The 113,117-nt window shown below is 50.4% G+C and overlaps 3 protein-coding genes across 7 annotated transcripts; 1 reads left to right on the forward strand and 2 right to left on the reverse strand.

Moving 5' to 3' along the window:
- The first annotated feature begins 3,967 nt into the window (after positions 1–3,967).
- PPP2R2B (protein phosphatase 2 regulatory subunit Bbeta) lies at positions 3,968–60,096 on the forward strand. 2 transcript variants are annotated; one of them, XM_034067168.1, is made up of 9 exons: positions 3,968–4,282; positions 45,299–45,396; positions 45,919–46,084; positions 46,944–47,056; positions 53,378–53,555; positions 55,202–55,366; positions 58,453–58,622; positions 58,965–59,056; positions 59,755–60,096. In XM_034067168.1, exons 1-9 carry the CDS (start codon positions 4,165–4,167, stop codon positions 60,032–60,034), a joined length of 1,380 nt encoding a protein of 459 aa, XP_033923059.1. In that variant the 5' UTR covers positions 3,968–4,164; the 3' UTR covers positions 60,035–60,096. The 2 variants fall into 2 exon arrangements, with proteins under 2 accessions (XP_033923059.1, XP_005147354.1); XM_005147297.3 differs by lacking the exon at positions 3,968–4,282 and adding an exon at positions 17,489–17,622.
- Positions 60,097–62,975: 2,879 nt separating this feature from the next.
- TCERG1 (transcription elongation regulator 1) lies at positions 62,976–94,199 on the reverse strand. 4 transcript variants are annotated; one of them, XM_034066610.1, is made up of 21 exons: positions 94,114–94,199; positions 93,001–93,226; positions 89,553–89,705; positions 89,119–89,362; positions 86,101–86,343; positions 82,161–82,223; positions 80,672–80,872; positions 79,607–79,722; positions 78,413–78,501; positions 77,416–77,576; positions 76,525–76,591; positions 75,589–75,724; positions 74,955–75,044; positions 74,622–74,740; positions 72,454–72,604; positions 68,202–68,366; positions 67,122–67,304; positions 66,458–66,637; positions 65,427–65,510; positions 65,080–65,180; positions 62,976–64,111 (listed from the first exon to the last, which is right to left on the reverse strand). In XM_034066610.1, the coding sequence occupies exons 1-21, from the start codon at positions 94,197–94,199 to the stop codon at positions 63,910–63,912; spliced, it is 3,060 nt and encodes a 1,019-aa protein (XP_033922501.1). In that variant the 3' UTR covers positions 62,976–63,909. The 4 variants fall into 4 exon arrangements, with proteins under 4 accessions (XP_033922501.1, XP_033922502.1, XP_033922503.1 ...); XM_034066611.1 differs by having other exon boundaries at positions 78,413–78,498; positions 94,114–94,165; XM_034066612.1 differs by lacking the exon at positions 82,161–82,223 and having other exon boundaries at positions 94,114–94,165.
- Positions 94,200–104,260: 10,061 nt separating this feature from the next.
- POU4F3 (POU class 4 homeobox 3) lies at positions 104,261–105,503 on the reverse strand. Its single transcript, XM_034067090.1, has 2 exons — positions 105,387–105,503; positions 104,261–105,112 (listed from the first exon to the last, which is right to left on the reverse strand). The coding sequence occupies exons 1-2, from the start codon at positions 105,501–105,503 to the stop codon at positions 104,261–104,263; spliced, it is 969 nt and encodes a 322-aa protein (XP_033922981.1).
- Positions 105,504–113,117: the final 7,614 nt, after the last annotated feature.

Here is a 113,117-nt window from a genome sequence, read left to right on the forward strand (position 1 = left end):
CCATTTGTCTTTTGCTGACATGCTCACTGAACACAAATCAGTATTTCATAGACGGAATGTATTTCATTAGCCTGAACTTTGCCAGCAGCAGCTATTGGAGGGTTCTGTGCTAACAGTAAAACTCACCATGCTTTTCTGGCTGGCTGCAGGTCTACAGGGTGACAACTTTAAAGGTTTGAGTTTTCCCCAAATATTAGCACTAGGCTCCTTTTGTTATCCTCACATCTCCTCATTCTCCTCAACCTATTGTCAACTTGTTCTGACCTCTGGAGTCGTGGACTAGAAAGAACACTGAAGAGCAATCTTGAGACACAGGTTTCCAACTCCCCTTCCATAAGCAGATCCTCCTTGCACAGCACAGTCTCTATACTGTGCTGGTAACTGCAATTTTAAACTAGCACGATGGGGTATCAATACTTGTGCAAAGTCAGTTGCAAAATCCACACAAAGAACAGAGTGTATCAGCTTCTATCAACCTCATCTGTCTTCCAGCTTGGTTAGCTCTATATATTATTGCACTCACAGCTACAAATGCACTGAAGACATCTTCAGAGCCATAGCTGGAGTGGAAGAAATAAGGAGCAATACGAGAAATAAAAGGTATATGGAGGCAGGTCTCTTCTTGGAGAGCACACAGAAGTTTGCCCTGTTTTATTGTCCCACAGGCCTTGAACTCAGCCAAGGATGTGTTCAAGCTTCCCTGGGCAACCTGTGCCAGTGCCTCAACACCCTCACAGGGAAGAACTTCCTCCTTATATGATTATATTACTTTTAATACATATGGTATATATTGAATTGTATTAATACACAAAAGCTTAGATTTAAATTAAAACCAGGCAGAAATCTCACAAAGACATTTGGATAGGCCATGATATAGTCCAGTTAACTCAGTTGTATCTCCAGCTATCTATTACCTGCCAATCCCATGTTTTCCTTTTCTTCCCAGGGAAGTAACAAGTTTGAATCTCTTCTAGCATGACCCCCTCACTGAGTCCCGTATCACATTTGCTGACTGTGGAACAAATTTTCTGAGAGAGACACAGCTTAATAGTTGGCCTTATAATAGAAATGCCCATAGCATTCTTTCAAAGCAACTACCATGCACATCTCATTCCAGATGAAATTTGATTACGATATTATGATGTCCTGTAAAGAGGCTTCATTCTGCTTGGGTTCATTGCCAAGCAGTTCCCACTACATCATGACTGGAAGAAATAATGTTGTGGGATTAGGGGTAGTTCTCTTTTTCAGTTTCCCTCTGTCTCTAACAGTGCTGGGAATGACGGGGGCATTAGTATTCTGGTGAAGGGAGGCTGTGACAAAGGCTGTGACTAAGGGGCCTCCTGACTCCTCTGTGGTGTTGCCAGTGATGTAGAGGGGACGGGCTCCAATTGCACCGGTTTTGAATTAGCCCTGCCATGGTACGGAGAAAACAGAGGCACGATTCACAGCGCGGGCATGATGCCTCCGGCTCTGCAGAGCTAGCTTTGCACTTCGGGTGGAAGAATGGTACCAGGTGAGCAAACATGTACCTTCATGCAGGGATTGCACACATTTGTGTGCCAGTTTGTATGCGTGTGTGTGTGTGCGTTCATTTTTAAAAGGACAAGCTATATCCCAGTGTGACCATATCTTATCTCCTTTCTGCATATATTTCCCTGGCAGGACTTGGAAACTTCATGCAGGACGTGCTGTGGTGCTTTAGTCAAGTAAAAGGAACTATAGATATTGGGGTGGCAGAAGGTAAGTTTATTTTTCCTTTTGTTGCTGCAATCAACAGGGACTTGTACGTTTTGCCCAGCCAGTGTGCGGGGGGGGGGGGGGGGGGGGGGGGGATGTTCGCATGTTGGTGAGAACCGCTGGCAAAGTTACACTCCTCCCATTCTGCCTTCATTATGTACTGTGTTTGGAAGAGATGGGTCTCTAAAATGAGCTATATTATGGCTTAACCACATCCACAGCCTTTGAAATAGATTTCCTTTTGGTTTTCAGCTGTTGTTTACAGAATTTTTCAGGGAATTATGAGGCAGCTTCTCCCATTATGAGATCTGTGACTGGAATCAGTTGGATTCTGTTTCTGGGTAACTTAAGAGTAACTTGGTGTTTGTTTTTGTATCTGAAGTTAAAATAAATTGCAGAGCATACAATTCTACAGACAAGAATCTGTGTGGGATGGACTGATGTGGGCAGTTGTGGGATTTGGTAGCACAAAGACATGCCCTTCCATGCTCAGTAGCTTTCAGGGTGGTTTGTGCTCCTCACTCACACACTTCTCCCTCTGCAAATGCAACTGTTTGGAATTTAGCCAAGATGTGGACTGCAAAAATATGGACAATTGAAAAGAACTAAATGCATTCAATTTTCCTGACTTTAAAGTTAAATTTATGCATTCAACTTCTTTGTATGATTGTTCTGGTTTGAAGGTCTTACCAGGCATTTTCCTACATTTTCTTATTCTCATTTCACATTTTTGTCTTCTTTTCTCTAATTGTATTGCCCATTAATACATTAGCTCTTTTCCCTTTCTATTTCATATTTTATTCCCATTTCTTTTTCCTTCAAGGATAACTGAAGCCTTGATCCCATCCCTCTTCTCTTAACCCTCCCAGGAGAGGCAATGGTTTTACATTTTGCACAGCAGGTGTGGTAAAACACGGGCACAAGTTGCCCAGAGGGGTGGTGGATGCACATCCCTGGGGAAGGAGCAGGTTGGGCTGTGTGTGGTGGGTGATTGTGTTGGTGGCACAGCAGCAGTGCCATCCCTGTGTACCACGGCCTGTGCTGCCCTGTTCTCACAGTACACAGCTGCATGGGTAGAGAGTAAACTGCATGCAGAGAAAGGGGTGGTTGTGACTTCAGAGACAGATGCTCATATTTCCAGCCAGTGTATTAAATAATCTCATTGTTGAGTCATACATGAACACATAATGTGACTTGCCATGAAAAGTGCTTTATGAAAAACTCATTCCCTGGCATGGACCTGAGATACCCAATAACACTTGATCTTCCAGCTTCACTCTTTGTGATGCAGTCAGCTGTCACCTCTAGGCAGAACAACTTTGCATAGCTCACACCTCATCTGTTTGGTTTTCTACATCCAGAGAGGGCATTTTGAATAAAGAGAAAGATACTGTAGAGCAACAGAACGTCTCTCTTCTGGCACAGGTACTCTGCATTTCTTTAAAGGGTATAAATGCAGTCGTGCTGCCACCTGCCAAAGGCAGTACGATTAGAAAGACTGCAATCAGAAGGTGAGACTCAACAGAAAAACCACCTGGGGCTCCACATGAGGCAACAGCGGCAGGCAGGAGCAGTGAGTGACTTAGTCCTAGGTCAAAAACTTGTCTGTAGAGTAATTAAGGAGCCCGAAAACAAAGGGGTGAGTGTTAGCAGGATATTGTTTCCCACTTGTCCCCTTGAGGCAGTGCCTTTTTGCCATCCTGTGCCCCTGAGCAGGCTGTGGCAGAGCGTGGAGTGTGCTCAGATGCAAGAGGTTTGCACCTCGAGGAGAGGGTTGTGGTTGGAAAGGCTTTAGAAACACTGACCCGGGTCAGTGCTGCCAGCTCAGATGGGTGCTGAGGGGCCCGAGCCCGGAGCACTGACTCGAAGGGGCCGTGACTTAGCACCAAGTGTTTTCCCGTCGCGGTTGGATGTGCGTGTCGTGGTGCAGGCGTCCCCCTCCCCGTGGTTTACTCTGTTCCCCGGCCGGACCCTTGGATCCGGCGCCCAGCCGAGGAGCAGCGGCCCCCGCGGGTCTCGCGGTGCCGGAGCCGTGGGGCACGCTCGGGGACGAAATCGGATTTACCGCAGGCCGGTTCTCCTGTCCTCGGGGCATCTCCCTCCCGCTGCCGCCCTGCCGCGCCTGACTGCGGCGGAGCCCCCGGCACTGCCCGGGCTGGGGTGCGCGGCCGGGCGCTGTGAGGGGTGTGCGCCAGCAGGACGGGCTGAGTCAGCGCTACCGGCCGCACCTCTGCCGATGCGGCCGGGCCGGAGCGCTCGGCTCAGCCGCCGGGCCGGGTGCGTGGGGACCGCCCGGGCGGCTCTCCGCAGCGAGCCCCGGCCGTGTCGGCTGCCCAGGCCTCGGGGGTCCTCATGGCATGAGCAGCGGCTGCGTTCCTCCCCTGCAGGGTTTTTTTGCTGGTTTGCCCGTTTCTCGGTCTCTGTATGGGTTTGTTTCCTCTCCCTCCACTCGCGGTTCGGAAGATGAAATGCTTCTCCCGGTACCTGCCGTACCTCTTCCGGCCGCCCGGCGCCGTCCTCTCCTCCAGCTGCCACGCGGAAGGTACGGGCAGCGCGCGGCGGGACCGGCGGTAACGGGCCGCTCGTCTGGGCGGGGGGCGGAGAGGCTGCGCGGGAGGGAGCGGCCCCGTTTGTCCTGATAGTGCCCCACGGGTCGCTGCCGGCCCTGCGCAAGGGGGGAGCAGGAGGACGGGGCTGGGGGAGACGTTCCGGTTGTGGTGCTGCGCGTTTGTCGGGTTTGTAAATGTAGCCTTTGGTTCATCAGCCTGTTCCCGATAAAATTAAACCGCCGTGTGCAGCGCTGTCTGCTTTTGGTTCCCGGAGCCCTTTTCCTCCTTCCATCAGGCCTTTTCCCAGGTCTTGGCAAAAAGAGCTCTGCGGTACTTGGGAAAACCCAAGTGTTCTCAGCAGCGTTTGAACTCTGTCCTCTGTGTAGGAACGCAGAGAACCGGGTCTGTGTTGGATGAGGTTCCCTTCAGGGCACTTCTCCAGCAGGAAGGATTCCCTGCGGGTGCACAGCCCCCCACGGTGCCTGTGTGTTTGCTGTCAGTCAGCTTTGTGAATCATCTGCAGCCGTGCAAACAGCTCCTTGAAACCAAAATTTCATATCGCTGCTCCTGCCCTACATGGAACCACAACAATATTCCTTGTGTGCCCTACCCAGAGCTAGCTAATGAAGGAAACCCTTTCCTGACACCCAGCTTTCTACAGACGTGTTCATCTGGTCTGTGTCTGTGCATAGATGAATCTGCCAGCCGCACCCATAAGCCACGGGAAGATCCAGCCGGATGCAGCAGGGATGTGTGCTGTGACTGGTTTGGAGAGGACTGGCTCTAGTCTCTGCCCACAGTGTGTCTCTAGTGAAAGAGAAACTCCTTGGGGAGCACCTTCCATGACTCCTGATGCTGCGACCTGGAATGTCCTAAGGCTGAAGATGAGGAGTGGGAGAGTCAGGCCGGAGGGACTGGGCAGAGGGTGATGCTTGAGGCTAAATTATTACATCTCTTGTGGCTGGTGTTTTAGTCCAAGCAGACAGTATAGAGGTTTTGGTTTAATTTCATTTTCTCCAAAGTTCTAAGTAGATAAAATTAACCTGGTCAATAACTTGTCCTAACTCTGGAATTCTTCCTTTGAAAATTTCTCTTAGAGGATACTCAGCTAGGTAACCTCCAGGGGAAAAAGCCTTTGAATTAAGAAAAGAATCCTCTTTCCTGCAAAGGAGGAAGCAAACACAAAGATGGGAAGTGAGTTCTCTGAGGTCATACGATTGCCACACTTTGAGTCATGCATATGTTTTTCATCCAGAATTTGAACAGAAATGGGTTTTTTTTTGTGCCATTTTCGGGGTGGGGTTCTGCAGATTTCATGGGTGATTAGAAGACTGATCATTATATCCTCCCCTTAAAATCTGCTGCTGTTCTTAGGAGATATTTAACTGCACTGTTAATTTGATAGGACAACAACTTGAAACCATTTTCAGTAACTTCCAGATTTGTCTGGCTGTTTGAGCAGCCGCCCTAGGAGCGTGAGTGCAGAGCAGCTGCAGTGCTGGGCAGAGCACAAAGGATGAAAGGCAGTTTAATAAATAGATCTTAAATAATCGTGGGTGTAAATATTATGCATTTGAAGATGAATGTCTCTTTCAAGGCCTATGAAGAAGGACTGGCACCCGTGCCCAGAGGCTCTGCCTGAGCTGCAGCTGCAGCAAAGGCACAGGGCAGTGACTGTTGGTGAGGATGGGCACCAGCCTGTAGTGCAGCTCCACTTTGCCCTGGTACAGAAAGCCTTTGTCCCTGTCCCCATCATCCCAGAGAGAGGGCAGAGCTGCTGGAGTTATCCTGAGGGCATGCCAGGGCGACCCGTGGCTGTCAGACCCGTCCCAGTGTGGTGCCAGACACGAGTCTGCAGGGAGCTGGGTGAGCAGCAGTAAGCTCTGCTCCACTTCCAGCAGCTGGGAGCTTCACTGAGGTCCTGAATTACCCTGGAGTAAACCCACATAAATTAAATTTGAAGCAGCATTAATACTACAGAATGGTATGTGCATTAGAGGTACAGCAAGATTGTGTAAGTATGCAAATATGGCTTGGTGTAACTAATAGTCTATAATTATGTGAAGAGAGGCCATTAGTTTAGGGCTGATGGAGGAGAACACTGAGTTAAGATTGAGCTTTCTGCAATAATTGCATTTCCTGATTTAGCTGTTCTTTAATTTCTCTGTCTGAATGCCACACCAGCCTTTGCCTTTTAGAGAACATCAGACTTGCTCTCATCTCAGTTCTTCCATTAATCAGGACTTGCATCTCATGCAGGAATCCAACTGCCTGGTCTGTCCTTTCCATGACAGTAAATGAGATTAACATTGTGTGGCCATGGAGAAATGGAGTGTTGCTCAGGGGGAAAAGAGGTGAATTCCATATCCAAAATGTTAGGCATGATGGAGCACGGTGTGTGAAACTATTTTTTCCCCCAGAGATCTTACGGCTTTGTTTCTGTTGCTTCCATTTCCCTTCATTTGTGGAAGAGGCATATTGCAGAGCCCTGACCAGCTGTTCCAGCTGTTGCATACGGAACTCTCTTCTTACAGTTACGCTCTCCCAGTGTATTTTCCTGGCCGCAGAACACATAAGGTTCCTTGGTTTCTGTGTGGACGTTGATGCTCTGGGGGCGCTCTCACTGGGGAAGAAGCGAGCGAGCCCCTATGACAGATGGGACTGTTCCGTTCGGAGCTCAGCTTGAAGTCTCCCAGCCCCGGGAGGGGTCACGCTGCGACCTTTGCGCCGCTCGCAGCGCAGGCACTTGGGACACCAGCGGCCGCGCTCCTCGGCTTCTCCCTGCGCTCAGGATGCCGGTGGCAGCCGGAGTGCGGCGGTGCGGGGCGCTCGCGGCTCGTCGGGGCTCATCTCGAGTCGTTTCTGAATCGGAGAACGGGAAATGGGCCCGCGCCTCCTCCGGCAGCGCCGGTGCCGGTCCCGGCAGAGCCCCTCGGGCCAGGCTGGAGTCTCGCCTGCCCCGCTCGGTGCGGGTGTGGGGGTTCGGCGGCGGCCTCACCGGATGCAGGGGTCCCCCCGCCACCCTCTGAGCCCCGCGGGAGACAGCACCGGCCGCTCCGCGGGACACCGACACCGTCACCAGCCGGCCCCGGGGGGAACGGGGCTGGGGAACGGCCATGGCAGCTGGAGCGTCTTCCTTGTAGGGACAGGCCAAGGGGAATGGCTTTAACCTGCCAGAGAGGAGACTGAGATGAGCTCTTAGGCAGAAGCCCTTCCCTGTGAGGGTGCTGAGGCGCTGGCACAGGGTGCCCAGAGAAGCTGTGGCTGCCCCATCCGTGGCAGTGTTCAAGGCCAGGCTGGACACAGGGGCTTGGAGCAAGCTGCTCAGTGGAAGGGGTCCCTGCCTGTGGCAGGGGGTTGGAGCTGAAGAAGATTTAAGGTCCCTTCAACACAAACCATTCTGTGAGTCTAATTCTCCACTAACAAGCTGATGAGGGGTTTTTATCAAAACTACTTTCAAGTGTGACAGCTACATCCTATCACTGGAGCAGTTTGACCAGGGTTTCTGTGCAGAGCTGTTGCTCCTGGTCCCACTGAGCAGCCACCTCCAGTCTAGTTGCTGGGCTGCCTGGTGCCAGGGCTCCCCACTGTTCTGCACATCAAACCACCCCAGCAATAGGAAGAGCCGAGTTAAGCGTGCACTTAAGGCTTTAGAGCTATTTCCGTTAAGTGACTCTATTTCATCCACTGCAGATGGGTTCAGCTGTAGCCTCACAGTGTTCCCGTGTCATCTATATTTAGTTAGTGCTTAAATCAGCACAAAGGTACCTTCTGTCATCCCTCCCGCTCTGAAGAGACCTGATTGCAGTTTGGGGTTGTGCAGCTAGAAACGCTTTGGAGCAGGGGGGTGGGATGCAGCTGCTGGGCTGAACTTCCGAGCAGGGCGCCTGCATTGGGCTTGGGGTGGGTTTAGTTTGGACACTGTGGGGAAAGCAGGTGGTGAGCAGTGAGCACAGCCAGGGTGACCTCCCTGTGAGAAAAATCAGGAAAATTGTCCCCATTGTCCCTACCACACACAGCTTTGCCCGTGTGCTGGTGGGATTGCCGGAGCCACTTTCCCAGCACCATGGGCTGTGTTCGGCACAGACAACAGGCACAGCTTCGGGACATGAGCAGGCCTAGAGGTGATTCAGCTGCTGTCCTGGGCTGGCAGACCCTATGGTGAATGCCCAGTGACAACCTCTCAGTTCTCATGTGCTCTCTGCACTGAACCCACACTGGGATGTTGCAGGCGGGCAGTGGGCACAAAGAGCCACCAGTCCACGTGCAGAGACAGGGAAAGCATTCCCAAAAGCAACAGTCTGAGGTTTAGCCTTTCTCTCCTCTGCAGGCAACTTTGCTAAAGCAAGATCAACCAAAAGCATCTCAGAAATCCCTTCAGTGTCATGATACCATGGTGAAGCTGTGCAGGTGTAATTGCTGTACACGAGGCCCCATTCTTGCAGGAAAGCCTTGGATGCACCAGTGACTTTGTGACAGCAACTCAACCAACCATGTGTGATACTGTACTCTGAATAATTTTCTAATGTGGATTATAAAAGAAAGACAGGCTGTCGTAGGCTGATCTTGCTATATTTGGGAAATAAATGCACTATCAGCTTTGTAAAGCCATATGGTGGATTTATTCACAATCAGCAGTTCCTTTCAAATGCAAGTTCATGGCAGTCAGTAATACATTTTCCAGCATACAGCTCAGCACTCTCTTTTCCTTTTTCCTTTCCCAGCGTGTAATCAGAGGGCTGGGGCTGGAGCTCTGGGCAGCACATCTTCAGCAGTAGAATTAATCACACACATTAGTGAGCTCTTACAAATCCCTGTGGACTTCATCACCAGTTTTCATCCCTGTACGTTTCCAGTGTTGCTTTTCCCCCTTTCTGCGCAGTGTTGCGTGACAGTGTGACTTTCCTCTGGAAATGAGGCTTGTGAGACCACTGTGGCTGTTGGACCCACTCATCTCTGTGACTTCTGGCACTTGCTCCCACTCACCAGCCTGGGCTGTGGGCTGGAGTGTCCTGCTGGGGCCTCACTGGCTGTCAAGGAGCAATGTGCTCAGCAACTTGTCCTTGCAACAGTCTTTGCCTATGTATTCCCTTGGGACAGTTGCTGCATGCCAGAGCTTCTCTTGATACACCGTGGCTGATCTTGACCACAGATCTTTCCCTTGTGCCTATTCCAGCTGCTCTGCCTACCTGGATAATGACACACTTAGAGCTAAACAGTTTTGAAAATGCCTTTTAAACAGTAAGTAATAAATCTGTGCAGCACCTTTATGAAGGACACGGGCAGCAGGTTGGCCTGCTGTCCAGTGCAGATACCACAGCGAATGTTTTCTGCAGCTCACACAGGAGAGGGCTTAAGAGTTGCCAAGAGATGCTTGTTTTCAGGAGAGATGCAGGACCACAGTGACAAGTCCTGTGCGCGAGTCCAGACCTGAGGATGCTGGGTGCACAGCAAAGAGTGAGGCTTCACCCTGCGTGGGGTAAGCGGGGCCTGCCTGGACCCACAGCGTGTCCTTGGGGGGTTCCTGTGCTTTCCCCTTTCTTCTCTCTCCACGGAGGTGAACAGCACTCTGTCTTCTGGGGTTCTGTGCCCTCAGTGTGAGCACACACAGCTACGTGGCAAACCTGCTGCCTGCAAATGAGTCCATTTGCAGTCCTGCTCGGGCTGCCCTCAAATCTTTGTCTTCTCCTTTTTGTGCTGGCTTTGTGATTTTTGAAGGGGGAGCTGTCCTTGAGAGGAAAGGCATTGCAGGTTTGCTGTGCTTGGCATCACTCTCTGTGTTGTCTAAACTTAAAAGCCATAAAAGTCACACTGATGAAATTTCATGTGTGTACAACCAGGAAGACCAAGGGAAAGTTTCTGATAAAATGTCATGGCTGTATTTTTCTGACACAGTGTATGTGAGGGCAGGTGTGAGGGGAACTTTGCTGTTATACCCTTGATATTTTGTTCCCATAAATTTGGGTTTCAGGAAAGTGGAGCACTGGAATGTTTTTGCCATAGTCTCTTGGCAAAAATTACATATGACAGTGCATGGATGGATCTAAAATAGGCTCTGCACCCAGCAGGACTGTACCTGACTGTGGTCAGTTGTGGCAAGGTGGAGTGGAAGGGCTGAGAGAGGCGAGGTGTGGAGACTGCTTTGGACATACCGGCGGGGTCTGAGAGCTGTGGTGCGAGTGGCTGCGGTGGTCTGGGGGCAGTGGGTGTGCAGTCGCTGACCCAGGACACCCTTGCAGTGGTGTGGGTCTGTACGGTGGCAGGCAGAGGGTGAGTTGCCAATGTGTGAATTCAGGGTAAAATCGTGCGCCACTGTCCGAATCCCTTTTTAATTAGCACAAGTACTTGTTCTGGGTGGGTAATTGTGGTAAGGCTGCACACAAGCTGGCATCCAGCAGAACATGTATATTGCCTGAAGAATAGGTGGTCAGTGTTTCATGCCTTGGTACTATGCTGAGCATTCAGAGCACAGGCTGATGGGCTGATGATGTTCATGCTAATGAATCAATTACTCTCATGTGTGATAGTTCTTCCTTTAAATGTTCAGAAACCATTCAAAAACATGACAGGAATGAAATCAGTTTTGTTTGTTAAATTGGATTAAAGTACCTGGATTCCCATGTGGACTGGGGCAATTGGATTCACTGTTATTTTGGATGTTGTTCCATTCTCATCTTGTTGGAGATAGTTGTCTGGTTTAGAAAGTAATTTTTTGTAAAGGACAATAAAATCTGAACAATCACATAATCAAATTGCAATGAATATGTTCATACATAATGTCATGCTCACCTCCTTGCTCATATTGATACTGTGCATGATTCGGGAGGAGGCTTTAGGAAGGGCAGGTACAGGAGGGAGCCTGTGTTCATGTACCCATGTGTGAGACCGGGCTGCTGCTTGATTCGTGGTTTGGTCAGGGGGATTAGATTTCCTTCCCTCAGGCAGTTTATAATCTGTTTAACATAACACAGTCATTTGTCTTGTTTGCTCTCTACTTAACAGATGGATTTGTGGATTTTGTAATTACTATATGAACGTTAATCAGACGTGATATCTTTTATTAATTAGCAGTTTTGCAGGTTTGTTTTTCCAAATGACATGAGGTAGATGATATGTAAATACTCCTGACACACAAATATTAGTTTTACAACATTAGTGTTTTGAGAAGCTGTGCAAACTTTTAAGGTTCCCCACGGTGTCACATTCGGGTGTTCTCTCTTACACTGCTGGATGACATTGGAGGACAAGCAGGATGATTTGTATATATTTGTATATGTGACAATCCCAGCACCAAGTTTTACAGTTTTGCCGTCAAACTCACTGTGCTGGTGCTACAGGATGTGGACTGCCCTGGTTTAATTTATGCCATGGTTTTATTACTTTTTGATGGAGCCAATGTTCAAATTAAATGAAGGCAGTGGATTAATTGCAGTTTAGGACAGACAATTCAAAATTACCTAGATGTGTTGGTGTCTCATACTGGCATACATCCTTTCAAATAAAATCCTCCTCTCGGGCAATACAAGATTTTGCATGTTTAATGCTACTTTAACAGAAAAAACGCTAAATAGTCATTCTCACAAAGAGTGTCTCATCCCAGGATACTGGGGAAGCATCCGAGTGCTCAGTATAAATCCACTACATGACAAACTTTGCTTTTTTCTATGCTCAAACTGATCCTAGCTTCTCCTTTCACTGATCGTGCAGCTGAATAGGTAAAGGGTTTGCAGACTATTGCTTTGGGTGTATTATTATTACTATTACTGAAGTGTGCAATTGTCACCTTCACTCTGTGGAATTGTTTCTGCCATTGTCTTGACAAGTGAAATTCTTTAAGTGGCGGTGGGGAGATGCACAAGGATCAGTTTTTGGAAGCCAGCTTACCCTATACATGCTAGCAGCATCCAGAGCAATGTACAGAGCCTGGCCTGTGAACATCACCTTTTGTAGACGAACAAGTCTGGGCTGTGCAGTGGCTGATGAGAAGCAGGTAACCTTCAATATGATTTCACAGTATCTGTTCCACTTCAGTTCACATGTTCCCCTCCTGTTTGGTGACCTCATCTAACATAAAGCATTTTGGGAGATGTACCCCTCTATGGAATAGTGGAATTAAATGGTGATTTTCCTCACCAACTGAAAATAAACCAGGGAAATCTTAGAAACAGAATATTGCTTTATTTTCCCATTCTGTGCTCACTAGATCTAGTTATTCAGCCTTAGACTTCCTTTAATGATTGTCTTATGAACAATGTTCCTGTGTCATCTTGCATCCTCTTTATCCCTTGTTACCACATTTCGCTGCATCACTTTGGGACAAGGAACCAGTATTGAAGTGTCACACAACACTGTGTACATTGGTTCTGTGCTCTTATATATATGGTCCCCAGGAGAGCTGCACTGGTGTCCCATGGGGTTTCAGACCTGGATACCCAACCAATGCCCCTCACTTCCCACTGTCAGGTGTGCTGGAGTTTGTTACTCCAGTTAAAAGCCAAACCCAAAAGAACAGACAAAGCCCCAGCACTGGCAGAAGAGCTCACCTGCAGCACTGCTCAGAGTAGCTGATTTCAAGCAAGAACTTACTTAGCATAGACTGTGCTCAACTGGTTCAGATGCACCAATGCTGTGACATGTGGCCTTAATCTTCAGAAATGGTAAATCCTATTTACTGTGTAAGTATTTAAGCTAATTAGATCTCTGATGTGAGGAACATGTGACAAACTGTTCACACTTTATCCTGTAAAGGACATTGAAGTCTTGGACCCGCATGAAGCATTCTGTTCCATTTTGGGGTATCATATGTGCTCAGCACTGTGATTAGCAATAACATAACTTGGTAATAGTACAAAGACACTGAGTATGTTATGGCTAGATCATTTGTAGAGTAAAGGAAGAAGTAATTCATACAAAGTTCTTCCTGGAAGCACCACGTTTACGTTGCAGGGACACAATTGTGGTATGTGTGCATTATAGGAGTGATGCCTGTTGCTCTGCTGTTCAGTTCTGGCTAGTGCTGGGGTGAGGATCCCATGGTTACAGTGTGTCCACACAGAGCAGGACACCCTACTGTTTTGGCTCAGAAGAGAATGAGTGAGAAGCACTGCCAATGGGCACTGAATGATGCTGCTTGAAAAAAGGGCAAAAGCAGTAAACAAGTGAAGGGAGGCTGGTTTCAGGCCCTGGCATAAAATGCTTAGTAAGGAAAGAGTAAAAATGGAGAAGGGCCTGCTAAAATGCCACATAAGCTGGTTAGTCTAATTGGAGATAGGAGAGAAAGCACTTAGAGAGCAGCTCATCCCCAAGCCGGGCTGGTTATGTGGCAGTGCTGGTTACAGAAGTGTTGTTAAACATGTACTGCTTGTACTGCGCAGTGTGGGGCTGGGGCCAGGCACATCAATTTATCATGCGACCTTTGGGAGGCAGAAGTCTTCTGCTTTGTATTCAATGAACTGAGTCTTCCCTTTTCTGCCCCAAGGTCCTGACCCTTGTTCTCTGTGACTCATGAAGGGGAGGGTTGCAGCTCACTCTCTGCATGTGACCTGACTCCCCACTTTTCTTGATCATGATTTAATCCAGTAAATTATTGGTCTTCCTGAAGTCATGCTAATGAAGGTTCATCCTAGATATGGGTTACAGCTTCCCCAGCTTTCTTATGTGACTTACAGTGGAAAATGTGAGAAACAAACTGACTTAGTGTAACAAAATCAGTCAGGTCTCTTGGTGTGACACAGGAGAAACACTGCATTGCACATCACTTGATGGCTGCATCGGAATGGTCTTTGTTAGCCAGCATGAGCTGTTGCTCTTCCCGAGCCTTCCCCAGGCTCCCTGAGCTGTAAACAGGAAGCATCAGTCTCCCTGGGTGTTCAGCTACATGATGGGGATATTTATTCACCTGCTGTTAAGCACTTGGGTGTCTGTGGTCCTCTGGAAAGGAAGGTTCCTGACCTGGTGTCTGTGTCCCTGGTCCTGGACTGAATCAGTCATGTGCTGGACCAGGCACTGCTTTGACAAGGCTCCAGGGGTGTCGGGCAGCACGGCCCAGTCCTGGGGAGGAAACTGCTTTCCCACACAAGAAAACAGCAGTGTGGAGTCAGCTGTGTTTTCAGAACGACAGTGGCCTTCCAAAAGCCAACACTGGTCTGAGGGACTGCATCACGTGATGAAATAATGATTGGCATGAATTCTGATTAGTTCAGAATTAGTTTACGTATGCGTTAAAGTGCACGGTTGAGAAAGATGACATTTCTCTCTCGAATGTATGCATTAACTATTTATCCCATTATGATCTCTTCTGGGCACAGCTAATGCCTCTTCCCAGTATCCTCACTCCCACCACGTGTCACCCTGTCTGCTGGAGTGGGGCAGAGGAGAAGTGCCCAGGGCTGCTCCACACAGACTGGCCTCAGGCATTATCCAGTACTGCCCTGCCCATCAGTCAATCAATAGGAATAGTTCACACAAGTTTAGAAGAAATGTTGTTATCTAACAACATATTTAACAGTTAAAAAAATCAGGCTCCTGTTCGAACCCAGACCAGTCATTAGGAAAATAGATTTAGTGCCTTAGATGTGAAGGTAAAATAAATGAGGTGAGGGAAGTTTTGTGCTGAGTATGAAATCAGAGGCTTGATTCAATTATTCTTAACGCACTGCTGAGGTCCTACAGAAACCTGTGCATGGGAGCTCTTAAACCTATTCTAATTGAAGCAAAACTCAGTGAAGTGGAAAGTGTCCTGGCTCTTCAAGGGATGTCAAAGTATATAACATGGGAGACAGCCGGGGGTTTGGAAAGCAGTGACAGCTACAAGCTGACCTCTGGTGAATTTAATCTGCAAATGGATTCCCACTTAGGACAGCTAATGCTTTTAGTTACTGTAAAGGCTTGTTCCTGGATTTTAAAAAGCTGAGAATAAATGGATTTCATGATGCAGCTCCTATGCATGTTGCATAACAAATGGATGACTTGTGGATGTATTTAAATGATACAGTGCACTGGAAAACTTTGCAGGACTTATGAATAGTAATTATAATTCATACACAATGGGGAGAGTAATTTTTTCTAGTTAGTATGTGAGAAAGGACTTGGCACATGTTAAAATGGAAATACACTGAAGATGAAATGAAAGGGAGGAGGTTGCTGGTTTATGTTTGTTTCCTAAACCATATTCACGAGCATTACAGGGGCTTGTTACTCAGCTGGGCAGTGACTTGACTGAGTTTCGCCCTCTGGGATCTGAAGGGAGGATGTGATATGGTAATATCTGCTTATTAAAAATCCATCTTTATTTTTCTTTCCTGGCGTTGGGATTGTTTGAGCCAGATTGCTCTGGTGTCTCACCCAGCACACACAAGTGCAGGCAAACACACGTGGCAGGCAGAGGCAGTCTGGTTCCAGGTTGTAGTGGTTTAGTTTTACCTTTCTTTTCCTTCTCTCTTTTCCTGTGGGGGTCTGTGCCCTTCCCTTCCCTTTGGACACAGGAGACTGAGCACAGAGGCGTCAGTTGACTTGCCTGGAGCCAGCAGCAGTTCCGAGTCCTGTGGTACTGTGTTTGGGTCTGGTCCCCTGCGCTGTAGCATCTACAAGGAGCTACCAACAGCACAAAAGTTGTTTCTAAAGCATGACATTACTGCTGTGGCTCTTTCTGCCCTGAACAGGGCTTTGGTAAATTCATCTCTGCTTGGCCATAAATTCATGACTGGGTCCTGTGCCGTGTCACAGTGACTGAGCTATGGATCTTACCCACTGCAACTGAGAGCAGCTTCAGCCACAAATACAGTGTGTTTGCTTAACTTAAACATGTGTCTGGTGGTTGTAGCAAGGAACTCAAATTCCAGAATAACTCAGTGAACGCTTTGGCCATGGAGACTTCAGGCTCATGCCTGTCTGATGAATGCTTCTAGTTTGTCACATCAGTAATCCCTGTATTAATGAACAGCCTGTGATGTGATGTGCTTGACTGGCAAATCCTTGAAGTTATATATGAGTGTGAGGAAGTGCTGGAGTTCTCCAAGGTGCAGCTTTACAATGCTTTTTATCAACCTCAATGTGACAGCATGTCAGCAAGTGGAAGAGAGGCACTGTGAGAGCCGGGGAATTCACCTTGCCTCACAAGGTCACCACACGGGGCAGAAAGAGCTTTTCCCTCTCCCTTGCCTTTCAGCTGAGAGGATCCACACATCCAAAAGGCATGCAGTGGTGCTGCCGAGTGCTCTGTCCACATGATGTGCACACTGGACATACTTGAGTCCTTGGGCCTTCTTGTTGAGAGATGTTATCTCCTGTGCTTGCCCTGAAATCAGCAGCTCCCAAGGAGCCAGTATGATCACAGCAGAATAGTAAGAGGTTGTCAAATCTTGAACCTTCCCAATGAGATTTTAATTATGATACTACAGTTAGGAGAGGAAATTTATTTGCAGCACACTACTGTATTTACAGTGTTATTCAGCATCTTTGCCCATTCCCTCTGCATCCCTTATTTCCCCTCTTGTCGCAGTACCAGTAACACTCCCCACTGATGTGGCACTGGGCTGTCAAGGCAGCTCCTGTGCTGTGGCAGATATCAGCTTTGCTGAGTTGGGTGCTGAGCTCTGGGGTTCCTATAGCTCACCCTGAGCTCGTGGTGCTTCCCCCACAGCCCCTGTGCTTGTGTCTTCCCCAGTGTCACAACCCCCCCTTCACCCCTCCCACCCCCCCCCCCCCCCAGTGTCCTTAACAGCCTCGGAGCATCCCTACCCCTTCCACAGTTGAGAGGGATGACCCTCGGTGTCACCAAACACCCCCTTATCAGTGCTGGCGTGGCTGCCCATGGCCCTCGCTGCAGTCTCTGTCCCAGGGCACGCGGCACTTACACGCTGTGGCTCTTTTTCTGCCAAATAAGGGGCCTGGTGTCAGAGCTCGGCTTAGTTCTTGTGTCCGGGGCAGGCAGGTCCGGGAGGGGCACTTTCCGAAGACAGAAGCATCCCCCGGAGGCAGGAACATCTCCGAGTGGAGCACCCCCGGTCAGGAGCATCCCCGGGGCAGGGGTAGCTCCACGCTCCGCCCGCCCGGGACGCGCCGTGCCCGACGGGGCGGGCGGAGCTCCGCACCGTGCTGTGCCGAGCCAAGCCGTGCCGTATGGGAGGAGCCAGCGGGCTCCACCGCCCCTACGCGCCCCCCCCCACCACCGCGGCATTTCGCGGCCGGCCGCCGCGGAGTAGGGCGCGGGGGGGATGATGGATCTGCGGCTGCTGAAGCCCCGCGCCCGCCAGCCCGCCGTCAATGGAGGAGGACGTTGAGACCCGCAAGATCAGCAGCAGTTTCCTGCGAGACCACAGCTATGCCACGGAAGGTGAGCGAGTGCCGCGGGGCCGCAGCCCCTTTCCCCGCAGCAGGTGGGGGCCGCCGGTCCCGGCCCCTGCCGAACCCCCGCTGCCTGCATCGGGGCCGGGCCTCTCTCCCCTCTGTCGGGCCGCCCCTCGGAGGCTCCGTGCGGACCCGCTGACCCGCTCCGGTGACTCAGCAGCGCCGGACCCTCCGGGTCCTGCGGCGCTGGGCTCCCCGAGCCCGGCTGGAGGGTCCGGCTCGCCCCGCGCTGGCTCCTCGGTACCATGGGGGAGCGGAGCCTCTGTCGGGCCGGAGAACCGCGAACCGGGGTCCCCGGAACCCCATCTGCGCCCGGCATCGAGAGCGGAGCGGGTCGAGTAGAACCCGGCCCCGCCGGCAGCCTTCAGCCCAGGTCGATCGCAGCCCGTTCCTCGAGGGGCCGGGGCAGGGACCGGTTCCGGGGAGGGTGCCTCCGGCAGCTGGGAGGCAGACGGGAGCGGTTTCAAGCCCTGCTTCCTTAGGTTACGGCTGCATCAGCGCATCCGCAGGTGGCCTGTGGCTGCAGCGGGGTTGTCAGATTGGGAAATACGGTAGATTCCGGTACGGTTCTCGGTACAGAAATGAAATAGTTGTCTCAGGGTTATTTTTGCTGCAAGCCCCTGCAGGAAGAATTGCGTGTTGCGGGGGTTGAGGAGATGCCAAAGCTGTTGGACATGGCCAGTGTCAGCCCCAGCGAAGCTCACGGGTGCGTCTGAGCACGGTTACCCGCAGGCTCGGGCAGCGGAGCAGACGCTGTGGCCATGTTCGGATCAGGCATCTGAAGGGAGCTGCAGGCTGCTCATGACGCTGCAGCTGCCACAAAGAGGGAGGCTCCACCGGCGGGGCTGGAGAAGGAGTGACAGGGCAGGAGCAGCGGCTGCCTCTGCTGCCCTTCCCGACAGCCCAGAGCTGCTTCCATTGCCTCCAACCTCCCCATGCATCCTTGCCTCGGGAGGAAAACAGAACCACTGTGGAGCAAAACCACCCCCTCCATCCCTCCCGGTGGCACTGACCCTTTGCATCCAACTTCAGAAAACAGACTGAACACCAGAGAGCCTGGGCAGGCTTATTAGTAGTAGCTAATAAAGAGACGGTTATTAATAGTAGCTAATAAATAGAGGCTTATTAGTAGTAGTTTGGCTGATTAGTAGCCAAAGAGGCTTTCCTGTGGTGGTTCATTCTTCCCAGGCTCAAGAGGAAGCAAATGAAGGACCAGACTGGGAATATTACTACTCCAGCACATGGCTAAAGGAAGGTTTATCAGGAACATATTTGGTTTAATACAGGAGTGGAAAGCTTTGGGTACCTGGTGAAGCACAGAAAATGGCCATAGGCACGTTCATGTTGCCTGTGTGTGTCTGGAACATCAGTGCGAGGTACTGGCAGTGCCCAGAGCAGGGAGGTGACACACCGGGTGTCCCTGGCTCGCTGTTCCTGGAGTGTCACATGTGGGGCTGGGTGGCAGACTTCTCACCGGTACAGGATGCAGGGAAGCTCTGCCGGAGGGGTGGGATGGGGCTGAGCTCCGGTGGCCACGAGCCTGGCTCGCACCGCTGCGGACTGTGGGCTGTGGATGGATGAATTTGCTGTTTCTGTGTTATAAAAGGCAGCTGCAGCAGGCAGCAGACAAAAAACTGGGGTTGTAGCTGCCCTGTTGTGACCTGCTGAGAACGTGGTTTCTGTGGTCGAGAAGAATGGAGGGTTGAGGTGAGCCCATAGTGATTTCAGTGACGCCGAGGGTTCTAGGGGTTTTCAGGGGTAAAATCCAGTCTGTTTGGTAATCCGTGGTGGATTTCCTCAAGCTGCACGCTGGTGTTTTCAGAAGAGCCTTGTGTGCTCCATGAGAAAACCATAGCCCAGCTCTGCACAGTAAATGGGCCGGCAGGGTTTGTGCGGTGGTAATGGACTCATCCGGGGGATCCCTGCTGCTGCGGCCGGGCTGGATCAGCCTCAGGAGCCTGTTTGGTGGCTGTCCCTCAGCTGGGAGTTTCTCCTCATCTCATGCTGCTCAGGACTTGTGCTTCTCCATGCGGTTGTGCTGCTGGAGGAAGGCTGAATGTGCTCTGAAATGGTAGATCTTGCTAGTGAGAAAAACAAGTGAAGAAAATGATTCAGTTCTATTTCTTTCTTTTTTGTATGCGTGAAAGCAAAATGTGCCTAAACCGATGTGATCGGTAACATGTCTTGAAACAAAAATCCTTCCAAATCCTCCTCTGGAGATGAAGGCTTGGAAGTGGTGTGCCAGTGAGGGAAGGATGGGGTTATGCAATTCGGTTTAGTGAAATGTCGTCACTTAAATAGGTCTGGTATTTGAATGCAAATGCGGGATGAGGATGGCTTTTCAAAAGCAGACACTTGAATGCCTCCTTCTTACGGTGCTCAAGAGTGCTGTTAATGAAGGAGTTGCAGCCATTGTGCTACTCGACTTTGGCTGCCGGAGGATTCTGAGTTGCAGAGATGCAGCCGCATCCCCACACTTGGAGCCGGGTGAGGCTCCAGCCCCGTTGTTCGGTTGTTGGCTGGCCCGGAACTCGCAGCACTGCCCTGAACGGCGGGTTCGTCATGAGAGATGCTAACAAAATAAGCTTGGTTTGTTCTGCTGCATAAACCCATCTTCATTGGCAATTCTCCTCGACGCCCATCCAGAAGTAGGGCAAATTGAGACTATTCGAATACAAACAAACCGTTTGAGTAGCTTGCACTTCTAGATGTGCTTGCTAGAGGTGTGGGGCCCCCCACATTGGCCCATGTCCAGTAGCTTGACCTAAAACAAAAAGACTTCCCTTGAAGTCTTCAGGCTCTGGCTGTCACCTTTCTTGTGTGGCATTGCTGCCCACCTGGCAGGTCCCAAGTCCCCTTGGTGGTTGACAGTTGGATAGATACCTCCAGACAAAGGAGGGATGATGTGAACACCCTGTTCTGTGCTCCCTGCCCTGATGAGAGGGACATTTGGGACCCAGCCCATGTGGGTTCAGGTGGGATGCCTGTGAGCACATGGTTGTGCTGTTGGAGGAGGACCCTTGGGAGGACCCTTGTCCCACGACCACAGTGTGCACCTGCTGTGGGGGCAGCCATGTTCTGGAGCCACCCCGGAAGGATATCCCTGTCTCCCATCAGCTCTGCCAATGGAGTCCCTGCTTTACAGGGGCTGTGTAGCCTCAGGGATGCACCATGTACCCACATCCCTGTGCATCTGCTCCTCAGCTGCTCCCCACACCCCTTTTCCCGGTGTGCTGGCTGATGTCTAGCGAGTCTTTAATCTCTTTGAGGAGTGTTTCCTAAATCAAATATATTTTGCCATTGAGAAATCTATCATTAAGCCTTCATTTCCTTTTCCTAGTTTAATCCTGTTACTTCCAGCTGTAACTCCCTTGTCTCTCTGTCATTCCCCTTCCACCTTTATCCCTGTCCCACTGTCGAAAGGAGCCCTGATGCTCACCTGCCTCTTCCCTGATGCCGAGGACATGGCCTCATGAGTTCCCCCACCAGGAGCTCACCAGGGTCTGTGAGTACCCCAGAGCCGCTGGGTGCATGAGCAGAGGGTAAGTTCAGGCTCCTCTGCTCTGTTTTGTGGGGAGAGAAGCAATCCGTGCTGTTACAGCCTGACCAGGTGGTCACCCACCTGCAGGGAGCACATTCCAGAAGCAGCCTGGGCTGTACCCAACCTGCAGCCTGGGTCCTGCTGTGCCAGGTCCCTAAATGCTGTTTCATTTCCCGGTCAGTTTGTGAAGAGAAATCTGTAGTCACAGTGACCTCTATATAAGCCTGTGTGTGGTTCCCAGAAAAGCCTGAGGTGCTTGACCCCAGCCTGGGTTCAGGGTGAGAGCTAGTGGGTATTTTTATTGTCGTGAATGATGTCAGTTTATTTTGGGGATCATCTGGATTGGGATTTAATTAATCCAGGAACCTCAGTGAAGTTGTTATTTTATCACATAAATCCTTTGATTATGAAACTTAATCTCATCCTTTATGTTTTTTATTTATACACATGCACTATGTTTAGCCCCCCCTTCCTCTCCCAGAATCTTTATTCCAGCCAGGTTGGAAGGACTCACAGGCACATCTCCCTCTGTCTAATCCAGGGATCACTGTGAGGAGAGCCTTGTGCTTGTAGTGCACTGCATCAAAGCCGACTTGGGGATACTTTAAACCTCAGATTAATGAGAGAATAGATGTGCCTGGGGATGCTGTAATCTTGGGATTAGTGAGAGGACTGGGAGCAGGTAATGAATGATGTGACTCTGACCCGTTGCTGATGGTCTGTGAGAGTGCCTGGTCACTGGTGACAGCATCTGTGGGGTACTGCACAATCCTCGGGTTTCCAAATGGGAGGGTGAGACTTGGTGAAGTGGTGGTGGAGGCCTGGAGCAACAAAAGCTGTCCCCATGCCCCTTCCATCCTGTTTTCTCTGTGTCTGTCTCTGCTTTGTGCCTCCTCTTGGACATGCTTGCTCCTCAGCTGGCTCCCACAGTGATGTCCAGTCTCTATAAGCCACTGGTGTCTCGTCAGTGTCCTGCAGCCACCAGTGTGTGTGTGGGTCTCCATGCCATGGCAGGGGTCTGCCTTGAGCTGTGTGGGGCAGGGCACAGGGAGCTTCGGTGGGGAAACATCTGGAGGACCGGAGGAGCAGCAGTTGTGTGAAGGGGAGCAGACTTGGGAAGTTTGCCCATAGGAGAGTCAACCCTTGTGATCTCTCAACATCTGCAAAAAGAGACTGGACAAGGTCACGAGAGCTGTCAAGGTTTACTAAGCACTGAGAGATCACCTCTGGTTCAGGAGGCCCCTGAGGTGAACATTATTAGAGGGTGAGAGAATATGATTGGAAACATGTTACGTGGTTGCCCTGTTTGTGTGCATCTCCAGTTATCCATGGGGGGTGGGATGCTGGGCTGGATATGCTTTTGATTTTATTCAGCATGGCCTTGCTCCTGGGCAAAGCTCTTGTGGTCACTTGTGTGAACAAGAGTCCGCAGGGCTCTACCAAACCCCTAACAGGTCCTTCCCAAAGATACCCTACCCCTGGGAAGTCAGCAGGTCGTTGGGCTTAAGGCAAATGCCATGGTAGCATCAGGTACCCTAAACTGGGAGGTAGAGCAGAGGAGCACCCCTGCCAGTGGCTTGGTCACTGGCTGTGGGAATAAAGGGTCATAGGAGAGATCCTTTGCTAATATGTCCCAGCTGCTGGAGCTGCTGGAAATGCCACCAGTGTGGGCTGGTGACTCCTGTAACCCCTGTGAGAGGTGTGAGCTGTGCACACGTAGCAGAGCTGAGGTGCGTTGACGTGGCAGGGTGCTGATGAGGCAGGTTAAAAATAGCAGCTGCTTCCTCCCCATCCCTCCTGATCCTGGCTGCTGGAAGCACTCAGGCTGATGTGCTGAGCAAGCACAATGCTCCAGCTGCAGCCAGGGCTGCATGGAGCCTGGGTACTGCAGGGAATGCACTGGGCAGAGGCACGCTGGTACCTACCACTGCAGGGATCCAGGGAGCCCTGCCACAGTGGAGTGATGCACAGCGGGTCTGCCTGGAGCCGGTGGGTAAACCCCAAACACCCACTGGCATCTCATCACAGCATCCCTGTGTAGCACCGCCCTGGGTCTGGAATGCCTGGCAGCCCTGCACAATGGTACCTGAGCTCCTTGCAGCCCTCGCAAAGTCCCTGTGACTTATGGGGCTGTAAACTGCCTGGACCTGGGGCAACACAAGCCCAGAGCCCAGATGTGGAATCACTCAGCACGTTGTTCCTACCTTGTCAGAAACACAGCTTGGGTCCTGCCGCCCTCCCCAGTAAAGGCCTAATTGAGCCGTCAATGTCTCCATTCAGAGCAGTTGTTTCAGTGCTGGTTGTTATTTTTCTCCTGCTTCATTGTGAGCCTGATTTCTTAAGGGGAAACGTTTGAAGGGTCTTTGAGTAGTTTTGTTCTCCCATAGCAGGGAAGGGCACTGCTCCTCTTGCCCTGTGCCACTGGCCTTTGAATCACTCTGGAAGTCCAGACATGGATTAGTGGAACCTTGCTCACCATGGCAGTGAGACAAGGGAGTCCTGGGTGCTGTTGTTATCCTTGACACAGACTCATAGACTGACTTGGATTGGAAGGGACCTTAGAGCTCATCCAGCTCCAGCCCCTGCCACAGGCAGGGACACCTTCCACTGGAGCAGCTTGCTCCAAACCCCTTTGTCCAGCCTGGCCTTGAACACTGCCAGGAATGGGGCAGCCACAGCTTCTCTGAGCACCCGGTGCCAGCACCTCAGCACCCTCACAGGGAAGAATTTGTGCCTAAGAGCTCCTCAGAGCACAGCAGAGGGGCAGAGTCCCCTCCCGAAGCTGCTGCTCATGCTCTAGGGTTGCAGCCCAGCACACACAGGGGTTCTGGGTTCAAGAGCAAATGGGAGCTTCTCATCAACCAAGCCCCCAAGGTCTTCTCCTCAGAGCTGCCCTATCCCATCTCCACTCAACCTGTATTTATGCTGGGCTTGCCTCGACCCAGGGGCAGGACCTTGTACTTGGCCTGGTTGAACTTCATGAGGCTGGACAGTCCCGCCTCTCCAGCCTGTCCAAGTCCCTCTGGATCATATCCTTTCCCTCCAGCTTGTTGACCAACATCCTTGTGTTCCCTGTGAGGTTTGCTATTGCATCAAGCAGTTAACTGAGTCAGGATGGATTTTAGCTTTGCCCTTCACAGTCCAGCCCCTCTTCCTGCTGGGCAAAGAAAGCCTGGACAAGCAGAGAGGTGATGGGCCAGTGAGGCAGTCAGAGGAGGACCCTTCATGGTAGCTTTGCATTTTTGTTGAGCCTTTTCAATAACCTGGATGTATTCCATGAGCTGACACTTTCCCTGTGTCAAGTTCGAGCTTCTCCTCAGCAGTTTGGTCCTCTGAATCAATCCAGGTGTTGCCTGGGCTGGCCCTTCTCAGGCCAGGTTTTTGTCAGGGGTGCTGGTACTGGCGGGGGACATTGCAGCCTTGAGGCTGGAGGCACAGCTGGATGGATGAGAGGAGCCTCGTGGCCCCTGCTGAAGTACTCTGAGGTGTGACAGACACCTTGGGCAGGAGGAGCAAAGTCAGGTGGGGCAGAAGCTTTGTGCTGGGGCTGTGGGAACTGGAGGAGTCCAAGGCAGCAGGGCTGGAGAGAGCTGAGTCCTGTCCAGGCGCTGATGTATCCAGGCAGCTTCTGCTCACTGTGGTGCTGTCTGCTTGCACTGCACAGAATTGCTCTGCAGCCTTTTTGTTTCCCTTAAAAGCTGTTTCCCTGCGTGCTCATGTGCAGCAAGTGAGCGTAGTGAGGGCCAGGACTGTCTGTCCTAAAGCAGGTCCTGTGGATGGAAACATAACTGAAACCAAACCAGACAGCTGATCCCATTTCAGTCTCTGTTCTCCATTTCAGTTGATTCCCTTGTGCAGCCATAAACCACCACCATTATCTCAGTTTCCCGAGTATGCAAAAAAATTGCTGTGATTTTCCTACCCTTGGATCAGTCCGTATCCGTATTCTCTGAATAACAATAAAATGTTAATGGAAATAAAGACTGTTATCTCCCTTGTGTCTATTTTGTCACTGGAATAACAACTTTAAATGTTAAGAGTGCTGAGATTTATAGATGCCAAGCCTGCTCAGCAAAAATAAATCATGTTCCATAGTGCACATTACCATTTATTGCTGCTGTATTATCTGAAGCCAGAGTGGGTGTTAACCCAGGGATAACATCCTCAAAGGGGGCTTCAATAATTTTGTAGTTAAATTTAAAAATCCTGTTGGCTGCCTGGTTTGATCTGCGGCTCCTTTTAGTGCAGGAGTATCCAAGTGGAAACTGTCCAGGATGCTGGTAACAGACTCCCCAAGAAGTATGGTGATAGGAGGAGCACCGGCTCCTGGCAGAGCCGCTATTTCAGCTGCAGCCTCGATGAACCAGACCCATGCATGTGGCTTCCCCAGGCCACTCTTTTCCAAGGCTCTGTAGGCTTTGGGAGGCCACGGGTTTTTAAACAAGCATTTCCTTGCATTCCCTTTGTTAGCTCTGTAAGCAAGGGAAAAGCAGCCTGACTGATGAAAAGAGCCTGCCTGATGAACGTGGGCATTTGACCAGATAGTGAGAACCAGCCACTGATGGTTCATTTCTGCCACCAGCCTTGCAGCAGCGAGCAGCTGATGAGCTGCATTAGCTGGGGTGACAGATTGCTTCGCTTGCAGCCTGAGTAAACCTCAGCAGCACGGAGGTCAGGGTGCGGAGGAGCCCGTCCTTCCACCTCGCGCTGACGGAGCTGCCTCATCGTATGGCTCAGACTGATGGGCGCCAGATGCCGATCGGGTCGGGGGGGCCGTGGTGTGTTTAACACCTGGCTCCTGCCACCAGCCGTGCCCAGAGGCCCGCTGCGGAGCACCGCCAGCCGGGGCTGGGTGTTCCTGGTGCAGCCCCGCAGAGCCCTTTGCCAGGAGGAGCGCCCGTCTCCAGGCGCGGGGGTCCGGGCACGGCAGCCTGAGGACGGTGCCTCCCGGGCTGCGGTGTGTGCTGCAGGAAGCTGCCGGCGGCACAAGGAGCTTTGTGTCCATGGGGTCCTGCTCTGTTGCGCTATGTGCATGCATGTTGTGCCGGAGCAGGAGATGGGGTCTGCTGCTGGAAGTGTGTCTGGAAAGCTGGGTGTGGAAATGTGCATGTGTGGGACCAGGAGGTGGGAAAGGGAGAATTAGAGAGGTGGTTTCTGAGAGCCCTCTCTCACAGTCCCTAACTAAACTTGGCCTTGGTTGCAGGAGGCTGACAGACCCTTAATTACAATAACAGCATGAGCAGTGTTGCTTTGTAACTGGTTCCCCACTGAAATTTCTGGCTCACAGGAGTGGTGTGCCAGATGTCTGCTTGTGATTGCTCTGCTCGTGCAGACTGGTGCGGGGTAATGCTCTGCGCTGGAGGATGAGCATCATGCAGGTGTCCAGGGGAGGCCCTGTTTGTCTGCCTGGTTTCTTGGCAGATGCGAATCTCATCCCATAGGCCCACAAAAAGCTTTGCAAGTGGCTCCGCAGCAATTACCTTCAGCAAAAAGTCATTGTGTCAGAAGACATGGGGGAGAACAGGGATCTGCATGTCTCCAACAGCCATGTACCGCTGAATTTTGGTGATGTTTCAGAGCCCCAGCCTTAGCTGTGGTCTGTGGGTTCATGCAGCCATGAGACCCAGCATGATTTCAGTCTGCTGAGACAAGGCCCTAGCACAGCGTGGCTGGAGTTATGCAGTGATGGGTCCTGGCCTGTGAGATCCAGGGCTTTTGCGAGTCTGGCAAAGGCACAGACGGTGCTCTGAGATTGTCACTTCTGCATCTGCTGCGCTCTTCGTGTCAGGATAGGAAGTAGCCTGGAGCTGGAGAGAGCCAGAGGCTCAGTTGCTCTGAGGAGTCTTGATCTGCTGCTAGCAAGTGTGTTAGGCTGTGGTGAGTGAGGAACCAGGGGAGAAGCCACTCTCAGCCAGGCTGGCCTGGTGCTGGGCATGCTGTTGCACTGTTGGCATCCTGAAGGCATCTCCTGGTTTGTTACATCCAGCGAAGTGCAGCTGGAAGCTCCTCTCCCCCAGTACCAGTCAGGTTAGAGTGTCCCTGAGGGTTATGGACCCTGTTCCATACTGTTGTTGTTTGACCCCTTGATGTAGTATTTTCATTTGGAGCCCTACAAAATACAGTAGCTTGGTGCTATTGATGAAGGGCCTCCAGCCAGTAACGGGTTGTTGAGCTTTTTTTAGCAATGAAAGCGATGAAGAGACAACTTTTATTAGTCATTGAGCACAAAGTGAGAGGTCAGTACTTGTGGCACCAACTGGTTTAGTTTGTCCAAAGATGATGTTCACGATGCCATGCATTGATCGCCTTGTAGCTGAGGAGCTCATGTCTGTGGAGCCAGACCAGTCTCTCCCCATGGTCCTCAAGATGCCCAGGGGTCAATCAGTGGTCACCACTGGCACAGTGCCCTTTGGGGGCAACACTCCCTGCTGAGATGCAGGGATCCAGCCCCAGGCACCAGGAATCACATCCAGCTTACTGCTGAGGAGGGAATAGCAGCTCCTGGTTCTCACCCCGCGCTCCTTCATGAGCTGGTCTCAAAGCACCTCATAAATGAGATGAGGCTTCTTGCTCATATTTTACAGGTGTATTTTCTGATTCTTACCCGTCAGTGCACATCCAGGCAGGGCGCTGATCTTGGCAACACTGCTTTGAAGCCAAAGCTGAAATCTGCAGCGATGTCTTGTGTGCATGGGGCTCTCGGGAGGAGACAGTGGCATCCTGTCATGTTTGCATATTTGATCTAGCCTAAGAACTTTGTAATAAGGATGTTTATGAGTTAATCACATGTGACACTTTGTTTGCTCCCTGCTGCAAGCCTGAGATGTGTGTGTGGATGTGGGGAAGTGGATCATCGTTTTTTTGGCTTTGTGTCACCGTAATGCATTATCTCCATCTGGTTGTCTCCTCCCCCCTTGTGTCCCTCAGCTGGAAGTAAGTGTGTACCAGTGGCTATTAATAGCTGAATCCTGCAACAGTCTGCTCTTGCAGATGGGATTCTCAGCTTCTGAAGCCTAAAACTCTAAAGCAATACGCTGTGTGTTCCTTAATGCAATTAGGCTTGCTCTAAGTTAGGTTCTCAAGGCCAAATGCTGCCCTCGGTTTCTGTGTGAAGGTTGCCCATCAGTGTCCTGGCCTGGTGATCCCAACCAGAGCACTCCCTGTCACTCACGTAGCTGGTGACATGCTTTGTCACCAGCACTGTCTGTGTGGTGAATACACGTGTGAGATCCTGGTCCTGGCACCACTGGCCATGCAGCCCTTACGGCGTGTGTGGTTTATGGTGCCAGGGTGGAAGGGCATCTGCCAAGTCCTATCCCTGGAAGAAGGTTGGGGGCACCAAACTTGTCCTTGCCCTTTTCCTTCACACAGCCTACCCTTTCCCAGCTGTCCAGCTCCTCCCAGCGAAGCATGTCCAGTGATGGACCTGTGGATGCTGGAGCAGCACAAGAGCAGTGTGAGGGGACAGAGACCTCCTTCAGCAGCAGGAGGGACTCTGCACAGAGAGGTATTTGGAGAGAAGCTGTCAGAAACTGCTCACATGTGGTGAGCTTCCCCTCGCCAGGGACCCATGCAGCCCTGGGAACCTGCGGGGCTTTGGAGGTTTGTTCTTCAAGGAATTGCTGTAACTGTGAGAGCTCTGCTTTCAGCCAGAAACTGCTGTTTCAACAGTGAGGTTGTTCTTAGATTAATTTTACCTCTCTGTGCCCAGGAGGCATCAGTCCCCTTCCACGCTGGCTGGGAATGTGCAGAGCATCCCACCTGAGGTCCTCGCTGTGTTCACATTCCATGGCTTGGCCTCAGAGAATGATTGCCAAGGTGCGTATGGCCTATGCCAGTGCCATTGCTCTTCTACAGGGGCACTGAGCTACCTGCGCTGCTCTGAGGCTCTTCTGTTTGCACAGTGGTGATGGAGCCAGGCTGAAGAATGTGTCACTGCTCATTTCACTGGCTAGAGATGATCGTCATGGTTCAGATAGGAGACCTGCCCTGGTTTGAAGTCCCACCATGCAGCTGAATTCCTGACTTCTGTAGCACTTCGTTCTCCATCTTTTGAGAGCTACTCCCTCACCAAACCTCTCTCTTCCCTCGCAATCTGTTTCTGACAATGTGTGAAGTTATTGACAAGGTGATGAAATCTGGTGGACGAGGATTTGCCAGAAAAAGAAGGCTTTTTCCCTCTGCATATGCAGTCTCAGGCCTTCAAATGAAGCCATCCTCCCCCCTGTAAAACCTGCGTATGTGTTCAGAGCAGCAACTGCCAGTGGTAACCGCCAAGCCACTGGTGGTCAGGTGGCCTGTGGTACCAGTGGTACCTCCTCAGTGCATGTGCAGGGCTTGGAGCTCAGAAGAGCTGTGGGTGGTGATAGAGTACAACAAAACTACACTGTGATACTGTCCTTGTGAGTTCTCCTCATCCGGTGCTGTGCACTGCTCAGCAGCCGTGCCTGTTCTGCCTGGCAGAGTAAACCCAGAGTGGTTCCATCACCTGGAAGGAGGGGTGGTTTTCAGTGCTGTTTTACAAAATCAGTCTCAGGATGCGTCTCTTTTGGAGCTCTGTATTGTTGTAGGTGGCCTGGGCAGGAGTCACTGTGGTGATTGGTGATGGTAGCACAGGGACCTAGTGCTGATGTTGACTCCACAAATGCTTTGCAACCCACTGACAACCTTGACTTCTCCAGTGAGTTTAGTGTGAAAGAATATGAATAAGGTCAGATTCATTAACTGGGAAGACCAGTGGGTGATGATAGTAGCTCATCCAGAGGAAGATTTTGGGAATGGGTTGATGGGAAATAGTTCTGTCTTGACAGAAAGACTTGAAATGTGCACAGTTAATGCCTAGTTTTGGGTGTTATTTGTTCCTGGCTGTTCCATTGCCTTCAGCCGTCCTTGTAGAGGTGCCTTTCCAGAGCCAGGGCTGAGGCACGGGTTGCTCCAGGGGCTGAGGGTGCCCAGACCAGCAAGGAGTTGCAGAGGCGTCTCCTTCTCCAGCCCTTGTGACAGCAACAGGGGCTGCATCTTCCCAGGGAGGTTTAAATAGTCTCTGCATGACAGCACATTAAAATAGAAGCTTGTTTTAACCATTGCACTTGGTTACCTCCAGTGTGAGAATGCTCAGAGACAGCTTGGCGAGATTGTCAGATTTAGCTTTTGTTACACTCCTGGCAGTGCTATTTGGAGGCTGGAAGGCTATTTTAGTTATATTTAATTACAGTTTTTGCTTGCTTAGCGAATTGCTGCTGGTACAATTGTTAACCTGTAGTGAAAAATGTTAAAGCAGATAGAAAACGTTCAAGGCGTTCTTTTGTCCCATCCTACTCCACAAGATAGGGAATACAGTATTTATGTTTATTGGCCAGTGTTGTTTCCTGGCTAGCAGGGTTTGCAGCAAATGACTGTGCACGTTTCTTTTACTTTCCGAAAGCCATTGATTTTTGCAGCATTGCAATTAGAAAACAAGAAGCCTGTAAACTGATGTTATTCCAGTATTTTAAAATGGAGTTTCAGTCTCCTGCTGTCTTTTTATTGGTTTCCCCCCTTCCCAGCCCTGCTGAATGTTGCTTGAGTCAGCATGTTGTAATTGGCCTGTGGAGATACAGGTCTTGCTGGTATCACTTCAAACCCAAACAGCTTCGCTGCAGTTCCACCATTCCTGAGCTTCCCATGTAACAGGGGAGTGCACACGCCCCTGTGCAGCTCCTGCTGCAGCTCTATTGACTGGGAGCACTTGGCTAATCACTCCTGTAATTAAGTTCTTCACTAGGAATAAAGTTAATCTTCTCGGAGCATATAAAACCTGACCCACAGCCTGCGCAGGCAGAGGCTGCTGTTCACAGGCACCTTGATCCAAGCCTAAAGGTTCTGTGCCCAAACCAGAAGTAATTAGTGTAAGTAGATACTGCTTGTCCTGAGCTAAGGAATTATAACAATGAGCTGTAACTGATGTGGCAGCTTTCTGCTGACGGCTTCCAGGATTTAAGGTCAGAAGGGCCTGTTCTGCCAGTTCCCTTTGACCTCTGGTATGACACAGCTCTGCTGGAGCCCCATCCATCCGATGGGTTCATCGGTTCTGCCTGGCGAGTGGGATGATGATGGGGGTTGTTGGTTGTGGACAGGTTGTCTCAGCCCTGTGGCACTTGGAAGTTGGGCAGAGAGAGCTCAGGAGAACTTTCCCCAACTCCTTTTCTCTGTGTTTGCATAAACATATTAATAAACTAATTGACCAAATCCTTGCTGGCTGGCGGGAGCATTAAGCTTACTAAGGGTAGCTGATGTGAACCATATGGTTTGGTCCCAAGGCTTCTTTGGGGTTTTAGCAGAGGTTCAAAAAGTTCCGATTTGCATCATCTTAAAGCATTGGCATTCCAAACACAAATAGTTTTGCATAATTTATTACCCTCACAGTAGCTTTGCTGGTACTCCTAAATTCAACTTCAAAGTACTGCAGCAAAACAAAACAGAACAACATGGAGTGTCAGCTGGGCATTACTGTGCTGTGTTTCATTAAATGGAGAAACTCAAACATCCTTTCATAGTCATAACATTTCTTGTTCATTTATTAGAGCCAAAGTCAAAATAAGAACTTTTGTAGTAGCCTTCATTTGCCTTTCCTGATCAAAATTAAGTGCCTGTGAAAAGCAAACATGTGTCACCTGGATGGTGCCAGGTACTTGCCATCAGCTGCTTGATTTAGACAATTAAAGTAGATTTGTCAGTTCCACTTTTATTTAGGGTGAGACGCACTTGCCAGCTCTCATGTGCTGCCTCAGTACAGCAACATTTCAGCTGCAAACACCACCATTGAGCGTTCCACTATGGCAGGACTGTTACTTGCTTCTGCCTGGTTTATTTGCAATGCTTATTATTTTTGCAGCAAATATTATTATATTTACAGTTAGCAACATCGGTGAAATGTGCAGCAGTGCCCCCAGAAGCAGAGCAATGAGGGGTGCCCTGAAAGCAGGACTTCACCAGCGCCCTTTACTTGGGAAATCTAGTTTGCCAGTTGTCTGTTTCCCCTCATCATAGTCTTGGGTCCCCTACCAATCCATTGTGCCCTAGCTAACGGGCAATCATGGAGAGCAGTAGAGACCTGCTCTCATGGTCTGTGTTCCTCCCATCCTTGTGTGGATGCAAATGAAGGTACCAGGGAGATGTCAACCATTACGATAGACAGGATCTGGATGAATCAGTGTGCGTGGATCATTGAGCGTCTATGTTGTAAAACAAATGGCCTGTGATCAGTTAATCATATCAGGAAACATCACCCAGACCTCATGGCATTATTCATAAGTCCTAAATTCTCTTGCAGGTTCATAAACAGAACATCTGTTAAAATATGGAGAAACTGCAGCCAGGAGCTGTTGTTAGAAATGTGGCTGCTGCAGATTGCAGGGAAAGGAGCAAGAGACTGAATTTCTTTGCAGAAGTCTCATCTCTCTACTGTTGGAACCATCCTTCTGCCTTAGCTTCAGGTCTCCTTCTGCTGAGCCTCCCTCTTTCGCCGTGCTGGTGCAGCCCTGTGCAGGGTCTGTGCTTGCATGGCCAATGGCTCATGACGGGCTGGGCAGGGGGCAGGCAGCCCTGCAAGGAAGCTGGGGTGCACCAGGCAGTGAAGGAGTGAATCGCATGTAGGAGCAGCCTAAAAGGAGCTGGAGATGATGCAAATCAATTAGCAGATCAAAGGCAGAGAAACCAGGTCCCAAAGAAAGGGGTTGGTAAAGCAGCGTGCTCTGGAAAGAATTAAAAATAGGTGTTAATAAACAAGGGCTGGGCTGCTCAGTCATAAAGTGGAAAAGAAAATGCTTGAGGGTGACCAGAGAGCTCCCCCATCCCAAGCCCCTTGTTCCTGTGGCTCAGGCCCAGCAGCAGCACACACGGGTGCTCTGTTTGGAGGGCACAAGGTGCAGCCCTCCCACCTTCCAAAGTTGTTGCCTGGGGATGGCCCTTCCCCTGCTGCTGGTACCACAGCTCTTTGCACTCTCACACACAAGTGACATTTGAGGGTACCCCTCACCCCAGTGCACTGACAGGTGCTGTGCAGCAGGGTGATGTGCAGTGGGATGTTGTGCAGCAGGGTGATGTGCACTGGGGTGATGTGCTGTGGGGTGCTGTGCAGTGGGATGATGTGCAGCAGTGTGATCTGTGGTGGGGTGATGTGCAGCAGGGTGTTGTGCAGCAAGGTTATGTGCAGCAAGGTTGCTGTGCAGTAGGGTGCTGTGCAGAGGGGTGCTTCTGTGTTAAACTGCTTTGCCAGCTGTGTATAACTGGGTGCTCTGGGCCACATTCAGCCCTGCTCGAGAGTTGAGGCTGCCTTTCCAAAGCAGTTCTCTGCGTGGTCCTCTGTCCCTGGTGATCGGTTCCTTCTGCTGAAGGCCTAGAACTGATGTATGTCTGTTGCTTTTCCATCATGATTAAAACAACAACAACAACAACCACCACAATCTAACTGTGGCTGTCCCAATTTACAGTTCGTGTTTCAAGAAAGTGGCTCTTATGTCTTGCCAGCCCTCAGCACGTTCACTTGTTAAATTATGCGTATGCTAATGAAGTGTGAAACCCAGCCAAACAACAACTCTGTGATTGCTTCGTGTCCTCAGAGCACGGGGGGGGGGGGGGGGGGGATGTTATTATTATTATTTTCTGGTTTGTGACCCGCTCAGGGCCTTCTTCCAACACCGCAGGTTAATTAGGATTTTCACTTCTTCCTTCTGAAGGAGCCCAGATGTGCTCACAGCCCACAGTGCAGTTTGTGCTTCCCATTGGGAATGAAGCAATCCCCAGATTTCATGGAAGTGGGGAGCAGGTTCCCAGCACTGAACTCTACATCATCATGTCCTTCACCTTGTGGCATGCTGGAGGGGACCCCGTCAAGCGTGGGGTGTCCTGCCCTCACTTAGGCTGCATCACCGTTCTGGGGTCTGATGCTGCTCCCTGCCCCCTGACTGTGTGCTCCATCCCTGAAGAGGAGGGGGAAACCCAGTGCCTTGTCTTGGGATAAGCATGAGGCAGGTCATGGATGGCATTGCCCATCTTCTGGTAACATCTGGTAACCTGCTTTCTCCTTGACAGCACAGGGAGGAATAGAGACGGAGCACCCGGCTCTCACCTCACCAAGGTGTGGTGGTGGTGGTGGTTATCTGCAAGGCCATGAAATCATTTCTGGTGGCTGGGCTGTGAGCGAACACACTGGTTATTGCTGTGGGGTTTCACTGGGCCTGTTGGCTCCTGTATAACTGTGTGTGTTTGATGCTGACCAGGGGTGCTTGGGGCAGCCTTGATGGCCCTTCTGCACAGTCAGGGCCAGTTTTCACCCTCACCCTGCTCCTCTCGTGCTCTGGCTTATGTACAACATCTTCATGCATGTGGTGCCATGCTGGTCCCCTTGGGATAGGTGTGCAGCCACACTCCTCAGCACCACTCACATCCGTGCTCAGTATGGGCACAGGACAAAACCTGTTCTGCACCTTCTCTGTGGTGAGGCTCTAAATCTTGGGAGTTACATAGGAGTGAAGAAAAAGTGCAGGAGGCCCTGCGTTAGCTGTAAGACCTTGCTAGGAACAAGGAGCTTCATCTCAACCGCTGGTTCCTGCACAGAGGTGGATGAACAATGTCAGCATTGTCTCAACATAATGATTTTGTCCAAAATGTGTTGGTACTAATGCTGCCTCAGGAAGCACTGTGTGTAGCTTCAGTGATACAGGCACCAGAAACAGAGCTCCCAGCAAAGACCTGCAAATTCCCTGTCAGAACCAACTTAATTAAATCCCCTTTGACTGGAAGAGGGTTTTCATTTGATCTAATGAATATCCGTGCTTCCATTTGGAAGCGGATTATAGCCCAGAGTTTATTCCCTGATAACAGGCAAGGTTTGTCTGCTTGTTCCCAGGAAAGATAGATTAAAATAAATCCAAATAAATTGTCCTTCCAAGGGGACAAGCCCCATGGTGGAATGATGAATTAGAGATGAAAAGCAGGGGCCCTGCGGTGGAATTTGCCAGTGTGGACAGAGCAACAGGTTGGGGGGGGGGGGGGGGAGGGGCAGGATCCTGAGCTGGTTCACTGCACGGAGGAGCTGGTCTGGGGTGGTCACCTGGAGAGTGGACACGAGCATGTTTGTGCTGGGATGTCCTCAAATGCACAAGGAGCCAACAGGTCCTTGGTGCTGTGGGGCCATGGTGGGGGCTCAGCCCCTGCGGGTGTGGGTTGCTCAGGTCCCGTGCAGGGGGGCACTGCTCACACAGCACCTCTCTCCCCAGCCCTGCTCAGTTCTGATGCATGTCAGCAGAGAAGCAGGAGAACACGGAGTGTTCCGAGGATCCTTCCTCTTCAGCTCCCTGAAGGCCTGGCAGCTGCTCACTAAACTGAGTCAAAATTTCCAGACTGGGTTGTGCTAATGAAAAGGATTTGCCAGAGAGTGACCATTGGGTGCCTCTTGTCTTGTAGAGGAGTCCTCCAGTGTTCTGCTGTATGTGTTTCTTGTCGATGATGGTGATGGTTAGCAGCCTAGATGGGATCTGACTGTAGACATCTTTCAGCTTAAAGGTATTAGTTCTCCCATGCTGAAGATGAATTCTTGTTATCACAACCTAGCAGATCCTAAAAATAGGACGACCATAACCTCTCTATTTCAGACATGGATTGAGCAGTGATTTATTGCTCAGGGAAGTAAGCAAGGTTATTTCTTTCCTGGGCAGGCAGGAGGAGGTATTCCTGCAGTATGTTACTTACTAAGCACACTTAAGCCTTACTTAAGCACAGGCGGGTGTGTACTTGGCATTCCTTGTTGGTTTCATAAGGAAATATTTGTTATTTGCACTTGCAATTTCTAAACCAAGTATTTTTTTACTCTCTGTCACTTACCAGCAAGGGCAGAATGTGCTCTTCCTGAGACAGATCATGGGCCATCTCCTGGGTGAAGCAGCTCAATCAATATGTGAGGGCTTTTGGCTCCCGGGCAGCACGAGCTCAGCCCTGCCTGGAGGTTCTGGGGCCATAGCCCACAATGATATCTGCTTCCCACTGGAATTGGGCAGGACTCTGCAGAGGCTGGTGCCCATTATGTTTTCTGAGCCATTGCATCAGGTGGTGCTGAGGTACAGAAATGCACATCTGCATGCTGCAAACTGGTACCAGCAAAAACACACAGCTCAGGGATGGGCTCATTTTTAGCTGTAATCTCCTCCTTCAGCTGCTGCACAAATTACTTTTAAGCAATTCATTTCAGTGGCTCAGAACATCACTTAATGAACCTAACACTGAACTGAAAGAAAGGAATTTTAATTAAAATACTGCATGGAAAATGTCTTGAGACAAGCTTCCAGGGGCAGATTGAAAGTGATGGCACAGACACTCAGCTTCCCTTAGAGGTAGTGTTAAAGTAGGCAGAAAATGGAGCTTATGATGAGCTTTAAGTGGAGCAGACACAATGTGTGTTGTGGACTGGCCCCGTGCAGGGGCTCTGTCAAGGTTTTCCTGGGTTAAGGTACGTTTTTGCCCTACCTGCAGTGATTTGTGGCCCAGATGCAGGAGTCATGGTGGTGACAGGTCCCAGTGTCTGCCATGGGCACAGTGTCCTGCACAGGAACAGGAAGTGTTTCCCCACGGGGGAGCAGGGACAGCCCCGTCCCTTGGGCAGCATCCCCAGCACCACTGCGCCCATCAGGAAAGAAATCCTGTTGTGATGTCTCCCTGCTTGACAGAGCCCAGATGTTGGATTAAGCTGTGTTTAGCTGATTAAATTCAGATCTCCACAACAAATGCCAGGGACTGTCTGTACATAGCTGTAGTGTGTTTGCTTTGCCCTAAATATAGAATTGGGATATTCATAGAATCACAGAATCCCAGACTGGTTTGTGCTGAAGGGACCTTAAAGCTCCTTCAGCTCCAACCCCTGCCACAGGCAGGGACACCTTCCACTGGAGCAGCTTGCTCCAAGCCCCTGTGTCCAACCTGGCCTTGAACACTGCCAGGGATGGGGCAGCCACAGCTTCTCTGGGCACCCTGTGCCAGCGCCTCAGCACCCTCACAGGGAAGAGCTTCTGCCTAAGAGCTCATCTCAGTCTCCTCTCTGGCAGGTTAAAGCCATTCCCCTTGGCCTGTCCCTACAGGCCCTTGGCCAAAGCCCCTCTCCAGGTTTCTTGCAGCCCCTTTAGGCTCTGGGAGCTGCTCTGAGGTCTCCCTGGAGCCTTCTCATCTCCAGGCTGAACAAGCCCACTAATATTAAGCACATTCTTTCGCTCTCTGAAGGCCATGTCCCCCATGCGTGCTCTCTATATAGGTGAGTGTTGGCTGAGAACACTCAGCTGCGCTGTGCAGAAGGTATTTATCTTCTGCTGCCTGTATTCCCTGTTTCCCTCCTCCCATTCCCAGTGTGTGCCCCACCCACCCGTGTCTCACAGCGCTGTTTCTCCTCCAGCTCCCTCACCAGGTGCTGGTGGTGCTCCTGCTCTTGAGTGTCCTCATGGAAACTCTGCAATGGGTCCATCCTATTTGCACAAGGTCCCCCTTGCAGCACCACCCTCTTCCCACATTGGGGTTTACTGTATTTGCTCTCTAAGATACCTTCTAAGGTGTCACCCTCATTATGACTTTCCACCTTTAGAGAGGGAATATCTTGGGGCTGTACATGACGAGGGGCTGTGGTCTCCAGTTCATAGCTGGAGCAAATCTCTGGGTGGTCACTGAGTGTGCTGCCGCTGTGTTCAGCTTGTTCCAGGAGCACCAACCTGGAATAATGAGACACAGAATGACATCAGTGCCAGACGGTAACAAATTTTGGTGCTGAGCTGAAAGCAGCTGCTGTACATGAGGGGAAAGCTCGCTGCTTCCAAACCGTGCTCGCACAGCCGACGTTTGGGTACTTCTAATTAGAATGTGAAAAAACCAATGGATTTTGCTCATAAGCAAACAGATGGCTTCAGCAGGATGACCAGAAAGACAGAATGTGCAGCATGCTGAGCGCTTTGGCAAGGCATCCCTCCTGGTGCTGCACCGACCCTTTTGCTGTCACAGTAATTTAACAGTGGTGTCCATGCAGTGGGGTTTCCTGGGTGTGCCAGCCAACAACCTGAGAACACGTGTATGTCCTGCTGGTCAGAGCTGGCTCCTGTCGCGGCCACCATGATGCTGATCTCACCAGAACAGCAGTCTTTGCATTCCTGCTGAAGATAAAGATATTTTTAATATGAAGAGGTGGGTATTGTTCATATCTGTGAATTGTGTTTCCTGTGTCAGCTGTTCAGGTCTCAGCAACCAGTGGTGCCATTGGAAACTACAGGGTTTGGGAAGGCATTTGCAAACCAGGCTGCTTCTGGGTTGCTTATTCCTTTATGTCCACGAATGAGAAGTGCCCAGACAATCTCATGGCAAACGTGGTGCAGAGCCTGAGGTTTGTAGACATCCTTAGGGTGTTTCAGGGTGATAGTGTGGAGAGGATGAACTGGACTCGATCGATGCTCAGGTGCTTTTTGCAAAGTCTAATTTATCTCAGGAGTGTGTTTTTCCTGGCAGACTTGGATTTTCTGTTACTATTCCTAAACCCAAGTCAGCCACATAATGGAGGTTTCTATCCCATGTGCCTCTGAGTCTCTTGACAAGAGGATGTGTGTGTCCTGTTCCAAGCCACTGCTTGGCTGGGGTCTTCATGGGGTCAAGAGCTGGTCCCCACAGCACAGGCTGGGCCATCCTGCCCCAGGAGCACTCGCTTGCCCACAAAGGATCCAGGTCTCCCTTGCAGTGAGGTGCTCTGTGGCACCATAGAGCAGCTCTCATTCTCCTCTGCAAGTGAGAAGCGTTATTTGCACTGGTAGAGAGATTCTCTGGGTCCCACGCTAACCGTCTTGATTAGCACACTGTTCCCCATGGCAGGGGTAATGTAAAACAGCTCTGTGAGGTTCACATGGCCTGACCAATTCAAACCCGTCATTAATCCAAGAGCTAACGAGTTGTGCATCTCAGCACTGACAGAAGAGTTCTGTTGCATGTGCACATGCAGGCCTGGTGGGAGCTGGCAGCAGATGCCAGTGTCCAGCACTGCTGGGGCTGGGGCAGCCCCACTGGGAGCAGCCCTGCAGCTCTCTGCTGTGCTCCCTGCTCATCCCTGCAGGGCCAGGCACAGCTGAGACCCATGTGGTGGCCGCACTGTGTGGCCAGGCAGGGGACTAGAGCCCTACAGCTCCTGTGTCTCGTGTTGAGGAGGAAGGGTGGCAATGAGCGTGTTTCTGCTCCAGCTGGGAGAGTTCCTGGAGCTCTCTTGGGATGGAGGCTCCAGCCCTTCAGTTCACCCCATGTGTCTGTTACATTAGTTGCGACGAGACAGGTTGGACACAGGGGCTTGGGGCAAGCTGCTCTAGTGGAAGGTGTCCCTGCCCGTGGCAGGGAATTGGAACAGGTTGAGCTTTAAGGTCCCTTCAATCCAAACCAGTCTGGGATGCTCTGATTCTATGAAGACACACTTAGCCAAGTGCCGTCCTGAGTTGTTTCTGTCTGAAAGCTGCTGTTGTCTTTCTTTCCTGTTTGATTATTCTGCTTCCAGTAATGACCTACCCGCTACATTTTGAAGTTGTGTGGTTTCTGCTGTCTGCATTCAGCCCTGGAGGAGCGTTCAATGGTGGCTGCCCCATGATGGGGACAGAGCACTCAGGACCACGGGAGCTGCTGCTTTCGTGCACTTCCATGACAGCATTTCCTCCTGAACTCTCATTTCCAGCATTACAGTGAATTAAAACTTGCAAGGATGGTGGGGGATGTTCCTTCATGTGGGCACTCTGAGCAGGCGCTGCAGTGGGGGATGCTGCAGTGATGTGCTGGGGGAGCTACCAGATGGAGTTTTGTTTGTCTAGGTGGTGGCACTAAATTATTCTCTGCTGTAACAAGGGCAGAGGAGTCCTGAATGTGTCAGTATCCTTAGCACTTAAATCTAGGGGAGTTGTTCCATTTGGGGGAAGAGCAGCCATTGCTGCTGACTCTGCAGCATCTCATTGTCACGATGAGAAAGTGTTCCCAGCAGTGTCCAGCCCCCCCCCCCCCCCCAAGCTGTGGGGAGGTCTCATTGAGAGCTGTGACTCCAGCTGATCCCTGCAGACAATATGGATCAGGATGGGGCAGAAAAACAGGCCTGGGCTTTTCCCAGGACCTGGAGATGCTCATGGTGTTCTGCAAAGCCCATCTGCCCTCTGTGACTGCAGCCTCAGCCCAGGTGGGATGGAGGGGTTGCGAAGGTGCTATGCCATGCTGTGCTGTGCTGTGCCATGCTGTGCTGTGCTGTGCTGTGCTATGCTGTGCTGTGCTATGCTGTGCCATGCTGTGCCATGTGGCAATTCATGGTGTCAGCAAGCAATGGTGTTTCAGGGTGTTTTGCTGATGATCACAGATCCTTGCTGGGCTTAATGCAGTGGAATTGATTTTGGTTTGCCAGGCTATCATTCACCTCAGCAGGGAAAAATCAATGCAGGTCAATCATGTATGATTTTGCATGCCATTAGATCCCAGCTTAATCTCTGCTGTCCTCTTCTCTCCCACTGCTATGGACCACATGGTTTAAGGGAGGATTGATGTCCTGGGCTCAGCCCAGTGTCACCCTAGGAGTTGCACCTTGCCCATTCTGGTGGGACTGGGGTGGCACTTCCCTGTCACCTTCTAGACTCATCACCTTGCCCAGGCTTCCCTCTTCTGCCCATCTTTTCTGTAGCTGAGGGTCCCAAAGTCCTCCTTGGTTTCGTTGCTCACTCCAGGATTCACAGGCAGGGAAGAAAGGTGCATCCAGGTCCTTGGATGAGGTTTCTGCTCTGCCTGCTGGGATGGGACCGGGAGTTCTGGCTCTGCTGCAGAGCTGCTGGGTGCTTCATTTTGTGGGGGGTGTTTCCAAGACGTCCTGGGTGCACCCAGCGTGAACCTGGAGGGATCCCAGGTCCCTCAGGTGGCCAGGACAACTCCTTGGCTGCCTTCCTGGGGCACAAGTCCCCTTGTGTGTGAATCAGGACTGGCCCCAGAAGCATCCTCCATTTGGTGGCCAGTTGGTGTCCACCACAGACAGGCAGGGTTGGCCTGTTTGCATTTGGGACTGAGTTTGGGTTGTTTGTTGGTTGGGTTTGGGGTTTCTTCTGCTGTAAGTCTGTACTTTAACAAAAGCGAGAGCAGGTCACAGCTCATTTCAAATACCTTTCAGCGTTTAAGCCTGCATGCTTGTATCTTCACAACTCCCCATCAAAACCCTGCAAGGCTTCATTTAAGGCTCTGACATGCAGTGTGAGTTCCTCATTGCTGTCAGTGTGTGTATTTCAGGGTTATTAAAACCCTCCCATGCTATCTCTTTCATTTTTGAGAGATGCAGGCAGAAAGGCAGAGCAGTTTCCTTTACACAGTGAAATGCAGGGACATGCAATTCCTGAGCAAGGTGGGACCCAGAGGCTGTCACTGGGTTCTCGAGCCGGCTCCTCCTCCGGCTGTGCTGAGTTATTCTGTGGACACTTGAAGGTCTGTGTTCTTGAATCCCCTTCCTGAGCTCAGGGCCCACCCCCTGCCACGAGGGGTGGATGCAGAGATGGAGCTTTGCTGCACTGAGACCCCCGCAGAGGACCCATGGTGGGGCTGGTGGTTCTCATGGTGCCAGATGTGGCTGTGTCCTTCATTTCCCTCCTGAGGCCCACCGATTTTTCATGACCTGGTTGTGCTTTCTTCATCCACCTGAACGGTTTCCTCTACAGGTGCTGATTTTGTTCCCCAGTTGACAGGACCCCCTGGTGTTCTATTTGCTTTCTCCATCAGCACCAGGCTGTGCCACAGTGCCCTCCCCACCCAGCACATCCCCCTCTGCCCTCGCTCTGTTCAAGGCACTGGCATGGGGGAGAGGAGAGACGTAGTTGCAGGGAGCTGTTATCCCACACTTATCAGCATTAAACTGGATTTGACAACTCGAAGCCTGGGATTTGAATGATCTAAATCCTCCTTCATTTGGCAGCCTGGTTTGCTGTTATTTACGGTGCTTCCCAATTTACTCTCATCTGCAGAGTTGGAGGCTTTGTGTGCAGTGCCATCCGCTGCGTGACTTACACACATGATGACAAGAGTGGGGCAGCGGGAGCCATGCCATGGGCATGAACCCCTTCCCAGGGCTGTCCTGGCAGGAGCACGGTGGTGCCAGGATACACTGCTGCTCTGGGAGGTCCGGAGCCCCCTGAGCATGGCAGAGCTGCACCCCTGAGGAATCAGGGAAGGAATTGTCCTGGACTGTGCCATGTGCAGAGCTCCTGTGGGTATGGTGCCATGGGCTGCCCACCCCAAAGGAGACTGTCCCACTGTGGAAGTGGCCAGAGGGGAGTGAGATGCAGGGAGAGGCAACAGCGGTCGGGTCCATCTTGCTCCTCTGTCCTGGACACCCAGGCTTGCAGAATGTGCTCCATTACAGGAAAGTACAGGTCTCGGGGAGCATCAGGGCTGGATCCAGAGCAGAGCAGAGCAAGGGGTGAAGTGTTTCCTGTGCTCTGTCCCATGTCAGGGCTGAGTGGGACCTCTTGGTCACACTTACCTTGAGGAAAGCTGCTGTTGCCATCCTGCAGGACATTGTAGGTACACAAACACGTGAAGAGAGAAGAGAGAGCAGAGCTCCACGCAGCTGAGACAGGGCACACGGCCTGTCCCGGACTGTGCCAAGCATGAGCTGCTGCCCTGTGCCAGCTGCTGATGTGATGGGAGTGGGCATGAAGTGCCTGGGATGCTCCAGGAGTGGGAACAAGGTTCTTGGGATGTCCCAGGAGCAGGGACAGAGCACCCGGCCTTGGTGGGTACAAGGAGAGGGGCAGCAGTGTGGGCAGTTCCCTGCCCTGAGTTGGGTTGCTCCAGGGATTCAGGTTTCACACTGGATGCATCTCCCTTGGTTTCTCTTCTTTCTTTTTGATAGCGGGTTTGTTCTGCTCCTGGCAGGGATCACGCCTTCCCTGCACACCCAGAGGGATGCATGCGTGTGGATTATAAATTCCTATTTTTCTGATACAACTGTATCGCTACAGCGGAAATCAGATCCCAGTGTTGGTATTTTTAGTGTGGAAGCATGAAGGATCACGGGCGCTGCGGAGGGAGGATGAAGATGCATGTGGTGCTGGCGCGGGGAGAGTCTCCATGGAAACCGCTTTCTCTAAATTCCCGCATTCGGGCCACTGAGTGTGTAGGAGGTGATGAAGGAAATGGAAAAGCAAAACCAGGAGATGAGCTTTTTTCCCCCTCTGTTGTCACAAAACTGCTGCAGGAACCTCGGGAGCAACAGACATAAGTTATTGATTGTGTCAGTACGAGTACATGTGGATTTGAATTAACAACCACTCCATCGTGGGTCCCCAGTGCAGGGTTGGGGTGAGTGGCACAGCCTGGGACCAGCCTGTGCTGACGGGGGCAAGTTTGTTCAGAGACCTCTCTGTGAGGGAGTGGTGCTGCACCTGGATGGGCACCTCTCAGAGACTCTCATTCCACCCCTTGGGGATGTTTTCCTACCCAGAGCTAGTGAGAAGAGCTGGAGCCCAGCCCTCAAGTGGAGATGGGTGCTGGGGGAGTCCTGCTGACAGTGGTGGGTTTTGGGTGGGGTTGAATAACTCCCCTCACAAGAGGTATTTCTAATTGTGAGGAGTTTTTAAGGTCTGCCAGCGTGCTGTTAGCTGGGCTCTGTTGTCTTGTCTGAAACCCACTTGGGCATGATCCAGTAGCCAGCCCAGGAGGTCCTGCATCCCCTTCCCTGCAGGAGCAGAGTGAGCGGGTGATGGGGCCGGGGCAGCACCAGGATGTGCCGAATGGCTCTGTGATCCATTGCCTGGGCGACACAGGAGGTGCTGTCGCCATCTGACAGATGCCTCATTGCAGCATGGGCAGTTATTTCCAATTCATTGATAGCTGAATGACCTGAAAGAAACAGCAGTGATGGAGAAGGTGAAATAGTGCAAACCAGATACATATGTACTGTGAGCAGCAGTGCACCGGTGAGCAGCGGTGTGTGTTGGTGAGCAGCGGTGTGTGCTGGTGAGCAGTGGTGTGTGTTGGTGAGCAGCGGTGTGTGCTGGTGAGCAGCGGTGTGTGTTGGTGAACAGTGGTGTGTGTTAGTGAGCAGTGTTGTGTGCTGGTGGGTGAGCAGTGGTATCTTAAGATGAGGTGGCTGCTGGGCTTTACCTGCTGCAGGGGCTGTTCTGATCCCCAGACCTGCTGGAGTAACTGGCATGGCTGAGGCACCATCCTGGGGTGCAGGTTGTGCTGCTCTGGGGAGCCTGTGCCATGGGAGGGCCTCTGAGATTCCTGGTCTAAAATTCCTGGTCTGAGATTCCTAGTCTGGGATCTGCCACGGCACAGGGCATGCGTTTTGGCTGACATCCTGGAGACAGAACCTCAGGAGCATTTTCAGCAGCTGCCAGGCTGTGCCAGTCTCTGAATTGCACCTTTTCTCATCTGCTTTGGTAATGTTCCAGCATGTATCCAAGAGGGATAAAAACCATAGGAGGGGAAGGGACGATTCAGGTTACCTGGTTCTCTGCTGGCACGTGACAGAGCTAATAATAAGCAAGAGGAATCACTGCGGTGCTCCGAGGGCTCCGGGGTACCAGTGCCGGTGGTGCTGGTGTCCTGGCAACCCTCCTTTGCTGGTGGGTGGCAGGAATGAGGAAGGAAAGGGACAGGAGCGCTGCCGGCGGCTGCGGCAGGAGGGAGCTGGCTGTGAGCAGAGCGCATCTCCCTGCCCCGGCTGGTGGAGCTGCCCCCAGGCAGCGCTGCCACCGCTTGGGCAGCAATTGCCGTGGAATTAACCTCTGACACGCTTCTAAAAACAGCCCAAATAAATCCCGCCAGGAGCAGCTCCCAGGGGTAAGCGCTGCGGATCAAAGCAGTTACAAGTTCCCAGCCCCTGGATTCTCCCCCCTCTGCATCCAGCACCAGTCCCTGCCCAGTCCCTGCCGAGCAGGTCTTGGTTTCTGGCAGCAAGATGCTGAGGCATTGTTATTATCATAGACAACAGGGAAATGGGGATTTATGGAGATCCTGCAAGGAATGAAGTGCTGTCAGGGTGTGTGGCTGAACAAGGAATGGTGCTTCCAAGACGCCTGCAAAAGCCAGTCTGTGCTTACTTAAATTGTCTTTGTCTTCTTTCCAGCTGACATCATCTCCACAGTCGAATTTAACCACACTGGAGAACTACTAGCAACAGGGGACAAGGGGGGCCGTGTTGTAATATTTCAACGTGAGCAGGAGGTAAGTGCCAGTGAATGCAAAATGCCCATTTCATCCTCTTAAGAGAAGCTTCCTGCTGTTTCCTAATCCATCTGTGTCACTCCTAACCTTGGATCTCTCCTGGCAGACTTCAGACTGAAAAGTGACTTAACATAAGCAGGTCCAGATTCCATCCTGTAAAACACCCTCCAAAGCCATGTTGCATTGCCTGCATCCCTCTGCTCGGGTTGCAGCTCTCTAGTGCATTTGAACGTGCCGGGGGTGTCCATCCATAGCTAAGAGCTACGTTGCATTTGTGCCCCCATGGGGCAGATGTTGCTTATCCCATGCAAGTGGTGTGCTGCCAGTGGTTCCTTCTGTTCCTGCTCCCTTCCTGCTCCATTAATGGACAGGAGAGGCCATGCCTTTGGCTTTCAGACCTGTGCTGCATCACCATGACCAGGCACTAGCTGTCAATTAACAAACCTCAGAGACCCAAAGAGTCCACACAGGATGTTTTCCTGCTCCCTGTGCTTTAAAGCCTTCCCTGTGCCCTTCCTGCAGAGTAAAAACCAGCCCCATCGCAGGGGAGAGTACAATGTCTACAGCACCTTCCAGAGCCATGAGCCGGAGTTCGATTACCTGAAGAGTCTGGAGATAGAGGAGAAGATCAACAAGATCCGATGGCTCCCGCAGCAGAATGCAGCTTATTTCCTGCTCTCCACCAATGGTACGTGGCCGCTGGGCATGCACCAGTGCTGCCATGGCTCCATTCAGCTCAGTAGTTCCTCATTGTGGTCAGAAAAATATCAGGAGGATCCAGGAATATGACTTGGGATAAAGGGCACCTAAAGATGGATGTGACTTAATTATGTCAGAGGAAAAGGAGGGGTCTAATTATCTTCTGTAACCAACTTACTTTGTATTATAGGATTGACTCTATTGATCCTTGTAATAAAATTCAAAGACTCCTTTTGGGGGGGAAAGACGGACATTGAAATGCAATGAATATTAATTATAGAGCATAATGTTCTGTTAATTGAGTTTTTAAATAGTTTTTTTATTAACAAGGATATTATCTCTCCATTTGGGATGGCGTTTCATATGCTAGCAGGTTATAAAAATGATTCTTTTAGAAATACTCCATGTTATGCTGTTTTGCTTTGTTCTTACTGTTAAACTAACATTATACATAGTAACCCCCTGAAGTAAAGTAGGTTAATATCAACAAAATTAATGGCACTCTATTGGAATTGCCGTGGAAAGGAGAAAATGAAGATGAATCGCAGGGTTGTGTATGAAACCTGGTGGAAGTGATGATAAACTACTGCTAGAGCCCCTGCCAGGAGAGGGGAAGGAAAACGCCATTACTCAGAGCAAACCCAGATGTTCCTTCTCCAGGGGTTGTGGTCCAGGGTGGGTGGATGCTTCTCCATGCAGGAGTCCCCAGGGATGGCTGCATGGTGTTCACAGCACAGGGGTCAGAGAGGGGGAGAAATAGGGCAGAATTCCACTGTTAGAAACCATCCTGAGTGGCTGTGGTGTGTTGGTCTTCTGAGCCGTGACTGTTTCCTCTCTCCTGCCCACAGATAAGACTGTGAAGCTATGGAAAGTCAGCGAGCGGGACAAGAGACCAGAGGGATACAACCTCAAGGATGAGGATGGCCGTCTCCGAGACCCCTCCATGATCACCATGCTACGGGTGAGTCTGGGGAGGTCATGGCTGTGAAGGAGCCTTTCTCTTCAGTGTCTGGGGTCAAACCAAGGTGAGGCACTGGCACAGGGTGCCCAGAGAAGCTGTGGCTGCCCCATCCCTGGCAGTGTTCAAGGCCAGGTTGGACACAGGGGCTTGGAGCAAGCTGCTCCGGTGGAAGGTGTCCCTCTCTGTGGCAGGGGCTGGAGCTGGAGGAGCTTAAGGGCCCTGGAGGAGCTTAAGGGCCCTGAAGGACCCTTTTAGCCCAGACCAGGCTGTGACTGTGTGATGTTGCTGGTGGTGTCATCTGTGTGCTGTGTCGCTGGTAATGCCATCCTGTGCGGCAGGTCAGTGTCAGAGTGCAGGGGTTGCTCCCTGTTTCAGAGCTTTGGTTGGTGTGTGGGTACAGGGGCAGAGCTGCTGCTGGACTGGTGCTGGCTCTGGGCAGCTGTGCCACCAAGCGTCCCATTTTGTGTCATGTCAGGTACTGCAGTGCCCGGTGCCAGTGCTGCTGCAGTGCCCTGCATGTCCTGAGCATGCTGGGGAGGAGACAGTTCACAGGTTCTTGCTGCTTAGTGCACTTGCAACTGCAACTTCTGCTTGAAGAGCATCAGTACCTTCTCTAAATGAGTTTTCCTCCCAGAGATGCTGGCAGCGGGGCTGGGGCCAGCCGGGCCATGTGGGGGGCACCCAGCCTGTCCCACTGGCACTGGAACATCCAAGCGCTGGACACTGTTTATTGGAGTCCCCTGTCTGCCTCATGTTTCAGCCTTTGGTTTGCTCTCAGTCCGTTTCCTGATGCTGGAGGAGTTGGGTGTGCTCCCTTGTGCCCTGAGACATGGTGCTGCAATCCCCATGCTCCGGTGGGAACATGTGGCTCCTGCCTCATGGCAACGGGAAGAGGTAAAACACAGTGTAAATGCTCAGCGTTTATGGTTATTAGTATCTGCCTGCACAGCGCCTGCTGTCCCTGAGGACGGAGGATTGAGGAGTCTTCTGCCAGCCGCCGTTTGATCTGATGTTTTGATGATTTTACTTAGACAGATATTTACAACCATTTGCTGCATCGGGGTGTATCTCTGACAGTTAATTGTCCTGTGATGCTCCTGCTTTGGAATAAAGCCACGTCCATCCACAGTTTGATTTTCAACCACAGATAAGCAGAAAAGGTGTTAAAACCACCTTGCTGCCATCATCTCTTACCCATTCATCATCATGGTTTTAATGTGCTTGATGAGCATTGTTCTCTGAGAAATTTCTAACCCACATAGTGCAGAAGGAATATTTAACTCTGCTCAGACTGTAAAGTAAGGCTTTTGCTGTCATTAAAAGAGCTCTGCTTACTTGGGTTGCCTCCAATCTAAGAGCTGCAGCCCTTCGGCCTCATTTATCAGCCACAGCGAGCCCTCGAGTGCCCCTTGGTCAGTGTACAGCTGTACCTCTGCCGTGGGGTGTGTGCAAGAAAGAATTAACACAAACAATACCCAAGGCTTAAAACCCTTCTGAACAGAGAATGTGTTTGCTTTGGTCCCTCACAGCAGGTCAGGCTGTGAGGGAACACTGAGGTGCATCTTCCCACAGTACCCACCCCATCACAGGGTGCTCCAGCCAGGCTGGGATTCCTTGTAGTCCATCACATCTCCTTCTCCTGAGGTACGACCACAGTGGGAAGAGCAGCTGGGGCTGGCAGGGCTCAAGTCAGGGCTCTCACTTCTCCCCTATCTGTGCCAGGGAAACCCTGGGTACCTTGGACACCATTTGGGAACAACTTCCCCAGCCCTGGGCAGCTGATCTCTGTCCCAAGCATTTTAAATGTGTGTAAGGAAAGAAGCACCCTGCAGACAGGCTGCTGTGCACCCATCGAGCCCTGGAACCAGCTGCTCTGGGCAGCAGGGCCGTGTCCCATCCAGCTGTGGAGGACACAGGAGGTGACCATGGTGCAGGGGGTGGGTTTCTGTGCTCTGCACTAACACCTCCCTGGATGAGGAATGACCCTCCCCAGCCAAGCGCAATGCAGGTGCGATGAGTGTCAGTGAGCCCGGTGCTTGGTGCTTGTGGCTCTCACAAAGCGCGCTCTGACTGAGAGCTACCACTTCATCCGGTCCCACCAAAATCCATCAGAAGTCTTGGTCTGTGTCTCCCATTTTGCCAAAGCAGTGGGATTTCCTGGAGCAGTTTCCTGAGGAGGTTGTGCTGTGTGTTCACAGCATCCAATGCACACAGCGGGCAGCCCTGAGTGAGGCTGTGTGATGCGAGAGGGAAACGGAAGGAGGATGCTTTGGAGAAGGAGGGTTGTGCTGCAGCATTTCTGCCCCAGCACAGAGATCTCTCTGTCTTTTCCCTGTATACATTCTCTGAAGCATTATCATTTAAATGACAAGGTAATGTGAAACATTTGGCTTTTTTGGGCTATAAAATGCATGTGGCAGAACTAATCAATTTCAAATGATCATCATCAAATCATTGCCATGGAAATTAAAAACAAAGGTTTTTCCCAGTTCCATGAGCTGCTCACATTGCTTTGAAGCAGCACAGGGTGCAATGTTCGCCCACCCTGCGCCCAGGCAGAGCAGTGCTGGGCTCAGCACATGCTGTGGTGTGCAGTTTTGAGGTGCTTTTCCCATTTGTCTGTTTATCCCAGGTCAAGAGCTGAATTCTTCCTTTTCTGGGGAAAACTCGTAATTCATCCTTGGAATATCTGTAAACTCACCTGGAAACACTGGTGACCAGAATTGACCTTTCCAATATTTTTCTCCATCTCTTTTTCCACAGCAATTGCACTGCTGGTATCTGTGTCTAGACGTGCTTTAAAAACAACGTGCCAGCAGAATTATCCAGCGGGTTTGGATTGCTCTGAATGTGTGTTTGGGAACATGGCTCTGCTTCTGCAGGATTTTGGTGGGAAAAGGCATCTGCCTGGTGGGATTTTACTGACACAGGCTCTTTTCCAGAGGGAGAAATAAGTTAATAAAGGTCTGTTCAAGCAACCACCAGTTTGAGGGGCGTGCGGTGCTGATGAGATTGGCATAAAGATGACAGGATTTTGAACTTTGGATAAGAAAAATGCTCTCTTTGCTCTTTGAGGCTTCTGCAAACTTATCAGAATTCAGGTGAGAATGGCGACAGCAATCCTGGGCACAGGAGCTGAACCAGGACAAGTTCTCAGTTACAAACAACAAAAATCCTATCACACTATGAAAGCACACAGAGACCGGGAAGTCTGGGGCGATTGAGGCTCTGTGTGGAAGGACACTTGCTCATCCCTGTGCTGAAAACCCTTGTGAGCGGGCCCTGGTGTTGGGCTGTTCATGGGGATGGCTCCAGCAGTTGGCCCATGGACAGACTCCAGGCTGAATCTTGCTTCACTGTACAAAAAGGCTCAGTGACAAGTGACAGGATTGGTGTTAGTGTGAGGCTTAGGGAGGGACATGTCTGAGGAAGAGATGAAACCAGAAGCTCTATTGGCTACATGGACTGGTAATGAGATAGGGGGTTTAACCTCCATGGGAAGGTCCCTTCCCCAAGTCATGGGGAAGGTACAATGAGACAAAATCCTGAAAAGCGGGAAATTGTCTGTCTGCCATGGAAATGGTATTTGCTGTGCATTTTATCTGCAAATTGTTAATGTGCAGGCAGCGCTGGTTGCAGATTGTGCCTTTTGTAGGTGAGAAGCAGACCCCAGGGAGCACATCCAGAGGAGCTTGGCTGCTGGAGGAGGCGATGAGCCTGGGTTTGTCGCTGAGCAGCCAGCTCTGCTCTCGGATTTGCTGGGAACCAGATGACATTTTCCTCCTTGCAGAACCAAGGATGGGGTTAATCTGGGCTCTGGCTTTGGCTAATCCCACTTGGACAAATCCTGCTGCTCGCTGGGGCTGCGGAGCCAGCATCTGCTGGGGCTGGTGGGCTGGTGCCTTGCACCAGGAAGGGCAGCTTGCCCTGCTCTAAGTGCAGGAGGAGAGAGGAAAGCTCTGCCCTGAGCTGGTTCAGAGCATTATGGCTGGGCTGAGGTTGCAGGGGAATTGGTGCTGCCAGTCCCGCTGAACAGGGCAGGTAGGTACCTGCAGAAGTGCTGAGCCTGGGCACTTTTGCCTTGGTGCACTTTTTGGGTTGCACTCACTGAGGGGCAGTGCTGGGGGGACTGGTCACAATCTGAGCCCGGTAATGGGCAGCTCAGACCTGACTCATGCTGGACTGTGCCTGTGAGAGGTGAGCATGTGTCCAGGAGCTGAGGACTCATCCTTTTCCCTGTGTATTGACTTGTGTTTTGGGCAGAGGGTGAGGTTTTCCTGAGGAGCACCAAACCTCTGCATCCCTTCACACCACGTCCATCATGGCACTGGGAGTGACGAGAAGCTCTGCTATGGGAAGCTTTCCCCACTCTGGGGAGCAGGGAGCGTTTGGTGACAGTCAACATGACAGGCAACGAAAGGGGAAACCTGATGGGAGCAGGGGGCAAAGCAGAGAAGCAGCAGCAGTTACTGACGTGGTGTTAACAGCACCATGGTCCTCTGCTTTGCAGCACTTGTGGTAAAGAAGGATGGGGGCACCCTGGATCCTCCAACATACCGCCACCACCACTCAGGAGATGAATTTTACAGCTCTAGGTAGAATTAGTACCTCATTAACTGAGGAAAGGGGAAGCCTTGGCCAGACAAGAAAAGAGGAATCAAGTGTCATGTGTGCTTCAGATGAGTGGGACCAGCTCTTTTGCAGGGGGTGCCTGCTAAAAGACAGAGAGAAAAATGAAGACATATTTTGTTTCAAATGAGAAATGACTGGCATCCCCCCCCGGCCCCGAAAACAAGAAGTAATTGAATTTATTAGTGGTTTATTTTATTTGGCAGCCTTTCTATGTACTTGATGCGGTTTGTTACACTGAATTACCCTTTAATAATGGGTGTATATAATACCAGAGCCTGCCCTGCAGGCTGGCTCCCTAATTGCAGGAGGGATGCACTGCGGAGCTCTGTGCTGTTGAGGATTACCATGGCAATGCCAACGGGAGCCGTGTGGTTGGGGCAGGGAATCCTGCTGGAAAGTGCCGGTGCCCACGCTGTTGTGCCTCAGCCCCGGCTGCCCTTGGCAGTGTAGTGAGGTGCAGTGCAGTGAGAAGTATGGTGCAGTGCAGTGAAGTGAGAGGTGAGGTGCAGTGCAGTGAGGTGAGGTGCAGTATGGTGCAGTGCAGTGCACTGCAATGAGGTGAGGTGCAGCGTGGTGCAGTGCAGTGCAGTGAGGTGCAGTGAGGTGCTGGACTCCTGCCTTTGCTGCACTTGATTTTATGTGCGCACGGCCCGATGTAACCATGAGCTCTTTCCCCTTGCACTGTGCTGGGGTTGTGCCGGCCTGACCGGCAGCGCGGCTCCCGTAATCCCTGAGCCTCTGTCCCCAGCGGCTGAGCGGGGTCCGTCAGCGCAAACGATGCATCATTGCCTGTGTCAGGCCGGATTAGCAGGCAGGCTCGTCACATTAAGCTGCGGCTCCGCGCTGGCAGTCCCTGCGCTCTGGTGTCACTGGCGCTGGCTGTCACAGTCCCGTCCCCACCTCGGCAGCCATGGGAAATCGCTTTGGGCAGCGCACAGATAATACACACAGTAATGAAGTAGCTTGAGGGAAGAGCTGCCTGCTGAGCGGGAGCACGGACTGACACCTCCGGGAGCACTGAGCTGCCTCCAGAGCGTCCTGTCTGAAGCTGTTACTTGCACTGTTCCCCGTGTTCCCTGTTCTTACTGCATCTCTCAATCCCCTGTTTACAAGAGTTATGCTTATTAATCTGAAGGAACACGTATAGCTCTCTTTCTAGTCCCCCCCACCTGTCCCTGCCCTCTGTGTTCCTTTCCCTGTCTCTTCCCATCTTTCACCTCCGTCACTTTGCTGTGAAACAAATGCAAAGAAAGTTAACAACAAACTGTGCTGCCCTGGCTCTCTCAAGATGTATGAGTCTGTTATAAATGCCTCTGGCAGGAATTTCACTGGTTAACAGTGACAAAACAAGGCAGAAGTGGGTTTGGTTTTGTTTCTCCCAAAGAAGGAGCAGTTGCTGCAGCACAGACCTGAGCCTGGTTTACAGGGCTCTTGCTGCCATCAAACCATACTGGTGCCTCTCTCAAAGGTGGAAGGTTTTGTGTCTGCTTGTCCTGCTCATGCCCACACACAGCTGCTGGGTTTCCTTGGTGAGGGCATGAAGCAAGGCAGGGGGATGGAGAGTGGGCAGCCGGTGCTTGTGGGCCCCCACTGTGGTGGAGCCGGTGCCTGCCCGTGCCGGGTGCTGGCACAGGTCTGGTGGACAGCAGGACTCATCCCTGGGTGCTGATGTTCTGCCTCCCATCACAGGTACCGGTGCTCCGGCCCATGGATCTGATGGTGGAGGCCACCCCCCGGCGGGTGTTTGCCAATGCACACACCTACCACATCAATTCCATCTCCGTCAACAGCGACTACGAGACCTACATGTCAGCGGATGACCTCAGGATAAACCTGTGGAACTTTGAAATCACAAATCAAAGTTTTAGTATCCTTTGGTGCCTGACCCCACAGCCCCCACAGCCCGGCCAAGAGTGGGAGTGCAGGAGGTGCCTCGGCTGGTGGGTGGGGTGTAAGAGCCCTGGGAGCCTGGACACGTGCATGGGTCAGTGGGAGAATTATGGGTTCCTGTCCTTGCACCCCGGTCATGGTTCCTTGCACCCCGGTCATGGTTCCTTGCACAGCATCACCGTCTGGCAGGCTCCCAGGGATCAGGAGTACAAAGCAGTGCTGTCCACCACACATCTGACTGCAGAGCATCTGAAACCCCCATCTTCAGGTGCCACTTCCAAGGCCCTCCCGTCTCATCTCTGCTGGGCTGAACTGTGCCGCTGGCAGGACATGGGTCACACCGAGCTGAGCCGTTGCCTGCATGTGCAGGGCTCATCTGGCATCCTTGGGATGCTGCCTCCAGCCTGGTGACACAGCTCTGAATTCTGCTGCAGGGCGGGCGGGAGCAGCGTCTGCCCGTGATGGAGCAGACAGATGCCTTGGGGAAGATGGAGGGAGGCAATATTAATTGTGCAGTCTCTGCTATACCCTGCAGCGAGGTGATGGGCTGCCAGTCACTGCTGTACAAACGAGGCCCTGCCAGTCACCCTTGCAACAGCCACATCAGAAATAACAGCAACGGGGCACTTATCATGGGTGATATTTATAGTATTTCCCACTGAGAAGTCCCCACGGGGCATGGGGCACATTCAGGCACCTTCAGCAGGTCAGAGGCATGTGGCTGGTGGGTATGGCCACGCAGGGCTGCAGCGTGCGCTGTGCTTTGGGGAAGAGGGTGAGGAGCACTGAATTTGGGTGAAACCGCAGGGATTTCGGCCAAGGAGCATTCAGAGGGTGTGGTTGCTGTCCTGTGGGGATGTGCACTGGCTCAGGCCTGGCTTGAGCTGGGACCCAGGTTCTGCTGTGGATCCACAGCACGGCTGGGCTGAGACCACTCAGAGGCTGCTGGAAATGCCCCCCGCCCCCCCCCTCCCATGGGGCAGAAATCCATTCTTTATTTGTCTGTTAATTCCCATCCTGACAGGAACAGCAGGTTCTTAATTTGCTTCCCAGGGGTCAGGAAAGCTGCAGTTTGTTCCTCCCCCTTTGCACAGTGAGCAAATCACCCCATGCTGGGTGTTTGGATTGCACCGTACAACCTGAAGCTGCTTCCACTGGTGACTGCTTGCTGGTGTCAGGCCGGGATGGATCCTGATCATCTGTCCCCTGCAGCCCTGGGATGCTCTGCAGTGCTGTGCAGGTCCTTGTGGCACCATCCACAGGGCCAGCTCAGTTTGCCACCCAGTGATTCACAAAGCCCGAGCGTAAGAAACGGTTTGGAAGTGACACATCCCCGGCAGCACCCCTGGGCTGTGGCAGTTTCTGTTGGTTGTTGTGCTGCAGGTTTTGGGTTTGTGTTCCTGCAGTAGAAGGTGTTTGCTCCAGCTCAGGGTGAATCGGCAGAGTCAGGTCTTGGCTGTACAGAGGGTTCATGGTCCCTGTTTGAACAGCAAATGTGATGGAGGTGGGCTTTGCCCTGCGTTGGTGCAGGCTGGAGGCCGAGGTTGGTGCTGCTCTCCTGGGAGGTTGCTCAGGGACCAGCGGGGTCTGCACTTCAGGGGACTCCTTGACTCTCCTTGCCAGACATCGTGGACATCAAACCAGCCAACATGGAGGAGCTGACAGAGGTGATCACAGCTGCCGAGTTCCACCCGCACCACTGCAACACCTTCGTCTACAGCAGCAGCAAAGGCACCATCCGGCTGTGTGACATGCGCACCTCCGCGCTCTGCGACCGCCACGCCAAGTGTGAGTGCAGCCCCAGCGCGGTGCGGTGGGACAGGGTCCCCTTCACGTTCACAGAGCCCAGAAAAGGGGAGCACAGACCCCGCAGCCTCACCCCATCCTCCCTGTGTCCTATTCTCAGCTGTGGTTGATGCCGCAGGGGTCAGGATGTGCAGAAAATACCCCTCAACATTCGGAGTGAGCTGGGCAGGCAGGGAGCGGGTCCTTGTTCCTCCCAGGCTGATGTGATGAGTGAGCCACAGAGCTCGGTTCCTGCTCAGCCTCTGCGTGTCCAGAGGCTGGTGCTGGAAATACTCCTGTCAGAGCCTGCTCAGTGAAACACCAGCACAAACACCCACAGCAGCTATGGGTGAGCTGGGCAATACCTGTGGCTGTTCTTTGGGCTGTGGCAGTTCCTGTGCTGAGCGCAGTGCTGTCAGTCAGAAAGAGTTTGGTGTCTGCCTTAAAAACAGTGAAACATGTCAGGAGCAAGTGCTGCTGTGCTGTGTGACTGCACAGCCAAAGCCCTGCGTCTCCTGTGTGACTGCACAACTGAACTCCTGTCTCCTGTTCTGGTTTGGGTTTTCCTCAGAAAATGGCCAATAGCCTGTGGGAAATTAAGGAGATTCCAGTACTCAAAGTGGGATCACTTTAGGAGAATAAGATACACAAAATGGGTGCAACTTCCTGGAGCCCCGTGGTCATAGCCTACCCCCAGAAAGTCCAGAGATGTGCTTCAGATGTGGGTTTCCTACAGCTGACAGGGAATTACACAGCAGCTATTGCTTCTGGGCATCTGAGCTGTGGTCATGGTGTGAGACCTGTTCTAACCTGAGGTGCAGTGGATGGGGGGGAAGCATCGCTGGTGGGAGAGGTTTGGCTGGCTGGAGATGGGAAATACCAACAGCAGCTTTCCCAGACCCTGTTCCTTCATTTCCCGGCTGTGTCTCGCAGCCCAGCAGCGGCAGCTCCCAGCTGAGGACCAGAACACAACCACAGGGCAAACAGAATCCATTTCCCTGACGCTCCAGTGGCAGAGCCCCCCCTGCTCTTCTCTTTGGTGCTGCTGTGTCCTGCACACAGCGCCCAGAGGCGCATCCCGCTCCCTTTGACCTCTCCTGTGACATCTCCTTATTGATTTCCCTCCATCCCTCAGAAGCCTCAGACCCAGACAATTGCAGCATTGCAGATGTGCAAGTGGAAATTGAGACAGTTCATCAAAGTTCAACGTGAAAAGCAGCTCTGCCTTTTGGAGGCAAATCCTCCGATGGAGACATTTAATAGCTGTCAGTATTTAATAAGGATGCAGACGCTGTCTCTGCACACCCCAGCTGTGTTAATTCCCACGGATGCAGCTCATTGCTTGGGCACAACTCGTCCTTATGTGCTTCTCGTGTTCAGTTTTGTTTGCCGATTTCACTGGAGGCTCCTGCGATCTGCGATGTTGTGAGCTCCCTCCAGCCTCAGAGAGCATCAGCTTCCATATGCCCAAAGAAACACACGGCTTGGTCGAAGCACTGAGGGAAGCTGAAGGGCAGGTCGGGATTCCTGGAGCTGGTAATGGGGGCAGAATAACAGTTACTGCAGTTATTTCCCCATAGCAAAAGGCTTTCCCTTTTTTCCTTATGGAGCTTTAAGGAGTGGTTGTACCAAACTCCTGGAACCAAAGGCTCAAGTTTCCTAAAGAGGGAGCTTTCCCTTCTGTCTCCTCACTGTTGACTATGTTACAGCAACTCTACCAAACATTTTCCTCTGCTGAAAAGAGTTTCAGCTTTGGTCCAAAGCACATATAGCTGCTTTGATGAGGTAGCCAGCAGCTCACAGGTTTTACTCTCCCATACTGTAGGTGTATCCCTAAGGCAAGTGTCCCCCCTTGTATCTGGGGGTTTTGCTTCCCAGTATCAGACCAGAACAGCGGGCACTGACATGGGTGCAGGGAAAATTCTACTTTCTTAACAACTTCCTCTTGCCCCTGCACTATAACCTGAACACCTCTTGCCTTGACATAAGCTCAGGCATGCATCCGTGATGGAAATGATGCAGCCATTAGAGCAAGCCTCAGGAATTCAGCCGATCTGGTGTGAGCAAACCTGTGATGGTTGCAGCAAAGACACATCCTGGCATTCACACGTTCTGCACAGACTGCCTCAGATCTTTATTTCCTCTTGTTGCTGTCGCTTTTCTTATTTAAAAGACCTGATGTGTCATCAGATTTCCTGCTGGGATTAAAGGCCCTGGAGCTGGGTCCTGCTGTGGGTGATGCCATTTCTGATTTGTAGAGATCATTGATACTGGCACTTCAGATATGTTTTCTGCTGTACACAGAGGTTCAGGTGCTGGGTACCACAGGGCTCAGCAAGAGCATTGGCAACCCCAGCAAACGCCAGTGCTGGGTGCACTGTGCAGGACACAGCTGCCTGGGGAGCCACCAGCCCTGCTCCGGACATAGGGGTCAGATCCAGTGGCCACGAGGGATGAGCGTTGGACACACAGGGCTGGCAGCAGGATTTGTGTCCAGTAAGGAAGTGAAGTGGTGCAAGCATCCTGCGGTGCTGCTCTGGGGAGCTGCGGAAGTGGAAGAGGAGCTGGACAGATGTCCCCGCATCACAGCATCTGTCTTGATGCATCCCTGCAATGGCTTTCTAAAACCATCCTTACCCAGCTGATGTTAACACTGAAATCAGATTTATAAATACATTTAATTTGGAACTTCATTGGTCTCCCTCAAACTGTTCAAACTGATTTACTCAAACACTGATCAAATTAAATCTCTGGGTTGCAGGGGCTATAAAATATTTACATTGACTTTCAGTTATGCTGCACATTGATTTCTAGAGAGCAGCAGTGATGTGCAAGGCTCTGAATCTTTTGGGCTTCTGTGGTGCTGTTGATGGATTGGTCTCTGATGATCCCTTTCTCTTATAGCACACATTAAAAACAAAGCAGCATCAATTGTGCCAAGTCCTTAAAATACGGGTGCTTGTCCATATTAGTCTAGATCAGACCCAGAGGTGGGAGCCTTGCCCCCCTGCTGCAGGTGTCTCTGCTTGGGCTTGGGACAGGAGCTCCTGCCCTGGCTGATGCTGGCTCTGTTCTTTCCTCTATGGCAGTTTTTGAAGAGCCTGAGGACCCAAGTAACCGGTCATTCTTTTCTGAGATCATCTCTTCAATCTCCGATGTCAAGTTCAGTCACAGCGGGAGGTACATCATGACCCGGGACTATCTCACCGTCAAGGTGTGGGACCTCAATATGGAGAACCGGCCCATTGAGACCTATCAGGTGAGTGTGGAGAGCTGGGCACCCGCTGTGCTCCTGCCCACACTGTGCTCCAGTGCTGGTGCCGATGGGTGGAAGCATCACGCCATGAAATCACAGAAAGCAAAGGAAGAGCTGTTAAATGTGGGCTTGTGTGGCTGCGTGAAGTGAAATCCACATCCCGGGGTGAGGACGGGGAGCTCAGGTGCTCACAGGTGTTGTCGGAGAGCATCAGTCCCTGCTGTCCTCTGCACGGTGACATCCCTGGTGCCACCAAAGCCACATGTGGAGTGGGGCTGGTGCTGCAGGGGGAGGGTGGTCAGGCTCAGGGGCATGTTGGGGCCTCACACTGTGTCCCCCCGGCAGGTTCATGACTACCTGCGGAGCAAGCTGTGCTCGCTCTATGAGAACGACTGCATCTTTGACAAGTTTGAGTGCGTCTGGAACGGCTCCGACAGGTCAGTGCGAGCAGCTCCATCCACACCCAGTCCTGAGGGAAGCACAGCTGGGGCTGCCTGTGGGCTCCCCCGTGCCCTTCCCTGGCCTGTGGCTGGCTCCGTGGAGTTTTCCTGTGGGTACAACGGGATCCCCACACTCAAGTGCTCTGGGGGTGTCTGGCTGGGTCCTGGCTCTCCCCTGGGTGGGTTCTGTTCCTGTCTCCAGTTCACCCACTGGAGGGTGTTGATGCTTCCAGCTCCGGATTGCCAAACCCAGGGGGTGATGACTGTCCACACATGTAAATCACAGCAAACCAGACCAGGCAGTGTGCAAAACCACTTGGCCTGGCAGGGTTGTTGTATACTTTTTATTCTTAACCATTGGGGTGAGTTAAGGGACACAACTGGGCCTGGAGCCTGATTTCCAAATCTCATTGTGCCTCTGGATACTTAGGCTGCCTCTAATCGTGAGGCAGTTTCCCTCTAAAAAGGTGTGAAAATGATTTGGTTCAGGTCAGCTGAATCCTTGCCATAAAGACTGATTTCTGTACACGCTGCTGTCCCGGGAGGAGGTGCCTCCCCTCTGCACATTCCCTGGGTTAAGGAGCTAAGGAGGATGTGGGGATGTGGTTCCAGTGGCGGAGCTGAACCTTCTGGCGCAGCCGGGTGTTGGCTGGGCTGGGCGCACACCGTGACCCATCCTCCCTCTGTACTCACAGCGTCATCATGACCGGCTCCTACAACAACTTCTTCCGCATGTTTGACCGCAACACCAAGCGGGACGTGACGCTGGAGGCCTCGCGGGAGAACAGCAAACCCCGCGCCATCCTCAAGCCCCGCAAGGTCTGCGTTGGAGGCAAGCGGAGGAAGGACGAGATCAGTGTGGACAGCCTGGACTTCAGCAAAAAGATCCTGCACACAGCCTGGCACCCCACCGAGAACATCATCGCTGTGGCAGCCACCAATAACCTGTACATATTCCAGGACAAGGTTAACTAGAAGGACAAGTTGCTCTCTAGGAGTCTCATGTATGAACACGAGTAAACACAAGATTTCAAATGGTTCTTTTCTTTCTTTCCTGTTTTTTTCCCCTTTTCCTTTCTGTTTTGTTCAGTTGCTGCTCTGCAGGTCCTGGTCATGCAGAGGCGAGTGCTGCTGCACCCCAGGGGCTCCCCAGCACACACCGGCCTCTCCATTCACACACTGAGAGCCAAGATGTAGCGCAGGGTGGCCGGGGGGGCGCTGGGCTCGTGTCCCATGGGGGTGACCGCAGCCCTCTGCGATGGACGAGCGCAGTGGCCTGGGATGAGGAGAGGAGGGGGACACGGGGTGTCCCTGTGGGCAGTTACAGCCCTCCTGCTCTGACTGCATTAACCTGCTCCCGGAGCACCCCGGGGCCGTGCTGCAGCCTGGCCCGGAGCCCCTCTGCCCGTTCTCACCTTTCCTTTCTGTCGGTGTTGTTTTGTGTTTGTCCCAGCAGAGACAGCAACACCAAACGTACAGCGGGAAGTTCCGGTTAGCAAGGGACAGGTGCGGGGGGCGGATGTGCTGCAGCCTCCCCCTGCCCCACGGCAACGCTCCCGAGGATTTGGCTCCGTAGAAACTGTGGTGCCTTTTTTGGTATATGAATACCTTTATAAATGATGCTTCCAAACTGCATTGACTGCAAACCAAACCGAACCTGGGCTTTTCTTCTGCATTTCTTGTCTCTTGCTTTGGTCACTCCCACCTGTTCTGTTGTAAGCTCCTGCATGTTCCAACCCCTCTCTTTTTCCCTTTCTTTTAAAATTTATTTATTTATTTATTCAATTTTTTAAAAAGATAAAGTTGCTAATTTATGACCTTTTAAAAAGGAATCCAACCATATATTGCTGTTAGCACCTGACTGCTTTGGAGAGAGGCTGCCTGTGGGCCTGAGTGATAATAACCATAATAATGATAATAAACCCAATATCTCATCCACTCTGCATGGCAAGGCTGCCCTGTTCAGGGCAGAGGTTGTTCAGGTCCCTCTTCTACTTGAGCAAAAACCTGTTCAATACAAAGAGCTACAGAATCCTCAGTCAATCTGAGAACTGCTCCTGCAGCAAAGAGCAAATGAACCAAGTCAATGATAAAGTTTAACACTGTCACTTTTGCAATGGCCCCAAAGGGGTGACCCTGCGGCCCTGCAGGGTCTGATGCTGGGACAGAGCAAGGATTCACCCCGACCAGGGGCACCGGCTGCTGCTTCCTCCAGGAGCACGTGGGAACTGTAGACAGTGGGGACCCCCATCCCCTGGGATGGAGCCTCAGAGCACTGACCCACTGGGACACCCTGCGCCAGGGAGAGCTGCCATCCTGGAGTGCTCACAAGGGAAATGGGAAGCGCAGCGGCTCGTGTGCTCATTCCAAGCAAAGGCTTTCGGGAGTAACTGGGTTTTTTAAAATGAAATGGAAAAAACAAAATAGCAAGTGCAAATGAACTGTTTTTTTTTAAAAAAAAAGTCTTTGGTTCCTGTAAGAAAGCCTGCACTCTGGTGCCAGAAGTAAAGTTGTCCCAAACGTGCCTTTTGTCCGGCTCCTTGTGCCTCTCGCGTGCGGGTGATAGTAGCTCTGGGCACCCAGTGTCTGAAGGTTCCTGGGCAGAGGGTGATGTTAGGTCCGAGTTGCTGGAAAGGACAGCAGCCGCCCCATCATTCCCTTCTGGCCAGTGTAGTCTGTGGCAGGAAAGCAGAAGTGATGGGTACCTGAGGGGCTCAGAGATGCCAAAACCAGGCTGGTCAGTGAGCACTGAGCCCTGCGTGGCCGGTGGAACAGTCCCACACTGTGGCACTTGAGCTGGCCCATGATGTTTATGTGCAGGAAGGTGCCCAGCTGCAATCCCCAGCGCAGGGAGCAGCATTATCACATCCCAGAGCCTAGCCCCATAGCCCGGCATCAGCACTGTTTCCAGTAACAGGGCTCTGGGCAGTCACAAGGGCTATTGCTCTTATCCTGTAGAAAACAGTGGCTGGTGACAGTACCTGGGAGAGAGTTTGACTGTGCCAAAACCCCACTGGGCTGCAATGGGAAGGATGTCAGCAACCCCTACACCCAGCCTCTGGGAGGAGGATCCCACGGACTGCCCCTGCTCTGGGGGCACAGGGTGCTGTGCCTGAGGTGCTGCAGGGCAGGGGAAGAACTCCCTGATGTTTTGCATCACCAGAATGCCCCCCAGCAGCACTGCTGTGACTGCAGCAGTAGCACCCCAGGGGCTTGGTAATCAGGTGTAATTGTTTTAGGCACAGAAGCAGCAGATAAATAAATGTCAATGAACATCTGGTTGCCATAAACAAGGTAAATTAAAATTAATAGCAATCTTACTCATTTAATGAACAAGTTAACCATATTTTAAAAGAGCCATAAAAATGCATGGCTTCCTGCTAAGCTGAGGGAAACGAAACCCATTCCCTGGCAGAGAGGGTAGGAGGAGGGATACGTGCCCTGAATGGAATATGTTCTTACTGCAAGCCCCCCAGTTCAGGTGTCAGCAGTACAAGCCCCTCCCAAACAACCTTCTTTGCTGGTGTTCAGGCTGCAGGACCCAGTGGCTGGCCACCAAAACAGGAACTGCAGAAAAAACTATACCAATTTCTCATGGAAGAATCAATCCCCCCCCTGCCCCCAGCTCAGAGGCAGGGATCCATGTCAAGTACTGTGCAAATCAAAGGAAATACTTTGTCACTCCAGCCCTACCACCTCCTGTTTAAGCAAAAGACTCAAGATCTAAACTGGAACACAGTTCTGCTGGCACCACTGCCCGCATGCTGACCTGCCTGCTGCTGCAGGTCCATCCAACGTTCTGCAGTGACACAGGCTCGGTTCTGCCAAACACAGCCAAGAATATGGGCAATACGACTTCAGTTGTTTGCTTTACTCATAAATTCACAAGTCCAACAAAATCCAACAAAAACTGGTATTAGGCCTGTACAATCCATATATAAAAAGGGTTGGTTTATTGTAGTTCAAATACATAAACTGAACAATCCCAACATTTCAAAATTAAGCTTTAGAAACACAAGTTTAACATTCAAAACAGGAGTATAGTTTACAAGAATTGCCCAGAGGGGAATCCACAGTCTAATCCAGAAGTATGTAAAGATCACTTTATTGTAAATAAAAATGGGTTTGTACAACCGTCCTGTTCTGCTCCGGTAACCACTGCTATGGACCAAGTGTTTCCAACTTGGAGTAAAAATTATCAAATCTTCACTTGGGCAGAGCAACCTGATTTTGCTTCTAATTCATGGACAGGATAAGGAAAAAAGCAGACCTGTGAACAGATTTGATTTAGGGTCTCGGTCCTAACTCTCCTCTCTCAGTTCTAACTCTGGCTCAAATAGATTCCATTTACAGGGGTCAAAGCAAGCAGAGAACTGGAACCTGGGTTTCCTGAAGATGCTCTTCAGTGATTGGTAATTTAAGCTATCAGACAGCATTGCACCTCCTCAGCACAGACCACAGGTAACCATGAGGAAGCTGGTGGCATACACATAGTGCAAGCTCAAACCACAAGTGTTATCATCCTTAAGACCCACGCATGTGACACTGGTGAGAATGCCTCCAGCTTCAGACACAGCTCTGCTCTGAGAGCTGTTTACCAGACACAGCCACACGTTCAGACTTTTGTCAGTTATGCCCCAAAGAAACTCATAAATACCTTTAATGTGGGGTTTTGTCGTTGGTTCCCCCCCCCCCCCGAGACCATTTAATGTTCACAAATGCTGCTTCTTCCTCTGCTGCTCAGATGGTTTTGCAATATTTTCACGGTAATGTATATGTATAAACCTGACAGATGGCTCATGCAAGCTTTTTGATTTAACAGATACCCTTGGCTTGAGAGTATTTCATAACTATTTTGTTGTTCGTCTCGTAGGCTCTGAGGCCGTGGGTGGTGGAGGGGGCCCTCGACGGTCCAGGTCATCAACGTAGGACACGATGAGCTTGCGCCTCTCCTCCGGCACACAGTCAAGCACCAGGTATCGCTTGTCGTTCTGCAGAATCTTCTCAACATCTTTCAGATGCTGATCTGACTCCTGGATCAACTTTTTGGATCTGAAAGCAAGTGTTAAGAGTTACCACCCCAGAGTGGCTGGGACCCACAAAGCCCAGGAGCCTGCCCTGCACCTGGCAGCAGCTGCATTGAGCTGTCCTCACCAAGGGAGAGCACAGAGGAAAGGTAAAGCTAGGAAAGGCTGCAGGGACCAGGCGAAAGATGCTGCTTTAGGTCAGGACTAGGCACATCAACAGTACACTCTAGGCACAGGAAAAGTCACCTACATTTGTGCTATGTTAATTAAGCACAATGGAATGCTCACGTCTGGCTGCAATGGCCTTGTACAGCACTGCTTGAACTATGCAAATGCTAAAACCTAGAGAGAACAAAAACCCCCCAAACATAGAATCACAGAATGGTTTGGGTTGGAAGGGACCTTAAAGCTCATCCAGTTCCAACCCCCTGCCACAGGCAGGGACACCTTCCACTAGAGCAGCTTGCTCCAAGCCCTGTCCAACCTGGCCTTGAGGTTTAAATCCAGCATCTAAATGAGGCAAACAATTAGAATTTGGATGTAGAAGTCTCAGCCACAGGCCAGCTGAACTGGTGAGCTATGTCCACAGCAGCAGCCCAGAGCACTGTCACTGAGCCCCACCTGAAGTCAAGACTCCAAGGCACTACAGTGCTGACCACCAAGGAGCCACGTGGTTCATCAGGATCCAAAGAACTTAATCTCATTTCTCCTTTTAAAGTGTTTCTCATGTTTCTGATCAGAAATGTCTTTTGGTCCATACCCGAGACTCTGTATCAGCCTCACCATGCCCTGAAACGGAGTGAAGAAGTCATCCTCTCTGAAGCTGTACCTGCCTGCAAGGGACACCCTTTTTGGGTTGACAAGTTATAAAAGTTGTAAAAGTGCCAACTTAGACATAAGTTACACTAAGAGAAGAACGAGACATGAGTTTGTTGCCATTTATAAGGAAAAGCAGAGAAAAGATCAGCCCTTTGCTGATGTTAGGCCACACACCTGTAGGTTATGAATTTGGTCTCTTTCAGTAGCGTTCGGAAGTCGGCTTTGGCAGTAATGTATTTGTCTCTAATATATTCCTCAAACTCTCTTTGCTTTTTCTGAAAGAAAACAGATAAGCTTAAGACACTGAATGCAGATTAAGTGCTTCGTGCACCTTCGCACACTGACCATAAGCAATAATCACATTGAATTATATCTGTCCTCATCCTTAGCACTTTAATTTGTAAACAGTGTAAACAATACTATTTCTGCTCCCATCAAGCAGGAACCAGCTCAGCAGGCACCAGCTCCCGTTCCCTGTATCCTGCCCGACACTGGAAGCAACAGCAAGGCAAACCACTCACCCTGTCACTTGAAGAAAATTTAATGCACCTTGGATCTTCTTTAATGATTTTTTTCACTTCCTTCCATGTTGATGTTAAAGTTATCTTTCAAAAGAAGCAAAAATGATTAAATGAAAAAAAAAATCAGATTCTAAGAATATTGAATGGATATGTTATTACACCTGAAGCTTTTAAATATCTCCCAAGCCCATTGGCAAAGTTATGGCTGTATTCTTACATGTTGGGTTTTGATTACTTAGACTACTACATTCTTATTTTTAATTAGCTGGTTTTATATATTTAGGTTTTTTGAGATGGCATTTTCAGATCACAGTCCACACAAATATAACTTACATCCCTGTCTTCTTCTAGTACATATTTATGTATAGGAATCTGTTGCTAAAAATCACCTTCAGAAAACTTGCCTGAGTTACAAATCTGTCATCCTATTCTACCTAAAAATTTGCCTAATGTTTTAAAAACTTTTCACTAATTAATTAAAGAATAAGGTAAAAACATATGGGTTAAAAGAGAGCTGACTGAAGCTGGCACCAAACAGAAAAAAAGCAAGACTCACTAAACCCCCACCATACACAGAATAGGTGGGAGATTTCCACAGCATCACACAGAACAAAGTGCAGGTTCAGGAGCACAAACTAAAGCAGGAGAACATCAACACAGACAAACTTAGTAATACGTATCCATATATAATCTTAAGACAAACACACTGAGGGTATCTGAAAGAGCAAGATGCCACAGAGCAAAGAGTATCAAATAACTCAATGTTGAAGAAATGTAACATCCTGCAGGAGATAAAAAGATCACTGATTAGAAGTTTAAATGTAACTGAATTGTATGTTAAACCCAAGTAACACTCAAGATAAACAGCAAAGGAAACATAACGCAGATTTTGTTACGAAGAAAAGATAGGGAGAAAGGAAAGGGGCCCTGGAAATAAAACCAAACAGGTCAAGACTGTGATGGAAAACCAGAAAAGGATGAATCCCAAGGGGCTGGCAGAGATTGGAAGTTTGACTATAAACAGCTCTTACCGCTGAGGTTTCATCCAGAAGTTGCCTAAAGTGTTCCCTCTTCTTTTTGGTAAGTGCTTCAATGTGTTCATTAAAGAGTTTCTCTTTCTCTTCTCTTTCTAGCAAGGACCCAGATTCCCACCGATGGTCTTTGCGTAGAGTCCGTCGGGTGTCAGACCAGGACACATCTGAAGAACGCACCTGAGCCAAAAGATGTTTTTCTTAAAACCATTTTTTCTAAAGTACACTGATATTTTTTATCTACTGCTTCCTTCTTCATACAGCAGAGAAATCCTAACACAAAGGCGCTATGCTTGGAGCATGAAGAGAGATAATGCAAAAGCCAGGGGACTATTCCTAGTGCCCAACAATTATCTAATTTTCCAACAGACTTATCAAAGCTCACAGCAGTATGACTGAAAAGCTGCCATCACCCTGAGGTTCCAGGGAAGCCCAGCAGAACACAACTATCCACTTGCTCCCAGGCAGGATATGGAAACCCAAAGCACAGAGCATTCTCTTCCAACCAGGGCAAAACTTCCAGCAGCGAGTGGAGGGCAGTGGGGAGGAGTCAACAGGATTCCATTTCTATATAAACTGAATTGCAATCACCCCAAAGCTTTACACAGTACAACGCCTAGAAACAGGAGGCAATGAGGGCTGACAGTGCCGGACAGTGTCTCACCATGTCGGAGAGAAGTGCTTTAAAGTTCTGAATAGCTTCTTCCCGTTTGTGCTGCTCCCGCTCGCGATCAATTTCCTTGGTTTGCTCAGAGCGAGCTTTCTGCACCTCCCTTTCTCGCTCTCGCAAACTGGCCTCGATGCGAGCTTGTCTTTCCAGCTCCTTCTCTTTCTCAGAGTCTAAATTCTGAAATGGAACAACAGATTTCTCTCAATAAAACCATCTTGGCGCCTTTCATATTTTCAGTGGACAGGGAAGTAAATTAAAGGGTCATCAATTAAAGGCATCTTGGAATGAAATACCTGAAAGTGATTTCAGATCCATAGGCTACAAAGGTTTGCTGCACTATGGGGTTTAGATGGGGAAAAAAGAAGTTTGATCATGACACTGATCACATAACAACTACTCTCAGGAGTGTGCTGTTTGTGTGCAGTGGCAAACTCTGAATAATGGGAGGGCAGGGGGAGACTGGTGTCACTATTTGTCAGCCAGTTTTACATTCTCAACCATTAACTGCCTGGAAGAGAAAAGCATGAATATTGGATTAAGGAAAAACCACCAGTGAAGAAACTGTGTATGAACCATCTATATCCCTGAAGCTCAGTTGATACAGAAATCACAGCAAAGGAAACTCTGCCCATCTGGTAGGAAGTGATGAATGTGGCGTGTCCCTGCACATGTCAGGGGCGGTGGAAATAGATGATCTTTAAAGTCTCTTCCACCTCTAACCATTCTGTGATTCTACAGTGTCTGCATTTTCCAAAGTTCTACATCCATCTTTACAACCAATGGCTTTACAAGAGTCAGCCTTTCTTGATCTGCTGGATAAAATCTTCCATACCATGTGTGTGAATGCACGCATGCATACACCTACCCTGAGCCTCTGCAGCAGCATCCCCAGGAAGGGCACTTTGAGTCTCAAGCTGTCATTCTGGGCTAGTACAAATAATTGTGATATAGAATTCTTTTCGGTATGGAACTAAAGCACACATTGGTCTATCTTCTAGCTAGTTACTTCACATGTTAACAGCAAGGGGACCAGCAGAGCAGCCAGAACTCTGCTCCCGGATGCCCTACACATACCTTGGCTATTTTTTCGATGTACTGCTTGAACAGGTCCTCCCGCTGCGAGGAGCTATCCACTGCTTTGTAACGGGGGTCAGTCTCTACTTTGTCCTTCACTTTGCTCCAGCGAGACTGACTGTCCAGGTGGTGATTAGCCAGCAGCTCAAAGAAGTCCATTTTGATCTGTTTGACAGAGGGAAACAGAAAGACGGTATTTGAGAAAGATATTTTGATTCCCAACAGTTTGCTCTTATGAAAAAAGGAGCTGACTTACCTCCAGCTGAGGGAAGCACATTAATATTACACACAATTTACAGAAATCGCTAAACCTCTGAATTTAGACATAACTACATCTAAAATTCACTTCCCTTGGAAAATTTTGCTAAAGCAGATATATTAAGATCATCTGTTACATCTAACATGAATGATATTCTTTAAAGTATGAGCCACCAATTCAGTTTTTATTATTTTACTCCAATTTAGGCTTTTTTGAGCTTTTTTATATATATCAGAGTAACAAGTTACTGATTCTCCATTATAGCATTTTGTATATTGATACTCCAGAAGCTCTGCAGTTTTAAACAGGGCTCTAGACAAATCAAGTATTTATGGGTTCATCCTCCAAGTGCACAATGAACAGAGGCAGATACTTGGATCTGCTGATAAAGAGATAAAAGATCCATCTTAAGATGGATCTAGCCAATAAAGAATTACCCACATATGGTAATTAAGAAAATTACATTTAAGATGGACATGCACATATATGTAATAGTTTAGGAAATGTTTTAGTCTATTCTTTGCAATTGGAAATGGTGCGTCAGTACTCTGCCCATAACAGCAGCCATCACAGAGGGCTGGCAGAACAGTGGTTTTTAATCTCAAGACAACTAGAGACATGTTTGCACCCAAACTCCCAGAACCAGCAGCTGCAAGAACAATGACGGTGCCTTAATTACATCTCTCTTTTCTGGGACGGAGGATCTCCCTGGTCCAGGGTCTCCCTGGAGGGTCTCCCTGACCAGGATCTCCCTGGTCACTTTAGCTCCCAGGTATTTCCTCCTTTTTATTTCCAGCACTTTAATCCTCAGAAGCTTGGTGTGGCATTTAAGCCTCCACCTCTCCAAAGCCAAGAGGCAAGGGGCTGGCTTGCCTCCCTCACCAGGAGCCAGCGAATGGCTCTGGGGACTCCCCAGGCATGGTGCAGGATGCTGCCTTCACAGCACCCCAAACCCTGCCAGTCACTAAACAAACCTGGTTTTATGGCACACAGATAAAACCCAAAGACCTAGGAGAGAGGCTGGCCATTCAATTTCTGCTACTTATGTTCCTTCCTTGTCCCTTTAAATAAAGAAACCAGCAGCAGTTGAGTTGCAGAACACTTGTTCCTAGGGGAGCAGGCAAGCTTGCCATAGAAATGCCATGTCCCCATTCTCCAGAAACTGTTTAGTTTCAGTGTGAGAATGAGCTGAAGATCAGAACCAGCATTCTGCAGCCTTGCCCACTGATAATTTTAGTTCTTCAGTATTAACATAAAAGGCTTTATAGGCAATTTTCTTTACTATCTCAACAGAGAGATGAAGATAGTAAGCAGAGATCAGAAAGCAACTGGTTAGTATCAGTGGGAAGTGGCTCTACATCTACAGCACCATCACCTTTTTCTTTAAGGAGCTGAACCAAAATGCAAACTGTTTATTCATTGAAAAATTAAGAATGTTGTTTCAAAACATCTTAAAACATGCATGCAGTACCAAATGCATGAAGCCTTCTAAGCCATGGCATTAGAAATACTTGTTGAAGAGTCAAACAGTTCCCAGATGTTACTACAGAAGTCTATAAGGTAAGGGTATCCCAATGTTTCTGCTTAGCTATATATTCCAGGGGAGAAGAGCTGCACACCCACCATGCTGCTAGAAGCCCTGTGGCACCAGCTGCACCACAAACCAGACCCACCACACCACCACATTCTGTATGGAAACGCTCCGGCACCACCGTACGGAGGAGCCCATGGAGCACCAGCTGCCTCGCTAGCACCCACAGCATGGAAACCAGGAGGGCACGGCCAATTCCCTCCTAAACAAAATGAAGGGCATTTCCACACCTTCCCTCCCCTGAAGCAGGGGTTTAACTGCAGTTATCTGCAATGGACATAGTGCAGGTATCGCCACTTGGGATACAGTTTCAAAAAACAGGTGAAAACTTCACCAAAAATTGAGGCAAAACCATCCCACCAAGAAATAATCTTTTAAGATCACAGCTCCATGATGCTGTGGGTTTAGTACATCCACACGCAGTAGCTAGCTCAACTGAGCAGAATATTATGTAAGCAATCTGTTGATCTTGCTCACAGCCAGACCCGAGAGCCACCAGGGTGTCTGCAGCTGAACGCTGCAGCATGTCTGTGTGAAGCAGCACAAGGGGCTCATCTGCTGGCACTGCTCACCATGAGGACATGGAGCGACACTGTCTTGGGACAGCACCTGAGCAGCTTGATCACACCTACCACCTCATGGTCCCCTCGCTGGTATCCTCAAACCCATGTGTCCCTATCTCTGCCATCTGAGAAGTAGTTACTCACTGAATTTAGCCCTGTGGACAAACCCAACCACCTGCAAAGCTGGCTGCTCCTTCACCACCCAGTAAGCCTTGACTCAACAAAGGCAAATCAAAACCTTATAGAACTAAAAACCCTTACATTAAAGATTTCTGTAAAGTTGATCCTCCTTAAGTAAAGATTTTGGACTTTTAAAACAGGCTGAGAAAGCTTCAGGTTAAATGCCTTGAATTTTCTTTTATGTTTTAAGCACTTTCAAAATCAAAGGAACATAAGACTGAAAGTATTTCAGGTGTATTTAGAAGTCTTTTTTTGGCAGTTAACACATTGCAGGTACAACTCTCATCACTTCACAAGGAAAAAAACTAAAAAAATGTAAAGTACCGGAACTGCGGGAGGCTAAAGTCACCACACAGAGATACCAATTCTTTCCTCACTAGGGAATCCCATAATATTTGCGTGTCAGTGATTGACAGCTGTCAGACTGAACTGATTGACAGGCCGCACAGCACATAACTGTAAAGTCTATCCACTTGTTATAAAACAGAATACATAAAATGGTTACAAAAGGCTTTTGGAGAAAAAAAAATACATTATTTCAAAAGCAAACACACACAATCGCTCTTCTTTTAACTCATCAGCTTTAGAACAATCATGCAACAACAAAACAAGTATTTACTTTTTACAGTCTTCAACTGCACTATTAAGCTGCAAGAATGCTTTAAAATTCCATTTTTATCAGCAAAATGCAGTACAAGTCTAGTTTTGAACTACATCAGCTCTCCTCTGAAAGCACATATATCAAGAATAGCAGCTAAGTCTACAGCTGATGAAATTGTATACAGAATCAAATGAGACCAGGGTACCTGGGCTTAAAAACTAGGCAAAACTTATGCAATAACCAAGCTGTCCCCACATCTAGTCTGCAGTTCAGCACTGTTCTCTTCTGGAAGCATTCTCAGCACGTGAAATTTGCAATAACTGTGCACTACCAAATAAACCCTGCAGGCTCTCACGTGTCAAAGCAGTCAGAGGCTGCCCTCTCCACTCGCACAGCACAACGGGACAGGATGCAGGCACTGTGGCTCTGCTGCTGAGACCTGCTCCTGCTGCTACACCGCGGCCAAGTCCAATTTGCAACTCGTCAGTCTTTAAGAGCTGACCTTCCATTCTAACAAGCAGCAGTTTGTACATATATTTATTCAAAGATTAAGAAGTCACTAAAGTACCAGCTTTTAGATGGCAAGAGAAGATATAGGAGCTATTTGGAATTTAAACGAGTATCCTACAGAGAACTGACAGTTTTTGTTGCCTCCGCTGAGAGAGCAGAGGTCATGGCCAGTTCTGGGGTTTCCAGACAAGGAGCATAAGAATCCTTCTCCTTTTAATGCTTCAGAATAAGGTAATTTAAAAAAAAAACATTAAAATAAACGCCAGGCATTATTCGAGTTAAAGATATGCTATATGTGATTATCTGAGTAAACTCAGCTTCACAAATAAACGCAGGTTTGATTCTACCTGCTCTAAAAGGCAGTACACTGCCGACTTTGAACCCTTAGCTCAGAGAGACCCAAGGGACGTCCGTGAAGTGTCTGCAGTGCAAAACCTCCAAAGAAGTGAAGGGCCGTGTCTTGGAGCAGGAAACCAAGCGCTGCCTCTGTCCCGTCTCACTCAGACTCGCACCATTCACACTGCTGGAGCTAAAAAAAGTCACCTTACCTTCTCACCTCTGGTCTTCGAGTCTTCTTTTTCCTTCTTTCTTGCCGCTGTGATAAACTCATTAAACAAGGCCTCTCGATCTTTCATCTTTTCAATTGCCTTGAACCTCGAGTCTTTAGCATGCTTGGCTGCAAATTCACTAAAAGTAGTTCTGCAACAAAATGGCAAGTGAACTCATTTGGCAGAGCTGTCTTTGCTGGGAAGCAGGTTCAGCAGAGAAACGCTGCTTCTGCTAGAATACATGCCAGAGCACAGTTTGAAGGGAAAAAAAATAACAAAAAAAGGCACCATCCTATGGTCTCACTACAGCAATGCTCCACCAGTGAGCTATGTAGAGAGGAGATGGGTTTAGGCACGCACACAAGAGGTATCGTTAGAGGCTTACAGGGTGGGTGGGTTGATTGGAATACAGCTACCTGCAGAAAGTGCAGGTGTAGGAAAAGAGACTACAAAGCAACCAAGAAGAAGAAATGGAAAAACTCAGTTGTCTAGAAAAACGTTCCGTTTTGGGGCTGGCAGTTCAGCCACCAGGCGTGTGTCAGCTGTGAAACTGAAACTGTACGTGCATTCACTTGCAGCCAAACCATGCTAAGAGTTCACCAGGAAAATCACCTTCTGGCGTTAGGCACAATTGAACACTGGCTGAGTCCCTTTTTCCTCCTGTGGTGAACATTTTATGGCCCAATCTCAAACCACTTGGAGCTGAAAATACTTGAAACACCAGCGGCTAATGCAGCAATACTGGGCTTTCAACCCATTACCCCCACAGCATCTCACTGACCATTCTCTCACCTCCAGGGCCAGATTCCAACCTGTGCAGTAGATATAGTACTGCCACTTACCTCGAAAAAAAACCACTACTGTGCTTTTTCCAAGCTCTGATGCAAATCTGGCCCCAAGAATACGTGAGACACTTATAATCATACGAATGTTTTCATCACAGCATGGAAATAATTAGACTTGGAAAATCCAGCCTACTGTTGCTGTAGGGTAAATTGAAACAAGAAGACAATTTGGTAGCTTATTCAAAAGATTAGAAAGTGAATGCAAAGCTATATTGAAGAACAAGAGCTGTTTAAGTGGAGTGGAACACAAACTCTTGGGCATGTTGGACTGAGATAGATGATAAAAACCCAGTCTGGCACTCACAGAAGTACAGCAATATCTTTAGACAAACACTGAAACCAGAAGACAAAGGATAAAATTAAACAAGACAGTATTTCAGATGGAACTCTTTATCCCGCCCCAACCCATAATCAGATAAGAGTCAATCCTAGTATGACACATCAGAGATTTCTGGGAAGCTGAGGACACAAAAAACAACCTAACAGTTCATGTCAGCCTCTGAAACATATATTAAACTTACTACTGATGAGCTTTTTGTTACATCTCCATGCCTCTGTTCTTCCCAGCCTACCACCCTTATTAAATGACAGGTAAGAGTTATGAATCAGACCTGAAGTAATTTAGGAGTTAACATAACACTGGCTTCCACCAGATCTCCAAAACAGGGCACTGAAAAAAATTAAGCTGAAGTGAAACAAATGAATTGTTATTTCACTGTAAAAGAATCAATGCTAGATAAGCCAAGAGATGCTGAAAGAGAATGCTTTGGAGCTCATCTGGTGACACAAGCATGTATTTCATTAACTCTATATGAGAAAACTGTGAAACAAATAATTCTAGCAATAAAATCTTGGATGATTGTACATTCACTGTCATCACCTTGCTATTATGATTGCAAGTGGGTCTTAACGTCAGGGGTATGTAATAATTTCTGTATTAAACCAACCAGAATGTTCCCTCATATCATTATTAACATACTGTGTAACCAGGAAAAGAAACTGAAGAAACCACCCTTGTACTCCTCAGAGACTACCAATATCCTTAGCAAGAAAAGAGGGTTGGTTCAAGAAAGGCTTCGGGATCCTCCACAAGTTTTCTCACAAGCTGCAAAGCACGCTGGGGATTTCTTCCAAAGGACTTCAAATATGAAAATATTCATAAATCACAAGTTCTATTATTTCATGCCTTAGGTGAATACAAGCAGAAAAAGATTTCAACAGTATCTTGATGATCTTTCTCATCTTTGCCCATTCATCTACTTAATACACAACATACTTGATTCTAACAGAGCTTATGCATGTGGACAAGAAAGCAGGTCCTACCTTGGATTAATCTTTGCTTCTTCCATCATTTTCTTGAAATCCTCCTTGGCCTGCATTATTTTGTTTTTCTTCTCCTTGCGCTCCTCCTCTGCCCGGGTTTTCACATACTGATCAAATACCTGCAGAAACAGCAGTCACCAACACAGAACACACCACCCTGACACCACCCAAGCTCTAGACAAGAGGAGAAAACAAATCCCATTTCTTTCCTTTTCTCCAGTTTCCTTTCCTCTCCCCACAGAGCCAACATAGATAAGGTAGAAATCATTCTGCAGATTACAGAAAGCAGTAGCAGCTGAGTCTGGTGGGGAGGGAATCCAACATCTCTTTTACCTGTTTTCTTTCTTTTGGGTTGAGAAGTAAGTAACGAGGATCAAAAACTATCTTGTGTAGCTCCTTCTCCCACGTTGAAAAAGCAGAGACCTTCAATTAAAAAAGTTAGATCTTAATGAGTGGATATGTTTCCTCAGAGATACAGAAGTTGTCCTATAGTTTTCAAGCAAAACTGCACATCTGATGAAAAGAGGGAAACAAACTCATCCTAAAGTTTCCATCACCAATAGATGGAGGCTGCTATAGCAAGTTTCTGCACTGACTTGCTCTGAAAACTACTAAATAACAACATACAATTACTACTATGTAACACTGAAAATACTAAGTACATCAGTAGAAAGCATTAAGGTCTATACCTCTGCTAAATGTTACAAGTGTAAACAGTTCTGTTACAAGAGATTGATTTAAACACGTTAAGCTCATCTTAAGTAAGCTTTATTAAACCTATTCCGTAAAACCCAGCTACTGAAACTAAATCAAAGCTGCACAGACAGCTGGAACCACTTCCATTTCTTAAAGTGACTATATAAATTTATATTCTAATAGCCTAATCTCTCTATCAAAACTGATGGGTATGAAGCAGGTTTTCAAATTTGCTCACAACTGCACACAGACAAACAGAGCTTTCCCTGACCCCTCTCTCCAGAAGCATGTCCTTGAACTGTTTCATCCGAGCCTCCAGAGGAACAATGGCTCTCTCTCGAGCAGCTTTGATTTCAGCTTCCATAGCAGCCTCCTTCTCCGAGTCAATATCTTTGTTATCATCTTTCCTGAAAAAAATTAAATATACAGTTTAACTGAAGAAGTGCATGTGAACCCTGTGGGTTAAAAACGACTGCACTGGGAAAGAATGGAGACACCCAGTTACTGCAGAAGCACAGGCCTACAAAACACAAAAGCCATTCTTTGGGACTTGGATGTGGGTGCTGTCATATCGGAAGAGCTCAAGAACCAGGGTACTCTCAGTAAGTTCAGTGTCTACAAATGGTACCAAGACTGAATGCCCTTCATCTCAGACAAACCCAAAGCCCTAACTACCACAATTTGATGATCAGCTGCAAGAGTACACAATAACAAACAAAATAGTAAAGCAGTGTGTCTAACTCAGAGTGCAGTGACATGTATCGCTTCCAATAGGCAAAACAGACCAAAAGACCCCAACAAACCTCTTAAGCCTCTGTAACAATGAAAATAGAGCAGTCACTATGATGCTGGATGGCTGTAGAAGGCAGGATGCTTTGGCAACAAACTCTTGTGCACCAAAAGTAACAAGCTGGGTAAACAAGGAACAGAAGTAAACTATTTATGAGAAATTGCACTCAAAATATTCCTTGGATTCACCAACTTTCATTTCCATTTTGAGTGATTTCCAAAGCCTTTCCTCCATACATGAGTTTCAGCTATCTCAGATAAACAGAATACTTGAGCTGCTAACGTACAACAGCAGGAGGTTAGTGATTGTGTTCACCAATCCCGTTAGTTACTCTTCCACTCTGCTGAACACACACTGATGAAAAACTTCCGTTATTTTACCTACACAAATCCTTCGCAGTGAGAGTCAAAAACTTACTTGCGCTTTTTAATCTTAATAGGCTCATCTTCATTTGCTTCCTCTGCAGTTTCATGCTCTTCTCGAACTGCAACAGATTGCAGGAACACTTTAGATTTTCTATTTACGAGAAGTTAGTAACTTACAAATGAAGCCTTGTGCAGAGGACAATGTGTACAGCAATAATGTGTTCTGACAAAGGAAGACGTGGTTTTGTCACTGTCAGAACTGTACTACTGGAATTTGGTGGCACAACTAATGGACTTGTGGCCAACTCTGGGTTTAAAACGACAAACACTGACCTCTTACTTCCATGAGAAAAACCCCTTAAGCTAAACAGTCTAACGAAGCACAGCTGGATATCCCAAGTACCTACTTGTACTTTGCTCTCCTCCAACTACCAAGCCCACGTCTCATCCCAGGATTATTTACTAGAACTTATGCCAGAAACAAATGTTGTTTCAGCAGCCTCTTGAATGTTCTCTGCTCTTGGCAGCTGCTTCCAAAACTGCATTCCAGTTGATGCTCTCCAGGTTAAATCCTCTTCCATGAGAGCCCAATCATAAATAATGATTAATCTTTTCTGGCCCCTAAATTCCTCTTGCTTATAAAACACACACAGTCCCTTGTTCTAGTCAGTTAAAAATGTCATTTTTTTTACAGCCTGTTGGCATTTAGAAAACAAATTAATCTTGTTAGTATCTACTTTCTTCGATAGACTGGGTATTTTTCCCCCCAAAGGACTCTATACATCTGCATTTTCATCAGCCCTCTGAAATTCTAAAATTATGTGCATTTCTAAATATGCCCTTACATTTCTCTCACTTACTGAAATGTTACTAGCTTTGGAAATCAACATAAAATGACAAATTCTATTCAGGCTTCTCAAGAAGACGATAATAACACTCTTACTAAGTTTTTTTCCTTCTTCCATTCCTTTTTTATGAGGGGGTTCTTGAATAATTTTGTCCACATCAGCTCTTCCAATGAGATCATCTGGTCGGTCCCACATGGAAAGACGAGTGGTTGGGTTGTAGAAGAACACACGCTCATCACCAGTCCACACCACACACCTGAAGTGAAATGGACAGACAGGAAGGGGTGTGTTATCTTTGCCTCCAGGCATCCAGCACAGTTACCTCAGTCCAGGACTGAGCAAGCAGGCACTGGCAGAGCCAGGCTTCACTGACTGCACAACCACATACATTCCTACTGCCCAGGTGGGTTATGGAATTATGGCTTGCCCAGCAGATCTGAAACGCAGTTTCACAAATGCTCTTTTTAGGAGCTGCAATAAACTCAGCTCTTCTCTAGAAAAATGTTTTAGAAAGCAAATCAGATTTGGGACAAAATGTACCTCAGCTCTTCAACACCCCACAAAACATGAGTGACCTAGTGATCTCACCAGAACTTATGAGAGGATGAAAGAGCCACAGTGACAGTCTGAATGGACACAGCCTTAAATATCAACCATTAATAAAAAAGCACTAATGGCTGAATTGCAAAAAATAAAACAACATCCCTTTCCCGTCAGTAAGATTTCTACCTTGGTCACACAGAGATGATTTACATATATTACAGCAAGAGTAACCTAATAATGAGGTGACACATGGAGGCATCTGGTAAGTAGCTATGCCAAGTAAAAGACAGAGATAAATAAAGGATTGTTTTGGCCAGGAGCAGCACCTACTCATTCCCAAGGCATAAGGGCAAAAGAAGTGCGATATTTTTTTGGTTGTGTTTCATAGCGGAGGAGCAGGAATTCTTGTTGGCTGGAGGAATCCAGTTATTTGAGATAGAAGCACACCAAGAACAGGATCTTCACACACTACCACTTGTTCTACCCACCCAGCAACCTTCCTGGCATCTCAGTCCCACTGTGCAGGCTGTAGGGAAAATCATTACCTACCATGGGGTTCCGGGAATAGGAGTAGTTGCCACTGGCTTGGCCTTCTGAGCTGCTTTCTCTTCTTCAGTCATTTCTTCCTCTTTAGGCTCCTCAAGGAAAAAGGAAGTTACAGGATTCAGGTATTGACAGGTAGAAAAATGTTTATTATAAAGTAACTAACTTGCTTTAAACAGGCAAATGTATTTTGAAACCATGCTAACAAACAGCTCCCAATTACACTTCTGCCATGCTTAAAATGGAAGCCTTGGAATTTCAACAAGAAGTGCTATTCAGAAATCTCAATTCAGAAAACCGCCAACCACTTAACTTCTGACTTCAGTGCAGCCTTATTTAAAAGCCTTCCTAGAGCCACATGAATCCTTTCATCAAGGCCTGAATATAGGGGCAAGGATGCACTTTCTCATAAAGAAGTTTTGTTTTGTTCTTAGAATTCATTTACTTGAAAATGAAACATGGAAGATGAAACAGTCAGAAATATAGTCAGTGCAATAACTTCTGTAGCAGAAATGGGCAAAGTGGCAACTCCCTCAAAAGCAACCAGGGCTGAGTCCTAATAAAAACCAGCAATTGAATTCTGTGCTTTTGCCTACCAAGTTACATTGGAGCTCACAGAAATCTGTATAAAAGCTTTAACTGTCATTCAAACACTCTGGCATCTTCAAGAACTCTGTTTCTCAGTGTGACAAAATGCTGTACAAGAAAAAAAGTTAATTCTGTTTACTGCAATGGTGACACTAGAGACCCTTCCTAGGACACGTATTCCTGCCAGACTCATGAAGAATGTGTAAGCTTTGTTTCAGAAGTGCTCAAAATAACAAAGTAAAGAAATAGAGGAGAAAACCTACTGAAGATTTCAAACATTCAAGACAAGTTTTATTTTTCTGAACACCTTAAAATGAGCAAGAGAAGATCATGTCTATGGCATTAGCTAGCTTTTTTTCCTTATGTTCTTACTGATTTCTCAACTCACTCTGTATTGTTCTTTTAAATGTCCTTTTTCCTTTCGGTAAAAAAATTAATTAAAAAAGAGCTATGAATCCAAAAAGGAAGGCTTTCAGATCCCCCCAGGAATGTAAGAACTCAAATTACTAACCATGTCTCCTGTCAATATGCCTGGGCTACAGATGCATCCACACCTGTAGGATGTAGGACTCAAAATGGCGATACTGACTATTTGGTTGCAAGGTCTTTTACCTCCTTTATAAGTTCTTTTATAGGTTCTTCTTTTGGCTCTTCTTCTTCTGTCTCCATGGGTAAAGGCTCTTCCGGGGGTTCTTTAATTGGCTCTTTAATCTTCTCTTCCATTTTTTCTACATAAAGATAGAATTTTCCTTAGTATTATTAGGAAACCATGATAAAACCACAACTGATTTATTTGATCAGCATGACTTTCCAAGCACAACAACAAAACTTATTTTTAATGGATTTTCACCACTTTCTGTCCTTCTTGGGATTTCCAGCATCTGCTATAAATATGTGATTATCTCCTGTACCAAGAGTTACCTGGAACTGGAAAATGAAAGGCAGCCTACAATATGGAAAAGGTAGTTAAAAGTGTACCAAGAGAAATCGCTGAAACACCAACAAAAATATCAACAAGACTTGCAACCAACAGTGCAACACTGAAGAGCACTTTTAGATTTGAATGCTGATGACAAGAAGAAAAAAAAAAGAAGAGAAAACTCATGGAGAAGCCACAGGATTTTTGCCTGTTCTTCCTTATTAATAATACAAGAACAATTTCCCTCTGATACAACAAAACCGATGGGTATAATGTGGATTCAGATGAACACAAGTCACAGAACAGGACCTGAATGCAGCATGGGGATGGTGGCAGTGGAAGCAGTTCACTTTTCCTCAGATTCCAAATCTGTTTATATACTTCTTGAGGATCTGAAGTTTAGCATTTCAGTGATCTTCCTTCTTTCCTGGTTTACAGTCCTTAGAATAACTGAGTTTTCTCCTCGCTTCCTATCCTCCTGCTATTGATATCTTCTCCAACACATGAGTACGTAAAGTACTTACTCTCTGCTGGAGTGGAAACTCACGTTTGGAAGCAACTCTAGAGCCAAATACTCTTACAATACCATGGGAAACAAAGAAACCAGGGCTTTCAGACTCAAGACCTGCTCAGATGGATACTTATAATTTCAAAATATTCTTAGGGGAGATGAGGGATTAGAAATATTCTTGCTCATCTTTTCAAACACAACCATCAATGGTTGGAGCAATCGTATACAGCTGGATTTTAAAAAGTACCTTTTTCTTTCAGTTCTTGGGGTTTTTCCCATGTTGACTCCAAAGTCCTATTGTTATAATAGTAAGTCTTTCCATCTGCTGTTTTGTACTCTGTCCACTCGGAGACGGCTGTGGCTCCGGCCAGCGTCGCTGGGGAAGCAGCAATAGCGACCTGAGGGTGGATCATGGGCACGATGGGAGGGGCCATGCCTGGGAGGACACCTGTACAAGGGGTAAAGGAAAAAGAAAAGGAGAAAGAAAAGAAAACAGTAAGTGACCTTGAACCTCATAAGGACCAAGACCTAGCACTTCACTGACTTCATTTATAAACAATCAACCTAGATAAATAAACATAGATTTCCAGTTAAGCTGCAAAGCAATGCATTGTGACTCCATTTGCTCCCTGTCTTACAGTCAGCAATGCCCCTGTTAGCAGGCAAATTAGATAGCTTTTGATTTTGAGTCATGTGCAGTTCTGCACAGCACAGATTTGTCAGCTTTTAGGCATTTGCTTTCGTACTTCAAATCTAAGTGCTTTATTTCTTAAAAAGTCTTTATTTGGTCTGTATAACAAATAATTATTTTTTTCAATAATCTACTCCACTGTGTAATTAAGTTGTCATTTTAAGAGCTATTCCGATTGCTCTTGAAAAAAGACAACAGTGGCTCAAGCTTGGGCCATGTAATACAGAGCAGAACTCGGCTAAATCTTAGGCCCTGACTTAAAGTTGACATGACTTCAGAGCCTTAGATGAAAGCTAATGGGAGTGAAACAATTTCAGTTTGTGTGACAGTTTTGTTTAGTACTGCAGAGTGATTGGAAAAACATTTTATGCACATCCTAAAGCAATATGGCAAGTAAATACCCCAAGATCAGAAAGCCAGAATGCTGCAATATCGTAGTATTCCTCTACCTAGCCCACAGAATGGATGTACTGAACACAATCTGAACTACAAGCTCTAGGAAAACAAATTGGATAGGACTAGAACTATAGGATTATAATTTTGAGCCTTAACATTTCTATGAAAAAGTCTGTCTTTTCAAATAATGAAAAAGCACACATTACAAATTGCCATAAAGTGACTTTCCTTAAATCCACAATTGGAAAAATGAAACTTCATACTAAGACGCACAGACACGCACACCAACATGCGAGCACAGTCAGGTCACCACACAGGTGGAAGTAGGAAAAACAAAAATCCACACACAAGGAACTAGTAACTAAGAAGTATGGGCATGAAGAGATTCACAGTTTTTACAGAACTCAATGATTACAGAAAACTGTACTGGGTTCATGTACAAAATAAGCTAACACTAACAGTTATTTGGAAAAGTTATTTCCTGGCCGAATATGATATTTGCATTTATACTGGTTTGGAAAATCAAGCATATATAGATATATATACTCATTCACTTAGGGAAGCAAAGAAATAAATAAAAAATAAACAACAACATTCACTACCATGCCAACTTACAGACAAAACGAACTAAGATGGTTTTGAAAATTACCGGTCTTGGTGGTAGCGACTGTCTTTACATACGGGCAGCTGACTATTTGCATCATTGCTACACCTGCAAAAGGGACAAGCAAGCATGTTGGAAAGCTGCCATTGTATGTCAGCTACCACGGGGAGTCTGGACACTATGGGCTTCCTGCTCCAATTTGGAATGCCAAAGAGAATTTGGAATGCTGGCAAAGAGAAAGTCTCCCGGCAAGGAAATGTGAATTGGTTTTACCTCAACATTTTATGCCAGATCAAACAGAAAACTAATTTGAAGCTGCAGTGACAGTTTCTGCCTGCATTAAACCAGCTGTTCAGCAAATCACTGGGATGTCATCAAAAAGAAAATGGTATTTCAATGAAGACTCAGGGGTTTAAGTTCATCCAAGGGGGAAGACAGTTCCTGCAGAGCAGTGCCAGGGGAATGCGCCCTGCCTACGGCCCCTGCTCAGACCCACTGAGGAGCAGCAGCCAAGTGCAGCAAACAGGCTCTGCTGTTTTCAATCTGCTGCTGCGTGTAGGAAACAGTGGGAAGAGCAGAAGGACAGATTTGAATTAGGCAGATGTGACAGGGGGAAAGCCAAGCTCATTCCCGTGGGAAAGCTGAAGCTGTTGGGGGCATTACAGAAAGGCTGGAGAAGGAAGGAGGCGAAAGAAATGAAAGCAATGAAGTTGCAAAAGGAGGTACCAAAGCTGCACTGGGGCAGTGGCAGCAAATGTTTTCTTTACTTTTCATTATCAAGAATGTCATGAGCTGAAAAATGCTCTGGAAACAGCATAACCAGCCCTGGGAAAGGCAGCATCGTGCACTGCTCTGCTCTCCAGTGCACTAGGGATGACACAGAAAGGCCACAAAGAGGAAAGCATCTCGCCCTCTTCAACCAGGCACAAAATCCAATAGGAAATTAGAGGTAAGAGGAATGAGTTTCCAAACCCTCCAATTTGGTGTGCGGAAGGAAACTGTTGAAGTTCTCCCTATGATGGTCAAGTCTGGACACTCAGAAACTGAAGTATTTCAGAAACTTCCACTTAAATTGTTTCAAATCATTATCTGAGGTTGAAAATCCTCCAGTGCAAAGTGAAATTAAACCCCTGTGTTTGTAACCAAAGTAATGTTTATTTTTCATTAGAGATCTAGAATGGAAAGCATACAAAAATACTGCCGATTTCTTTTCAAACTATTTGTGAGCAGACAGAACTGAAATGGTCTTTAATGATAATTTCAGTGAAAGAATCCAAAACTGGTTTTATAAAAAAAGTATGAATTGAGACACAAAAACATTGACTCAAACAGCACTGAATGAAGTGTATGCCTCAATTGGCGGGGGTGTTTCATGTTATGTACTTGAACAAGAATCTGACAATTCGTTTTGTTAAGAAAGTTACAGCATGTCTCAGAATTGGGTCAGTATAAATAATGCCATCTGCGAGGGTCACTGGGATCCGATACTGCAGCGCAGATAAGACTCAGCAAATACTCAAACTGTTTCCTCTGCCAAGTTCAGTCTCAAACATACAACTAACTTTTAACATATGAATTAAGAGAAAGCAGACTTACTTTTTAAGATCTGAGATTACGAGATATCACTAAGCAACTCTTTCATTGTTCTGGTTTACTACAGTGCAGTACAGAGAGTACTTTGAGATCACTTGACAGCAGCATTGCTCAGCTCTGTCTCTGTCTGTAAACTGAAAGCAACCTAGCTGGTATTAGATCTGCTGCTGAACACCCCAAATGTCTGTAAGTTAAAGCCTGGTGAGCCTTTTTAACTTCACGTTCTCCTGACATAAAGTAATTTTAACTTCTCTTGTTTCTTGCTACTGTAAAATATTTTAAAGGTTTCCTGTTTCTTTACAGTGTTTATAAACCATTCCAACCAAGTCAGAATTAGCTGAGAGAAGCAGACTAACTTTGTTCTGTAATCAGGCAAAATGACAAATCAGACTCACCAGTGGGAGCATGTGGTGTTCCTCCTATGTGCCACTTGAAAGCCCCATCTCACTGTGAGAACAGGACAGGCCAGACCTAAGACTTGCTGCCAGGAGCACTGGAACAGGTTGCCCAGGGGGATTGTGGAATCTCCTACATTGGAGATATTCAAGGCCCGCCTGGACAAGTTCCTGTGTGATGTACTCTAGGTTACCCTGCTCTTGCAGGGGGGTTGGACTAGATGATCTTTTGAGGTCCCTTCCAACCCTTCGGATTCTGTGATTCTGTGATTTTCAAGCATGAGTTTAAGGAGGAGATTGAGGGTCTCGCTCCATCTTCCCTTCTTAATGCACAAAACTTTTTGACTGAAAGCTTATGAATAAACCCAACCCAGGCTCACAGCCCAGCACACCCATTTGCACTGGCACTCTACTGCTGTGACCATCCCCATCTCCCTGAAGAGCTGAGCTGGGTAGATGATTAGTCTCCAAAGGTACCTAAGGACACTTCACTCTATGCTGACCCTTGCCGATGTCAGAAATTGCAGTACCCCAGATATACACACATATCAGAATTCTCCCTCTATCCTTTACCATTCTTGCTCAGCCTTGAGTATCATGTTCAGAATAGTATTTTCCTGTCTTAAAGGAGTACTACACTGTGATTTCCTTTTCAAGCAAACTGCAGGCTGAAGGAACTTCGCCCAGTTGCTTTAGAAGACTATCCTAAAAGCAGAGGCAACTCCAAGTTGGGCCTCTTCTAGTTAGCAGAACTAATACCCATTTTAAATACTTTGATGTTTATATTGTTTATCAAGGAAGTGTGCTAAGGGATTACTTTTCATCTGAGCAATTTAATGGAAGGTAAGTACATACAAAGGCCTGCCTTTGTATGTACTAGATCTATGTGTTACGGGGACAGCAGGAAAGAAGTCACCCCACTCAGCTGTACTGAGTCAAAGATGTGAGGACATTGCTCATAGCTGCTTCTTTGCAACTCGTTATCAGAAACTAACTTCTATCCAACACAACTTCAGTCTCAAACCTTCCTTTGTTACAGAAAATCATCAGCCCCCAATATAGATTTAGCATTACTGCACACTGAAAAGAACTAATTACTTTAGCACTAGCACAGGAACTCAACTGCACTCCTGCAAACTCAACATGGTATTAAAACAACCAGTGGCTTCAGGGACCTCTTAGGAGGATCTCTGCAGCACTTACAGGCAGCACAGACCAAATTCCTGTCAGCCTGAAATTACTTCCCTGAATATCTATGTATTTTATAAATCTTCAGAAAATATGATCTACCACTGGGCTGCCATCTAAGAGTTCTTCTCAATGGTCTTTATACCTGAAATCTATGACTAACACCCCAGCACCTTGAACACTTTTGTTACGGTCCTCAGTCTAAATCTCAACATTTTGTGTAGCCAAACAGCATCATTCTTGATAGCTGCATGCTAAGAGACCTGGAAACACCTAAGACCATTCAGGGGTAATGCACTCAAATGGCAATTTTTTCTGCTCATAAATACATTCTTTTATTTTAACTTCTTTTGGTTAAAAGCCATGTCCTAATAAATGTTTACACAGAAGACTTCAGGTCTAAATCAAGCAAGTGGAAAAAAAAATTGAGTATTCTTGCAATTAGTAAAACATAGTGCTACAGTATTCTCAGAGTCCCATGTGGATTCTGCTTAGAGGCTCAACAGGATGACAAGATACCCATGTGCCATGAGATTAAGAAGCATTTACTGCAGCTCTCATCATCTAAAAGAAAAAGGATTACATGTTTTAAATGCAGCTGTTTTCTGGTGTGTATCAAAGAACAAGAAGTAAAAAAATTTCCATGTTCTTTGTTAATTAAAAAGTCTGTCTGCTAACCCTGAATTCTTTCAAAAATACTCTGCATGGAGAGGATTCAGGCAAGTTCTGTACACAGTGGACACATGAGTGCAAACAAATTGACAACATGGACATGTAGCAGACAAGACAATTACAGTTTGCCAATTTACCTGGAAGTGGAATAGGCATGCCAGGAAGGGGGACACGAAATGGAGGTACCATTACTGGTGGAAAAGCAGGAATTGCTGCAGTTGGTTGAGGTACTGCATGAGGAACTGCAGGAGGCAATGTCTGTGGGACTGGCTGGGGTACAGTCTGCACAGGTGTAGCAGAAGGAGCAGAGGTTGAAACACTGACTGATGGTGTGGCAACTGAAACACCCGAACTCGGGGTCTGGTCTTGTGTGGTAGGTGCTGATAAAAAAAAAACAACAAAGAACACCTTGTATCTCAGACACTACAATAGATTCGCTGCAAACATACTGGTGCTCTGTTTCCCAAGAGATATAAGCAGATACGCTTAGAGATCATCAGCAGGAAGGCATTCACGGGCAAAACACCCTTTCACCTTTTCTGTAACATTAAGTATTCACCAAGAAACTCAGTTTCAAGTTTTACTTTGTCCCATCGTTTATACCTAACAAGTCCCTACAGCAATAGCAAGGGTGTACCAAAGGTCAAATACAGCCTGAAATGGAATTCTACTCTGTATCCCCGTTCAGAAAACCAGAAAGGGAATGTTACAGAGAGTTGCAAATGGAAAAGGTTGTTCTGCTGTTAAATGAACACAGGTTCTGCTTGTTGACACAACAGTGGCAGTGTGTGCATGACAGAAGAATGCACAAGGCAGCAGCCTGTCTAGAGCCGTGCTTGTGAAGTTGTGACCCAAGAATGGGAAAATGTCAGCTTGAAAAAATGTGTCAATCAGAAAGGAAAAGGAAAGCACTTTTGTTCAGTCTTCAGTGCCCGCCAGTGGGAAAATACACCACCAGTGTTCCATTCCATATCGTTGCAGCAGGACTGAAATCAGCATTTAAACAGTGCTGCACATCCCAGCACTGGTCTGTGGGAACTGGAAAGTGACTGCTTAACCCCACTGACCAGCCCTGCAGATCTGCACTGCGAGATCTGGTGAGGGGGAGGAACTGTTGGAAAACTGAGCTAATTAAAAAATTACACTGCAGGAACCACAACAACTTCTGACCATCCCACATATGGGCACACTGTGTTTTCTGCAGTACTTAATGACTACCAGAAGCATCCCCAATAACATACCAGCATTAGCAAATGTAAATAAAGATATATATCTGTTGTTAAGTTTCAGAAAGGGTAAAAGTTCTTAACACTGCCTACAGTTCAGGGAAACAGAGCAGGAAGTCAGTATGTGATTTGTTTCAAGACCTGAGTCAAATCAGAACCAGACAAGAATGAAACTCAGCCAGAAGTTGCAGGTTTTTACAAGTCTGAGAGTTATAAAATTAATTTAAATGATAAAATTTTATCACCTAGGCACAGACACCAACAGTAACAGTTCTCGGAAGCAAAGACAAAGTTTAGCAGGTAGAGCAGGTAGAAGTGGAACAGATTCTTAGCATTTAACATTAGGAAATTTAATTTCAACAAAGGTGCGTAAGGGGCTACTCCAAAAGCAGGATCAGCTCTCAGCAGCCTGACCTTGGGGCAGAAACAACATTCACCTCCTGCCCGACTCCTGTTAGCCAGCAAAGTCCTTAGAGTAGACCATATCACAACAGAGCAGCTGAAGACAGCACTAAGTTACCTCTCAAATAAAATAAAACCTCCAAAATGCTTTGAGCAATACAAATAATTTGTTACTCTAATGACCCGTCCTCCCCCTTGTATTAACTTAAAGTGTAACTTGAGGGTTACCTAAACTCGACTCCCTTTCATATACAGATCTCTGCAGTTTGAGTTAAATGGATGGGAAGCAACTTGAATGGGGCTTGGAGGAACCTGCTCTTTGTGGAAGGTGTCCCTGCCCATGCAGAAGGGTTGGAAGTGGATGAGCTTTAAGGTCCCTTCCAGCCCAAATCATTCCATGATTCTATATGGTGACTTAAGCTTGACTTGTCTCACCTGTTACAGGAAAAAGATTAAGTCATTCCAGAGCACCTACACACTGCAACTGGAGTTCAAACAGCTCAGCAACTGCCCATCTTCTGCATACTCTCTGGCCTGATTCAGTGCACACATTTTTGCCAGCACAGCTACAGTGATCAAGACTGTCAAACAACAGGATTCCTGACAAGCACAAGCACCGTTCTTCAGCAGCCAGGCTTGTAGAAAGGAACACGCACCCAACTTGTCCATAGCAGGCGTGCCTTGCTTTGCTCATGCTGAGTGATCTCACCCCTTGTTTACTGCTTACACACTCACATGCAAATGGATCTACAGCACATAATACACATCTCAATACAGATGCTCTGCACTGGAGGCACTTCATTACCACAGATGCCAAAGTACAGTACAAATCACACTATATTATATGCAGATGCTAAATATAAAAATGCATGCTGCATAAATTCAATCCCCTTTCCTCTTGAGGTTCCCTTGGCTGGAAAACCCTTAAAAGCAAAGGCTCAGCCCATGTAAACAGCAATAATTGTCAGACTATTATGCAAAGGTCATGAATGAGCAATAAGGGCTCTAAGGTCTTTTCTTCCTCTTTCATGCAACCCTAGCACAGAGGAACTTACAAGACTCAGTCAGAAGAACAATGCTAATAAAAGTAGTACACCAGAAACAGCTCTATTCCACAGCCCAGGAGCAGCACTCAAAGATCTGGCCTACTATAGCAACAGACACCACTTTGGAAACAAAAAGGGAACTGCTACAGCTGTAATTTCTACCTCATATCAACTTGTCTTGTGAAATACAATTTAGCTTTATGTACAGTCAAAAGGAAATGGATGCAAAATAGCTTTGAGATGATGTGATAACAGCAGGAGATAAATGTACAAAGATCTCAGAACCATTTCAGATTGGAAAAATAAAACAGGTTGGCATGCAAGGCTCTTCTGAATTAAATAACTGTGCTTTAAATTCATACTCCATGTTCAAACAACTTCCTCCTGGATACGAAGCTTTTGCTGCAGTAACTCCCCAACACACTATCCCCCCAACTGCACCCCCCCCACCACAAAGCATCAAGAACCCTCAGCTACTCACTGGAAATCGTCTGTGAGACAGAAGTGGCAGTGGTGGTGGTAGAGGTGGTGGAGGACTGAGTGCTCGAGGAGGTGGAAGGAGATGCTGCAGATGCAGGACTACTGGTGGTTGGTGTGGAGGCACCAACAGCCTGGGCCTGGGCCTGTGCTGCCAGCATCGGTGTCAGCTCTGACTGCTGAATCACTTTGACCCCATCTGGCTTAGTCCAGGCTGACTCACGTGTGCGCGCGTTATAGAAATACACCTACAAGTTAAGAATGTCACCATCAAGAAGCTGCTTATCTAGAGGAGGAGCATTTGTAATGGTCCAGTTCCTCCTAGTTTAAGAGTAATTAGTAACAGGATAGACAAGGCCCCAGTGCTAGACTGCGTATGGCAACACGCTCGCTACAGCAGTACAGCCATCACTTCATTGTTCCTGGTGACCTCCTTACCTTGCCATCTGGAGTTTTGTTTTCTACCCAGATCTCCTCTGCTGGAGGCATTGTTGGTGTGCCAGGGGCAGTAACAGGCGGCATCCCTGGGGGAAACATCATACCCGGAGGTGGTGGCATGCTGCCCATGGGAGGAGGCATAAATGGTGGTCTCTAAAGGCACATAACAACAATAATGAACATAACATAATGATGATAATTTTTCAAGCAGCTTTTCTTTATTAGAGCACCAACAGACAGTAAACTATAGTAAGGTTAATTCCATCAGTTTCAAGAGCTTCTTTAACAATCTAATGCCACTAGCTCAGATAATGTGCTTCTGTCAAGCCACTATTGATGGCAGAACTGCTGCAGGAAGCATTTCCCTTCTGAAATACTAACATGAATGTAAAGCATCAGACAAAGGTGGGGTGGAAGAAGACTTCTCTCCTTAAAAGGAGAAAATATCCCAGTGCAAAAAGAGCAAAAATGGAAGCACCGTGTCTGAGTAACTGCCACTCAGACATCCCCAGCTCTCAATCAACTACACCACTGAACAGTTACACCATAACCCTCCCAGTAACACAGTACATAAAAACCTAACCAAATAACAAGTAGACATCCAATTTATTAGCAGAGCAGAGGATTTCATCACAATCCATTATACTTCTTGATTTCCTATTAACTAGAATTCTAACTAGTGCTAATTAAAAATAATCAAATTACATTTTTGTTACAGCACCCTCATAAGAAACCCAGAAGTGCCCTGCACACCACTGCCACCCGAACACCTGCATTCTAAGTACATTAAGCTCTCTTCTTCTACCTCTTTATTTGGATTATTCTGAAATTCCCTGTGCATAGCAAGCATTGTGGATACTTCCCTATAAAAAAGACATGATAACAAAACCCACCAAGCTCTTCAACTTCTTGTGCACACACCTACAGCTGGCCCAGTCATCTCCATCACTCCGGTTCTAACTGAATCTGCGATGCAGAGATTTCCACTCCACCAACAGCTCACTGGTAAAAGCCTTCAAGCTCTGCAGTCCCAACCCACAGCCCTGGAGCGGAATGCACCTGCAGCAGGATGGGGCTCTGCTGACACTGGGACATGTGCCGGAATCCCAGTGCCACGGGGGCCACCGGCACCCCCAGTGCTCATGCACCATGGTGCTCTCTGCACCTGGCTGCTTCTAAAAGCTTCCTGACATTAAAATTTCTACTGTAACAGTGATGTTCTAAAATGCTTTATAAATTCCTGTACAGCTCTGGGTTTTGTTAAATACTGGTACAAAGGAAGTCGAGCGTATGTGGACAGAATCCAAACCAAACAAAAAAGGCCATTAAGGTAACTATAGCCTGTCTTTCTTTCCTTATTTCTTCCCCACAGCCCCTCCACCTGGCCACAAGACAGTATTTCTCTTCACTGCTCTAGAAGCTGTAAAAAGGCTGCAGTACAGCTCACTTTTTGCCTGCTGTTGCTGTTTTTTCCTGCAAAGGGGTTAGAACTTTCCTGGGGATGAGGAGGGTGCAGGGCCAGGGAATCAGGGCGCCTTCAGCTCCACTCACCTCTGTTTATACCACAGAGTCCTTTCAGCATCGGGTCTCCCCTTGCACTAGAAACAAAACCCAAACATTTGGTGGAAAGAGGAGCATGGCACTGTCATGGCACGAAAAATGCAGCCAAGCTTGGTGCATGGATTCCATGGGCAGTAATGAGCTGCAGACAACATGCTTACTGCATGGCATGATAAACCAGCTGAGCTGTTTATCATGCCATGAGCTCAGCTCATGCTGAGCACATCCACAGTATAAATCAAACACATAAAATAAGGGGACATCAGCAACTGGGCTTGGGGCTTCAGATGAACTCTGGCTGATTCTTGAAACAGCAAGAGGAAGCAGGTCCTGGTGTCCCCTTGGTCTGAGTTCCACTGCACACTCCAGCACCCTTCACTGCTGCAGGGCTTTTGAGGCAGCACACAGGCACATGAACACTGACACCAAGAGAGAAAATGGGATCATAGAGTACCAGAAGAAAGACACAGTGGATGGAAGAAGTCTTAAACAAACTTAAGCTGAGCATGAAAACACAACATAGAACAGGCCCCTCCTACTGAATGAATATAAGAGATAACAATCAGCAAGGGGAGGGGGCTGTTTCCACCCCTCATATGCACTGTTTCAGTCTTCAGTTCCAAAGGACTCCTGTTCAGCTGAGAATGTCTCACTGAAATGCACAGCTACTGCACACCTCCCTGAGCAGGCCGCACTCTAACACGTTCTGCTTGAGAAGGCAGAGAGAAAACTGCTACAGAAAAGACACAATGGTTCGTCTGGAAACACTGGAGTCAGGATTGTGTGCTGTCACCAACTGAGGCTACAGCTGGATCTTAACTTATATCAGTCTGACAGAGGGTAAAGAGATGAGCTCTTAGGCAGAAGCTCTTCCCTGTGAGGATGCTGAGGCGCTGGCACAGGATGCTCAGAGAACCTGTGGCTGCCCCATCCCTGGCAGTGTTCAAGGCCAGGTTGGACACAGGGGCTTGGACACAGGGGCTTGGAGCTACTCTAGTGGAAGGTGTCCCTGCCCATGGGAGGGGGGTGGGACTGGAGAAGCTTTAAGGTCCCTTCAACCCAGACCAGTCTGGAATGCTATGAAATGCAGACAGAAATCCACCTCAGTTGAGGCCAGCAGGCTCGCACCAACCCCACAGGTGCTGGGAATGCTCTAAGTTTAAAAGAAATCACAAAGCACAACAACATGTGTAAGGTAAAGGGCATTGTCCCTCTGCTAGGAGTAAACCTTTGCCAGCACAAGGGCCACCTGCAGCTGCTCCAGCCCAACAGCGAGCCTACGCTTGGGTTTCTTTCCAAATGTTTCATTTCTCTTTCTCCATGTGTGAACAATTTCTGACACACTGCTAATGTTGCCCCTCCTGAGCCCAGCACCAACACCAAACCCACCCTGGCACTGAGGATACACCTCTCTCCTGGAGCTGCTGCCCACACACGGAACCAAGCCCTGGGGATGGGCAGTAACAACCCACAGCAGCAGAAGGTGCAGCCCACACTGGCCCCACACGGACCCAGCTGCACCTTCACAGTCACCATGGGTGTCCATCACTCTTCACCATGCAAACACAGGCAGGACCAAAACAGCCCTGGAAGGCTGATGGGTCCTGCAGACATCTGACAGCAGCCAAACCCCACACTGCACACGGCCACAGGGCACCAACACACAGTCAGGGCTCAGTAAAGACTTGCTGGTGAGCCCATCCTAACTGCATAATTGATTCATTTGGAATTGCCTCAAGGAGCTGAACAGAAGCAGCACTTACACACCACAGGTATGCACCAGCTCTGTAACACCACCTCCTCTTATTATTTCCACGTGCGAAAACAAACAAGAAAAAAATCCCTAAATCCCAACTCAACAAACCAATAATCCCCCCCCATTCCTTACCTGCAGGTGTGGAGGTCCCATTGGCGGAGGAATCCCTCCCGGTGGTGGCATCGGGGGCATGTTTGGATCAAAGGGAGGGCGCCCGAAAGGGGGCCGAGGGGGTGGAGGGGGCCCTCGCATCATGCCGAAAGGTGGAGGTGGCCGCATGAGTGGAGGAGGGCCCCTCATGACCGCATTTGGCGGTGGTGCTGGGCCACGGAAGCGCAGGGCCTGCTGCTGGGCCATCCTGTGGGCAAGGCCAAAGGGACACAGCGTTTGCTTTCGCTCCCTGCTCAGCTGCAGCAGAACCAACTCTCACAATAACAGCAGAGAGGGTGGGGAGAAGCTGCCAAGTTTGCACAAAGTGAAGTGTGAGCTACCTCAGCAGCCTCTCCCCGCTAGCAACCCAGGTTTATCAGTCCTCAAACGTTAATTTTCACTCATGGAGGAGAGCAGCCTCGTGGGGGGCGTCAGGGCAGGCAGTGCTGAGGGAGTGCACCCAGGTCTGCAACAAGACCTGCGGTTCTGCTGCTTCCCTGCACAGGGCCCCGGGGCAGCTCCAGCAGCGGCTCTCAGCCGTGCCAAGGGCTCGATACCCGAGCAGCAGGAGCTGCTGCATCCCCGTGTCTGCGGCCTGCGCTGAGCTCCGGCTCTGGTCATACACCGGCCCCGCGGTACCACCCGCCCTCCTCACGGGAGCTCCGCCAGTGCGGACAGAGACAAGAGTCACCTCCGGGACCAGAGAACGCCCTATGCTGCTCGCAAAAGAACAGCGCTACCCCCCGAGCGCCAGCGGGGTGCCGGTGCCCGCTCCGGTGACTATAACAAAGGTTACGCGGCGGCGAGAGGCGCCGCACGCTGCGCGGGGTAGGGGCACCCGAGCTCCTGGTCACCCACACCGCGGGGGACAGGCGGGGCGGCCACTGCCGGAGGGCCCCGCACGCCAGCCCTCTCGGCAGCTCGGCCGGGCCCGGCCCGGCCCAGCGAGGAGGCCCCACTGGGCCCGAACCGGCGCCGGCCGCGAGCAGGTCAGGAAATGGAGGCGGCGAGAGCAGCCGCCGCCTGGGCCCAGCGCCGCGGGAAGGCCGCGCCGGCCGGGCCGGGCCGCGGACCCCGTTCACGGCCGCTCGGTACCTGAGCTCGCTGCCGAACCTCTCCGCTGCCGCCTCCCCGTCCCCGCCGCCGGTCCCCGCGCCGCCACCGCCACCCCGCTCCGCCATCGCCGCCTCGCAGCGCCGCTGAGCCCCGCCGCTGCCGCCGCGGCCAGGCCCCGCCGCGCACCATTGGCTGTCCCTCATGTCCGTCAGCGGGGGCGGGGGCGGGCGCGCCCCGTGATTGGCTCCCGCATCCGCCGACTTTGAATGGGCCAAGCAAGATGCGTCGGGATTGGCTGAGCGCGGGCGGCCAGAGCCGCTTGCGGCATGAGTCACGTGACGCGTGACCCGGGGAAAGGAGCGGATCTGACCTCACGTAAGACGGAAGAGGCCGTGGGGCGAAAAATTGATGGGCCGTCCATCCAATCAGCGGGCGGGAACCCGTGCAGCAACCGCCAATCACATCCCTCGGCGGCGGCGCGCACCCAACCGTAAACGCCAAACCAGAAGCGTCCCGCCCTTCGCGTCACAGGGGGCGGAGCTCGAGCGGCAGCCAATGGCAGGGCGCGAGGGAGGAGCAACCTCCCGGAAAACGGAGTTACCGGCAGCAGCCAATGGGGAGGCGAGAGCCAATGGGGAAAGGTGCCCCCGGCGGCCCCGGGGCGGGGTCCGTGCCCTGCCCCTCCCGGCCGCGTGGCCGCGCTTCCCCCGGTGCGGCCCCGCCCGTGCCGCGGTGCTCGCTCCCGCGGGGTCAGTGGCGGTCACCCACGTGGTTCCGTTGCAGGAGGAGTCTGCCCGCTCTGGACTGTCCCGGGGCTGCTGCGCTGGACTCCCCCCCGGCGCCGGCGGAGGCGCGGCTGCGGCGAACCGAGCACGGGCGAGCGGCGGGGACGCCAAGGGCTGTAGCGCCCTGGGTGCTGTGTTCAGCGCTGGGGAGCCCCGCTGCGGTGGGCACCATGGGGCTGGGTCTGCAGCCTCGGGGGTGGCCCAGAGCCGTGTCCCTTGGGGCTGGCGGGTGGTGAGCTGGGGACTCGTTAGAGCCATTAACCAACGAGAGCAAGGGAAGCACACTGCGCTCAGACACCCGGTCCCACGCTGATCTCCTGTCCCGTGTAACTGAACCGCTCCACACGCGGGAGAGGAACCCTTCCTGCCGCACTTGCAGTGGGACGGAGCCGGCAGTAACCCCGCACAGCCCGCATTCCCTGTGCTGGGGGAACACGCCAGGAGCCATCGGGTCTTCCCATCTCCGACTGCTTTGATTTTGTGATCCGATTTTCCCCTCCTCTCTTTCTGCCAACGTGTCTATTGTTAAATAATAAAGACGATGCGAGCTGCTGAGGGGCGTCCAGAGGTGCCGCGCTCAGGAGCCCCTAGCAGACTTTGATTTCGCTGCGTGGTTTCTTTATTCATGTGCTTTGCTTTGAGCTGCTGCCTCGACGACTTCTGACAGCTGCTCCCAGCGTGTCCCCGGCCCCGCACCTCGGTGGGAGCAGCCCCGGGAGCCGGGTTCTCCCTGTTCCCGGGGCCGCTCTCAGGAGCCAAGGAAGGAGCTGGGATAAACTCCTGGGCTCTGCCCAGTGCAGGATGCAAAGCGCCCGTCTGTGCTCCACGAGGGGAGAGGAGACGGAGCCGCGTACCCCCCCGCGAGTGATCGTTGCTTTCTGACAACAGGAGATAAAACAGGTTTTGGACGCGATAACTCAGCTCCTCCCCAAGCAGCGGGGCTGCCTGCCTGCCACCAGCGTCTTTCATCCCCTTTTCATCTGCTTGTTTCAGGATTGTCTCAATAATTCATTAATTACAGGCTGGCAGAGAAAGCTGCCAGGCCCGTCCCTGGGTTCGGGGGGAGCCGGGCCCAGTTCCGCGCTGCCCCCCCCCCCCCCGCTCAGCTTTGTTTCCTCAAAACATTGCAGCCTCAGGCTGCAGCTCTTCCAGGAGCAATTAACCTTGAGTCACTGTGACAAGTTCGATGGCCGCTGCCCGTCGAGCAGGATGGGGCTCTTGAAAGCAGCAGTTTGTTGTGCTTAACATGTACTTCCCCTCAGTGTCATTAAAAACCTGAGTGTTAGTAACGCAGGGACACCCTCACTAATGAGCCAGCAGAGCAGGCTCCAGGAGCACTGGTACGTAGGGACAGATGGGCATGGACACACTCGAGTGGATACCGGGGCTGGTGCAGGGCAGGCCCGGCCAGAACCAGCCCATTCACCTCCTGGGAGCGCCTCTGGCTGCGTTCCTGCTGGGAAGCACCTCCAGCAGCGAGCACTTGGCCAGGGAGAAATGGAAACCCAGACCTAAACCGACTGCGGGGCTGCTGTGTCTGCTGGTGCGGTGCGGATGTGGTAAGAATGGACAGGGTTCCAGCCTGGGTTTCCTCTCACTGGTCCACCCCAGGTTCTTTGGGGTGGCTCAGAAGCTGCTGCCCCTGCTCCAGAAAGAGCGTCCTCCGTGGAGGTTTTTTAACTATAAACCTTTTCAAGTGTCTGATCCCTGTGACTCCTGAAGGGCTGTTCCTTATGCGATCCCACTTCTCTGCTGGGCACACAGGGAGGATGCTCGAAATGACACTTTCTGGATACTCCCTCTCAAATCTGCCCAAGTTCCCGAGGTCCAAGCGAGTGGCCTTCTCTTCCTTGTGGCAGCTGTGTGACAGGAGCTGGTTTTCAGCCCTGAGACACTGAGTTCCTGTCATTGCTCTTCAGCTGTTATCAGGGTTGAAGCTGAAGCTTGATGCTGAATCAGAAACTTTGCCCTGGGCTGTCTGCAGGGCTCTGGGCTGCTGCAGGGCCAGCATCTGCCGAGGAGACCCAGCTCCCGCTCCGCAGGGCGGCATTCCCGAGCTGCCATCGTGCGGCACAGCGTTCACCGGCCTCCCGGAGGCGTCGAGGCAGGTCCCCGGGGAGGGAAGGTCCCTGCAGGGCCCAGAGCTCAGCCTGGCTCCATCCTGTCCCGGTGGCAGGAGCACAGCACGGCTTTGGCGAAGGGGAATGCCACGTGCTTGGTCTGTGCATCCCTGGAAGCTGCTTATTCCCAGATCCAGCAGCTCTTGCAAAGCTGTGGGCTGCAGAAAGACAGATAAGCATAAAGGTCGTGGACGATTGTTCTGTTCGGGATCTGGCCCCCTCTGTTCTGCTGATACATCCGTTGTTTAGTCCTCATGTACTTTTTAAATGCAGAATAGCAACGAATAAAATGGAAATCGGCTTCACTCTGGCTAATTTAACTTCACAGCAAACCTGTTTGTGCAGCAGCCCTCCCATGTTTTCTGACTGTGAAGCTATTAAACTAAGGGCAGGGAAAAGCATTTGTGGTTGTGCTTTTCCTCAAGGCTTAAATAACTGTTGGGTTTGGAAACCACACCTTGGAAATGCAGGGGAAGATCTGAAGGAAGCCTGGACAGTCAGTGATAGGGAGTCCAGCCCCTTGGCATGCACACTACAGTGGTGGTACCCACCGTGCCACCCATCACATCACACTACTCACCCCTCTGCTTCTGCAGCCCTGAAGGGGGATAATGTCATTTAAACCCATCAGTAACCCTGTGGTGGGGCTCCAGAGAAGGGTCTGGGGGCAGAAACCCTGGGGCTGGCACCCCCTGCCCCATGTGTGCTGGTTGTGCCCCTCCACCAGCTGTGCCTGTACTGTGCTCCTGCTTGACAGTGGGGCTGGAGGAGCATATGGGCCTGGGCACTGTCAGACTTTAACACATCCCCACCCACAGCATCAGCTACTGCACAGCACACACAGACCCCGGCATGGAGCAACCTGCTCTGGCCTGATGCTTTCCCTGTACTTATATAAATCCTGGTTTTAATGTACACGGGGAGTGTGAGACTCCCCCAGTAATGCAGGACAGGGGCTGCAGAGCTCAGCTGTGGCGGGGGCTGCAGAGAAGAGTGTGAGTTCCATGGAGGTGCCCAGTCAGCCAAAGCAAAGGGTTTCACTCAAACTCAGGCTCATTGGGAGCTTGCAGGTGAAGTACAGCCAGCAGAGCCATGAACAGCCTCTCTGCCTTCTGTTTGCGCCACAGTCATCCCCTGCAGCCCCTCGGCCAGGAGGGACCGTACCACCCAAAACCCAGGTCTTTCTGGAAGCACTGGAGACCAGTGACAGCCACAGGCCACTGCACACTCAGCCTGGAGTTCTGGGTGTGCCCAGGGAAACTTCTGCCTGAAACCAGCCACGGAGCTGACACTGATAGAAAAAGACCATTAAAAAGCTCTGTGATATTCTGTTCTCCTGCTTCGGGGCCCTCTCTGCCTTTGTTGCTGCTGGCATTGTATGCATTATTGATGTGCCTAGGTGCTGCTGCTCTCCCGTTTCCACCGCCTCTGCTCCCGCTGCCGCAGGACCGCACTGTGCTGCCATCAGGCGATGCCTGGGGACGGGCAGCAGGGCTCAGTCTCCGGTGACCCCACAGCAGAGCCCCGCTGCCGGGCAGCCTGGTCCCGGTGCTGGGGCATGGACCCGGCTCCCGGCTGGTGGGTGGGGGCTGTACACGGGCGCTGAGGTGCCCCGGGTGCATCTCCGCTCAGGCCGGGCTCTCCTCCTGGGACCCTTCTCCAGCCCGCGCTGCCGGGGCTGCTCCCCGGGGCTGGCTCAGCTCCCTCAGCTCCCTCGCAGAGCACGGACACAGGGACAGGGTGTGTGGGGCAGACGCGGTTTGGCCGAGTGCTGCCAGGGCTGAAGTGCCCCCCGGACCCCAACCAGCGCCACCTCAGGAGAGCAGGATGGGGCGGGAGCCGGGAATAGCCGCGGGGTCAGCTCAGGGGACAGCCCCGTGACAGCTCCGTTTCCCTTCCCGGTGGGAGACGGGGGCTGTGGTGGCCACGTGCCAGCCTCGTGCATGTACATGTGATGGAGTACAGGGGAGAGGAGAACTTCCACAGAGCACTGAAAATGTGCCTCTTTCCCTGTGAGAACAGGAACGCTCCATCTCCGGGTTAATATTTAATGAGGCAGTTTTAGGATAGAAGCTGTCTGATGGAGGACAGGGTGGATGTGCTCTCCTGATCCTGCAGCAGAACAGGAGGGTCCCCAGTGTCCGTGGGGCTGACCCCCGGGGCATGATGCTAGCAGAGGTCATGGGGTGACATGTGGGGGGCTGCAGGAGTGACGGGATCTGTGCTGTCCAAGGGGGAGCTCCCAATCCAGTGTCCTTTTGGCTGTGGTGAATTGGAGCAAAGTGGCTCCTCATGCTCCCCTCAGCTCTGCCACATCATCCCACAGAAGGGCACTGGTGCAGAATCCCAGGACACAGCACCTCACGGCCGGTTTACTCAGGTTTCCTCGGTGGGAGCTAATGCGTTTTCCATGTTAACGTGCCTGCACGTGGCATCCAATGCGACTGCGACACGGAGCAGCTGACACTATGTGACTGGCTCATGTGCCCCCTTTGCAGGGGCTGTGAGCATCGCTCTGCACCCCGGGGAACACCGGCCTGCCCTGACCCCAGATTCCCAAGGGCTCCTGGCAGCACACGGCCAGAGGCAGACAGGACTGTGCAGCCTCTGGTGCATTCGGGCTGGGCAGTGTCACTGGTTCCGGGGGGAAGAGACAAGGATGGATTGAACCTCGGAAGCAGCTGGTTACAAACGGGATGCAGATGGGTGAAGCTGGGGCCTGGCTCTATACAGAGCACCCCAGGGTGTTCTGACCAAGCACTGATGCTGCCAACAGGGCTGAAATGCCTCACAACTCAAATTCTCTGGTCTAAAGACGCCTGGGTTCTGCCAGGGAGCCCTTGGACCACTGTGTGCTCCCCCATGCCATCCCTCTTCACCACAGGTGTCCATGTGCCACTATCCTCCCCCCAGCAGCATCCCCAGTGCTCCCAGGGTCCTGCAGCAGGGCTCACCCTGTGCAAACAAGGGCTGATGTAAGCTCACAGAAGGCTGGTGTCAGACACAGCAGCCTCGAGGAGGAGGGAATCAACGAATTCCCTGCAAATCCATCTGCCCTACATCTCCTCTCCGTTCTGATCTCCAAACTCATGCAAGTTTAAAAAGCAAGTAAATGCTGGCAGTGATTAACTTCCCCACCACTTGCGGCTTCCTGCTCTCCTGGGAGGAGAAGCTGCCAAGGAAAGGTGTAACCCAGGGGGAGCAGAGGCCAGGTCCCAGCCGCAGCCCCAGCGCTGCCCAGTGCAGCCCAGACCCCTCAGCATCCAGCCCCTTGGTGCTTCCTTCTGCACACGAGGCTTGTGGAGCCCCTCACGTGTCGCCGTGGAGCGCAGGCTGCAGGGTGACTGTTACCACATCCTGAACTTACCTATGATTATTGCACTTCTGCCCCAGAAACTTTTCATGAATCCTCAGCAATGGCCTAGCAAAGGCAGCAAATCTGCAGCCGAAACAAAGGTGGTTTCCAGTGCATCCCATTCTGCTCTGACAGCATCTGCAACCGGGGGTCCCTGCTCCCACCCAGCATGGCCACTCCTGCCCTACAGGCACCAACCTGAGCCCCAGCACCCACAGGGAGGGTGGCTGGGAGCAGGTCTGGGCCTCAGCAGCTCTGAGGCCACCCCTAGTGCATGCTCTGTGTAGGAGCTTCATGTGCAGCACGCAGTTGGAGACGTTTGCTGTGTGTCAGTGCTATTGTACAGCAGCTGATCCAGGTTCATGGTGTGTTATTGTACATTTTTAGTTCCTTTTGGATCTGAAAACAAAGTGTTTCGTTTTCCTCGTGTGCTCTCTTGCTCCTCCATACAAAATTCGATTTAAAATGTTGTGACGTGTCTCCATATAGAGTTCTAAATTTGGCTAAAGAAACAAAGTCTAAACCATGTATTGGTGATGGAATAAATTTGTATCTGACCTTTCCAGGCAAACTGCAAAGCACAACTGGTGTCATTAAAGACAAATGAATTGAATTGCTCTGAAACACCCTGCCCTGGAGATAACTACAGGAGCTCTATGGCTGGAATGAGCTCCTCTTGCTTTACACCAGTGAGCAGCGAGGCTTCCTCTACTGTCACAGGGTCTCCAAGCCAGCAGGTGACAGAGGGGCCGGGCCCGTTCCTGTGCTGAGCTGCTGGGGACAGCGGGGTGCTGGGGACAGGGGGCTGCCAGGTCAGATGCCCTTCTTGGAAGCCCTGCTCAGAGATGGGCATCCAGGAGCTGTCCTGTGGCTGCTCTGAGAACTGATCCCATGCTCAGCTGGGCTGAAATGGGCTGAGTTGGGCTAAATTGAACGGGGCTGGTCTGGAACAGACTGATCTGAACAGGACCGCATTGTCTGGGGTTCTGGGACTCTGGGTTCCCTGTCCCCAGTGCCATGGCATTCCTCAGCCTGAGGTCCCACATCTCCGGGTGCAGGCGCTGATCCTCCTTCCTGCCGTGGGGAGCACAGCCCAGGCAGGTGGCCCAGAATGGAATCTGAACTGGTGGCACGGAGGAGTTCCATCAGATGCTGCTGGCCTAAGGAATGTTGCATCCCAAACTGGATGTGTCCCCCGGGGAGGGTGAACCACCTTTTTCAAACTCGGGAGAAGTGAAATCTTGGGGGCAGGGAAGTGCAGATTAAAACGACACTGGAAGATGGGATTTTTGCAGATGCAAATCACTGAGTATCTCTGGGAATCAGATATGGGACTTGATGGTCTTAAATGTCTTTTCCAACCCAGCTGATCGTATGGCCTTGCTCCCACACCTCACCCTACCCTGCACACCTCAACACATCCCTGCCCTGCACACCCCAAACCCCTGCACCCCCAGCTCTCTCATGCTGGGTGTCCCCATGTGCCCCATCCCGAAGCTGTCTCCTCCCTGTCCCTTCTCCCTTTCCACACGTGCTTTTGTACATCTGGGTCTCCCCCCCCCACCTCCCGTGCTATCAGATGTGCCTCTATTGATTTGCTCCCTGCACTTGTTTTTGTTATTCATTATTAATGGGATCGTTTTTCCATCCTTCGTGCATGAAGGGAGATTTGGTGTAAGAATCGATGGGGTGAGCACAGCCCGTGGGTTGTTTGGGTCTCTGCGCTTTCATCCTCCTTGCGCAGCCCCCGGGAGACGGCGAGAGGCAGATTAAGGAACAAGCACGGAGCGGGGAAGAAAATAATGAACTGTTTGTTCAGAACCCAGAGACCGGGGATGCCCGCGGGACACGCACCGGCTGCGCCCAGCATTTCCCAGCCCATCTCCCGGTGCTTTGCAGGGGCTCGCTGAAGGAATTGTCCTTCCTCAGCAGGCCTGGCCTGGGGGAGGTGGGCTTGGGAGGAAGGAAGTGTCCGGGGAGGTTCCACAGCCCTGAGGACCAGGACAAGGAACCCCGCGGTCCTCCAGGAAGCGGGGAGTCCTGAACCTCACCCGCCTGGAGAGAGCAACAGGGAGCGGAGGGAGTTTTGGAGGCAGCTCCTCACGGAGGCGGTGCCCTGAGAGGGTGAGGGGGACCCGGCACAGCCAGGGGAAGGCTCAGGCATCGACAGTGACTAAAGCAGCTCGTAGGTGACCTCCAGAGAGGTGTTGGGTCCTGTGCGTGGGGCAGAGCAAGGCACAAACCTGCACCTGCGGGATGGAAATAAACCCGGGGTTTGCAAAGAGGGAAACCCGGACAGAGCCTCTGCAGAGCTGTGTGCATGCAGGGAGACCGGGAATACAGGGCAGGGAGCAAGGAGGAGCAGGAGCTTCAGGTCTCCTGGTCAGCATGTTTGAGTGGGAGGAGAAGCCCCCAGGAACCCGCTTCTGGGACAGCGACTTCAAGTCTGGGAGAGTGTCTTTAGGACTGTGTTTACACCTTTAAGCCATTTCTCCAGACCTGGCCAAACGAACAAATGCAGAATTGTCACAAAAAGTGCAGATCTCGGCAAAACCAGGGCCAAAAAAATGACGCTGTGGTGACACCTTTGCCATGATAAGAATAAGCACGATCCGATGTCCTCCAGAAGCAAACAGGCAGGAAGATAACGGCCACCACGGCTGTAAGGCTCTCAGGCAGGTGGTCAGAAACACGAAATGAGCGAGGCTCAGGTTAGGCTTAACGCAGGCCGGGAGGACAATTACCCGGTCCGAGGACAGCTTTGGGAGGGTTATTTCTGTCGCATGCTGGAAGATAAAGGCTTGTGAAACGGCGGGGTTTGGCCGGGAGTTCAGGCACCACGCTTGGAGTGAGTCCCAGTCGCGCCGCCCCGACGGCCGCCGGAGCTGGTCTCCAGCCCGACGGCGACCTCCGAGGGACGCTGCCGGCCATGCACGGGACGAAGGAAGGGACGGGACCGCCTCTTACCTGGCTCGTTAGCGTAAAAGCACCCACGGAAAGGCCCCGCGTCCGTCGGCACCGGGAGCACCGGCAGAGTCGAGGGGCGGATGCTGCCTGGGCTGCGCTCGGCCCCTTTTATCCTGCGGTAGGAGATTAATATTGCATCATCCTTATCTTAAATGTTCAGGACCCACAATATAATGTCATGGCATAAGGGTATTTATTATTGAAGGACATTTGAGTGGGGACAAACCGTTGGGGCTGATAGGGGAAATGCGGAGCGAAGGAGCGCCCCGGCTCCTGGCAATTGCCAGGCTGGATTTGAGAGATCGCTGGTCCTTCCCTAACGGGGGAGGCGGCTGGGACCCAGCTCCCGGTTTGATATTTGTCACTCTTTGAAGCGCTGAAGGGAAATATTCCGAGGAGGCTCGTGCTCATTCATTTTTAATCGTTAAGGTGCTTCTGGGAATCGTAAATAAAAAACTTTTCCCCTTCTAAAGAGCATCAGAAACGAGCCCGCCGTGGGTTTTGCCTCTGCTTCCACCCGACAGGCAGGACGAGCGCGGGGGCTGCTGCCGGATCACCAGGAGGCACCGCGGGCCCGGCGGGGCACAGCCCCGGCCCATTTGCGGGGAGGAAGCGCTGCCGAAGGGTTTTGGTTTGGTCTGCACTGGCCAGTGTTTCCTTCGGTGCTGCCCGCGCGGGCGGCGAGGAATGACACGTGCCTTTGGGTGGAAAAATAAAGCTTTATTCCAGGCAGGGGGAGCGGGATCCGGCGACGGGAGCGGGGAGCGGCGGCTCTGCCCGGGGCGGTCCTGCCCGTCCGGGAAACCGCGGATCCTCCGCTGCCGCCGCTCTCGGCTCCGGTCCCGGGGTCCTGGTTGCCCCGGCGGCGCTGGGAGATACTCCGGGCTGTCCAGTCCCGGGGATGCGGTGGGGCGGCGCCGTCGGGGCTGTCGGTGCCGGTGCGGCGGGCCCGTGCTCCGTCAGTGCATCGCCGAGTACTTCATGCGCTTCTGCTTCTGTCGCTGGTTGCAGAACCAGACGCGCACCACGTTCTTCTTGAGGTCCAGCTTCTCGGCGATGGCCGCGATCTTCTCCGCGGAGGGCCGCGGCTGCAGCGCGAAGAACGCCTCCAGCGAGCGCTTCTCGGGCGCGGCGATCGAGGTCCGCTTGCGCTTGCGCTCGGCGCCCGGCAGCAGGTCGGGGCCGGCGGCGCGGTCGCGGTGCGCGGCCTCGGCGCCGTCCAGCCAGGCCTGGAGCACGGGCCGCAGCGCTGCCATGTTGTTGTGCGACAGCGTCAGCGACTCGAAGCGGCAGATCGTGCTCTGGCTGAGCGCGCCCACCCCCGGCAGCTGCAGCGCCGCCAGCGCCGCCCCCACGTCGGCCTGGGTCACCCCCAGCCGCACCCGCCGCTGCTTGAACCGCTCCGCGAAGGCCTCCAGCTCCCGCGGGTCCGAACCCGCTTCGGGCGCAGCGGGCGGCGGCGGCCCCCCTGGGGCGCCCACGGGCAGGGCAAGGGGGGCAGCGGGCGGCAGCGGCGGCGGCAGCGGTTCGGGCAGCCCCCCGACGGCCAGCGGCGAGGAGAGGTGCTCCAGAAGGTCGCCGCCGTCCAGTGCCGGGTGCGGGAGCGGGTGCGGGAGCGCGGCGGGCAGCGGGAGGGCGGCGGCGGCGCAAGGGACGCCGCTCATGGCGGAGAACGCGGCGTCCGGCTTGAAGGGGGGGTGGTGGTGGTGGTGGGGGTGACCCTTGGCGTGGGGGGCGATGTCGACGGCGGCCAGAGCCTCCGCGCGGGCCAGCAGGCTCTCATCAAAACTCCCGAATATATTGCCCTGGAGCTGCGAGCAAGAACGCGCATGGCGGAGTCAGTGGGGAATACTGTCATCTCCGGCTGAAAAACCTGCCCCGGCACCGCGGTTCCTCCTCGGAGCTCAGGTCATAAAAATTAATAAGAAGGCAGCTCGCGCAGACGTGCGGATCAGAGACGGGAGCGGGAGAGGGGGGAGAGGGGCGCCGAGACGCGCGAGTGTTTCTGGTGACATGAAAAAAACATTAAGTCGGTGCCTGTCAGAAAATGTGCCTCAAAGCGGTAATTCCGCTCCGTCTACGTACCTGCGGGGCCGGGAGGCAAACTCTGCGCATCGCCTCCGCGCTGGCGTGCAGGCTGGAGAACTTGGGCTCCTGCAGGGCGGCGGGCATGGTGAAGGGCTGCTTGGCGTTCAGGGCCATCGTCCTGCACCCCTCGCGGGTGCGCAGCCCCTGGCATCGGCTCGGGGCTCGCTTCCTGCCCCGCCGCTGCCCGAGTGAGCGATGTTCGATGGCAGCGCTGCCTCTGCGCTCCCGCTCCCCCCTCCCCCCCCCATCTTCACTCATCTTACATGCTGCCTGCCAGGAGCGGGCCCCGCGCAGGCGTGCAGTGCAGTGCAGTGAGGTGCTGTGCTGCTCTGTGCTGTGCAGTGCGGTGCAGTGAAGTGTAGTACTGTGCAGTGGGGTAGCGTGGGGAACACACGGGCAGCGGGACCTCCTGGCCGCCTTCCACAGCGCTCTGCTGGGGCGGCGGGACGCGCCGTCAGGGGCCGGAGAGACTCGAAGCCCCGGGCATCGCCCCCCCGGGCAGCCCCAGCAGTGGCCCCGCTCTGGGACAGAAGGGCCCGGGATCCCGCCGCTGGCCGCCGCCGCCAGACGCTTCCCGCGGCCAGGGCCAGGGCCAGTGCCGCTCGGTCGCCCGCCGCGGTTGGGAGCGGAACAAGAACCGGGGCGGATAGAGGGGGCGGTGGCTTTTGTGGCTCCGCAGCTCTGCCCCAGGGGTACCGGGTGCTGCCAGCCCGGACCCCCAGTACCCCTCGGAGCTCGAGTTCGAACTGCCCGGACCCCGTCAGTCCCGTGAAAAGCGGTGTCGAGCGTGGGGCGTGGTAAAACGAACAGGGGGCTCCGAGCACTGCCAAGGGTGCTGCGGACTGCAAGTTCGGGAGAGGGGACAAATCCCGAGTGCGGCCAATGCCCCCCCCCTCCCTCCCTATTCCCTCACACCTAAGAAGATATAGCCCCGGAGTTTCCACAGCTTCACCCGTAGGTGGTCCAGGTTAATTGCTCTGCCGGGTTTCGCACCTCTGCAGGCACTCGATGGCCCAGGCCCGCTGAGGGTTCGGCAGGGCTGAAACCACCCAAATAAAAACCTGCCTCTGGATTTAAAGTTTCCGAGAGCTCTGCTGGCTCAGGGGCCGCAGACCGGGGCCGAAGGAGCCGCTCTCACGGCTCCCTGACACCGCCGCCAACCGGACCCTGCGCGGGAGCGGCTGCGGAGCTGCTGCCCCCGGAGCCGTAGGAGCGGAGGGAACCGGACGGCGGCGCCGAGGAGGACTCCGGGAGGCAGCACCACGGACAGCGCCGGGGCTCCGGCCACCTCGGCGGCAGCACCGCGGAGAGCGCCACGGGGTGCGCAGGGCCGCGGGGTCCCCGCACAGGGGCGCGCAGCGGGGTCGGGGCGCGGGGTCCCCGCGGTGCGGGAGGAGGGAGCTGGCAAAGCGGCCTCCCCTCGCGCGCTGTGCTGGCTGCGGCAAAGCTGCGAGCCCTGATTTACGATGAAACATTTAAAGGAAATCATTTATATTTCAAAGGACCTAAAGAGCTGCATGAAAGTTTTATCTAAAGTGGCACCATATTTATAGGCAGCCCTGCTGGGGTGCAAGTAATTAATAGAGGGATAAATTTCAAGCCTTTGTTTGGTTTTGTTTTGAACCCCCCCTCCCTCCTGTGCTGTCTGATTAACACAGATAAAAAAGAGGATCTACATGGGAAGCTGGGGTTAAAGCCAGAGGTAGCACCCGCTGCTCAGAGCACATCTACCAACCCTGGCTCCAGGATCATTTATACTGGGCTGGCATCTTTTTTCCATCTCTCCGTTGTTGTTTCCTTCCCTTTCAAGCAAGGAGGAGATGGAGACGTGGGAACGCCTCCTTCCCCATTCCCGAGTGCTGTCAGGAGGCTGTGCTGCAGCTGAGCATCACCCCTTGCGGGGGGAGCTGAGGTTGAGGTCCCAACTCTGAGCACGTGTCTGTCACAGCCCACCAGGACACACTCGCCCATGCCTGTTGCAAGCACAGGTTTTTCCTTTGCGCCTGACAGCAGCTGCTTTGAATGAAACTGGACTGGGTAATGGAGCTGCTGCGCTCCCTGTAATTAAAGCTGTGAAATATTGATGTTCCTGGCCCTGCCAACTGCCGTTACACCTCACAAACTGGGGAGAGGAGTCCAAAGGATAAACAATAACAAGTTAAAAGAGCTCGTGTTCTTTGCCATCAGAAACTATCTGCAGGCTCAAAGGTGTCACTGCAATAGATTTCATAGATCATTCACCTACTGGTAAATAATTAATGGCATTTCTGGAAGAAAAAACCGACCAAACCCTGATGAAACATCATGAGAGACTCGCTGACAATCTGAAGGGAAAATCAGATTCAAAGCATGTGCTATGCTGCACTTGATCACGATTCAAAGGTTCTGTTTTCTAATACACCAAAATATTCTGTTCTTATTTGGAATGCAACTCAAAGCCCATCACAGTCAGAGCATTGGTGATAATGCCATGAAGCTAAGGGCCTAATTCAATTTAGTTTAAAAATGCTATAGTAAATGCTTACACAGGCCTGATGGGAAGTTTGAAATACAACCACGTGTTACTTCACACAGGATTCAAGCTGACTCCCTGACTTCATGCTGACTGTAAGCAGTGTTACCCATTACAGTCACAAAGCCAGCATAACTTGCCCCATTGCATAGTCTTAAATTACTATTTAAAACAACCACAGCAAATCCAGCTCCTCTGGAGCAGACCACTGCAGCACTCACCTTCTGAGACCTGCCAATGAGCTAACAGCTAACACAAGGACACTTTCCCTATGCTTTCGGGGGGAGCAAAGAAACACCCACTTTCTGTCTCCTCTGTGGAGCCTTGGCTTCCTGTCCTGCCCATCCCAGGTCCTGGCAGGTTTTCTGTTGCTCTCACATTTGCCTTCACTGGGCATCTGAAAAGGAAGTTGTGTTTTCCAGACCTCACTCAAGATTCACACGCTATGTTCTGGTGCTGAGATGCAGCATTTTGTTATCACAAAATCCTGGAATCCCAGACTGGTTTGGGTTGAAGGGACCTTAAATCTTCTCCAGCTCCAACCCCTGCCACAGGCAGGGACCCCTTCCACTGGAGCAGCTTGCTCCAAGCCCCTGTGTCCAACCTGGCCTTGAGCACTGCCAGGGATGGGGCAGCCACAGCTTCTCTGGGCACCCTGTGCCAGCGCCTCAGCACCCTCACAGGGAAGAGCTTCTGCCTAAGAGCTCATCTCAGTTTCCCCTCTGGCAGGTTCAAGCCATTCCCCTTGGCCTGTCCCTACAGGCCCTTGTCCCAAGCCCCTCTCCAGGTTTCCTGCAGCCCCTTTAGGCACTGGAGCTGCTCTCAGGTCTCCCCTTAAGGAACCTTCTCCTCTCCAGGCTGCCCCAGCCCAGCTCTCTCAGCCTGGATCCAGAGGAGAGCTGCTTCAGCCCTCGCAGCATCTCCATGGCCTCCTCTGGACTCACTTCAACAGCTCCACATCCCTCTTGTGCTGCTGCCCCACAGCTGGATCAGGACTGCAGGGGGGGGGGGTCTCCCCAGAGAGCAGCAGAAGGGGAGAATCCCCTCCCTTGACTGCTGCCCATGCTCTGGGGATGTACAACCCCAAAAGCATGAGCCCTGCACCATCCTATATGCTATGGCTGTTCCACTGCACAATCTGATCAGGAACTATCTAGGATTACCCAGACAGTCAATTATTCATCAGCTAAATGGCCAAGCATCAATTACCTGGCTTGATTCTCTTATTCATTAAGGAGATTGAAGAGCCCAACTTAACAAAGCAATAAGAAAGTTGCAACGTTACAGGAGCTGCCTGGCTCAGTACCATGTCACAGGGAGCAGTCTGACACAAGGGTGGCTCTGTGGTGATAGGATGTCACCAGAGCACTCGGGTTTAGAGGAGCCCATTCCTTCACAGCACGGGAAGTAATGGGGTCACACAGGGAGGCAGGACCACGCTGTGTCAAATCGCTCCTGGTGCAGGTCATGTAGGGTCTGGCCTGGGGGAGGCTTGCGAGGATGAAAGGTGCTTAAGGGGTTTCCAAAGCACTCAGAGGGTTGATGTGAGGGGAGAGGGAGGGACCGCCCTCATTCTGGGAAGTTTTTAAGAGTGGGGTGGGATGGAAATTGTTTCAGAGAGAAAAGTTGCAAATGGCATTGCCCCAAAGGTGCCGCTCGGAGGGTGCTCAGCTGGGTCCTGCAGCAGAGATTGCACAGGCAGCTTGAGGCAAGAGCCTTCATCCCATGCAGGCAGGCCCTGAGGGGCTCAGCTGCTTTCCCAGGGTCACCATAGCCCAGAGTTGGGACAAGCCTGGAGATGGGATGAGCCGTGGAGCTGCAGGAGGGGGTCCTGTGAGCCCCTCTGGATAGTGGTGCTCGTGCTGTTCCCGCACCAGCTGCGGATCTCAGTGCTGAGTTGGTAACAGCAGCACAGAACCAATCCAACTGCCACCAGCAGCGTCTTCACCCTGGGTTTCATCCCATGTCTCTCTCTCCCATGATTTGTCTTTTGCTGCTCCCACCTCATGCTGTTGGTGTGGCTGAGACCTGGGAAGTCTGTGTCCAACAGGTGGGGGAGATCCTGTGGGTGCTAGGAGGGTGTGGGAAGCAGGATAACTGCACACAGGTCCTGCTGCTGCTAGGCTGGAAGCAGCAATGAGATTTCCATCCCAGGATTCCATCCCCCCCAGCTCCCCCTCAGGGAGGGTCCCCAGGCTGGTTCCTGCACTTCTTCCTAAGGAAGGGTTGGGAGGTACCTGGGGTTTGTGAATGGCTTCAGGTTAAACCCAAGTGCTCACTCTCACCCTCTGCAAATAAAGACACAATGAAGTGTTGCTGCCTGCAAGTGCCTGGAGAGCCAGGCCCTGGCTGTGCCCCGGTCAGTGGCAGCCCTGCAGGGATGAGTGGGTGTTCGCCAGGGCTGATCCTGCCTTCAAACTGAAAAGATTTTAGGTTCAGAAAAGCGCTGTGGTCACATTGGAAAAAGAGAGGTGCCAAAGCTCAGCCCTGAAGCATTTGTTTGATGCAGGTAGAACAAAGAGCCCATCCTTGGGAGCAGCGCCTGCAAAGCTGGTGGAATCCGAGGATTGGATCTTTCCATAGACGAGGCTTTGATTTGAAGTCTCTGGAATGCAGGATGCCAGAGAGTTCATGCCAACAGGGAGGTCTTCTTGTACTCACTTGTAATGGGCATGAATTATAGACCTTGTTTCTTGTATCATTCCTGAAATGAAAATTGTAGCAAAGGCCACATTGGTGCTTGTTAAAAATAAACCCGACCTGGTGTTGATGTGGATAGTAGAAACAACCAGACAGCATCTTCTGGGGGGCAGAATGAGCCCTGATCTGTCAGGCTGCTCTTTCCTCTTGTATTTGCTCCCACTTCTAGAAATGCATCTAAATTCAGCCCAACAGGACTCTGTTCCACAAGAAATTAATGAGGAACAAACATTAATTATTCATGCCCTGAAACAGGAGGTCTGCTAATGTTTTTGCTAATCAACAAGTCAAACAGCTCTGTCTTTGTCAGGGTGGCTGTGGGGGAGATGGAGGAAGAACAACATTGATGTGTTTTACCCGCATGCCCCCGCAGCCTTGCCCTGGGTTTGTGCATCCCTCCATTGGGAGTCCCGGATTCCTGCTACTTCCAATGCCATCAAACAGGGACTCTGTGGCACAAGGGCAGCTCCAGGCTGGGCCAGGCTCCGGTGGGGAAGCTCTGGGAGCTCCAGGCTGGTTCTGTAGGAAAAACCAGGGGAAGGAGATGAGGAAAACAAAAGTCCAAATGGAGGAAATTGGAAGAACCAGGATTCAGCTGCTCCGGCCTGGAATAGGAAGTGGGTATTTGAACAGCCTCATGTTTGGCACTTCTGGTCTTTGTGCCACTGGGGTCAGGGAGCCCCCCACAGGGGTGGGATGCAGATGGGCTCCAGGTGCCCTTCCTTGCTGGGCCTCTCTTGGGTGGATGTAGGGAATTGTGCCTACAGGAACATCACGTTCAGGTGTTTGCCTGGACAGAACGTGCTTGGAAGGGGGTGGTTTTGTCTGGAAAACTGATACTGTAAAACAGGCAAAGCACCATCCAGAACAGCGGCTGCCAAAGGAGAGCCCGGAGCCTCACCCAGAATTAGGACACGTTCCCTTCAAAAGGGCAAGGATTACATTGCCAGACAGGATATCGAGTCTCACTACCATTTATTAGGCTTCTCCCCAAATGAACCATCACTTTGGTAAATCCATAAGGATCTGTTCCTTCCAGCACAGGCAAACGTCAGACATTAACATAGTTGTAGTTAAATTAACAAGGCTCATTACTGTACTCCCTGTCACATCGATCTCCACCGGCTGATGTTAGAGCTTCCACTGCACACAAATACAGCCCCAAAATACCTTTCCTTAAAGCCTAAACATGCTCACAGTCACGTCTGCTGTTACCTCAATCTAGGCTTGGCTCCCTCTTTCACAACAGACACCGACAGCTGGAGGTGTCCTCACTGAACTTGTCCTCCTCACTGTTTGACTCACGGATAACCCAAGGCCATTTTAAAAAGCGAGAAGGAAGCGGATGAAGCCATTGCCTGACATCTTCAGTCACCAGCGAGCACACAGAGGTACGTTATCTGGAGTTGACTCCAAAGAACCTTCACATCAATTACTAAAGTACCAGAAATGCATCATTCATCAGTGTTTAAATAAATCACGGGGCAGAAGCACTTTAAGGTCACTGGCGCGAGCAGCAGGGACTGGGCTATAACCGACTCCAGAACATCACTGGGTTTGGAGCTCCCAGCGGTGCTGCTCTGACAGCACCAGGGCACAGCAAGAGAGGGTGAGGAGGGCTTTGGATGAGTAACACCACAGCAGCCAAATCTCTGGGCCAGGAGATGCTGCTGCTGGCCTGGAGCCTGTCTGTACAGTTCTTGGCTCGGACCAAAGCTGCAAGAGCACAGGAGCTGAATGAGGCTATAAACATCCAATTTACTCTAGAGTCAAAAGCAAGAGAGCAAGCAGAGAGCATAGAAGCCCAGGAGTGGTATGTGTGTAAACTTTGTATCATCATAACCAAGTTGCCCATTGTGAAAGCACATTTAAAATAAAATTTAAAGTAAAATAAGCAGACACATCCCAGTAAAATGCATTAGACATTGTGACAGTTGCAGAAGATACTGCTTTAAAATAGATTTACCTGGATAGTAACATAAATCCTGTTCTAGGTGGTTCCCAGTGGATGCTCCTGATGCCTGTGCAGCCCACCCTGACAATGGCACAGAAAGGCCGGTGCAGCCAGTGCAGGGCAAGGAAGGGGCACCCCCAGAGAGCCCCATCCCTGCTGCCCATGGAGCTGTCACACTCACCTCTGAATGTCCCCTCTGAGGGGGAAGGATTCTGAACCTCAATTACCAGCAAGGAGCAATGTTCAAGAGCTGCAGGTTTATCAGGGAGGCTCTCATCCAGGCAGAGCAGCCAGCTCATACTCTGGAACATTCACACTGCAGGACCACTGAGGGATAAGGGAGATGGCAACAGGAATGGTTATTCATAGAATCACAGAATTGTTAGGGTTGGAAACCACCTTAAGATCACCCAGTTCCAACCACCCAGCCATGGGCAGGGACACCTCACACTGAACAATATCACACAAGGCTTTGTCCAACTTGGCCTTGAACTCCGCCAGGGATGGAGCATTCACAACCTCCCTGGGTAACCCATCCCAGTGCCTCACCACCCTAACAGGA

Source organism: Melopsittacus undulatus, chromosome 10, assembly GCF_012275295.1.
Source record: "Melopsittacus undulatus isolate bMelUnd1 chromosome 10, bMelUnd1.mat.Z, whole genome shotgun sequence".
NCBI lineage: Eukaryota > Metazoa > Chordata > Aves > Psittaciformes > Psittaculidae > Melopsittacus > Melopsittacus undulatus.

Bases quoted from the DNA above. Each gene is read 5' to 3' on its own strand.
- PPP2R2B (XM_034067168.1), top strand. From the start codon at position 4,165: ATGGGTTTGTTTCCTCTCCCTCCACTCGCGGTTCGGAAGATGAAATGC. The intron at 55,367-58,452 runs GTGAGTGCAGCC...CCTCTATGGCAG, and splicing joins CTGCGACCGCCACGCCAAGT to TTTTTGAAGAGCCTGAGGAC. The intron at 59,057-59,754 runs GTCAGTGCGAGC...CTGTACTCACAG, and splicing joins GTCTGGAACGGCTCCGACAG to CGTCATCATGACCGGCTCCT.
- TCERG1 (XM_034066610.1), bottom strand. From the start codon at position 94,199: ATGGCGGAGCGGGGTGGCGGTGGCGGCGCGGGGACCGGCGGCGGGGAC. The intron at 93,227-94,113 runs GTACCGAGCGGC...CCTTGCCCACAG, and splicing joins AGGTTCGGCAGCGAGCTCAG to GATGGCCCAGCAGCAGGCCC. The intron at 65,511-66,457 runs GTAAGAGCTGTT...TTCTTTTGAAAG, and splicing joins TTCTGGATGAAACCTCAGCG to ATAACTTTAACATCAACATG.
- POU4F3 (XM_034067090.1), bottom strand. From the start codon at position 105,503: ATGGCCCTGAACGCCAAGCAGCCCTTCACCATGCCCGCCGCCCTGCAG. The intron at 105,113-105,386 runs GTACGTAGACGG...TCTTGCTCGCAG, and splicing joins TTTGCCTCCCGGCCCCGCAG to CTCCAGGGCAATATATTCGG.